The following is a 144,179-nucleotide window of genomic DNA, read 5'->3' as shown; positions in this document are numbered from 1 at the left end:
ATACCATGCATATATCTAGTATAATTTATAATAATTTTTAAGAAATTATATTTGTATAAATCATATAATTCATATTATATACCGTATATTTTTCCTAGTATATATACAGTGTATTTTTATATTGTAGGATGTGATATTTTAACTTAAATAACAAGTATGTTTAATTTATATACTTTGATTCACACTTATATACACATTATAAATATGATTATACAGTTTATATATCATGTATTTTTAATTTATATATCTTTATATTCACAAAAAATTTATATATCTTTACATTCACACTTAAATACACATTATATTACTATTTATATAATGTATATAACATAAGATAACACATAAACTTAGACAAATATTACAGCCATATGCAAGTGTCCATTGTGATGTACTGTGCCAAAGGCAACAAGGGGATCTAGAGCCCGTTTGGATTAGCTGATTGTAAATAGTTAATAAGCTTGAAGTGCTGAAAAATATTTTTAAGTGCTGAAGCTGATTTTTTAAATAAGCGTTTACGTGTTTGGATAGACGTGCTGAAACTGATAATAAAAAGTTGATGTGTTTGGTAGAAAAGTGCTGATAAATTATTTTTTTTATAAAATGACCCAAATATCCTTAAAAATTTTACAAAAGATTATAAATTAAAAAGTTTCTTTGTAAAGAAAAAGATGAACAATGAATATGGAATGAAAAGAAAGTTAGAAAATTTATTTTGGGAAAAATATTTTATGAATTAGAAAATATTATTAAGGATAAACTAGTAAAAGCCTTGATCAAACTAAAAGTGCTTATAAGCTAAAAAGTCATAGGTTGGGGGTGACCAACTTATGACTTATTTTAACTTATAAATACTTTGGGTATTTACCAAACGCGTAAATAAGCCAAAAGATGCTTATAAGCTAGTTAAACTAGCTTCTAGCTTATAAGCTCAACCAAATAATCTCCTGGTCCTTTTTGTCGGATATTTATCGATAAAATAGGAAAATAGTTAATGGGGTTGAGTGGGCGAGATATGCGGATACGTTTCTCCTAATTTTATAATTACTTTATTGCCATCTTTGTTTATTAAGTAGCCCTACTAGGTTGGTATAAATATAATTACTTCTTAAATATTGCCCACTTATGAAACTTTCCCGTTAAAACACCCATCTCCCCAATTCCCTAAAAAGAAAGACGGATTCCCCCCCTTTGGACGAACCCTAACAGCTCTCTTGGAGCTCTCCTCTAAAAAAACGAGACCCCTCTCTCAAAACAAAAAACCCTAGCCGCCTCCCTCATCTTCTTCTTCTTCTCTCTCGAGCAGCCACTCACTTCCACCTCCCTCCTCAAGCGAGCTTCTCAAACAAAGAAAAGATTTGAAAAAAAACCCAGGGGTTGTGAAAAAATCTCATTCTCTGCCGATTTGTTTAGACGAATCCAATCGGTTTTCAAGGTCAAATCGAGTTCTTAAAGGGTTGTTCGTTGATACTGTTGCGATAGTTGAGTAGCTCCATTCCTCATTCTAGATTTTTAATTGGCCGTCTATTGCTGTTCTGCAATGTTTAGGCGAGTCTGCCTATTCCTATTGTCCTCTTATTTGATTATGAATGAATATTTGAGTGCTAATTCTATGAACATGCTAAATTTTGTGGAATCCGGATGTTTTGACTACCAGATCTGCCTGCTTGTTTCTATCTGTTGATAAGTTTTTTTAAAAAAAAACTGGAGTTAGTCATTAATTAGTTTGGATTTTGCTGCTGCTGTTTTGTTATAAACCCAGCATGTTAGTGGCTGAATATCATCATGTTTGGCATCTGTACTGTTAATTGAGCACTTAGTGAATTCACTAGAGTTTTGAATTGGTTTGTTTATTACTGAAATGTTCATTCCTTGAGGATAAAAATGTGAATGCATCATGAACATGCATTTAAGTTACTAACTCTGAAGAAAAGCTAGAATAAGCAGTGAATTAGTTTCGTGGTGATTTGTTGTGAAAACTAGCAGCATATTATCATTACATATGTCGGCTCTATTTACTATGAATTGATTACTGTTGTAGCTTTAGATCCTGAATGCTATTGTAGTTAGGATATAAATCCATAAGTAAGGTAAATCAGTAAGTTTTCAGTTATGTAATTAAATGGGTTATGGTTTGCTAGTTCCAGCATTTGATTCCATATTTGGTTTTGTTATTCCATTCAATCCATTTCATTTAGCTTCGGCAGAAGATTTTTTAGTTTAAAAGCCAATGGCCTGATATTAACTTTAAGCAAACTTTCAGATTAGTTTTAATTCGCGACTTCTTAGATATTGTAAAGTAAGAATATTAGCCTTTAACCAAGGCATAATGCAATCAATCTTATGAACAACTTAACGATCCAATCCATACTGCCTCACACTCCTATCCATAATTCATGGCCTCACATTGATCTCAAATGTTAGGAAAATTATTAATTCATGAACATCGTAGCTTGCTTTAGGCGTGATTAATACTAAATCATTGTGACTATGGGCACGGTTCCCGTGACATAGTCATGATACATAATCCCCAATTCGAGTGCGCGTTTCACGCGACTCGACCATAACTTCAAATAACAATAAAACAAACGTGTTGTATATTGCGGGTGCGTTTCACGCGGCGCGATTCGCAATATGTACAAAAACAAACGAGTGCGCAACATCGCGACTTGTTGAAATAAATTCCATAAATACTAAAAGCGGTTAAATATTTAATTAAAAGCGGTTAGAAAGTAAAAATGGACATAAGTCTTAAAACGTGTATAAATCAGATAATTAGGCCAATTATTAATAGTTGAGCGACCGTGCTAAAACCACGTAACTTGGTTCTCTCGGGTTAACAGAATTTCTTACCCGGTCTTCTGTGTTCACGGACCATAAACAGAGTCAAATCCCTAGCTGCGTTTTCCAACTATGTGCATTATGTAGAAAAAAGATTTGCTAGCATCCTAAAAAAATCACAAAATCAGGAAATAAGTATCAAGCACTATTAAAGAGAACAAATTACCTTATATGCTCGCTGCATCTCCATATCTGATTCAAATTCAACAAACACATAACCACGTGAAGCGCCCATTACTGCAAAAGCAACACCATATGGTACATATAAATTCTTCAAAAAGTAAATATCTTATCTTTTTACACTACGTGGTACATATCGGCACACTTTCTATGATTTTCAAATATGCATTAAACCTCCACAAAAGGATACGCAAAATGCAACATAAGCAAGTTCTAATTTTGAAAGAAATAGTTAGTACCAACGTGTGTGACAATTCTTATGTTCTTCACCCTTCCATATTTGTTCAGTTCATGTTAATAAACGCAACCCAAAATCAATAACACCAACTAGGCAATAAGCAAACAACAAGAATAACATAACTGCACAAGAGTAACAAAGAAAGACACAAGACATAGGAAAATGGTCAAATTTACCATGTATTATTCTAAATCGAGCAACTTTGCCCTCCGCTAGTCTTTAGGTCTAATATCACCCCACTGTTAGGAAAAGTCTTGTTTTTCCCATTGACCCCAGATGTAGCTCCAACCCGAGGGTATTTTTAAACCACAACCAAAAGTTAAAGGGTAAATTTAGATCAATTTTTCTCGAAGAATTTGACACTTGAGTTTCACCTATTTCAAGCTAGAGCTGCATTAATCGCAAGATCACAATATGCTAACATCAAAGGGTACGAATGAACCAAAATTTTAAATAAACAAAACTAGAGCAAATTCCCATAGTATAAGATAAATTATTATAAAATATTATTAATATTAGCCAAATATTACCAATATTAGCCAATTAGCTATTTGTAGCCAAAAAGGGTCAATTTTTTACTTTCTTTTGAGTGAGTGTTATTAGAATAGATTGGGTACATCTTAAAGAGCTTGAATCTCGGTTTTGAGATGATTTGGTAGAGTTTTGAGGTGGTTTGAATTGAAAACTCGAAGTAGAAGATGAACATGAAAAAAATGATGTGTATCGTTTGAATTGAAAACTCGAAGTAGAAGATGAACATGAAAAAAAATGATATGTGTATCACATTGTGTATCATTTGTGTATCACTTATGTATCATATTTGTATCAAATGTGTATCACATGTATACCTGTGTGTGAGATACGTGGGATACATATTTGATACATGTGTCGCAGAAGATATTTTTGGAACGCGATTTTAGATACGAATTTTGATACCAAATCAGTCCAAATCACCTCTAATCTTTATCAAATTTTATATATTGACTCATCTATATGTTTTCAATGAATTTCAACCATACCCATTGAAAAAGGTCCTTTTTTGCTTAGATTTTTGGAATCTTGTATGTATTTTTTTTTTTGTATTTTAATTACCTAATTTGCTACCTCATCCATGAAAATTTCTTCCCGTCTTGCATCTAATATTGTTGATCACGCTTAAAAATATGGAAGTAGATCTTTGCGTGTGATTCTTGGGGAGAAAGAACATTATTTATTTAGGTTTTCAATTTTTATGTGTTTGACTAGTTTTGGTAAGTCTATGATTGATGGCTAGAGGTTGGTAAGTTGAGATTTATTTGGGACATTTGTATAAGATTTATTTGGTAAGTCTTTGTCTTTGTTCTTTGTTCTTTGTCTTTGTCTTTGTCTTTGTTTTTTTTTTGAGCTGAGGGTCTTTCGGAAACAACCTCTCTACTCCTTCGGGGTAGGTGTAAGGTCTGCGTACACACTACCCTCCCCAGACCCCATTAATGGGATTTTAGACCCCATTAATGGGATTTTACTGGGTTGTTGTATAAGATTCCCTAAAAAGGGCCATTAAAGCCCGTGAGTGGTTGGAAGCCCAGCCGATACCATGCCATCTAATAAAACATAATGTCATCAACTATTTGTAATTCCAAATAGGCCCCAAAACACGTGTGTGCCAATTTTAATCCCTTAAAGTTTGATTCCCAAGGCCATAGCAATTTGATGAAGAAATGGGTCGAGAAGATTACAACAGCGAAAGGAGGTCTTCAGATGGGGGAAATCTAAACTCAGTATTCTATGCTTCTATATACCATCCAATTCAAGCTGGAAGCATTGATGGAACTGATATTCTTCCTCACGATAACGCCATTTACAGAGCTCTTCTCTGCTCTAATGCCGGCTTGTGTTAGTATTATACTCATTCTAGCTCGTAAAAATCCTGCTTTGTTTTACCCTTGATAGTTTCATTATTACTTCATTTGCCATTGTTGTTTTCAGATGACCCGTTTGGTGACCCGAAGGCTATTGGTGACCCGTATTGTACACTCTTTGTTGGTCATTTGTCTCATTTTACCACTGAACATAACCTTTGCCAGGTTTGCTTTTCTGGGTTTTTTTCATTATAAGTTTGGGTATAAAAGTTATACTATATATTTTTGGATTTAAGTTATATATAGGAACACTGTAATGTACTTTTTACACCATCACTGTAATTGTAACATGTTATAGCGGGTTATTTACCACTGAATATTCCCTTCGCCAGGTTGGCTTTTCTGTTTTCCCCCCCTCAATATAAGTTTGGGTGTAAAGGTTATATTTTTTAGATTTAAGTTATATACACCAACACTACACTGTAGTGAACTTTTTACACCGCCATCAGTGTAATTTTAACATGTTATAGTGGATTATTTACCATTTATTCTAGGTTACTCTTGTGCCGTTCTTTTGTTCTTGCTGTTTGCTTATTGCCTAATTGGTGTTAAGGTTTATATCTTTCTGATAAGCTTATAATAATTTATCTTATACTATGGGAATTTGCTCTAGTTTTGTTTATTTAAAATTTTGGTTCATTCGTACCCTTTGATGTTAGCAAATTGTGATCCTGCGATTAATGAAGCTCTAGCTTGAAATAGGTGAACCTCAAGTGTCAAATTGTTCGAGAAAAATTGATCTAAATATACTCTTTAACTTTTGGTTGTGGTTTAAAAATACCCTCGGGTTGGAGCTACATCTGGGGTTAATGGGAAAAACAAGATTTTTCCTAACAGCGGGGGTCATATTAGACCTAAAGATTAACAGAGGGCAAAGTTGCTCGATTTAGAATAATACATGGTAAATTTGACCATTTTCCTATTTCTTGTGTCTCTCTTTGTTACTCTTGTGCAGTTCTGTTGTTCTTGTTGTTTGCTTTTGGCTAGTTGGTGATTCAATTCTTTGTTATTACCTGATTTTGGGTTGCGTTTATTAACAGGAAATGAACAAATATGGAAGGGTGAAGAATGTAAGAATTGTCAGACACATTGGTACTAGCTCTTTCATCCAAAATTACAACTTGCTTATGTTGTATTTCGGGTGTCCTTTTGTGGAGGTTTAATGCATATTTGAAAATCATAGAAATTGTGCTGATATGTACCACTTACTGTTAAAAGAAAAGATATTTGCCTTTTGAAGAATTGAGTTAAAATTTCTCTCATATGGTGTTGCTTTTGCAGTAACGGGTGCTTCACGTGGTTATGCATTTGTTGAATTTGAATCAGATAGGGAGATGCGGCGAGCATATAAGGTAATTTGTTCTCTTTAATAGTGCTTGATACTTCTTTTTTTTTTAAAACGTTCTTGAGCCGAGGGTCTTTCGGAAACAACCTCTCCACCTTCATAGGTAGGGGTAAGGTCTGCGTACACACTACCCTCCCCAGACCCCACTTGTGGGATTCCACTGGGTTGTTGGATCAAATAATTATGGGAAAACCCTTCTTTAATGACCTGTACTAGATTTTTAAACAAGCAGATCTCTACGACCTTTTTAGTTGCAGAAAAACAAGAAAGGGTGTGAGCTGCCAAACTTAGGTGCCGATGAATTGTGATTTTGCAAGATCATGCTGGTTAATAACTGTTGAATCTTCAATAGTTTAAGAGCCCGTTGTGTCCATGATCATGAGAAGGAGTTTGCTAGGCTCGGAACTGATTATTCAAGGCTGCAATTTGTTCTAGCTGAACTATATTTTGTGAATGCAATGAATTAACGCTTGTTTAAATACCTACTGTTTACATAAGGAATAGGAGTCATTGTCCTTAAAACAAAGAAGCAATTAAATTTGTCTAGGTTCTGTTTCCCATTCTACCAAGTGAAGCAAACTCATGGCATAATTTTATTTATTTATCGTTCACAAACCGCAGGATGCTCACCATAAGTTTATTGATGATTCTGAAATTATAGTTGACTACAATAGGCAACGATTAATGCCAGGCTGGATTCCGAGAAGGCTAGGTTAGTGACATTTGTCTGATATCCTTCTTCTCGAAGCTTTAATTTGCTATATGAACCTACTATATTAAAGTCATTCTCTTTTACAGGAGGCGGTCTTGGCGGTAAGAAGGAATCAGGACAGCTTCGTTTTGGAGGTCGTGAAAGACCGTTTCGTGCTCCACTGTAAGTATTCAGTAATTAAAGAGAATTGGAGGATTGTCTCACATTTTTGCACGCTTTGGAGTTGTCCTTGCATTTTTCTCATTTATTTTCTTTTTGAGTTGTGAAGATAAGCATGTTTATGGTGTTAATTTTGTTTAATTTTGTTCGGTGAGCATTATACAGTTACTAGGTCAAAGTTTTGATTTCCATCAGAATCCTTTTCCACTTGTCTTACTCAGTCCTTCAAATATTTGGTAAGAGAAAACCTTTAATCTTGTTTAAACACGGACTAACATGCCTTTTGGGTTGTAGGAGAATTTCATTCCTAATCATGAAATAGGAGGATTGTGTTAAAAAAAAAATTATATGACTTTTGAGGAAGTTTAGTTTGTATCATCATTCAGACTTGGACTCTACTCTTTACTAGTTCGGCCTTACAAGTTAAGCTTATAACATTTATTACTCTTTACTAGTTTGATCCAAGTGACTGATGGAATGCCAGTAACTCATTTACTACTTTGGTTGGCTTTGCTGAGAATAACTGCATGTCTTCCTTCAGTTGGGTTCAAAAGGAAATATCCCAGGATTCTTATCCCTCGGTATGAAATGATGAAAAGCATGAATAGGATTATGTCTTTATCCTGCGTCAGTCTTCTTTTTATTTGCCATGGCATTTCTGGTTCCAAAGTGCTCTTGGAATACATTTCATCCTTTCAAGTGAAAAATTCACTAGATCGATTTTCCTTACCCAGATAGCATCCCAGTCATCCAAATTTTTGTTCATTAAAATGAAAAAATTAAAGGCAGTGATACAGATAAAATAAGTTAAGTAGTCAAAAGCAAGTTACAGCAACATAGCAACATTCAATAAATTTTAAGTTACAACAATCACAACAGTTCTCCACATATTTGCACTCAAAATGAAAAATAAAGGAAAATGAGAAGAAAGAAAAGAAAGATTAAAAGACCCTCTTTTAATATATCTGTCCAAATGTCACTCAAGATTTCAACAAAAATAGTACAAAAGACTTGGAGGGGAAGAAGGAATTGAATCAGATTTGTGAATATGCTGACAGGGGGTGGGGCAGCATTAAACAAGAGGAAAAGGGAGAGAAGAACACACACACGAGACCTAGAAACTCACACAGTTTGCAGAGATAACCTGTGTGGAAGAAGAGGAAGTAAAGGGGAAGCAGGTGAAGAAATAATGATGAGAGTAATGAGTATGCTTGTGCCCTTACCTCTATTATATTTGAGGGCGAGGACTTTTTGGAGCTTATCCGGTGAGATTGTAATCCCAAATAAATAGTAGCCCCTCCTCAGATAGCGTAATCCTGTAGTAATCTGGCAAAATTAATTCAGTCTGATTTTTGAATGTTACCAAATGTAGGATAAATTAAATTCTGCCTAACCCAATTCTCTATCTTGCTACTGAATGGCTTCTTCTTAACAAATGATTATTGCTGGATACTGGACTAGATTAGGCAGGATAAATTTATCTCCAGCTGGAAGTTTTTTGTGTGTCGAACTGGATTAATATTTTCTTCTGATATATCGTAGATTTGGTCGAAGAGGGCGAGAAGGGGAAGGGGATTACAATCTCGCCGGGTTGGCCTGCAAAAATGAAACTTTTGCTCCTCGCACAAATAGGAGGACGGCCCTTCATCTTATACTCTGCCTTCTTTGTTTTTCCTGTCGCTAATAACCTCCAACTCCTCCTTGCCTGGAACGCTGTATCCTGCCGAAAGACTGCAATGGCTCTAACAGAATCTTTGTTAGACTCATAAGATTTGCCTTTTGTGCCATTTGAAATTTAACAGAGCTGAAGTTACTCCATTAGTTTAGTCATTTCAATGCAGTTCAGCTCAACTAAAAGTATCACATTGTTGGCGATGCTTTCTCTACCAGTTGAAGCCCCTTTAGTTCCATAAGTAATATGCATCTAGGAGTTCTGATGGCATAATTAAGAAAATTGAATAAACATGTTGCTGTGCATCCACCTAGTACTCAAGACATGAGCAACTTCAACTAGAACCAAGCTATGTTAGCTGCTTAATGATCCTTGCGTTACACATCTCTTCCGCCACCTTTACTGTGATCTGCTTATCGTTGTGGGGGAGAAAATAAGCTTCTCTGATAGTTTAGTTGCTAGGAATGCTCCATTTTCCAGTTTTTGCTTTGAAATGTTTAAACTCATGCCACAAAAGGAAAGTTTTCAGAAGTTTCTGAAGACACAGCATATCAAATAATGCTTGATTCAGAGACCAAATCTGAGATGTTTTTAGAGTTATCTGCAAATCATCCTCGCTAATATTCTGCTCTACCTAAAAGCCCCGATATCTCCATCCATCTGCTCTCCATCATCAAGATCATCTCCTGCAATAGAAGTCCTGCGTGATTGTGCTCTTTGGCCGCTGTAGTGAGAGTGAGAGATCCCGGCCTCAGATTAACGTATCTCCTTTAATACTTATTCGCTTGTCCCTTTAATTTGGTGGTGTGTTCACCAGATCTGAGGTAACCAAACCTAGCTATTAATCCCAATGTCTCTCTCAGTTTGTTTTCTGTCAATCTTCTCTTTTGTGGTTGAATACTGGTATTCTAGGGTGTGAAGAATGTAGTGTGCTTTAACCGAAGGAAACACATTTTATTGAGATAAACAATAAATATGTAAACGTTCTATATATCTGAACAGAGACTTAAGCCTTAGCTTTCTGCAGGGTATTGTGTTGAAAACATTCTCCTATCACTCTCTTCCATGCTACATTCTTTATATGTATTTTACACTAAATTCGGAATGCTCCTGGGAACAGCCGACAAATTCCGTTGGATGATCTAAAGAGGCTTGGTATACCACCTCCTCCAGAAGGAAGATACATGTCACGGTTTCAGGTATCCCATTTATTGCACATGTTATTTTGGGAAGAACACATGTGACCTTTTGAGATCTGTATCGTTCATGTTCACTTTAAAGTAACTGAAACATTAGTTTTGGTCAATGTATCAGTTAGCTAAGTTCTGTCGCTAATAATATTGCATTAAGGGCTTATTACGGTTTCCTCTCCTATTGTTTTGCTCTTACTATCATCCATGGGCCATGGCTGTCAAGTTCACTGACTAAAATAGTTTGATACATATAAGTGATTTTTAACCCTCAGGAGAAATACTGGTTTAAGTCAAAATGAGAATAATGCCTGGGATACCGCATGTAAAATGAAAATTATCCTTCTTTTAGCGATGCTGATGACTTGAACTAAACCGTGTAGGTTCCATCGCCACCTAGACAAGAAAGGAGCATGGAGGACGCTAGAGACTCTTCTCACAAGCACGATAAAGGAAGCAAGCATTCTAATCGATTGGAGAGATCTCCAAGTCGAGCGCACCCATCTGGAAGACGTGAGAGGTCTGTGGACAAGGAAGATTTAGCTCATAGGCAGATAACACGTGGAAGGAAACGACATGATTTAAGGTCCCCCAGTCATGATCATTCATCCGATAGGAGTTCAATGGACAGAAGCAGACATTCTCGCAAGCGCCAAAAGAGTAGCAGAGACAGGCATGACATGAGATCCCCCAGTCGTGATCATTCATCTGATGAAACTTCAACGTGCAGAGAAGAATGTCGTCGAGCACGTAATGCACGATCTCATGGATATGACAGGTGGTCACCAAGCAGGAATGATTCTTAATTAATCAAACATACAAGGCATATACTAGCTGTACTTATCAGGTCTTTTATTTGCTTGTATAATAGCTTTGTTAGTTCATATGTTGTTAACTTTACATGATTTTTCCTGATAAATGCTATTGCTGATTTTCCCATACGGGGTATGGGGAGGGTAGGGTGTACACAGTCACAAACCTTACCCCTACCCTGGGAGGGTAGAGAGATTGTTTTCATTAGACCCTCGGCTAAAGAGAAAGATGATTTAAGAAAACTGAAGCGAAAGAGTGATATCAATCTAAGAATAGAAAGATACTCTACTAAAATTAAAACTACCGCTACGGGAAGGTGTGACTTGTATTAACAATGATGAAGATTAACGGTCCTACAAAAGGTCAAGAAAGGAGAAGGAAAAGGTCAAGAAAGGAGAAGGAAAAACTTAAAAGTGCAATAGATTTCATACATATGGATCACAGTTTGGCTTTTTTTGACTTGTCAATATGATTTCTGTCTCATCTTATTGTCATTGATTCTTGTATTTTTTTCCTTCAGTTAGTCGGAATGTTAGAACAAACAAGTAGAGGTGTCTGTCAAGATATTCTGCCTTGTTTTAAAGCTAAAGCCCCTCTTCAATTTTTTTTGCTTCCCACCCAAAAACCCTATAGGACATTATGAGGCATGACTGCTTCCTAATTTTTTTGTTAAATTTATTTTATAAAAGGGGTATCTAGATCAGCTTGTGTGCCTTGTCGCGGAACTGTTTTTCTGAAGGTTCGGCGAGGGCAGCAAAGTAAGCCTGACTGCTACCTAGCTTCAGCCCTTAGACAATAATTAGCACAATCGTGCTAAAGCGATGGCAATCACACGAAACAAGCAAGAAAGCTTTGAAATAAAGAGACTCGAATTTGGGAGGCAAGTGCCAATTTTCTGTTGTGTTTATTCAATATCTGATGCCTTACAAAGAATGAAAACAGCCATTTTAGTTCTATAAATAGGCTTTGTTTTCATTCTTTGTAAGGCATCAGATATTGAATAAACACAACAGAAAATTGGCACTTGCCTCCCAAATTCGAGTCTCTTTATTTCAAAGCTTTCTTGCTTGTTTCGTGTGATTGCCATCGCTTTAGCACGATTGTGCTAATTATTGTCTAAGGGCTGAAGCTAGGTAGCAGTCAGGCTTACTTTGCTGCCCTCGCCGAACCTTCAGAAAAACAGTTCCGCGACAAGGCACACAAGCTGATCTAGATACCCCTTTTATAAAATAAATTTAACAAAAAAATTAGGAAGCAGTCATGCCTCATAATGTCATTATTTGCATTCCCTTTGTCCTCCTCTGTACTACTTTCCCTTTGTATTGATATTTCCATCTTCTTGTTAGGCTGCAAGATCATCAAAGGATGTCACAATATTAGAATGAATTTAGTTTGAGATTTGTTATCAAGCGTAATACTAATTTGTTAAAGATTAATTGGATTGATGATATCATCTTTTCTTATTTTAAAATTAAGTCATCAACCCAGGCTTTCACCTCCTATGATTGGTATGTGTGTTGAGGGGTGGGAATGGTTTGAATCCTAGCGTGTATATTATTAATCAAAAGAGTACAAAAGGGGACATAAACCTTACCTCCGGAATAGATACAAGAAAATACAAGGGAATAAAGAGGAGCACCATTGTACAATTAAGTTAACAAAAAAGGTATACCGATCATATAACGATTTTTCATGTGTTCAATAACCTTAACCTATACCCTACTTGTGTGATCTGATTCTAAAGTTGGCTAAACCAAATTTATCCATAATACATATATATTTAGACATTCAATTCTAGCGAATGATGACGCCATATTCTTTTGTCATTTGCTGGAATTGAAATATCTGCCATATTGGGGTCACAATTTTGTATCTGTTAAACGAATTGTTGGAATTCCTAAAGAAAATACACTCAGGGAGGGCTGTAAATTTCTTCATGCTGAGCAACTATCTCGGCTTATGATTTAATTGCCATGAAATTTACTATTGAGCCTCAAAAATTATGTTTTTATGTGATCACAACATAAAATAGTAACACTGAATCTTTTATGGGAATTTTAAACTAAACGCACTTCACTCACCAAAAATTAAAAAACGCTAATCTATAATTAATCAAATCTCCTATTGGGAAAACAGAAAAAATCTGAAAAATTAAAATGCTATTGTATCAAATTTCTTAGATGAGAAATATTAGTACCTTTTTTTGTTGTTGTTCCCAGATGTGAATTTTGTGTCTTAGTAACTTCCACTGTTCCGAATTTTTGCTATGCCGCAAGGGAGAGAGGCGGTGAAATTAATTGAGTGATGAAAAATAGGGCTTAGGATATATTCTCTTAATTAATTCGCTAAATAATTAATTAAATTTTGGTTCCCTTGCTTATATGAGTTAGTTTTACAATTATGATCTTTCTTCATATAATTATATTTTGGTTCCCTTGCTTATAACTTATGATTTTCGCCAATCAAAAAAATGCAAAAGAAGTAAACAAATAATTAAGGTTCAAAAGCTGAAAGGAGCTGAATGTTCAAAAGCACAAAGCTCAAAGTAAGGACTGAAAATCTTACCTCCACTTAAATAATGGTTTACGCGATGGAATAGGGATGTATTGATAGTAAAATATATCTTTAGCGGTGGACTCAGAATTTTTAAGTCGAAGTATTAACTCAGCCGATATCTTTGTATGTTATTAGTAATTTTTTATATAAAAATATATTGTTTGAGTAACATAAAAGGGATAAATACTTAGAGGGAAGGACCTATACGCTTCCTAAAGAAGACAAGCTTTTCCAGTAAATATCATAGCAAAATCCAAGTCTTTTCAGAATTTTCTTTTTAAGTCTTAGGAGATGACCGTGTCCAAATGTGTAAATATTATTTCTTCATTCCATGGCTAATATTTTAAGTGATTTTGTTGCAACTTAAACCATGAGATTTTTTTGGCGTGGAGTGACAAGGATATTTTACTCAGTTTTCCTCTTACTATTTTAAAAAGCGGAAGAAAAGGAAATTCTACCGGTGTGTATGTAAGACAACCTTAATTCTTTGTGTTCAACGCTTTGGGCAAGCCAGAGCAAGACTTCTCTGTGGGAATACCCGGCTATCTCCTACTTTAAATAGAGAAAAGTCCTGAAATTCTGTGATGCCGGGGATTATGTCTAAAAAACTCCATATTGCGATCTCCGCTGACGATCGTTCTTTTCTTTTCATAAGATCTATTCTTGGATTAGAGCGTTAATATAACTTTTCTCTTTTATATGGGATAGGGCTTTGGAGAACTCCTACAATGGGATTCCCCTTATGTGATATCCTAACTAGTACCAGTCTAACTAAGAGTCATCTGCTAGGCCAGCTTCCTGTGAGTAAGCTAGTGCTAAAGAAGAGGGCTAAGGAAAAGCTAAAAATTCATTGGGGTAGATGCAACGCCAATTAATTTTCGCCAATTTTCGCTGTGAGTGCTAAGTACTTCGATTAATAGTTTGCAGGATTAATAGGAATAGACTTTTTCTTTAGAGTAAGACTCTTTGCTTGCTTCTTTCGGCCAGCTCAGCGGATGAGTGGCCGTATTCGACACCTCTTTCTCTTACGGCTAGTACACTATTTAAGATAGTTGAAAAGGGGTGTAGCGATAGAAAGTTTTGAATCAATAATTCCTCAAAAGTCATTGCTAGTACGTTTAATACAGTTACTGCTATATCTTAGGCCTCAATTAGCAGTCGTAAGGCCAACATATCTTCATCCCGAAATAAGTAGATGCATAATCTAGTCTGTTTGAAAGGTAACTTGAATTAGCAGTCGGATTGTGAACCATTATCACTCGTTAGGCCTCCCAATATAATTGATTTGAAGGAGTGAAAGCCACTTGACTGTAAGAAGAGGAACTCCAGCCACTCTACTTCCACCGTCGTGTAGCTCTGCGGATAATTCGAATACCGGAACATCCTTTCTTCCCTCATTCAATTTGATCTACTGGCTCTAAGACCGACTCAATGGGAGGAATCAGATCAATCTTAGGGCTTTTCTTTTAGCGCCTCGAAGACTCAATAGCAATTATATCTCGTCTTTCCGGATCAATAGCCCCAATCCCCATATTTTTAAAATATGTCTTTTACGAGTAGGTCGAAACATCTCCATCTTTTTCGTTCGGTATCATATCCTACAGATATGAGCCGAAGAACCTTCATCCTCTTTGTTCCTTCGACATCTTCTACCCCGAAGCATTGAAATAGCACAGCAAGCGGACCACATACAAGGAAATTCTTATACCACTATCAAGCCATACCGGACAATGAGGCTGATGCTACTACCGATACAAAGAAAGAAAAGGACTTTCTTTCTATCGATGTGAAATCCATTCTATTTCTCTGATGCGCATGTCGTCCGACCAGTCTACTCTGCTTTAGTATGCGCTAGGAAAAAAAGCGGAGCTCCTCCTTGTTGTGCCCGATCCCCAAAGCATTGAAAAAGATAAGGGGGAACTTACCTAGTGAGAAGTCTTACCTTAGGACTTTATACCTCTATTGGCAATCCCTCTTAAGCAGTGGTGTCCGGTCACCGAGAAATTCTATTGATTCCGTTCAGCGAAAAGGAAGTTGTCCTTCTATCACGAGTTTTATACCCCCTCCCCCCGGGGATCATCCAGGTCAATCTGCATGAGTTTTGCTGTTCATACATGAGCCATAAAAGCAAGCTGCATGTCTAAAATAAAGCTTTGTGAATAAGCAGTTCCATAAGCTCCAGTTACAATTCGCTGACCGAGTAGCTACAACTTCAAGAGGAGAATTCGCGTAAAAGTGGGCTTTTATTTTTGCTTCCTCGAACGGGTGGAGAACGATTTTTATTACCTTTTCTTGTAGGGGAAGGGAGTTGGTTTATAACCAGACTCTGAAGTTTTCTACTAGGTAGAGTATTTCAAAAAAAAAAAAGAATAGAGGGTGTGATAGTCCAATTCTACATAGTTCTGTGATCCGCCGAACGAAGTGGTTCCAACGAACCGGACCGGGAGAGAGAAAAAATTTATTTTTCAAGGCTGCCGGTGGGCTGGGCCCGAGCTCGGTTTGGAAGGAAGCCTCTTTAGATGAGAAGGAGGATACTACCAAGGCGAGAAGGAAGAAGGGGAGTTCCACTATTTGAGTTAGGCCGATATCATTAGATAGGTAGGCTGGTCTCCGCTTTTGGATTCCTATTAAGGGCAAGAGTGAGACTTGTCTATTCCTACTAAAGGAAAGAGAAGAAGATCTAGGCTCCTCTTCTTACAGTCAAGTGACTTTCTGCTCCTCTCCCGGACCTGTTGATCGAGGAGCTCGGGAATGGAACAAAAGAAAGACGAGTTAGAGAACGGATGTAAGTCAATTCTGACCCTGCTAGGGAAAGGAAGCAAACTCTTGCTCGACGTAGAGTAGAGTAACTGTTTTAGGTAATGGGCTTCAATTTTGTGTTGAATTATATTGAGAAGCTGGAGATTTATTTTTTGGTTAAAATAAAACTTCACAGACCTATTTCTTGATATTTTGTTAATGAAAGTTGTGATCTTTATCATGATATAACGAAAGGATATACAAGCTATTCAAATAATAAACTGAGTCTCAATTAGTTATAAATAAGTGCTGCTGAGGAGTAGTAATAAATTTTTTTCCATGTTTCGATTATTATAGGTTAATATTATTCCTCTTACAACGCTCACCAAAGATGCATCATATGCAATAAGATACGAGAGTAATATCTCATAACATTAGAAACATGAATTCTTTTATCCTATAAGATGAAACATGAATTCTTCGACCCAAAGTTGACCAAATTGATGCTATACTCCTTCACCCAAGTACAACTTATTTTATCCTGGAGTATCCACAAGTCCAAAATTGAACTTTTGCGAAAGTTCTGTGTCCGGTAGGCAAAGTATCTCGTTCATATTCAAGCCGTAAAGATTTTCAAAAGATGGTGGACGAGATATATAGTTAGAAATTTTTCATTTTCAAAGTCAAATGAGAGAATTCTATCAAGTTCACCACGAGGAAAATGTCGAGCCAACCAATACATGCATTCATTAACTAACAACCCTGGCAATGGCAGATGATACAATTTCTTTCCATCTATTAGAAGAAATTTAAGCTGATGATCACAAGGAAAAGACCGGAGACTCGTATAGAATAAATGCACAACTTTGTATTCGTTCCTTGAGTGAATATATCCAAATCCAAAATGGTAATATCCCATCGGCAATTGCCACAGTTGATGAGTGAGAGAATTGCACAAATACACACGACGATTCGTTTTTAGGCAAACCAAAAACGCCATATGCAACTAGCTAGTTCGCGATCAGAGACAATGACCGTGTATAACTCCTCACCATGTCAACTGAAACAAATCGTAGGCTAAACCTTTTTGACCATGGCAAATAATATCGCGTTCCATAAAAAGAAATCGTGGTTCATTTTCCATTGATTGTTTAAGGTGAAAATGAAGGAATATAATGACGGAGACGGACTAATAATAAAGTCATACCACAACTTAGATGTGCACCTCAATTAACATGGCTAATTAATGACTTCACTTGGCATCTTAGAAAATTAGAGTTTATAATATCAGCAGATAACTTATTAAAGTAGTCACTATTTGCATAATTCCCTTTCTCCTCCTCTGTAGTCTGTACTAATACTTTTCATCTTCTTGTTTGGCTGCAAAAAAAAGGAGGTATTCGCATAACACATTATTAGTCTTTTGTTAAATAAAAACAGAAAAAAAGAAAGTAATCCCATCTAACTAAAAATAAAAAAAGGCTAATTTAAAATTGAGCAAATCTCTTTTAAAAATTAACATATGGTTCAAAAACGGCAAGTTGTTTAAGGAGTACCTTTTTTTGTTTTTCCGAGTCGTGAATATTTATGCGTTGTGTAACTTCCACCGTACATTCCCAATTTTTGCTATGCGGCAAGGGAGACAGATCGTGAATTGAATGAGTGTTCCTATCACGAGATAGGGATAGGGTTTAGGATTTTCAGCTAAATTAACAAGCAAAAGGTTAGCCTAGAAAGCCCAAGGTTTGCAAATATGTATGGGCTTTTAATACATTTGTTATATCGGGTAGTCAAATATACGAAAAATATATGCTGAATATGTATAAAGTATGTATATTATATGAATATACTCAAAAAAATATTTTTGTTGGCTATTATAAAAAAAAGTGTGAGTGTGTGAGTGTGTGTGTATATATATTTCTTTTAGAAGATTTGGTGTATGTGCCCTTTGTAAGTCTTCAATTAATTAAAGAAAATTTTACATGGTATAGCTAAATTATACACTATATTTATAATAAATAAATACACTTTAAACTAATTATAATACATAGCTACATATTGAGTTTTATAGCAAATACCATCTCTAAGGGATTTCTAACCCTAAATTAACTTTTTCCTCTCTCTCTCTCTCTCTCTCTCTCTCTCTCTCTCTCTCTCTCTCTCTCTCTCTCTCTCTCTCTCTCTCTCTCTCTCTCAAGGTGTATTTTCTCATATCTGAGTGTATTTCTCAGATTTGAGTATATTTTAATTTTTATGGCCAAATCAAATACAACGAAATACACAATATGGTCGGATCGTCTGACCGAATTTGGTAGATACTATGTGATAGTGTATTTTCAGATCTGGCCGGATTTTTATTCGTCTTCATTTTTTAGTTTTAATACAATGTATACAGTGTTTTGCTTGGGTGGAAGACGTCATCTCCGACGAACTTTCTTCTCTTCTTTGCTATTGAGTCACATACAATGATATAAATACATTGTGTTCTGTACAAATACACTCAAATTTGTGTGTATTATGTATTTTTCCATTCAAATACAATTAATGTTTTTGTATTTTTGCCTGTATTTTTGTATTCCAAAGGTTATTTTTGTGGCAGATCCTAATTTTTTTAATTTTTTTTGTTGTTGTTTGAATACAACCAAATTAAATACAGTAAATTGAATACAATATAAAAGCAGCTAAGAATGAATACACTAAATTGAATACAACCGAATATTACTGTTTTTTGTTGTTTGAATATAGTCGAATTGAATACAATGTAAAATAGTTAATAATGAATATACCCGAATTGAATATAGTGTATACAACCGAATTGAATAGAGCGGTATACACCCTATTTCTTGATTTTTTATTGTTTGAATACAATTGAATTCAATACAGTGAAATTGAATATAATGTAAAATATATAAGAATGAATACATCCGAATTGAATACCGTATATATAACTAAATTGAATACAATGACATACATCCCATGGCAAATAATTAGTAGCCATGGAATGTAATTAGCTAAATTATAGATACGCCCAACAATAAACCCCCAAACAATAGTCATTTCTAAAATTTTCCCAAAAAAGAAATCCCATCATATAATTTTTCTTGGGTAATTTGCAAAAATAGGATCATTTGGTGCCGCCGTTTAAATTTTGACCCCGTTAAAAAAAATCTTGAGAAAATAGCCTCCCACTAGAATTTTGGGAAGCTTTTTTTGGCAATCTCCAAAATTTCTCATATGATGATCATCAGGATTTACCACAAAAATCTAGCAATCTTCAATCTTCCCCCCAATCGTGATCACTAGGATTTACCACAAAACTGTGAACAACTAATTTTTTACCACACCTAAATTCTATACTATTTTAGTGTAAATATTTCTTTTAGATCTAATCTTGATATTTTAAATTTTTAGCTTACTTTTATAGGTTTTATTTGAGAAGAATTAAAAATTATAAAAAATATTGCACGTTCTTAGAGTATATGTTTTGTTCCTATTTTTAAATAGATGAAAATTTACAAAAAAATATGTTTTTTTTTAAATTAGGATCTTAATAAGTAAACTAGTAACTTTTAATCTATTTTTAGTTTCATTTAAATCATAGTCCAAGTATATGTTTGTATTAGTCTAAAAATAGGTAATTAATGTTCTTATCTTTATATTTTCTTTTTTTTTCTCTTAACAAAAAAAATGGAGAAAAGATCCTAATTTAATCACTAATCTCAAATCTTTAACCTCCCAAAAATCCCACAAGCCTCACGTCTCTCATCCCACACTCCCTAACTTTCACGCCACTCACACACACATGACATCACATACACACACAATCTCACCAACACTCATTTTTTTGAATGCATAATCCCATTAATTTATATAAAGACATAAAAGGGAGGAGTAAGAGGGGATCAGAGAGCGAAAAAAATCAGCAACTAAGAAAAACTAGCATTGTTCTTTTAGAGTGAAAATTACTTGGAGTTAAACTGTTTGGCGGACTTATTAGGTTCGGAGTCAAAAATCGAAGTATCCTTCGTGGTTTTAAGTTCGCGGGTTCAATTCAGCAGATTATAAATAGTTTTTTTATTGTAAAATCTTACAAAAAAGGTAACACTCAATCTCGTCTGTATAGTTTAAACATGATATATGAGATCTATGTCTTCTTAAAGTCTGAAAATTTTCTTTAATTTGTTTGTAAGTTTTTTGTTAGAATTTTTATTTTTATTTTTTGCCATCTTTTCTTTTTTCTCCGGTAAGATAGAGAAAAGTGGCTACAGTTTGTTACTCCTCTTTGTATGCAATATTTAATATATTAGAAACACTTTTATACTAATTTATGAATTTGGAGGCAAGATACAGTGAGAGTTAGCATGTTATTCTTAATTAGTTAAGTCTATATAGTTTGTAAAGCTCGGTCTTGTTTTGAATTAGTAAATCCAATTTGGGGTATTGGTATTAATCAATTTTATTAGATTGGTCAAATTATTTTAATAAGGCAGTGAATTGGTCAAATGACTTTTATCAATCAAGTTTAGTAGGCTGACAATTTTGTAAGAATTTCGTTGGTAAATCTATTAAGTTTGGTCATGTTATTTAATACATTTATTTTTACATCTTCTGAATATAAAATTCAACCTTTGTCTCTGTTAAGGCATTGATTTTTGAAATTAGTTTGTATTGGTAATATACTTATTGTCAAATAGATTTAACGAATTAAAAATATTGAGTCAAAAGATTTTATATTTGATTTTTGACGAACTGATTGTATTCTTTAGTGCAAGTTTATTTGTTTTAGTCAAAGATTGTATTTAGGCTTCAATTTTAGATAAATAGCAATTAATTTTTTTTTAGAAGAATGTAAGTTTTAAGTTCTATATTTTCCCTAATATTGATATTTAAATTTGGTAGTTGCTTATATCGACGTGTGTCTTTGTAAAAGAATGATTTCATATCATATTTAATTGCTTCATATTGGTTATTCATTGTTTTTCTTTATGACAGATTAATGGTTGAGTATATTTAATTGTTTAAATATTATAGCTTATTTGGTAAGCTTGTTGCAAGAACTAAAATAATTAGAGTGGTAAGAACAAAATTATTGTGAGGGAGCGAAATGATCCACGAACTAATTCAAGACTCATTCCAACAAGTAAAAATAAATAAATAATAAAAATGTACAATTAAATATCTCGAATCTAAAAGAGACAAAATAATTTAAATATTCTAAATACAATATTAGCGTATGTGTTCATACCCGAACCTTGGATTGATATGCTTAAATAATAAAAGGATCATGTACGCATTCCCTCAAATAAATACCTTGTGTGCATACCGCATCTAGGTCAAAACAATTAATAAAATAATTAGTTAAGTGGTAATAGGCAAACCATAATCAATAAAAATAAAAGAATAACCAAGAATTAATTTAAACCGGACATAAGTCAACAAAAGCGACCCTGCTAGAACCACGGGACTCGAGAGGTGCCTCACACCTTCCCCTCGGTCAACAGAATTCCTTACTCAGTCTTTTATTTTTGTAGATCATAAATTAGGAGTCAAACATTCCATTTGATGAGGGATTTAAATAAAAGGTGACTTGGAACACCAAAACTCAATTTCAAGTGGCGACTCTAAATAATAAATAATCCTTTTTCAAATCGTCACTTTAATTGGAAAAACTCTTCTAACTCAACCTCGTAATAAGGGTTGCGGGAAAAAAAAAGTGTGACAAAAACCGAACGAATCGCCAAGATTCTTTAACTAGCATTGTGGCTGAAAATTCTAACGATCACCGTAACTATCTGCTAAGGAAAATTCTGATTGCTAGGAGTGCTAAGGAAAATTCCGATCGCTAGGAGCCTTCCCTAAATTTTAGTTGGAGGCTATTTTTCCAAGAATTTTCTTATCCGGGCCAAAATTTGAACAGTGGTCCTGAAAAGGTCCATCCGACGTAATTTCTTGATCTTTCTGAACATAAAATTCGGGATAAGGTTAATTATAATCTTTCTTTATTTTTGGTTCGCTTGCATATAATTTACTTCCTTCGTCCCAATTTATGTGACACCTTTTTTTAAGTCTGTTCCCAAAAGAATATTACTTTTTTTATATTTAAAAATAATTTAACTTAAAAGTTTCCATCGTATCCTTACTGAGATAATTTATAGCTATACAAATATCTAAGGCTAGTTTTAGACTATAAATTTCAAAATTTTTTATTTTCTTTTTAAACTCTGTGCCAAGTCAGATGGTGACATGTAAATTGGGACGGCTGAAGTATTTGATTTTCGCCTATCAAAATAATGCAAAATAAGTGAGTTGTTTTAAACAATATATAATTTATATAATTTTCTTTTTAGTTGTGTCGCTTTACTACTATTTCGAACCTCCTCCAAGAAGGTAATATAAAACAAAGATTAAAGACACCTAGTGAACACAATGATCAAGCAAATCTTATTCAAATTCAGTAGAGGAATGTAACTTACAGTATTTATATCCAAGAATTTATTATATCTACTTATCATTTCCCATTTCTGATTCGGCTAATGCTTAAACAAAAAGTACAAAATCAAAGTATTTTTTACGAGAAAATTCAAGATTTGTATGGATGGCACCAAGCATGCGAAGAACAAGATGAAGAGTTGACTCTTTTCTTATGGAGTAATCCTCTACAGTGCCATTCTTCAGTTGCTTGCCACCAAATATCAGCCTCTGATGATCTGTTTCGATCCCTGTTTTTTCATAGATCTTCACCTTCAAATTATCAATGGTGTCAAAGGTTTCCACGTCTAGGGTTATCGTCTTGCCTGTGAGGGTTTTCACGAATATCTGCATTGCAAGTAAAAGAAAAATGAACCCTCACGATAGATGTGTAGTGAGGTGTCAGACTAAACCAGGAATTCCTGTCAAACTTGAAAGAAGTTATAAAAATAATTTCTTTCAAAAGGGTGTTCAATATATATTATATATCTCTAAAATCTAATATATACATAATATAATTTTTCGACAAAGGATGATCAGTTGACTACCCTTAGGATAATGTAGTTTAGCGCCAGAAAAACTTTATTAATAAAAGAAAGATGAACCATACAAGGCTATTGGGATCTTTATTATGACAGAACAAGTATTGTTCGTTTTATCACTTGATGTTTATTAGCTACTTTCAATTAGTTATGCCTGATTGATTCAATATTTATATCGTTCAATATATATAGTAACACTTAATATCTATTAGCTACTATATTGCTTTTTTGATTTATACCTTTTAGACTTACTACCTCCTGTGACTTAATATTACGAATTAATACACACAAATGATGTTAAAATGATCTTGCATGTACAAAATATGAACCTCCTTTTAAACACATTTTGGGGTCGTTTCGCATGATGGATGAACAAAAATAATCTTGAGATAAAAATGTAGTACCGCCTTATATATCCTTTGTTTGATTACTAATCCTCGGATAAGTTATTCCAGGATTAAAAATAGTACCTCGATAACTTATATCTGCCAGAGGGTGGAATAGTAATCCCATAATTAAGGTGTCCCAGGATAAAGTAGTAAAATTGACAGTCTTAGAATTAAAACAACATACCAAACAATTAATAAGAAATAATACAAGGATAACTAAATTAATTCCAGTATAACTAGTCCCATCATAACTTGTCTTCAAACCAAACGATCCAAGTATTATACGTTTAAGCTGGAGTCTTTTAGGCTTGAATTTTGGATAACTCTGATGAAATTCTCCTCCTGTTTATGCATATAACTCAACATAGAGCTAGCTAGCATTCGTACAAAGATATAACTTAACAAACTATCAAAGTTTAGACATTCCTTTCCCTATTTTCACAACAAAAAAATAACTTATATGGAAAGTGCTGTCGAGAATTAATTAAAATATATATGCCCTCTGATAATATAAGTAATCATGGAATACAATTGAAAGATCAAGAGAAAAGAAAAGTGAGAGTACCGTAGATAAATGTAAAGAAGTGCAGAAACTTGGAGCTAACAAAGGCCAATAGAACAAGAAGAATATGTGTATAATGAATTGCCTGTTGAGGTTTGTGCTTAGACAAGATGGCTTTCTTATATTTGCTAATTCTGCATTTACCAACTTTTTAAGAAATAGACATTACAGTCAGCTAGTGACTAAGTCATGAATTATCTTATCCAACGCGGTTTGGCGTGTTTGCACAAGTATTCTTTGTTTTCATGTTTTAAAAATACGTTTATGGACAAGCTGCATTTTAGTCTTTGACTTATAGGTCAATAGCCGTGGAAGCAACCATTAATGTTTGAATTAGCATAGACTGTCTACGTCACGCCTTTTGGAGTACGCAGTGCGCCCCTTCCCGAATCCTACTTGAATGCGAGATGTTTTTGTTATTCCCGCCAATATTGCTGTATTTGTAAATAATAATTCTGCAAAATATAAGTTAACGTAATGAAACAATAATAAATTCGAGCCCACTGAATTCACAGTGTTTCCTTAAGGAATTTAATCCCCTCCTAGTACCCAAGGTAATGGATTATTTCCTCCCAGGATAGAACGAATAACACACTGGTGTAGCGGTACTTCAAACCCCAGTGTTTCAGCGAACACAAAGTTCGGTAGCAAATCACACTTACAGTTGCTTTGTTTGAAGTTAAAAACAATACAGAACGAAGGAGTATAAACTCAGAAAATCGTATGGAAATGCTGAGAGGAAGGAGTGCAAATGTATAGCCAATTTGTTGAGCGAATTGTGTGTTGTGTGTTGAGTGTCTTTCTTCAACATCTGCTGCACATATATATAGCAGCAAAATGTTGAAGAAGATCAAACGTCCACCCTCCATGGTGGAGCATGCATTAGCTTGTCATGTTTGTGGAGCAAGCACATTCATGGTGGGAAGAGCATTAGGCGGCTGCCAAATGGTCAATATACGGATTGAAAAATATCCGTTACAAATGCGGATAATCTTACGTTAATATTTACTATTAACAAATAAATTTGGTCCAAAAAATTAATCAATCAATCGATCATTTGACCAAATCCAAATCCAAATCCAAATCCAAATCCGAAGCCGAAGCCGAAGCCGAGCCGAGCGAGCGACGACGACGACGGCGGCGCGAGGCTTGCTTTCTTCTTAACTCTTTAAGAGCTACAAGAAGAGCAATTATATATATACCCACCAAAAATGTCTTCCTCTTCCAATATGAGACAATGTCTCATTGTCAAGAGGGAAAAACTTAAAATTTTACTCAAAATTTTATTTTCCCTCCATTTTCCATTCACCCTCATTTTAAGAATATTTCATCTTAAAAACAAAACCTCAACAATCCCCCACATGAATGGGGAATGGCTATATCACGAAAGTATGCATGGAAAAACTGTGTGATTTACAAGTAAGGATTAATCGCATCTGGATAAGTAGGTTTCCCTTTGAACTTTCCGTAGTAAACTTATGTCGGATATACTCGGTCAATCGGTAGATTTGATATCTTTGAACCGTCGATCTTTGGTGTATACCTAGACAACCATAATTCACACAATCAACCCTTAACCGTCTTTGGTTCTCATTGTTGTGTTCGTTTCAGCTATGAACACCGTCCGGTTTCATAAGTGCATAGAGAACTGGCCTTACAAAGTTCTCCTTGAAGCGGCTAACACTTCACACTTACATAGGTGATTCCTAAACGTGTCATCCTGTAGATACACTATTTGATATACCCCGTATCAAATTTAGAAATCATTAAAAAACCTTAATGCTTTATCCTTGGTACTGAACATTGTCTCATCACGAGAACGGACTAAAATTTTATTTGACAATGTTGAACCGTCATTAATGACTTTGTTTGATCTCCTTGAACCTAGATCTTGGGATCTCCAGTCTTCTAGGTAGAGTTACCGCCACAATGACTTGTTCTCGGCCATAGCCCCATTCCCCTTGATGATTTCTCAACTACCTCTCTAGTTAGGCCTTTTGTAAGTGGATCCGACACATTATCACTTGACTTTACATAGTCAATCGTGATAATTCCTCTAGAGAGTAATTGCCTAACGGTTTTATGTCTTCGTCGTATATGACGAGATTTACCGTTATACATAACGCTCCCAGCCCTTCCAATTGCCGCTTGACTATCACAATGTATGCATATTGGTGCCAACGGTTTGGGCCAAAATGGAATGTCTTCCAAGAAATTCCGGAGCCATTCAGCTTCTTCACCGGCTTTATCTAAGGCTATGAATTCAGCCTCCATTGTAGAGCGGGCAATACATGTTTGTTTGGACGACTTTCAAGATACCGCTCCTCCACCAATAGTGAATACATATCCACTCGTGGACTTAGAATCAGTTGAACCGGTGATCCAATTTGCATCACAGTATCCCTCAATCACCGCATGGAAATTACTGTAGTGCAATTCAAAGTTCCGGGTATGTTCTAAATATCCCAAAACTCGTTTCATTGCCATCCAATGAGATTGGCCTGGATTGCTCGTATATCGACTCAGTTTACTTATAGCACAAGCTATATCTGGTCGTGTACAATTCATGATATACATTAAGCATCCCAACACACGAGCATAATCCAATTGTGATATGCTTTGGCCTTTGTTCTTTGCTAATGCAAGATTCACGTCAATTGGAGTCTTTGCAACTTTAAAGCCCAAGTGCTTGAATTTTTCAAGTACTGTCTTAATATAATAAGATTGTGACAATGCCAGACCTTGAGGAGTCTTATGGATCTTAATTCCCAGAATTAAATCAGCAACTCCCAAGTCTTTCATATCAAACTTGCTATTGAGCATACGCTTAGTAGCATTTATGTTGGCAATGTCATTACTCATTATCAGCATATCATCCACATATAGGCAAACAATGACTATGTGATTTGGAACATTTTTAATGTACACACATTTATCACATTCATTTATCTTAAAACCATTTGACAATATTATTTGGTCAAATTTCGCATGCCATTGTTTGGGTGCTTGTTTTAGTCCGTAAAGAGACTTAACAAGTCTACATACCTTCTTTTCTTTACCTGGAACCACAAACCCTTCAGGTTGTTCCATATAAATTTCTTCCTCCAACTCTCCATTTAAGAAGGCCGTCTTAACATCCATTTGATGAATTTCAAGACCATACACTGCAGCTAATGCTACCAACATTCGTATGGACGTAATTCTTGTAACTGGAGAGTATGTATCAAAGTAGTCTAGACCTTCTCATTGTCTATACCCTTTGACTACGGGCCTTGCCTTGAATTTATCAATAGTGCCATCATCTTTGATTTTTCTCTTAAAAATCCATTTAGAACCCAAAGGTTTATTTCTAGGAGGAAGATCAACCAATTCCCATGTATGGTTGTTCAATATGGATTCTATTTCACTATTGACTGCCTCTTTCCAAAATAATGATTCCGAAGAAGTCATAACTTCTTTAAATATTTGAGGCTCATTCTCCAATAAGAAAGTCACAAAATCTGGTCCAAATGAAGTAGACGTTCTTTGACGTTTACTACGTCTTGGATTCTCCTGATTACATGTACTTTCTTTGTTTCTTCCCGAGGTCGTTTAGATCCTTCACCAAACGACTCACATTCCTTTTTATACGGATATATATTTTCAAAGAACTCAGTATTATCTGATTCTATAACCGTATTATTATGAATGTCGGGATTTTCTGATTTATGAACCAGAAATCGATATGCTTTACTATTTGTCGCATATCCTATGAAAACACAATCAACGGTTTTCGGTCCTATCTTTACCCTTTTGGGTTTAGGAACTTGCACTTTTGCCAAACACCCCCACACTTTAAAATAATTCAAGTTGGGCTTCCTTCCTTTTCATTTTTCATATGGAATGGATTGTGTTTTGCTATGGGGCACTCGATTTAATATTCGATTAGCCGTAAGAATGGCTTCCCCCCACAAGTTCTGTGGCAAACCAGAACTTATCAACAACGCATTCATCATCTCCTTTAATGTGCGATTCTTTCTTTCCGCAATCCCATTAGATTGGGGCGTGTAAGGGGCTGTTGTTTGATGAATAATTCCATATTCTAAACATATTTCTTCAAAAGGAGATTCATATTCACCACCCCTATCACTTCTTATCATTTTTACTTTCTTGTTAAGTTGCGTTTCAACTTCATTTTTGTATTGCCTGAATGCGTCTATTGCTTCATCTTTACTATTCAGTAAGTAAACATAGCAATATCGAGTACCATCGTCAATAAAAGTTATGAAATACTTCTTTCCACCGCGAGATGGTATTGACTTCATGTCACAAATATCTGTGTGAATTAAGTCTAAAGGATTTGAATTCCTTTCAACTGACTTATAAGGATGTTTAACATACTTAGATTCCACACATGTTTGACATTTTGATTTTTCGCATTCAAACTTGGGCAGTACTTCCAAGTTAATCATTTTCCGCAAGGTTTTATAATTGACATGTCCCAAACGTACATGCCATAAATCATTTGACTCAAGTAAGTAAGAAGAAGCTGAAATATTATTATTATTTTCCACAACCATTATATTTAGGTTGAAAAGGCCCTCGGTGAGGTAACCTTTTCCTACAAATATTTCATTCTTACTAATTACAACCTTGTTTGACACAAAAACGCACTTAAAACCGCATTTAACAAGAAGTCCAGTAGAGACTAAATTCTTTCTCATTTCGGGAACATGAAGGACATTGTTCAAAGTCATGACCTTGCCAGAAGTCATTTTCAGAAATATCTTTCCATATCCTTCAACTTTTGCTGTTGAAGCATTTCCCATATAAACTGTCTCTCCGGGTTCAGCAAGAGCATAGGTAGCAAAAGCCTCTCTAACTACACAAACATGGCGAGTGGCTCCTGAATCAAACCACCACAGTTTAGGATTTCCCACCAAGTTACATTCAGAAAGCATGGCACACAAGTTATCAACATCATCATGGTTTACTACCATGTTTGCTTGACCTCTTTTCTTGTCTTTCTTCGGAGTACGACACTCCGTAGACTTGTGTCCAGTTTTCCCACAGTTGTAGCAGTTTCCACTGAACCGCTTCTTGCTTGGGTTGTATTTCGGACCAGAAGCCTTCTTCCTCTTTTTTTTAGCTTCAAAAATATTTGCTCCCATTATTATTGAATTTCCACGGCCTCTCCTTTCAGCAGCTTTATTGTTCTCTTCGATTCTCAACCGAACAATGAGATCTTCAAGGGACATTTCCTTTCGTTTGTGTTTCAAATAATTTTTGAAGTCCTTCCACAACGGAGGCAACTTCTCAATCATTGCTGCTACTTGGAATGCTTCGTTGATGACAAGACCTTCATCAAGTAGATCATGAATAATCACTTGCAATTCCTGGACTTGGGTAATAACAGATTTGCTATCTACCATTTTGTAGTCCAAAAATTTTGCGGCAACGAATTTCTTCATCCCGGCATCTTCAGTTTTATATTTCTTTTCAAGCGCATTCCACAATTCTTTTGACGTTTCCACGCTACTATATACATTATACAGATTATCATCCAGTCCGCTAAGAATATAATTCTTGCATAAAAAATCAGAATGCTTCCACGCTTCAATCACGAGAAAGCGTTCATTATCTGGAGTTTTATCTGGCAGATCAGGAACATCTTCCTTGATGAACTTCTGTAGACATAACGTAGTTAAGTAGAAGAACATCTTCTGCTGCCAGCGCTTGAAATCAATCCCGAAAAATTTTCCGAGTTTTTCTGCCGGTGCCAACGCCGGTGTTCGGCTTGTCGATGCGTTGGCAGTTACCATCGGAACAGCTTGGTTTTCGCTTTCAGTCATCATTTTTTCTGTAAAAGAATGACACAAACAAACGTTTAATACATGTTTTCAAACTGGAGTAAAAATCACGTAGATTTTAATATCCAACAAAACGCCACGAAGGCTTAACTCTCCAAAACGGGAGTACACAAACCACAAAGGTTTTAGTTTGCAGAATAATAAGAATAACACAAATACAGAAATTAATATTAAATTCCTTAAGATTGTTATTCCTGCCAATATTGCTGTATTTGTAAATAATAATTCTGCAAAATATAAGTTAACGTAATGAAACAATAATAAATTCGAGCCCACTGAATTCACAGTGTTTCCTTAAGGAATTTAATCCCCTCCTAGTACCCAAGGTAATGGATTATTTCCTCCCAGGATAGAACGAATAACACACTGGTGTAGCGATACTTCAAACCCCAGTGTTTCAGCGAACACAAAGTTCGGTAGCAAATCACACTTACAGTTGCTTTGTTTGAAGTTAAAAACAATACAGAACGAAGGAGTATAAACTTAGAAAATCGTATGGAAATGCTGAGAGGAAGGAGTGCAAATTTATAACCAATTTGTTGAGCGAATTGTGTATTGTGTGTTGAGTGTCTTTCTTCAATATCTGTTGCACATATATATAGCAGCCAGTGTTGAAGAAGACCAAACGTCCACCCTTCATGGTGGAGCAAGCATTAGCTTGTTTGTGGAGCAAGCACTTCATGTTTGTGGAGCAAGCACATTCATGGTAGGAAGAGCATTAGGCGGCTGCCAAATGGTCAATACACGGATTGGAAAATATCCGTTACAAATGCGGATTTTGACCAAATCCGAAGCCGAAGCCGAAGCCGAGCCGAGCGAGCGACGACGACGACGGCGCGAGGCTTGCTTTCTTTTTAACTCTTTAAGAGCTACAAGAAGAGCAATTATATATATACCCACCAAAAATGTCTTCCTCTTCCAATATGGGACAATGTCTCATTGTCAAGAGGGGGAAACTTAAAATTTTACTCAAAATTTCATTTTTCCTCCATTTCCCATTCACCCTCATTTTAAGAATATTTCATCTTAAAAACAAAACCTCAACAGTTTTGTGTACCGGACTGCCTGTTTTTAGTTATGGCCTTTTCCTTGTGCTTTCGACCTCATTTTGGATAATTAACCTTCGACTTGCTTTAGCTACGCCGAGTACTATCTGTCACTTTAAATAAATCAAAAAATAACTTCAGGCATCTGACAAATCAGTTAGAATGAGTGAGCTTTCTTTAAAATTCTTGCCAGCAGCTTGAACCAACAGTTCCTCTTATCATCATCATCTTGGCTTTAGTCTTTAGATTTCATTGAATGAGGCAATATTTTCTTCGAGCTCAATTGCAAAAGGTGCAAATTCCAGTGCATATTTTGTCATTGGTGTGAGAACTGTTGCCCATAATGCAATTTTTTGTAGTGAATTTTGTAAGATTATTTCGTCATGCAACATAAATTTGTGACTATACACACTTTTTCATGTGTGTTACCATATGCTTATTTTGTAGCATTTTTTTGACAAACTCCAATTAACCTTAAATTTTTGTAGGTCCATAGAAAATAACTTATTGACCAAGTATTCATTACTTTGCCATAACTTTTGAGTTTATTTTATGGTGTTTCGAGATCATGCAACATAATGTACATGCTGATTTGTAGAATTTTTTTGACGGATTCCGATTGGGCTGAAATTTCGTAGGTCCATAGGAAACGGCCTAGTAATCAATACTCATTGCTTCACCATGACTTTCGGGTTCATTTTATGGTATTTCGTGGTCATGCAACATGAATTTGTGATTATATCTACTTTTTCGTGCGTATTAGTACATGCTAATTTTGTAAAATTTTTTGGACGGATGTGAATTGGCCTAAAATTTTATATAGGTCCATATGAAACATCCTAATGATCAATACTCATCGCTTTGCCATTAATATACATGCTGATTTTGTAAAGGACTCCGATTGGCCTCAAATGTAACTTACAGTATTTATATCCAAGAATTTATTCTATCTGCTTATCACTTCTCATTTTTGATTCGGGCTAATGCTTAAACAAACACTACTAGAAATTCGAGCAAAACCGTCCAAAAAAATCGATCAAAGTTGGTCGGTAATGGCCAATAACCGTAAAAAATACGACCATTTACGTGTGGACAGTATTTTGAAGGTCGGAAGGGCATACCGACCAAAGTTGATCGGAAATTACCGACCAACTTTGCTCGGTCAATTAAATTCAAAAAAACAAAATTGCCGAAAAAACCAACCAAAGTTGGTCCGATTCCCATATTTTCGTGTGTTATAGCCCACGCCTTCCTCGTGGGCCCGGTCCCCGGACCCGGATTGCCTAAAAATTTTTCGGTCGTCAAATACGACCTAAGGAACCATAGTCACCTCCCCACCATGACCGTTCCTCCCTTTTTTTTTTTTTTTTTTTTTGCGTTTTATGGCCATGAAACTGGAATTCCGCCCGATTTCCATATTTTTGTGTGCTATAACCGGCGCCTTCTCCGTGGGCCCGGGCTCCCGGACCCGGATTGCTTATAAATTTTTTGGGCCATCAAATATGACCTAAGGAACCACAATAACCGCCCCTCCATGACCGTTCCTCATTTGTTTTGCGTTTTACGACCAGAAAATTGGAATTCCGTCTGATTCACATATTTTCGTGTGCTATAGCCCACGCCTTCCTCATGGGCCCCGGGCCCCTAACCCGGATCGCCTTAAATTTTTTTCGGGCCATTAAAAATAACCTAAGGAACAATAGTCACCTCCTCGCCATGACGTTTTCTCGTTGTTTTACATTTTACGGCCATGAAACTGGAATTCTGTCCGATTCCCATATTTGCGTGTGCTATAGCTCACGCCTTCCTCGTGGACCCAAGCACCCGGACCTGGATCGCCTAAAATTTTTTCAGGCCATCAAATACGACCTAAGGAACCATAGTCACCGCCTCTCCATGACCGTCCCTTATTTTTTGCGTTTTACGGCCTTAAAACTAGAATTGCACCTGATTCCTATATTTTCGTATGCTATAGCCCACGTCTTGCTCGTGGGAGTGGGCCCCCTAACCCGGATCGCCTAAAAATTTTCTGAGCCATCGAATACGACCTAAGGAACTATAGTCACTGCCCCTCCATGACCGTTCCTCCTTGTTTTTGCATTTTACGGCTATAAAACTAGAATTCCTCCCGATTCCCATATTTGCGTGTGCTATAGCCCACGCCTTCCTTGTGGGCTCGTGCCCCCGGACCCGGATCGCCTAAAAGTTTTTCGGGCCATCATATACAATCTAAGGAACCATAGTCACTGCCATGCCATGATCGTTCCTCGTCTTTTTGTATTTTACAGCCATAAAACTTGAATTCCGCCCGATTCGCATATTTTCGTATGCTATAGCCCACACATTCCTCTTGGGCCCAGGCCCCCAGACCCGGACTATCTATAATTTTTTCGGGCCATCAAATACGAACTAAGGAACAATAGTCACCGCTCTCCCATGACCGTTCCTCGTATTTTTGCATTTTACGGCCATAAAACTCGAATTACGCTCGATTCCCATATTTTCGTGTAGTATAGCCCATGCCTTTCTTGTGGGCCCGGTCCCCCGGACCTGGATCGCCTAAAATATTTTCGAGCCATCAAATATGACATAAGAAACTATAGTCACCACCCATCCATGACCGTTCTTCGGTTTGTAGCGTTTTACAGCTATAAAACTAGAATTCTGCCAGATTCTCATATTTTCGTGTGCTAACCCATACTTTCTTCGTGGGCCCGGGCCCCCAAACCCGAATTGCCTAAAAGTTTTTCGAGACATCATATACAATCTAAGGAACCATAGTCACTACCCCGCCATGATCGTTCCTCGTCTTTTTCCATTTTACGACCATAAAACTGGAATTCCGCCCGATTCTCATATTTTCGTGTGCTATAGCCGATGCCTTCCTCTTGGGCCCAGGCCCCCAGACCCGAACCACCTATAATTTTTTCGGGCTATCAAATACGACTTAAGGAACCATAGTCACCACCCTGCCATGACCGTTCCTCGTATTTTTGCGTTTTACAGCCATAAAACTCGAATTCCGCTTGATTCCCATATTTTGCGTATGCAATAGCCCACGCCTTCATTGTGGGCCTGGGCCCCCGGACCCGGATCGCCTAAAATTTTTTCAAGCCATCAAATATGACCTAAGGAACCATAGTCACCGCCCCTCCATGACCGTTCCTCGTTTTGTAGCATTTTACGTCCATAAAACTAGAATTCTGCCCGGTTCTCATATTTTCGTGTGCTATAGCCTATGCCTTCCTCGTGGGCCCGGGCTCATGGACCCGGATCGCCTAAAAATTTTCCGAGCCATCAAATACGGCCTAAGGAACTATAGTCACTGCCCCGCCATGATCGTTCCTAATTTTCTTGCGTTTTACGGCCGTAAAACTGGAATTCCGTCCTATTCTCATATTTTCGTGTGTTATAGCTCACGCCTTCCTCGTGGGCCAGGGTCCCCGGACTCGGATCGCCTAAAACTTTTTCGGGCCATCAAATACGACCTAAGGAACCATAGTCACTTCCCCTCTATGACCGTTCCTTATCCTTTTGCATTTTACGGCCAAAAAATAAGAATTCCACCCGATTCCCAAAGTTTCATGTGCTATAGTCCTCGCCTTCCTCGTGGGCCCAGGCCCCCAGACCCGGATTGCCTAAAAGTTTTCCGAGTCATCCAATACGATCTAAGAAACTATAATCACCGCCCTACCATAGCAGTTCCTCGTTGTTTTGCCTTTTACGGCTATGAAACTGGAATTCTGCCCAATTTCCATATTTTCGTGTACTATAGCCCACTCCTTCCTCGTGGGCCCTGGCCCCCAGACCCGAATCGTCTAATATGTTGTAGGGACATCAAATACGACCTAAGGAACCATAGTCAACGCCCCTCTATGATCATTCCTCATTCTTTTGCGTTTTACGGCCATGTATTCCACCCGATTCCGATATTTTCATAAGCTATAGCCCATGCCATCCTCGTGGGCCCGGGACCCCGGACTCAGTTCATCTTAAATTGTTTTGGGCTATCACAAACGACCTAAGGAACAATAGTCACCTCCTCGCCATAACGTTTCCTCGTTGTTTTGCATTTTACGGCCATGAAACTAGAATTCTGCCCGATTCCCATATTTTTGTGTGCTATAGCCCACGCCTTCCTCGTGGACCCAGGCCCTCGGACCCGGATCGCCTAAAATTTTTTCGGGCCATCGAATACGACCTAAGGAACCATAGTCACCGCCTCTCCATGACTGTCCCTTGTTGTTTTGCGTTTTACGGCCTTAAAACTAGAATTGCACCCGATTCCTATATTTTCATGTGCTATAGCACACGCCTTGCTCGTGGGATCGGGCCCCGGACCCGGATCGCCTAAAATTTTTCCGAGCCAACGAATACGTCCTAAGGAACCAGAGTCAATGCCCCTCCATGACCGTTCCTCCTTGTTTTTGCGTTTTACGACTATAAAATTGGAATTCCTCCCGATTCCCATATTTGTGTGTGCTATAGCCCACGCCGTCCTTGTGGGCCCGTGCCCTCAGACCCGGATCGCCTAAAAGTTTTTTGGGAAATCATATACGATCTAAGGAACCATAGTCACTGCCCCGCCACGATCGTTCCTCGTCTTTTTGCATTTTACGGCTACAAAACTGGAATTCCGCCCGATTCTTATATTTTCGTGGGCTATAGCCCACACCTTCCTCTTGGGTCTAGGCCCCCAAACCCGGACTGCCTATAACTTTTTCAGGCCACCAAATACGACCTAAAGAGCCATAGTCACCGCCCTTCTATGACCGTTCCACGTATTATTGCATTTTACGACCATAAAACTGGAATTCCGCTTGATTCCCATATTTTCGTGTGCTATAGCCCACGCCTTCCTTGTGGGCCCAGGCCCCCAGACCCGGATAGCCTAAATATTTCTCGGGCCATCAAATATGAACTAAGAAACCATAGTCACTGCCCCGCCATGACCGTTCCTCGTTTTGTAGTGTTTTACAGCTATAAAACTGGAATTCTGCCCGATTCTCATATTTTCGTGTGCTATAGCCCACACCTTCTTTGTGGGTCCGGCCCCCCGGACCCGGATCGCCTAAAATTTTTCTGGTCAATCAAATACGACCTAATGAACCATAGTCACCGCCCCTCCATGACCGTTCCTCATTTTTTAGCATTTTACGTCCATAAAATAGGAATTCCGCCGATTCTCATATTTTCGTATGCTATAGCCTACGCCTTCCTCGTGGGCCCGGGCCCCCAGACCCGGATCGCCTAAAATTTTTTCGGACCATCAGATACGACCTAAAGAACCATAGGTACTGCCCTGCCATGATCATTCCTCATTTTCTTGCGTTTTACGGCCGTTAAATTGGAATTCCGCCCGATTCCCATATTTTCGTGTGCTATAGCCCACGCCTTCCTCGTGGGCCAGGGCCCCCAGACCCGAATTGCCTAAAATTTTTTCGGACCATCAAATACGACCTAAGGAACCATAGTCACTTCCCCTCTATGACCGTTCCTCATTTTGTTGCATCTTACGACCAAAAAATAAGAATTCCGCCCGATTCCCATATTTTCATGTGCTATAGCCCTCGCCTTCCTCGTGGGCCCAGGACTCCGGACCCGATCGCCTAAAAGTTTTCCGAGTCATCCAATACGATCTAATGAACCATAGTCACCGCCCTGCCACAACAGTTCCTCTTTGTTTTGCATTTTACGGCCATGAAACTGGAAGTTTGCCCAATTTCCATATTTTTGTGTGCTATATAGCCCACGCTTTCCTCGTGGGCCCTAGACCTTAGACCCGAATTGCCTAAAAGTGTTTCGGGACATTAAATATGAACCATAGTCACCACCCCACCATGACCGTTCCTCAATTTGTTTGCGTTTTACGGCCATGTATTCCGCCAGATTCTCATATTTTTGTGAGCTATAGCCCATGCCTTCCTCGTGGGCCCGGGCCCCCGGACCCGGATCGCCTTAAATTTTTTCGGGCCATCACAAATGACCTAAGGAACAATAGTCATCGCCCCGCCATGACTTTTCCTTGTTGTTTTGCGTTTATCATCCATGAAACTGGAATTCTGCCCGATTCTCATATTTTCGTGTGCTATCGTGGACTGGTGCCCGGACCCGGATCGCCTAAAATATTTTTTGGGCCATCAAATACGACCTAAGGAACCATAGTCATTGCCCCGCCATGATCGTTCCTTGTTGTTTTTGCGTTTTACGGCCTTAAAACTAGAATTCTGCCTGATTCCTATATTTTCATGTCCTATAGCTTATGCCTTGCTCGTGGGCCTGGGTCCCCCGACCCAGATCACCTTAAAGTTTTCCGGGCCATCGAATACAACCTAAGGAACCATATTCATTGTCCCTCCATGATCGTTCCTCGCTGTTTTGCATTTTACAGCAAAAGAAAACTGGAATTCCACCCGATTCCCATATTTTCGTGCGCTATAGCCCATGCCTTCTTCGTGGGCCCTGGCCCAAGACCCGGATCGCCTAAAACTTTTTTGGGCCATCAAATACTACCTAAGGAACCATAGTCATTTTTTCGCCCTGATCCTTCCTCATCTTTTTGCATTTTAGGGCCATAAAACTGGAATTTTGCATGATCTCCATATTTGTATGTGCTATAGCCCACGCCTACCTCGTGGGCCCGTGTCCCCAAACCCGGATTGCCTAAAATTTTTTTGGGTAATCAAATATGACCTAATAAAGCATAGTCACTGCCACGTCATGACCGTTCCTTATTTTTGTGCATTTTACGGCCATAAAACTGGAATTCTGCGTGATTCCCATATTCTCGTGTGCCGGACTCGGTTCGCCTAAAACTTTTCTGGGCCATCGAATACGACCTAAGGAAACATAGTTATTGCCCCTCCATGAACGTTCCTCGTTATTTTTGCATTTTACGGCCAACAAATTGGAATTCCCCTCGATTCTCATATTTTCGTGTGTTATAGACCACGCCTTCCTCGTGGATCCGGGCCCCCGGACCCGGATCAACTAAAAGTTTTTCGGCCGTCAAATACTACCTAAGAAACCATAGTCATCGCCCCGCCATGACCGTTCCTCGTTGTTTTGTATTTTTCGGCCATGCAACTGGAATTCTGCCTGATTCCTATATTTTTGTGTGCTACAGCCCACACTTTCCTCGTGGGCCCGGGCCCCGGACCTAGATCGCCAATAATTTTTTTGGGCCATCAGATACGACCTAAGGAACCATAGTCACTGCCATGCCATGATTATTCCTTTTTTTCTTGCGTTTTACGATCGTAAAACTGGAATTCCGCCCGATTTTCATTGCTATTAGCCCATGCCTTCCTCATGGGCCAGGGCCCCCAGAACCGGATCGCCTAAAAATTTTTCGGGCCATCAAATACGACTTAAGGAACCATAGTCACTTCTCAGCCATGACTGTTCCTCAATTGTTTGCATTTTACGGCCAAACAGTAAGAATTCCGCCCGATTCTCATATTATCGTGTGCTATAGCCCTCGCCTTCCTCGTGGGCCCAGGACCCCGGACCCGGTTAGCGTAAAAGTTTTCCGAGTCATCCAATACGATATAATAAACCATATTCACCGCCCTGCCATAACAGTTCCTTATTGTTTTGCATTTTACGCCCATGAAACTGGAAATTTGCCCAATTCCCATATTTTCATGTGCTATAGCCCACACCTTCCTCGTGGGCCCTGGCTCCCAGACCCGAATCGCATAAAAGATTTTCGGGACATTAAATATGACCTAAGGAACCATAGTCACCGAACCGCCATAACCGTTCCTCATTTCGTTTTGCGTTTTACGGCCATGTATTTCGCCCGATTCTCATATTTTCGTAGCTATAGCCCATGCCTTCCTCGTGGGCCCGGGCCCCCGGACCCGGATTGCCTTAATTTTTTTTGGGCCATCACAAACGACCTAAGGAACAATAGTCACCGCCCTCCATGACCTTTCCTTGTTGTTTTGCGTTTATCATTCATGAAACTGGAATTCTGCCCGATTCCCATATTTTCATGTGCTATAGCCCACGCCTTCCTCATGGACCCGGCGCCCAGACCCAGATCGCCTGGAATATTTTTCGGGCCATCAAATACGACCTAAGTAACTATAGTCATTGCCCTACCATGACCGTTCCTTGTTATTTTTGCGTTTTACGGCCTTAAAACTAGAATTCCATCTGATTCCCACATTTTCGTGTGCCGTAGCCCACGCCTTGCTCGTGGGCCTCGGTCCCCCGACCCAGATCGCCTAAAAATTTTTTGGGCCATCGAATACGACCTAAGAAACCATATTCATTGCCCCTCCATGACCGTTCCTCGTTGTTTTGCATTTTACGGCAAAAGGAAACTGGAATTCTGCTCGATTCCCATATTTTCGTGCGCTATAGCCCATGCCTTCTTCGTGGGCCCGGGCCCAAGATCCGAATCGCCTAAAAAAATTTTGGGCCATCAAATACTACCTAAGGAACCATAGTCATTTTCCCGCCATGATCGTTCCTCATTTTTTTGTATTTTAGGGCCATAAAACTAGAATTTCGCATGATCTCCATATTTGTATGTGTTATAGCCCACGCCTACCTCGTGGGCCCGCGCCCCCGAACCCGGATCGCCTAAAAATTTTTTGGGTAATCAAATATGACCTAATAAAGCATAGTCACCGCCACGTCATGACCGTTCCTTGTTTTTATGCATTTTACGGCCATAAAACTGGAATTCTGCGTGATTCCCATATTCTCGTATGCTATAGCACACGCCTTCCTCGTGGGCCCCAAGCCCCCGAACCCGGATCGCCTATACTTTTTTTGGGCCATCGAATACGACCTAAGGAACCATAGACACCGCCCCACCATGACCGTTCCTTATTTTTTTGCGTTTCACGGCAATGAAACTGGAATTCTGCCCGATTCCTATATTTTCATGTGCTTTAGCCCACGCCTTCCTCGTGGGCCCGAGCCCCTGGACCCTGATCGCCTAAAAATTTTACAGGACATCAAATAATACCTAATGACCATAGTAACTCCCCCGCCATGATCGTTCCTCCTTATTTTGCATTTTACGGCTATAAAAGTGGAATTCTGCCCGATTGCCATATTTTCGTGTGCAATAGCCCACGCTTTCCTCGTGGGCCCGGGCACCCAGACCCGGATCGCCTAAACATTTTATGGGCCAACAAATAAGACCTAAGAAACCACAATCACCACCTCTCCATGGCCGTTCATCTTTTGTTTTGCGTTTTACAGCCATAAAACTGGAATTCCGTCCGATTCCTAAATTTTCGTGTGCTATAGCCCAAGCCTTCCTCGTGGGGCTAGACCCCCGGATCCGAATCGCCTAAAACTTTTTTGGGCCATCAAATACGACCTAAGGAACCATAGTCACCGCCTCGCTATGATAGTTCCTCGTTGTTTTGCATTTTACGGCCATGAGATTGGAATTTTCCCTTATTCCCATATTTTTGTGTGCTAAATCCCAGACCTTCCTCGTGGGCCCGGGCCCTCATACCTGGATCGCCTAAATTTTTTTGGGACATCAAATACGATCTAAGGAACCAAAGTCACCGCCCCACCATGACCGTTTCTCATTAGTTTTGCATTTTACGGCCAAGAAATTGGAATTTCTGTTGATTCCCATATTTTCGTGTGTTATAACTCACGCCTTCCTCGTGGGCCCGGGACCCCAGACCCGGATCGCCTAAAATAATTTTGGGCCATCACAAATGACCTAAGGAATAATAGTCACCACCTCGCCATGACTGTTCCTCATTATTTTTTGTTTTACGGCCATGAAACTGGAATTCTGCTCGATTCCCAAATTTTCGTGTGCTATTGGCCACACCTTCCTCGTGGGCCCGGGCCCCCAGACCCCCATCGCCTAAAATCTTTACGGGCCATCAAATACGACATGAGGAACCATAGTCACTACCTCTCCATGACCGTTCATCATTTTTTGCGTTTTACTGCCAAAAAACTGGAATTTCGCTCGATTTCCATATTTTCGAGTGCTATGGCCCACGCCTTCCTCGTAGGGCCCGGGACCCCGGACCTGGATCGCCAAAAAATATTTTGAGCCATCAAATACGACCTATGGAACCATAGTTATTGCCCCGCCATGAACGTTTTATGTTGTTTTGCGTTTTACAGCCATAAAATTAGAATTCCGCCCGATTCTCATATTTTCGTGTGCAATAGCCCACGCCTTCCTCGTGGACTCGAGCACCTGACACGGATCACCTATTTATTTTTCGATCCATAAAATAAAACCTAAGGAACCAATTCATCGCCCTGCCATGACCGTTCCTCGATGTTTCGTGTTTTACGGCCATAAAACTAAATTTCTGTGTGATTCTCATATTTTCATGTGCTATAGCCTACGCCTATCTCGTGAGCTCGGGGCCCCGAACCCGGATTGCCTAAAGAATTTACCGGGCCATCAAATAAAACCTAAGGAACCATAGTCACCGCCCTGCCATGACCGTTCCACATTTTTTTTGCGTTTTAATGTCATAACACTAGAATTTCCCCCGATTTCATATTTGCGTGTGCTATAGCCTACGCCTTCCTCGTGGGCAGCCCCCCCGGATTGCCTAAAATATTTTTGGGACATCAAATACGACCTAAGAAATCATAGTCTCTGCCCCTCCATGATCGTTTTACGTGTTTTTATATTTTACGATCATAAAACTGGAATTCCGCCCGATTTTTATATTTTCATGTGTTGTAACTCACGCCTTCCTCGTGGGCTCGGGCCCCCAAACCCTAATCGCCTATTTTTATTTCTGGCCATCCAATATGACCTAAGGAACCATAGTCACCCCACCGTCATGACCATTCCTCGTTTGTTTGCATTTTACGGTCATAAAACTGAAATTTTGCCCGATTCCTATATTTGCATGTACTATAGTCCACGCCTTCCTCGTTTCCTATATTTGCAGTTTGACCGCCTAAAATTTTTTCGGGCCATCAAATACGACCTAAGGATCTAATTCATTACCCCTCTATGACCGTTTCTCGTTAATGTATCATTTTACAGTCATAAAATTGAATTTTCACCCAATTCCCATATTTTTGTGTGTTATAGTCCACGCCTTCCTCGTGAGCCCGGCCCCCCAAACCCGGATTGCCTAAAATATTTTCGGGCCATCCAATATGACCCAAGGAACCATTGTAACCGTCCCTCCATGACCGTTCCTCATTAGTTTGCGTTTTACGACCATAAAATCGGAATTCCGCCCGATTCTCATATTTTCGTGTATTGTAGCCCATGCCTTCCTCGTTGGCCCCACCCCCCCAGACCCGAATCGCCAAATAATTTTTCGGGACATCAAATACGACTTAAGGAATCATAGACACCACCCCGCCATGACCGTTCCACATTCTTTTGCATTTTACGCTCATAAAACTGGAATTTCTCCCGATTCCCATATATTCGTGTGCTATAGCCCGTGCCTTCCGCTTAGGCCTGGTCCTTCGAACCTGGATTGCCTAAAAATAATCGGGCCGTCAAGTATGACCTAAGTTACCATAGTCCCGCACCTCCATGACCGTTCCTCATCTTTTGACGTTTTACGGCAATAAAACTGGAATTACGCCCTATTTCCATATTTGCGTGTGCTATAACCTACGCCTTCCTCATGGGTCGGCCGCCCCGGATCGCCTAAAAATTTTCTGGGCTATCAAATATGACCCAAGGAATCATAGTCACTGCTCCTCCATGATCGTTTTAAGTGTTTTTGCAATTTACGACCATAAAATTTGAATTCCGCCCAATTCTCATATTTTCGTGTGCTATAGCCCACACCTTCCTCGTGGGGTCGGTCCCCTGGTCCCGAATTGCCTATTTGTTTTTTTCGGTCCATCAAATACGACCTAAGAAAACCATAATCACCCCACCGTCATGACCGTTCCTCGTTTGTTTGCATTTTACGGTCATAAAACTGGAATTTCATCAGATTCCTATATTTGCATGTACTGTAGCCCACGCCTTCCTAGTGGGCCCAGGCCCCCGGACCTTGATCGCCTAAAATTTTTCCGGGTCATTAAATACGACCTAAGGAACCAATTCACCACCCCGCTATGAACGTTCCTCGTTAATGTTTCATTTTACGGTCATAAAACTGAATTTCCGCCCAATTCCCATATTTGTGCTATAGTACATGCCTTCCTCGTGGGCCCGCCCCCCCGAACCAGGATTGCCTAAAATATTTTCGGACCATCAAATACGACCCAAGGAACTATAGTCACCGTCCCTCCATGACCGTTCCTCATTTCTTTGCGTTTTATGGTCATAAAATAGGTATTCCGCCCAATTCTCATATTTTCGTGTGTTGCCCATGCCTTCCCCGTGGTCCCGGCGCCCCGGACCCGGATCGCCAAATAATTTTTTGGGCCATCAAATACGACTTAAGGAACCAAAGACACCGCCCCGCCATGACCGTTCCACATTCTTTTGCATTTTACGCTCATAAAACTGGAATTCCTCCCGATTCCCATATATTCGTGTGCTATAGCCCATGCCTTCCGCTTAGGCCCGGGCCTTCGGACCTAGATTGCCTAAAATGAATCGGGCCGTCAAATATGACCTAATTCCTCCCGATGCAAATATTTGTTTTTTTCGGGCCATCAAATACGACCTAAGGAACCATAGTCACCCCACCGTCATGACTGTTCCTTGTTTGTGTTCATTTTACGGTCATAAAATTAGAATTTCGCCCGTTTCCTATATTTGCATGTACTGTAGCCCACGCCTTCCTCGTGGACCCGGGCCCCCAGACCTTGATCTCCAAAAAATTTTCTGGGTCATTAAATACGACCTAAGGAACCAATTCACCACCCCTCTATGAACGTTCCTCGTTAATGTTTCATTTTATGGTCATAAAACTGAATTTCCGCCCAATTCCCATATTTTAGTGTGCTATAATCCACGCCTTCCTCGTGAGCCCGGCCCCTCGAACCCGGATTGTATAAAATATTTTCGGCCCATCAAATACGACCCAAGGAACCATAGTCACCGTCCCTCCATGACCGTTCCTTGTTCTTTTGCGTTTTACGGCCATAAAACTGAAATTTCGCCTGATTCCCATATTTTCATGTGTTGTAGCCCACGCCTTTCTCGTGGGCCCGGCCCCCAGACCTGGATAGCCAAATAATTTTTCGGGCCATCAAATACGACTTAAGGAACCAAAGACACAACCCCGCTATGACCGTTCCACATTCTTTTGCATTTTACGCTCATAAAACTGGAATTCCTCCCGATTCTCATATATTCATGTGCTATAGCTCATGCCTTCCGCTTAGGCCCGGGCCTTCGGACCTAGATTGCCTAAAAAGAATCGGGCCGTCAAATATGACCTAATTTCTCCCGATGCAAATATTTGTTTTTTTCGGGCCATCAAATACGACCTAAGGAACCATAGTCACCCCACCGTCATGACTGTTCCTCGTTTGTGTTCATTTTACAGTCATAAAACTGGAATTCCGCCCGTTTTCTATATTTGCATGTACTGTAGCCCACGCCTTCCTCATGGGCCCGGGCCCCCGGACCTTGATCGCCTAAAAATTTTTCGGGTCATTAAATACGACCTAAGGAACCAATTCACCACCCCTCTATGAACGTTCCTCATTAATGTTTCATTTTATGGTCAAAAAATTGAATTTCTGCCCAATTCCCATATTTTAGTGTGCTATAATCCACGCCTTCCTTGTGAGCCCGGCCCCCCGAACCCGGATCATCTAAAATATTTTCGGGCCATCAAATACGACCCAAGGAACCATAGTCACCGTCCCTCCATGACCGTTTCTCGTTCTTTTGCATTTTACGGCCATAAAACTGAAATTACGCCTGATTCCCATATTTTCGTATGTTGTATCCCACGCCTTTCTCGTGGGTCCGGCCCCCCAGACCTGGATAGCCAAATAATTTTTCGGGCCATCAAATATGACTTACGGAACCATAGACACCACCCCGCCATGACCGTTCCACATTCTTTTGCATTTTACGCTCATAAAATTGGAATTCCTCCCGATTCCCATATATTCGTGTGCTATAGCCCATGCCTTCCGCTTCGGCCCGGGCCTTCGGACCTGGTTTGCCTAAAAAGAATCGGGCCGTCAAATATGACCTAAGGTACCATAGTCCCGCACCTCCATGACCGTTCCTCAGTTTTTGACGTTTTACGGCAATAAAACCGGAATTACGCCCGATTTCCATATTTGCGCATGCTATAGCCTACGCATTCCTCGTGGGCCAGCCCCCCGGATCGCCTAAAAAATTTTCGGGCTATCAAATACGACCTAAGGAATCATAGTAACTACCCCTCCATGATCGTTTTACGTATTTTTGCATTTTACGACCATAAAATTAGAATTCCGCCCAATTCTCATATTTTCGTGTGCTATAGCCCACGCCTTCCTCGTGGGGTCGGGCCCCCGGACCCGGATTGCCTATTTATTTTTTTTGGGCCATCAAATACGACCTAAGAAAACATAGTCACCCCACCATCATGACTGTTCCTCGTTTGTGTTCATTTTATGGTCATAAAATTGGAATTCTGCCCGTTTCCTATATTTGCATGTACTGTAGCCCACGCCTTCCTCGTGGGCCCGGGCCCCCGGACCTTGATCACCTAAAATTTTTCCGGATCATTAAATACGACCTAAGGAACCAATTCACCACCCCTCTATGAACGTTCCTCGTTAATGTTTCATTTAACGGTCATAAAACTGAATTTCCGCCCAATTCCTATATTTTCGTGTGCTATAGTACACGCCTTCCTCGTGAGCCCGGCTCTCCGAACCCGGATCGCCTAAAATATTTTCGGGCCATCAAATATGACCCAAGGAACCATAGTCACCGTCCCTCCATGACCGTTCCTCGTTTCTTTGCATTTTATGGCCATAAAACAGGAATTCCGCCCGATTCCCCTATTTTCGTGTATTGCACACGCCTTTTTTGTGGTCCCGCCCCCCCCGGAACCGGATCGCCAAATAATTTTCCGGGCCATCAAATACGACTTAAGGAACCAAACACACAGCCCCGCCATGACCGTTCCACATTCTTTTGCATTTTATGCTCATAAAACTGGAATTCCTCCCGATTCCCATATATTCGTGTGCTATAGCCCATGCCTTCCGCTTAGGCCCGGGACTTCGGACCTAGATTGCCTAAAAAGAATCAGGCCATCAAATATGACCTAAGGTACCATAGTCCCGCACCTACATGACCGTTCCTCAGTTTTTGACGTTTTACGGCAATAAAACTGGAATTACACCCGATTTCTATATTTGCGTGTGCATTAGCCTATGCCTTCCTCGAAGGCTGGCCCCACCGGATGGCCTAAAATTTTTTCGAGCAATCAAATACGACCTAAGGAATCATAGTAACTGCCCCTCCATGATCGTTTTACGTGTTTTTGTATTTTACGACCATAAAATTAGAATTCCGCCCAATTCTCATATTTTCGTGTGCTATAGCCCACGCCTTCCTCGTGGGGTCGGGCCCCCGGACCCGGATTGCCTATTTATTTTTTTTGGGCCATCAAATACGACCTAAGGAACCATAGTCACCCCACTGTCATGATTGTTCCTTGTTTGTGTTCATTTTACGGTCATAAAACTGGAATTCTGCCCGTTTCTTATATTTGCATGTACAGTAGCCCACGCCTTCCTCGTAGGCCCGGGCCCCCGGACCTTGATCGCCTAAAATTTTTCTGGGTCATTAAATACGACCTAAGGAACTAATTCACCACCCCGCTATGAACGTTCCTAATTAATGTTTTATTTTACGGTCATAAAACTATTTTTTCGCCCAATTCCCATATTTTCGTGAGCCCGGCCCCCTCGAACCCCGATCGTCTAAAATATTTCCGGGCCATCAAATACGACCCAAGGAACCATAGTCACCGTCCCACTATGACCGTTCCTCATTTTTTTGCATTTTACTGCCAAAAAACTAGAATTCCGCCCGATTCCCATATTTTCGTGTGTTGTAGCCCACGCGTTTCTCGTGGGCCCGGCCCCCGAACCCGAATAACCAAATAATTTTTTGGACCATCAAATACGACTTAAGGAACCATAGACACAACCCCGCCATGACTATTCCACATTCTTTTGCATTTTACGCTCATAAAATTGGAATTCCTCCCGATTCCCATATATTCGTGTGCTATAGCCCATGCCTTCCGTTTAGGCCCGGACTTTCGGACCTGGATTGCCTAAATAGAATCGGGCCGTCAAATATGACCTAAGGTACCATAGTCCCGCACCTCCATGACCGTTCCTCAGTTTTTGATGTTTTACGGCAATAAAACTGGAATTACGCCCGCTTTCCATATTTGCGGGTGCTATAGCCTACGCCTTCCTCGTGGGCCGGTCCCCCCGGATCGCCTAAAATTTTTTAGGCCATCAAATACGACCTAAGAAATCATAGTCACTGCCCCGCCATGACCGTTCCTCGTCGTTTTGCATTTTATGGCCATAAAAATAGAATTTCGCCCAATTCTCATATTTTCGTGTGCTATAGCCCACGCCTTCCTCGTGGGGTGGGCCCCCAGACCCGGATTGCCTATTTGTTTTTTTCGGGCCATCAAATACGACCTAAGGAACCATAGTCACCCCACCGTCATGACTGTTCCTCATTTGTATTCATTTTACGGTCATAAAATTGGAATTCCGCCCGTTTCCTATATTTGCATGTACTGTAGCCTACGCCTTCCTCGTGGGCCCGGGCCCCCGGACCTTAATCGCCTAAAATTTTTTTGGGTCATTAAATACGACCTAAGGAACCAATTCACCACCCCGCTATGAATGTTCTTCGTTAATGTTTCATTTTACGGTCATAAAACTGAATTTCCGCCCAATTCCCATATTTTCGTGTGCTATAGTAGACGCCTTCCTCGTGAGCCCGGCCCCCCGAACCAGGATTGCCTAAAATATTTTCGGACCATCAAATACGACCCAAGGAACCATAGTCACCGTCCCTCCATGACCGTTCCTCGTTTCTTTGCATTTTATGGCCATAAAACAGGTTGTTCCGCCCGATTCCCATATTTTTGTGTGTTGCCCACGCCTTCCTCGTGCTCCCGGCCCCCTGACCCATATCGCCAAATAATTTTTTGGGCCATCAAATACAACTTAAGGAACCAAAGACACAGCCCCGCCATGACCGTTCCACATTCTTTTGTATTTTACGCTCATAAAACTGGAATTCCTCCAGATTTCCATATATTCGTGTGCTATAGCCCATGCCTTTCGCTTAGGCCCGGACTTTCGGACCTGGATTGCCTAAATAGAATCGGGCCGTCAAATATGACCTAAGGTACCATAGTCCCGCACCTCCATGACCGTTCCTCAGTTTTTGATGTTTTACGGCAATAAAACTGGAATTACGCCCGCTTTCCATATTTGCGGGTGCTATAGCCTACGCCTTCCTCGTGGGCCGGTCCCCCCGGATCGCCTAAAAATTTTCAGGCCATCAAATACGACCTAAGAAATCATAGTCACTGCCCCGCCATGACCGTTCCTCATCGTTTTGCATTTTATGGCCATAAAAATAGAATTCCGCCCAATTCTCATATTTTCGTGTGCTATAGCCCACGCCTTCCTCGTGAGGTGGGCCCCCCAGACCCGGATTGCCTATTTGTTTTTTTCGGGCCATCAAATAAGACCTAAGGAACCATAGTCACCCCACCGTCATGACTGTTCCTCGTTTGTGTTCATTTTACGGTCATAAAATTGGAATTCCGCCCGTTTTCTATATTTGCATGTACTGTAGCCTACGCCTTCCTCGTGGGCCCGGGCCCCAGAACCTTGATCGCCTAAAATATTTTTGGGTCATTAAATACGACCTAAGGAACCAATTCACCACCCCGCTATGAATGTTCTTCGTTAATGTTTCATTTTACGGTCATAAAACTGAATTTTCGCCCAATTCCCATATTTTCGTGTGCTATAGTACACGCCTTCCTCGTGAGCCCGGCCCCCCGAACCAGGATTGCCTAAAATATTTTCGGACCATCAAATACGACCCAAGGAACCATAGTCACCGTCCCTCCATGACCGTTCCTCGTTTCTTTGCATTTTATGGCCATAAAACAGGTTGTTCCGCCCGATTCCCATATTTTTGTGTGTTGCCCACGCCTTCCTCGTGCTCCCGGCCCCCTGACCCATATCGCCAAATAATTTTTCGGGCTATCAAATACAACTTAAGGAACCAAAGACACAGCCCCGCCATGACCGTTCCACATTCTTTTGTATTTTACGCTCATAAAACTGGAATTCCTCCAGATTCCCATATATTCGTGTGCTATAGCCCATGCCTTCCGCTTAGGCCCGGACTTTCGGACCTGGATTGCCTAAATAGAATCGGGCCGTCAAATATGACCTAAGGTACCATAGTCCCGCACCTCCATGACCGTTCCTCAGTTTTTGATGTTTTACGGCAATAAAACTGGAATTACGCCCGCTTTCCATATTTGCGGGTGCTATAGCCTACGCCTTCCTCGTGGGCCGGTCCCCCCGGATCGCCTAAAAATTTTCAGGCCATCAAATACGACCTAAGAAATCATAGTCACTGCCCCGCCATGACCGTTCCTCGTCGTTTTGCATTTTATGGCCATAAAAATAGAATTCCGCCCAATTCTCATATTTTCGTGTGCTATAGCCCACGCCTTCCTCGTGGGGTCGGGCCCCCGGACCCGAATTGCCTAATTATTTTTTTCAGGCCATCAAATACGACCTAAGGAACCATAGTCACCCCACTGTCATGACTGTTCCTCGTTTGTGTTCATTTTATGGTCATAAAACTAGAATTTCGCCCGTTTCCTATATTTGCATGTACTGTAGCCCACGCCTTCCTCGTGGGCCTGGGCCCCCGGACCTTGATCGCCTAAAATTTTTCTGGGTCATTAAATACGACCTAAGGAACCAATTCACCACCCCGCTATGAACGTTCCTAGTTAATGTTTCATTTTACGGTCATAAAACTAAATTTTAGCCCAATTCTCATATTTTCGTGTGCTATAGTCCACGCCTTCCTCGTGAGCCCGGCCCCCCGAACCCGGATCGTCTAAAATATTTCCGGGCCATCAAATACAACCCAAGGAACCATAGTCACCGTCTCTCCATGACCGTTCCTCGTTCTTTTGCGTTTTACGGCCATAAAACTGGAATTCCGCCCGATTCCTATATTTTCATGTGTTGTAGCCCACGCCTTTCTCGTGTGCCCGGCCCCCAAACCCGGATAGCCAAATAATTTTCCAGGACATCAAATACGACATAAAGAACTATAGACACCACTCCGCCATGATCGTTCCACATTCTTTTGCATTTTACGTTCATAAAACTGGAATTCCTCCCGATTCCCATATATTCGTGTGCTATAGCCCATGCCTTCCGCTTAGGCCCGGACTTTCGGACCTGGATTGCCTAAAAAGAATCCGGCCGTCAAATATGACCTAAGGTACTGTAGTCCTGCACCTCCATGACCGTTCCTCAGTTTTTGACGTTTTACGGCAATAAAACTGGAATTACGCCCGATTTCCATATTTGCGTGTGTTATAGCCTATGCCTTCCTCGTGGGCCGGCCCCCCCGGATCGCCTAAAAAATTTTTGGGCCATCAAATACGATCTAAGAAATCATAGTCACTGCCCCGCCATGACCGTTCCTCGTCGTTTTGCATTTTACGGCTCTAAAACTGGAATTCCGCTCGATTCCCATATTTTCGTGTGTTATAGCCCACGCCTTCCTCTTGGGCCCAGGCCCCCAGACCCGAACTGCCTATAATTTTTTCGGGCAATCAAATACGACCTAAGGAGACATAATCACTACCTCGCCATGACCGTTTTACATTTTTGTGCGTTTTACAACCATAAAATTGGAATTCCAACCAATTCCTATATTTTCGTGTACGCCTTCCTCGTGGGCCGGGGGCCTCGGACCTGGATTGCCTAAGTTTTTTCCGGGACATCAAATACGACCTAATAAACCATTGTCACTGCACCTCCATGACCGTTCCTCCTTATTTTTGCATTTTGCAGCCATAAAACTGGAATTCCGCCAGATTACCAAATTTTGCGTGTGTTATAGCCCACGTCTTACTCGTGGACCCGGGCTCCCGGACTCGAATGGCCTAAAATTTTTCTGGGCGATCAAATACGATCTAAGAAACCATAGTCACCGCCCCACTATAACCGTTCCTCGTTTGTTTATGTTTTACGGCCATGAAATTAGAATTCCGCCTGATTTTTATATTTTCGTATGTTATAGCCCACGCCGCCCCCGGACCCGGATTGCCTATTTATTTTTTTCGGGCCATCAAATACGACCTATGGAACCATAGTCACCCCACCGTCATGACCGTTCCTCATTTTTTTGTATTTTACGGCCATAAAATTGAAATTCCGCCTATTTCTCCTATTTTTGTGTGCTATAGCCCATGCCTTTCTTGGGGGCACGGGTCCTCGGACCCGGATCGCCTAAAATATTTTCGGGCCACCAAATAGGACCGAAAGAATCATAGTCACCGTCCCTCCATGACCGTTCCTCGTTGTTTTTGCGTTTTACGGCCATAAAACCTGAATTCCGCCCGATTCTCATATTTTCGTGTGCTATAGCCCACGCCTTCCTTGTGGGCCCGGTTCCCAGGACCTGGATCGCCTAAAACTTTTCTGGGCCATCAAATACGACCTTAGGAACCATAGTCACTGCTCTGCCATAAAACTGGAATTCCGCCCGATTTCCATATTTTCGAGTGTTATAGCCCACGCCTTCCTTGTGGGCCAGGGCCCCCGGATCGCCTAAAATTTTTTTGGGCCATCATATACGACCTAAGGAACCATAGTCACTGCCCCGCCATGATCGTTTTACGTTCTTTCGTGTTTTACGACCATAAAATTAGAATTTCGCCAAATTCTCATATTTACGTGTGCTATAGCCCACGCCTTCCTCGTGGGCTCGGGCCCTCGACCCGGATCGCCTATTTATTTTTTGTTCCTTCAAATACGACCTAAGGAACAATTCACCGCCTTGCCATGAACGTTCCTCGTTGTTTCACGTTTTACGGCCATAAAACTGAAATTCTGTGTGATTCCCATATTTTCGTGTGCTATAGCCCACGCCTTCCTCGTGAGCCCGGGGCCCCGAACCCGGATCGCCTAACAGTTTTTCAGGCCATCAAATACAACCTAAGAAACCATAGTCACCGCCCCGCCATGACCGTTACGCATTTATTTGCGTTTTACGGTCATAAAACTGGAATTTCGCCTGATTCCCATATTTTTTGTGTGCTATAGTCCACGCCTTCCTCGTGAGCCCGACCCCCGAACCCGGATCGCCTAAAATATTTTCGGGCCATCCAATATGACCCAAGGAACCATAGTCACCGTCCCTCCATGATCGTTCCTCGTTGTTTTGCGTTTTACGGCCATAAAATTAAAATTCCGCCCGATTCCCATATTTTCGTGTGTTGTAGCCCACGCCTTCCTCGTGGGCCCGCCCCCCCAGACCGGGATCGCCAAAATATTTTTCGGGCCATCAAATACGACTTAAGGAACCATATACACCACCCCACCATGACCGTTTCACATTCTTTTGCATTTTACGCTCATAAAACTGGAATTCCTCCCGATTTTTATATATTCGTGTGCTATAGGTCCCCAGACCCGGATTGCCTAAAAATACTTTTGGCCATTAAATACGACCTAAGGAACCATAGTCACCACCCCGCCATGATCGTTTCTCATTTTGTTGCCTTTTACGGCCATAAAACTGGAATTCCGCCCGATTCCCATATTATTGTGTGCTATAGCCCACGCCCTCCTCGTGGAAACGTGCCCCCAGACTTGGATCGCCTAAAATATATTCGGTCTATCAAATACGAACTAAGAAATCATAATTCCCGCCCTGCCATGAAACTTTAACGGCTATAAAACTTTAATTCCGCATGATTCTCATATTTTCGTGTGCTATAACCCACACCTTCCTTGTGGGTCCGGGCCCCCGGACCCGGATTACCTAAAAGCTTTTCAGGCCATCAAATACGACCTAATAAACCATAATCACCTCCCCGCCTTGACTGTTCCTTGTTTATTTGCGTTTTCCGGCCATAAAACTAGAATTCCGTCCGATTCCCATATTTTCGAGTACTATAGCCCACGCCTTCCTCATGGGCCTGGGCTCCCAGACCCTGATCGCCTAAAAATATTACGTGCCATTAAATACCATCTAAGGAACCATAGTCACTGCCCCTCTATGACCGTTTTACGGCCATAAAACTGGAATTCCGTCCGATTCCCATATTTTCGTGAGTTGTAGCTCACGCCTTCCTCTTGGGCCCGGGCCTCCGGACCCGATCGCCTATTTTTTTTTCTGTCCATCTAATACGACGTAAGGAACCATATTCACCCCACCGTCATGACCGTTCCTCGTTTGTTTGCATTTTACGGTCATAAAACTGGAATTCCTCCCGATTCCTATATTTGCATTTACTGTAGCCCACGCCTTCCTCGTGGGCCCGGGCCCCCGGACCTTGATCGCCTAAATTTTTTACGGGCCATTAAATATGACCTATGAAACCAATTCACCACCCTGCCATGACCGTTACTCATTAATGTTTCATTTTACGGTCATAAAACTGAATTTTCGCCCAATTCCCATATTTTCGTGTGCTATAGTCCACGCCTTCCTCGTGAGCCCGACCCCCCGAACCCGGATTGCCTAAAATAATTCTCGGGCCATCAAATAAAACCTAAGGAACCATAGTCACCGCCCCTCCATAACCGTTCCGCATTCGTTTTGCGTTTTACGGTCATAAAACTGAAATTTCGCGCGATTCCCATATTTTCGAGTGCTATAGCCCACGCCTTCCTCGTGGGCCCTGGTCCCCAGACACGGATCGCTTAAAATATTTCAGAGCCATCAAATACAACCTAAGGAACCATAGTCACCGTCCCGCCATGATCGTTCCTCATTTGTTTGCGTTTCACGACCATAAAATTGGAATTCCGCCCGATTCCCATATTTTGGTGTACTATAGCCCACGCATTCCGCGTGTGCCCAAACCCGGATCGCCTAAAAATTTTTTGGGCGATCAAATACGACTTAGGGAACCATAGTCACTTCCCCGCCATGACCGTTCCTCTTGTTTTGCGTTTTATGGCCATAAACCTGAAATTCCTCCTGATTCCCATATTTTCATATGCTATAGCCCATGCCTTCCGCTTGGAACCGGGTCCCCTCACCCGAATAGCCTAAAAGTTTTTCGGGCCATCAAATACGACCTAAGGTACCATAGTAACCTCCCCGCCATGACCGTTCTCATATTTTGGCGTTTTATGGCCATAAAACTAGAATTTTCCCTGATTACTATATTTTCGTGTGCAATAGCCACGCCTTCCTCTTGGGCCCGAGACGCCGGACCCGGATCGCTAAAATTTTTCCAGACAATCAAATACGATCTAAGAAACCATAGTCACTGCCTTGCCATGACCGTTCCTCGATAATTTGCATTTTACGGCCATAAAACTGGATTCCACCTGATTCCTATATTTTCGAGTGTTATAGCCCACGCCTTCCTCGTGGGCCCGGGCCTCCTTGACCCGGATTGCCTAAAAATATTCGGACCATCAAATACAGCCAAAGGAGCCATAGTCACTGCCCCTCAATGACCGTTTTATGTTTTTTGCATTTTACGGCCATAAAACTGAAATTTCGCCCGATTCCCATATTTTTTTGTGTTATATCCCACGCTTTCCTCGTGGGCCCTCGCTCCCGACCTGGATCGCCTAAATTTTTTTCGGGCCATCAAATATGACCTAAGGAACTATATTTACCTCCCCACCATAAATATTCCTCATTGTTTGGTATTTTACGGTCACAAAATTGGAATTCCGCCTGATTCCCATTTTTTCGTGTGTTATAGCCCACGCCTTCCGCGTTGGCCCGGGACCCTAGACCCGGATCGCCTAAAACTTTTCTGGGCCATCAAATACGACCTAAGAAATCATAGACACCGCCTCACCATGACCGTTCCACGTTTGTTTGCTTTTTACAGCCATAAAATTAGAATTCCTCCATTTTCCCATATTTTCGTGTGTTATAGCCCATGCCTTTCGCGTGGGTCCGGGCTTCTGGACCTGGATCGCCTAAAAATATTTGGGCCCATCAAATACGATCTAAGGTACCATAGTCACCGCCCCGCTATGACCGTTCCTCGTTTGTTGGCGTTTTAAGGTCATATAATTGGAATTCCTCCCAATTTTCATATTTTCGTGGGATATAGCCCACGCCTTCCGCGTGGGACCGGGACCCTAGATCCGGATTGCCTAAAATTATTTCGGTCCATCAAATACGATTTAAGGAACCAAAGTCACCACCCCGCCATGGTTGTTCCTAATGTTTTGGTGTTTTACGACCATATAACTGGAATTCCATCCGATTCTCATATTTTCGTGTGCTTTAGCCCACGCCTTCCATGTGGGCCCGAGCCTCCTGACCTGGATCGCCTAAAAATATTTTGGGCCATCAAATACGATCTAAGCAACTATAGTCACCACTATGCCATGACCGCTCCTCATTCTTTTGTGTTTTACGGCAATAAAACTGGAATTATTCCTGATTCCCATATTTTCGTGTGCTATAACTCATGCCTTCCGCGTGGGCCCGAGCCTCCATACCTGGATCACATAAAAATAATTGGTCCATCAAATACGAGCTAAGGTACCATAGTCACTGCTCCCCCATTACCGTTCCTCGTTTTTGGTGTTTTACGGCCATAAAACTGGAATTTCGCCCGATTCTCATATTTTTATGTGCTAGCCCATGCCTTCAGCGTGGGACTGGGCCCCCGGAAACGGATCGCCTAAATTTTTTTCGGGCCATCACATACGACCTAAGAAACTATAGTCACCACCCCGCCATGACCGTTCCTTTTTTTTTTGTATTTTACGGCCATAAAACTGCAATTCCGCCCGATTCCTATATTTTCGTGTGCTATAGCCCAAGCCTTCCGCGTGGGCCCAGGCCACTGTACCCGAATCCCCTAAAATATTTTAGGGCCATCAAATACGATCTAAGGAATCATAGTCACCGTCTTTCCATGACCGTTCCTCTTTTTGTTTTGCGTTTTATGGTCATAAAATTGGAATTCCCCCGATTCTCATATTTTTATGTGCTAGCCCACGCCTTCTGTGTGGGCCCCGCCTCCAGAACCCAGATCGTCTAAAAAAATTTCGGGCCATCAAATACGACCTGAGGAATCATAGCCACCGCCCCGCCATGACCGTTCTTCGTATTTTTGCATTTTACAGCCACAAAACTGGATTTTCGCCCGATTCCCATATTTTCATGTGCTATCACGTCTTCTGCGTGGGCAGGGGCCCCCGGACCCGGATAGCCTAAAAATGTTCTCGGCCATCAAAATGATCTAAGGAGCAATAGTTACCGCCCCGCCAAGACCGTTCCTCATTCTTTGGCATTTTACGGCCATAAAATTGGAATTCCGCCCGATTCCCAAATTTTCGCGTGTCATAGCTCACGCCTTCCGCGTGGATCTGGGCCATCAAATACGACTTAAGGAACCATAGTCACTGCCCTGCCATGACCGTTCCTCAATTTTTGGCATTTTACGGTCATAAAACTGGAATTCTGTCTGATTCCCATATTTTCGTGTGATATAGCCCACGCCTTCCTCTTAGGCCCGCTCCCCCGGATCCGAATCGCCTAACAATTTTCTGGGCTATCAAATACGACCTAAGAAACCATAGTCATCGCCCCGCCATGACCGTTCCTCGTTATTTGGCATTTTACGACCATAAAACTGGAATTCCGCCCGATTCCCATATTTTTGTGTGTTTTTGCCCACGCCCTCCGCGTGGTCCCGGGCCCCGGACTTGAATCGCCTAAAATTTTTCTGGGCCATCAATTACGACCTAAAAGACCATAGTCACCGTCCTGCCATGACTGTTCCTTATTTTTGGTATCTTACGGCCATAAAATTAGAATTCCGCCCAATTCCCATATTTTTGTGTGTTATAGCCCACGCCCTCCGCATGGGCCCGGGGCCCCAGACCCCGATCTCCTAGCCATCAATTACAACCTAAGGTACCATAGACACCGCCCTGCCATGACCGTTCCTCATTTTTGGCGTTTTACACCCATAAAACTGGAATTCCGCCCTATTCCCATATTTTCGTTTGCTAAGCACACTCCTTCCGCGACCCGGACCGCCTAAAAATTATCAAGCCATCAAATACGACCTAAAGAACCATAGTTACCGACCTGCCATGACCATTCCCTTTTTTTTTTGCGTTTTACGACCATAAAATTAGAATTCCGCCTAAGTTCCATATTTTCGTGTGTTATTATCGTCCACGCCTTCCGCGTAGTCCCAGGCCCCCGGACCTGGATCGCCTAAAAACACTTTTGGCCATTAAATACGACCTAAGGAACCATAGTCACCGCCCCGCCATGTCCGTTCATCTTTTTTGGCATTTTACAACCATAAAATTGGAATTCCGCCCAATTCTCATATTTTCATGTGCTATAGCTCACGCCTTCCGCGTGGGCCCGAATCCTGGATCTAGTTCGCCTAAAAAAATTTTAAGCCATCAAATACTACCTAAGAAACCACAGTCACTGCCCCTTCATGACCGTTCATCGCCTTTTTGGGTTTTATGGCCAAAAAGATAGAATTCCGCCTGATTCCCATATTTTTGCGTATTATAGCCCAGGCCTTCCGCGTGGGCACGTCCCCCGAAACCGAGTCGCCTAAAATTATCCGGGACATCAAATACGATTTAAGTAACCATAGTCACCGCCCCTCCATGATCGTTCCACATTTCTTTGCGTTTTACAGCCATAAAACTAGAATTACTTCTGATTCATATATATTCGCGTGTTATATCCCACGCCTTCTACGTGGACCCGAGCCCTCAGACTTGAATCGCCTAAAAATATTTCGGGCCATCAAATACGACCTAAGGAACCATAGTCACTGCCCCGCCATGACCGTTTCTCGTTTCTTTGCATTTTAAGGCCATAAAACTGGAATTCCTCCCGATTCCCATATTTTCATGTCCTATATCCCACGCCTTTCGCATGGGCCCCGAGCCCCCAGACCTGGATCGCCTAAAAAATTTTCGGCCATCAAATACGTCCTAAGAAACTATAGTCATCGCCCTGCCATGATCGTTCCTCGTATTTTTGCGTTTTACGGCAATAAAACTAAAATTCCGCCAGATTCTCATATTTTCGTGTGCTATAGCCCACGCCTTCCGTTTGGACCCGACCCCCCACATCCAGATTGCCTAAAAATATTTTGTGTCATAAAATACGACCTAAGGAACCATAGTCACCACCCCGCTATGACCGTTCCTCGTTTGTTTGTGTTTTACGGCCATTAAACTTGAATTTCGCCCGATTTTCATATTTTCGTGTGCTATACCCACGCCTTATGCGTGGGCCCGGGCCCCTGGACCAAGATCACCTAAGAAATTTTCGGGCCATCAAATACGGCCTAAGAAACCATAGTCACTTCCCCGCCATGACCGTTCCTCTTTTTTTGCATTTTACGGCCATAAAATTAGAATTCTGTCCGATTCCCATATTTTTGTGTGCTATAGCCCACGCCTTCTATGTGGTCCCGGACCCGGATTGCCTACAAATTTTTCGGGCTATCAAATACGACCTAAGGAACCATAGTCACCGCCCCGCAATGACCGTTCCTCTTTTTTGGCATTTTACGGCCATAAAATTAGAATTATGCGAGATTCTCATATTTTTGTGTGTTATACGCCTTCTGCGTGGGCCTGGCCCCTCGGACGCGGATCGCTTAAAATTTTTTCGGGCCATCAAATACGACCTAAGGAACCATAGTCGCCGCCCCGCCTTGACCGTTCCTCATTTTTTTCGTTTTACGACCATAAAATTGAAATTCCGCCTGATTCCCATATTTTCGTGTGCTATCACGTCTTCCGCGTGGGCACGGGTGCCTGGACCCGGATCGCCTAAAAATTGTCTGGGCCATCAAAACGATCTAAGGAACTATAGTCACCGCCCCGCCATGACCGTTCCTCGTTTTTTGGCATTTTACGGCCATAAAACTGGAATTCTGGCAGATTCCCATATTTTCGTGTGCTATAATCACGCCTTCCGCGTGGGTCCGGGCCCCGGGACCCGGATCGCATAATCTCGTTAACCTTCAATATAACATGGCGTTACTTTTTTTATCTGATGTCTCCCGAAGGGACTATAACATGACATTACCCACTTTGATTATTTTCAATGTAAAATTTTATCTATCAATTTTTAAAAACTAACACATCATACGTCGTTAATCACGTTCCCCAAATAAACACTTAACGATACACTTATCTTACTCTTTAATAAACGTAGAGTGCGAAAATCAAACATAAAACGATTTCAACAAAGTGAGGAGGGGTTCGAAATCGGTATTTGGCTAGGATCTTTTACATGTGTCAAAATTTTAATAGTAATAGATTTAGAATTAAATCAGCTGTGGTAAAATCTTGAAGTCGTTGGAAAAAAATGCTGAACGTAGAAATTATAATTAATTTCAAATTAAAATTTATTTATCAGCTATATATGTATCGGAACCGCGCGCATGCATGCAGTTACGTAGATCCATTTGTGTAGCTGCAAAATGGAAAACCTGGTAAAGTTGAGGAAGGAAATGGTTTATCTAGCGTATTACTATCAAGAGGACAATTATCATAACACTAATACTATATCCGATTATCCAGAGGCGGAGTCAGGATTTGAAGCTAATGGGTTCGAGATTCTATTCCTTCTAAGTTACTGAGTTCTAAATTAATAATTCTTATATATTCAATGAATTTTTAAAGACAAATGTAGAGTTTAGATCAAAACTACTGGGTTCAGCTGAACCCGTGTCCGAAGCTCTAGCTCCGGCCCTGCGATTATCTATCCCTCGTTGACAGCTTTCTCAAGGAGTGCTCCAATGCAGCTAAGGAGTTTGATAAGTATATATGTTCTCTCTTTCTTCTCCAAATATATAATCTTTTGACAAATCAAGTATACTCTTGATTTTTGTTATTATATGTGTATTTTCCCTTTTTTATTTCTTTTCTTTTGGATATATTGGTGCTTCCCCTATAATAAGATCTGGCACAGTACGAATCCAGATTAGTCGGACCAATAGATATGTCGAACAAAGAGCAGACGCACGTTTGACGAAGCAGTGTCTCGGAAAATTATACTAAATATATGTATTAATATTGTGAGGACGGTTAAGTATAGGAAAAAATAACACCACTTCGGCTAGATTGTCTCGTGGCATGTCAGTTATGTTCTTGATTTTGCTCTAAGTATAGGAAAAAAATGATACCAATGGACTAAGGCTATTTCTTATATAGAAATATAATAATTAAAGTTACTAATTCTCGTTCTTCTATAAATTTTGATACCTCATACAACAGTTCCTGCGTACGCCCTGTGTCGGACAGTGATATTTGTTGTTGAATGTGTGCATGACTCTTTGGAAAATGACTCTAACACAAGGATTTGAATGATATGACCCACAACCTTCACCCGCACTACGTGTTTAAAAATACTCCAGGCATGGGAGATTGTTCAACTGCAGAGGAGATGAAGCAATTACTATCAAAACATGGGATTTCTTTTGGCCATGTAAAAAAGCCTATGTTAATCATCCAACTAGATTTTGTGTATGTTAAGCATATTTGGTTTTGTTGGATTGATCAAATTTCTCTTTGATTTCTGAATTTGATTTAACATTTTTTGCTAAGCCATTTGAAATACATTTGCAGAGTGAGGTTGAAATACTAACAGATGAAAACCGGCATCCATGTTTGATGAAGTTAAAGGGTTCTGTTTTCAATATAAATGTTTACCCGGAAAATCGGATAGAGTTGAATTTGTACGCAGTTCTAAGGGTATGTGGTACAACTTGATACAAAATCGTAAAAAGAAATAGAAATATATAATCTTGACTATAAGAATGAAAGATAAAAACGGTGGAAAGGAGAAAAATGGTTGAACTAGATAAGATGAAGTAAAAGAGCTCAAAGGATTGATCTTTCAATATGAGAAGTAGTCTTTTGTTACAATGTGTGAATGTCTTGATGCTTACAGAAACAATAATCATCTCTTTTATAGTGGAGGGATCCCACTTTAGATATAATAAAAAATACATAGTGGGGAACCCATGAGGAATTAGCTTTTCCCTAATTCCTGCCAGGATTCTCTCCCCTAGTGCGGTTGCAACGGCTCTTGTCTCTGAACTCGATATTGACTCGAGCCCTCGATCTTGAATCGAGCTCGATTCTGACTCGGAGTCTGGTATTGATTCGGGGTCGGTGTCGTTCGGTTTAGATACGAGCTCGATAATGATACCGAGCTTGTCATTGATCGGGATACGAGCTCGATAATGATACCGAGCTTTGTCATTGAACGGTCTTAGAACTCGAAGCTTGATGACCTTACTTCGGACCTCAACCTGATATTACGCAGACGCCCTTCGATCAAAGTATTATCATCTCAATTAGTCCGTACGACGGACTAATTGGTTTTGACCGTATACAGATAGTTCCCTCGTTTCTCGGGAAGGATGTAACGAGAAATGATATAATTTTCCAACGGCATGATTAGATATATACTGAAGTTTGCATCGAGTTCGATCGTGACGTACGTGAAAGTTGTCCCGTCGGTTCAGTTTACCGAGGTATTTAATGTGTGTCAGATGATGGTCGGCCATTACCGATATTGAACCGCCACCACCCCCTTTTTCACCATTAATCACTTTTACATCTTCTGATATCAAAATTTTCTAAGCATTTTATCATACCTTCTGAATTTGTTTGTGAGTGTGAAACTTTCCTTCAGTGGTTTTTACTGCAAAATATTTCTTTGAAACACCATATCTTCTTTATTTCCTTCTTCTAAACTCAAAAAATGGTAAAAACATCAAAAAATATTCCCCAAAAAGGAAGAGGTTTCTTCTTCACAGCCCGCCGATAAAACACCGGTGGAGCCACGACCTGAGGAGTTCGTTCCCGGAATGTGTCTTCTCACCTCCGATTTTAAGGTAGACAAAGGCTCGTTGGTTCCCGGTTGGTGTGAGCCGGTATCGAGGTATTTATGTTCGGTAACCAAAAAGCAACTTGCACAGTTAAAGACACATTGCAACTGAGATGTGAAGGAAGTGGTAATTCCGGCTCCCGACGAAGATATTACCACCTACGTGGAAGGGTTCTTAAGTGTGTATACTTACTTTTTTACATTAGGACCTTTCGACCCTGTTATCATCGATTTCTGTCGTCAATATCACATAACTCTAGGCCAGATTCATCCTTCATTTTGGCAGATCGTTATTCTGATCTGTTTCTTTGCAAACAAGATCGAAGGGATGCCTTTCACCCTCGACCATCTTATTAGATTGTATAGACCCTGCCTCTTTCGAGGTGGATTAATAAAATTTCAACGCCGGGCTACCAAGGTACTGTTCTCGAGCATAGACGAGGACAAGGATCGAGGTTGGATGAGCAGGTTCATTCAAGTGAAGACTTTGGATCTGATCCCAGACGAAAAGATGCCATTCCCCGAAAAATGGAATATGAAGCGTAAGTGTAATTCTGCTGTTTTATTCCCTATCGTCTTGTTTCTTTGTTTCTTTCTTGTTGATATCTTTTTTGTGATGCAACGGTTCCTTGGATGCCCGGTGCTGTTTCCGACCTTAAGAGCTGGGTACGGGCCCTGGCTTTGACCTCTACATACGCCGAACGTTCGTGACGTGATTTGGCAAAGGGCCGATGGGAGGCCAAAAATCATGGTAAGCCTATTTCTCATGTCTTTGAGAGTTCGAAAGAAATATTTTCCACATATTCAACCAATTTTCTTGTGTGTAGGCGTGGGTAGAGATGCGATTTTGAGGCCTCTGTCCGGCGAGGAAGAAGCCTCGGCCCCGGTTTCTAAACCGGTGAAGAGCAATAAGAGAAAAATGGACTCTACTTTCGAAAATCCAAAATCGAAGGCAAGGTCGACTCGTAAGACGAGGAAGAATACCATCCCTTTGACCTTAGAATCAGTTCAGCGTCTAAGGGATGAAGACGAGGAAAAAGAAGATGACAGGTCCGTACTGGTGGCCCGAGTAAAGAAAACCACTGATGCTCCACAGGCAGCTGGATTGATGGTGGTTTATAAGGTTCCGCCTCGAACTGAGGATGTATCGGAGAAAGATTTGGGCAGAGTCCCCGAGTCGTTGGAGATCGAGGATGCTTCCCATCGAAGCCAACATATTGGGAATATATCTGAAGGGGCTGTCCCCGAATCTCTTCGAACCGAAGAGAATGCCCCAAGTGATTCACTTAGGGCAGTAGCAATCGAAGACTCGCCCACCTTCCCTGCCTTTTCCGAAGGGGCGATACGGGAAGCCCAAGCTTTAGGAGCCCTCGAACTAGACAGGCCTCATGAGGGAGATGACCCTTTTTGTGACCTGTTTACCGGTGTCGAGGACGTTGCCAGCACTAGCGATGCATCAGATCTTTTTCACGGAGTGCAGCAGGCTTTGAATCAGGTAAGCCTTAAATCTTTATATTTGTTTTTTTTTTACCTATTTACCTGTAATACCTTTATGCTTGTTTTTCTTTTCTTACTTCATTTCTTCTTTCTTCGTAGGTCATGGAAGCTCATCGAAAAGCATGTTCTCGTTCCTGAACTGAGCTGCGTCGATACAAGGCTGACCTCCAACGGGTCACGGAGGAGAGAAATGCCCTTAAACTCCTCTTAGGGTAAAGGGGAGAGGAAATCAAGGACTTCCGAGCTGAGTTAGCTAAAGCTCACCAAGATCAGACCGATCTGACCGAGCAGGTAATGATACTTTTAAAAGGCTATGGGCTCGATACTGGAGCGATGGTTAATCTTTTAGTCTCACAGCTGCAGTAGAATATTGAGATAATCGGGAAACTCCGTGAGGAGGTCGATGAGACAAAGGCGGAGTCCTTAAAGTGGAAAGAAAGTATGGACCGCTTTGCTGCAGAGAGAGAGGCTGCTCGAGCCCAATTATCATCGGCCAAAGGTCAACTTCAAAGTCTGAAGGAGAAAATCTTGGTTCAAGCAAGAAAAATAGAGGAACTCGAGGCTCGGTTGGCTTCTGAAATTGCCAAGGCCGAAAAGACAAAGGTCGATGCAGATGCATTTGTGGCTGTTTATCTAGCCGATACTGAAATTTCTCAATTACATGCAAGAGAGGAAGCCGAGACCGCTCAAACTCGAGCACATTGGATTGCTGAACTTGCCAAATGCCAATATCGAAGGGAAACCCTCGAGGAGATCCATGCTCGAGGCTTCGATCTTACTGAAGAGATAACAAAGGCAAGAGAGTTTGAAGCCGATGCTGGGGCCTTGGTCTCCGATGATTATGATGATGATGATGACGATGATGGGAGAAAGAGCGGGTCTCAGAGTAGGGAGGAGCCCGATGGAGAAAAGACTACTCCCGTTGATAATTAGGGTTTCAGTCCTGATCGAACGCTTTGTAAACATCATCATATATATAAAGGTCTTTTCTTTTCCCAACTTGTCTCTGTTTTCTTTTCTGCCTATTGAAGGTTTTGTTTTACTTGTGCCTTTTGAAAATGTTCATAAGTTTGAGGCTTTAGGCAATTTTGATTGAATTCGTACTTTGTAGTCTTTATAACTAAGTGAGTACTTGCTTGAACTCGAAGTACGAGTGGCTCTTAGGCTTTATAGTTGAGTGAGTGATTGCTCGAACTCGAAGTATCGTAGCCCGTAGGCTTTATGGTCGAGTGAGTGATTGCTCGAACTCGAAGTAAGATAGCCTGTAGGCTTTATGGTCATGAACTTAGCTTTACCTGGGGCTGATGGTAGAGGGCCGATGATATCCATCCCCCATTTCATGAATGGCCATGAGGATAGAATTGAATAAAGTTGTTCTCCGGGTTGATGGATCATCGGTGCAAACCTTTGACATTTATCATATTTTCGAACAAACTCCTTAGTGTCCTTTTCCATGCTATCCCAGTAATATCCTGCTCTGATTATTTTGTGAATCAGTGGTTCGGCGCCGGAGTGGTTACCACAAGTGCTTTCATGGACCTCTCGTAAAACATAATCGGTGTCTCCTGGTCCCAAGCATACTGCCAATGGTCCATCGAACGTCCTTCTGTATAATGTTCCATCTTCAGCCAATGTGAATCGAGCAACTTTGGTTCGTAGGGCCCTTGATTCTTTAGGGTTAGATGGGATTTTTTTCGTTCTTCAAATATTCAATATACTTATTCCTATAATCCCAGGTTAAACTTGTGGAATTTATCTCAGCATGCCCCTCCTCGATTATGGATCCCGAGAGTTGAACGATAGTCCCAGAGTCGATCTCATCTTCCTTAACCGATGACCCCAAATTTGTGAGTGCATCGGCTTCACTGTTTTGTTCTCGAGGCACATGTTGTAAAGTCTATTCCTTGAAACGGTGCAAAGTTACCTGCAATTTGTCCAAATACATTTGCATTCTATCTTCTCGAACTTCGAAGGTTTTGTTTAATTGGTTCACCACTAGTAAAGAGTCACATTTGTCTTCAATGACTTCTGCTCCCAAGCTTTTAGCTAGCTCGAGACCTGCAATCATGGCCTCGTACTCGGCCTCATTGTTATTCAACTTAGAAGTTTTGATAGATTGCCTAATAATGCCACCCGTGGGGGGTTTCAACACGATGCCAAGCCCGGACCCCTTCACATTCAAAGCACCATCTGTGAAGAGGGTCCAAACCCCCGATGATGTACCTGATTTTAGCAAGAGTTCTTTTTCAACTTCGGGTACGAGGGTTGGCGTGAAATCGGCCACGAAGTCCGCTAAAATTTGAGACTCGATGGTCGTACGGGGTTGATATTCGATATCGTACCTGCTGAATTCGATGACCCATTTGACCAATCAGCCCGATAGTTTGGGCTTGTGTAAAATATTACGAAGTGGGTAAGTGGTCAAAACGCATATGGGGTGACATTGAAAGTATAGTCTTAACTTCCTAGAGGCACTTATCAGTGCAAGTGCCAATTTATCTAAGTGTGGATATCTAGTCTCTGCTTCTCCTAAGGTCCTACTTACATAATAAACAGGAAATTACGTACCTTGCTCTTCTCAAACTAGGACGCCACTTACCGCAATTTTCGATACCGCCAAGTATAAGTAAAGTTTCTCATCTGTCTTCGGAGTGTGAATCAGTGGTGGGCTCGACAAGTATCGTTTCAATTGTTCTAATGTATGTTGGCATTCTGGGGTCCATGCGAAATTGTTCTTCTTTTTTGAGTAGAGAGAAGAATCTGGGGCTTCGATCCGACGACCTCGAAATGAATCGACCTAAGGCAGCTATCCGTCCGGTTAGCATCTGCACTTCTTTTACACTATCTACGATGGTGATGTCTTTGATAGCCTTGATTTTACCGGGGTTGATCTCGATTCCCCGATTCGATACCATAAAGTTAAGGAACTTACCCGAACCAACCCCGAAAGCACATTTTTCGGGGTTGAGCTTTATGTTATATTTCCTTAAAATCTCAAACGTCTCCTGCAAATGAGTCAAATGGTCCTCTGCGCGTAGGGACTTAACTAGCATGTCATCAATATAAACTTCTATTGACTTACCTATTTGTTCTTCGAACATTTTATTCACTAGGCGTTGGTAAGTAGCTCCTGCATTTTTTAGCCCGAAGGGCATTATATTATAACAATATGTTCCATACTTAGTGATAAATGAAGTCTTTTCTCGGTCCTCCGGGTTTATTTGAATTTGATTGTACCCGAAATAGGCATCGAGAAAAGTAAGGATCTCGTGGACGGTTGTGGCATCGATCATGCGATCGATGTTAGGCAGTGGAAAAGAATCTTTGGGGCATGCCTTGTTTAGATATTTATAATCTACACATATTCTAAGTTTGTTCCCCTTTTTAGGGACTACAACTACACTGGCTAACTATTCGGGATATTTTATTTCCCGAATCGACCCTATTTTGAGAAGTTTAGTTACCTCGTCCTTTATGAATGCGTGCTTTAACTCGGACTGAGGTCTTCTTTTTTGCTTCACCGGTTTGAACCTAGGGTCCAAGCTCAACCGGTGTATTGTTATCGACGGTGGGATTCCTGCCATGTCTAAATGGGACCAATCAATGCAATCTATGTTATCAATAAGAAATTAAATAAGTTTTTTCCTGAGTTCGGGGGTCAATCCCGTTCCCAGGTATACCTTTCTCTAGGGCAGATGCTCGATCAATATAACCTAAATGATATGTTGAGGTTACTCTTGTTCATCTTTTCTATTGGTGTCCCTTTCTCTGAAGTGATTCTTGGCTCGATCGCTGAGGAACTCTCGAAGGTGGCCCTCGTTGAATAGACGGGCTACTTCCTCCCTTAATTGCCTGCAATCCTCGATCCTATGGCCATGCGTTCCATGATACTTGCAATCGAATTCGGGTTTCTTTGGGAAGGGTCGGTTTGCATGGGTCTGGGCCACCTCGTATCTTTGATTCTTCTGATTGCCGATACAATGCCCGATGCGTCGACGCAGAAATTGTACTTCCGATAACTGAGGTGCCTCTATAGGATCAACATATTTGTCAAAATCACTCTTGCTCATAAGTCCCCGAGAATTTTGTCCTCGATCACTTCTTTGATTGTTTCGGGCGTAATTGCGTCCCGAACCATTGTTCCTTCGATCTGCAATATATGGTTGATATCGATCTCTGTTCGACCTTGGCTCTCTGTCGATGTCCCTTTGGATTTTAATAGCCAACCTGTTTGGATGTACTAATCCGGAATGAGCTCCTAATTGGTCATCTTCGACCTTGATTTTTGATTGGTATCGATTGTGCACATCTGCCCAAGTTATCACTGGATACTCAATCAAATTTTATTTCACCCGACATGATGCTATCGAACTTCGCACGTTCAACACTTAGGTGAAAGCTTGAACGGCCCAATCGTCTGTGACTGGTGGTAATTCCATGCGTTCCATTTAAAACCGGGACACGAACTCCCTCAGCATTTCATTATCTTTTTGTTTTACTTTGAAAAGTTTCGATTTCCTTGTTGCAACTTTTATGGCACCAACGTGTGCCTTTACAAAAGAATCTGCTAACATGGCAAATGAGTCGATGGAATTCAGTGGCAGGTTGTGATACCAAATCATTGCTCCCTTCGAGAGGGTCTCTCCAAATTTTTTTAACAACACAAATTTGATTTCGTTATCTTCTAAATCGTTCCCCTTGATGGCACATGTGTAAGAGGTGACGTATTAGTTGGGGTCTGTCGTTCCGTTATATTTGGGAATTTGGGGGTTGGTTTTTGGGCTACACTCGAAGGAAAAGGCTTTTGCACGAATTTTTTGGAATCCAACCCTTTTATCATTGGTGGAGCCCCCGGGATCTGATCGACCCTGGAGTTATATGTTTCTACTTTTTTATCGTTAGCTTCGATCCGCTTTATGAGCTCCTCGAGTATCTTAGCAATTTCGGGAGTAGTCCCCGATTCTTGCTCATTTGACCTCATTATAGCTGGCTTCGTTCTGTGGGCAATATCTCGAGGTGAACCAGGCTGCGGCCTGCTTGGCACTTGGGTTTGGCTTTGCAACTTAGCTATCGCTACCTGTTGGGCTTGCAGCATTTCAAAAATCATACGCAAGCTGACTCTGTTTTCCTCGGCGTTATGGGTGTCTCGAGCTGCAGATCGAGTGCCACCATGAATGCTATTTTCGAACGTTGGTTTTCCTCAAGGGCCACATGCGAATTAACGTCCAGTGGTACTTAGACTCGAGCTTCAGGTACTCCGGCTCGAGCTTCTACGGCATCGATAAGCGGCTTTCTGGACCTGGGCGTCATGTTGTTGGTTTCATCTTGAAGGCCAGCTTCGTTATCGATAGGTAAAGCCATTAATTGAGGGTTTTCCATTGCTAATTCTGAAGTCAAAAATACTTTCAAAAGACAAGCATAAAACGGTGTGTGTTGCAGACTTGTATCAAATAACCACTTTTATCCTTAGCCCCACGGTGGGTGCCAAACTGTTTACCCAGAAAATCGGATAGAGTTGAATTTGTACGCAGTTCTAAGGGTATGTGGTACAACTTGATACAAAATCGTAAAAAGAAATAGAAATATACAATTTTGACTATAAGAATGAAAGATAAAAACGATAGAAAGGAGAAAAATGGTTGAACTAGATAAGATGAAGTAAAAGAGCTCAAATGATTGATCTTTCAATATGAGAAATAGTCTTTTGTTACAATGTGTGAATGTTTTGATGCTTACAGAAACAATAATCATCCTTTTTATAGTGGAGGGATCCCACTTTAGATATAATAAAAAATACATATTGGGGAACCCATGATGAATTAGTTTTTCCCTAATTTTCGTCAGGATTCTCTCCCCTAGTGCGGTTGTAACGGCTCTTGTCTGTGAGCTCGATATTGATTCAAGCTCGATACTGACTCGAGCCCTTGATCTTGACTCGAGCTCGATTCTAATTCGGAGTCCGGTATTGATTCGAGGTCGGTGCTGGTCGGTCTATGCGTCTTAAGCTCGACAATTTCACTTTGCCTCGTAGTTCGATTTGGATACGAGCTCGATAATGATACCGAGCTTTGTCATTAATCGGTCTTAGAACTCGAAGCTTGATGATCTTACTTCGGACCTTAACCTGATATTACGCAGACGCCCTTCGATCAAAGTATTATCATCTCGATCAGTCCGTACGACGGACTAATTGGTTTTGACCGTATACATAAACTTGCAGTTGTTTATGATGAAAAACCAGATAAATATTTGTCGGACGTGCTTCGTTCTGGTATTTGATCAGCTATTTGAAGAAATCTTCACCTGTTATAGTTTGGTGGCTACTAAATTTAGTAGTTTTGTGTGTTTTGATTTTGACTTATCATTTGTTTCTTGGGTAGGCGAAGACTTTGGATGGGATGATAGAATGAAGATAGCAACTCAAACTTGCAATCCTTTTCACATGGTTGCATGAGAGACAATTTGCATTTGGTGGTATGGAACCTTAGAGCATAATGATTGTTAAGGTAACAACTAATCAGAGGCGGATCCGGGATTTAAAGTTTATGAATTCGTACAACGACCTCATGTTAATATGCAATAATAATTGTGTTTACTATTAAATATTATAGATATTTAGTCAACTTTTTAATACAAATACAGGATTTGAGAAAAAGGTAGTAGGTTTACGTGAACCCTTAACTTATAAGCTAGGTCTACCCCTACAGTTGAACCCCATAGACGACCTTCTCGTTGACGTTTTACAAGTTACTATTTCATTGGCTTGTAGGGGCGTAGGTAGGTGGATGCAAGGGGGTTCGATTGAATCCTCTTCGCCTGAAAATTATACTGTGAAGTATGCTAAAATGAAAATTTTCTGTATAATGATATAAATTGTTACTTCCCCTAGCATTACAAAAGCTTATGGTGTTGTGCCACGGGGGTTTTAAAAATTGTTTTAGGTTGCAAGATCAAATTATAGGTGTGACGATCTAGTACTTTTTGAATCCCCTTATATGAATTCCTAGCTCCGGTACTATTTGCAGGACTTCAACATAAAAGTATTGAACTTTGGTTTCCTGGTTCGTGTAAAGGATGAGAATAACGGAGTACTTACCATTCCTTATTTGAATCTCCCTTATGCTCCAGAGGTTTTTGAGGGTACAAGGGTCTATTGTACTCAGCCTTACCTTGCATTTCTGCGATAGATTGTTTCCACAGCTCGAACCCGTGAACTCCTGATCATATGACAACAACTTTATCAGTTACGCCTAGGCTCCCCTTCACTTTATATGATCAAACAGTTTCTTAATATGAATATACTAAGCCTTTTGGGTTGTCTGTAGACCCCCCAAAGAGTGCTGGTTATAAAGACCAAAGGAGATCTCTTGATGTTTCTGTGTACATTGAATTTTTGTGCCTGAATTATGTATCTGCACTTATTAGTTGTTCTCTGACAATTCCTTTTGGATACAGATATCTGATATTCCACGCGGACAGCGTCAAGTTATGCATCATTCGGACAGTATTCGCAATGTTCTTGGAATACCTCTCATCTTAACATTAGTAGTTGGTGGCCTGGGAATCCTTTTGTTTAAGAGCCTGCAACACTGAAACCGATTCTTTATCCAAACATTTTCCGTGTAGAGATTGTTCAATTTGTTTGTATGTATATGATTAAGTGCGTATTATCTTCGCATGATTTTTGTAATATATTACTTATTGATGATGAAACAGAGAAGTGGTAGTTTTTCGTATGTTGTTAGCCCCTTAAATGGTGTACAGTAGCATGTAGTTGGAGCAATATTATGTGTTGTGCGGTCTATGTCAACACTACAGCTAAGAACGATAACAAACAAAGCAAGGAATATAAAAAGTGGTGGAGATTTGACAACAGAAATTAAAACTAGAAATTCTCCCAACAATGATAATATCAAAAAGCAATAAAAAATATCGGTACAGATAACATAAATTACCTCTCAAACCATTATTTTTTTTGGGTGGGGTGGGGGGGGGGGGTTACCATTAACAAATCAAAGAATCACACACCTAAGAGCATCTTAAATCCTAACTAATAAGGTCTAAGACCTCAGTAACCAGGCTCTAATTACATAGTCTGTAAACAAAAGAAAGACATGTCCTAGCTCTTCTACCTTCTCACAACATTTCTACCCTCTCCCTAATATCATTATGTATTTGTTGTATCACATAATTTCTATTAACATTGATATTTCTATACAATTTCCATTCCTACCTATCCAAGTATGGTATGTCAGTGCTCCTACTACAACTGCCATAGTCTCCTTTTTTAATCTTTTCTGGTGCTTTCTCCTTACCTGTTGCAGCCATTGGTTTGGGTGTGTTAGCTGAAATTCTTGCGCTATCCAAGATCTTATCTCCTCTCCCAATGCTTTGGCCCAATCACATTCAAAGAATAGATGATCCCTGCTTTCTTCACTGCCCCAGTCACATCCCTATTGTTCTGTATTCTCTAGTCTTTGCTCTAGGCCCCTTCATTGCTAAGTAGCTACTTGTTATTGAGTATTTGCATTGGTTGTCAGTATATATCTTCCCTCAGAGTACCAGCTCCTCATGCCTTCCTTCATTTTGTGCAATTTCCTCCAATACCAACTGCCGTCAGAGGGTGGTGAATGAGACTAAACATCAACGTTTTTCTTCATATACACTCCATGAACAAACTTCACCAATAGCACATCATTTTTCCTCACATAAGAGCCAAAATAGTCCCTACTGAAGCCAAATTCCATGATCCACAATCTTTTATGTTTAGACCCCCAAACGTTTTTGGTAGGCATACCCTTTCCAAGGATACTAGTGCTATTTTCCTCCTCTCTTTTGTACTTCCCTACAAATAGTCCCTACACCTTCTATCCACAACTTTGAGTATGCTCTGTGGCAGTATGAATACAGCTCCCCAAAAATTATGTAAAGAGAACCAAATAGAGTTTATCACTTGCACTCTCCCTGCATAGGACAAGTGCCTAGCAGATACATCAGTGATCTTTTCTGTAATTTTTCTTATTAGTTGGTGACAATCCATTTTGTTCCACTTTTTTTGTGAGAGTAGAAGCCTCAAGTATCTCATAGGAAACAAGCCAATAGAGAAGCATGTTATCCTAGGTAATTCAGCTTTAATATTCTCATCCATCCCTGCAATGTAGATATTTGATTTTTCTAAATTTGCTATCAAACCTGTTGTTTCACTTATGTGTTGTAATAGAGGCTATATTTCCCTTACAAAATATCATTAATTCATCTGCAAAGATAAGAAGAGTTAGTTTCAATCCCTTGCACATAGGATGGAACCTATAGTCAGGCAATTGAGACATCTTGTTTAGCACTCAGTTCAGATACTCCATGACTATTACAAATATGTGAGGGGAGATATTGGATCTCCCTGCCTAAAACCCCTCCTGCTGTCAAATTAGCCATACCATACTCCATTAACTTTCACATAAAACTTTGTTGATTTGATACTTACCATAACCAACTTTGTAAATTTCCTGGGAAAGCAATACCCATTCAATATATCTTCAATAAAATCCTATTTCACCATATGCTTTCCTCAAATCTATTTTCATCATACATCTTGGGATTGTCTTCCTGTTGTAGTGCCAGAACATTATGGACTAAAGATCTCCCCTTAACAACTAATGCTGGTAGTATCTCTTTTAGTTTCTTACTCAGTATCTTAGAAATGCACTTGTACATAACAAGAAATTGGTCTGAACTGCCCAAATCAGGGAAACACCAATAGTAACACTAATGATAATTTTAAATAAAATATTACAACAAAAAGGGTAGCTTTGTACAAGAATAAAGTTCAGAGAGAAAATTAAACGATTTAAGGCAATTAGCCAGTTTACAATGCAGTTGCGCCTAGAAAAACAAGGAAATTTCATGGTTGCCACTTTACAGTCTTGGTTCCTCTGAATAAACACGACTTGCTGAAAAAAAGAACATTTTTGACAAATTAAAAAAAAAGCACTTTTGGCCAAATAGGCTATTAATACAATCTTTTATGTTTAAAGTAATGCCGCTGAAAATCTTTACTTTCTCTTCATCTTTTACAGTAAATATTGTGGCATGGGAGGTTAACCCATCTTTACAGCCAAATCAAATATTGTTGCATGGGAGGAAATTTTCTTTTCCAAATAGTTTGAACAGTGATTATATATCCAAAATATTATTCTACCTTACATTGTTACCTTCTAAGTACCCCTCCCCAGGAAAATTATTTATTATTTATTAAAGAAAAGAAAGTAAACAACCACCATCACTCAATAAAGGGGACTCGAGGAACAAGAAAATTAATGTCAAACTTCCCAATCTTGCATCTCATTAATATGTGTCGAACAAATAGCCAAAATGTTTTCTCCCTCAGTTAATAGAGCTGGATTTTTCATCATTATATCCTCATCTGAAAATAATATTTCTTCAAATTTTTCACTTTCCAAACACAGACATTGAATAATGCTCTTCTCGTGGGCATTCTCAACCATAATCATATAAACAAATCCATCATCTACAACCATTTTCCCACTAAAGTAATGGCACCGACCTAGGGTGTTAATTTGAGCTCAAACCTATTTGACCCGCCCAATCCGCTCAAGGTTGGACTGGTTATTGATCCGTCCATTTATTGAACTTAGCCCATCTTGATCCAACTCAATTCAACTCATCAAAAGTTTGGTTGATTTTTAGCCCAGATTGATTCACGAGTAACTTTGCTAAAATATCTTTAAAATATTTTTTGTTTTTGTTTGATATGTTATATATTATATTACCATAAAAAAAGAAAAAATATGTTATTTGATAATTAAACAATTCATAAGAAAATCATACACATTAATTAAAGTTTGGTAAGAGTTGGACGGGTTGGGCTATGATCCAAATTTTAGCCCAACTTAACCCAACACATTTTAACCCAAGCTATTTTTGGGCGGGTCAATTGACTTAGCCCATTTTAACTCGCCCAAAATCAACGCAACCCGTTCATTTGACACCTCTGGTAGCAGACAAGGAAACGTGAAGACTTACAATATAGAGTATGTGTTAATATGTATACAGAAAGTTGCAGAAATATTCAATCAATACTAGTACTTCACAATTCCAAATTAATCGAGATCCATTATTATTCAATCAACTCTGGATTTTTGTTCTATTCGAAAGTTTGAAGATTGTATCGTTTCGACCTCAAAAAAATCAAGAAAAGTCTGATAAAAGAGTCATAACATTCTGGCTAATTACAATACATGTAAACTGACATCCTGAGCAGACACGCCAAGAGTCCTTAATGTAAAAACTGTAATAGTACTTTAAGTAGGCATTTGGACATAAGAATTGTAAATTTCCGGAAAAAAATGGGGAAAAAAATCAAGTGAAAATGGTATTTGAAAATTAGAGTTGTGTTTGGACATAGAATACAATTTTAGGTTATTTTTGAATTTTTGTGAGTGATAAGTGAAATTTTTTGAATAAAACCTTTTTAGAGTTTTTCAATTTTTCGGAAAATTCTGAAATTCATCTTCAAGTGAAAATTGAAAAATTATGGACAAACACTGATTTTGAAAAAAAAATAATATTTTTTTTTTGGGGCCAAACGGGCTCTTGAGAATCCTTTACTGGCATATTTCTATTCTCATGCTCACTGTAAATTTCAAAATCCTTTCACTTTTTAACTCTCCTTGGCCCCAATATGGAGCATTAATTGATATAGCCGACCTCAATTTGCTTTGGACTGAACCGTAATTATATATTATTATTAGTGTTTATGTGGTTTTTATTCAATTAAATCTGGTCGAAATAAAAACTCTGCAAGTCCAAATTTCACGTAACTCTTTAAAGAAATGAGGATTTCAAAACCTATCCAATTTTGAGATTGAATTTCCCTTTACTTTACATAGATTTTGGCTCCATCAAATTCATGTTGCCAAGCTTGGATAAAGTCATATTACCCCCACCCCCCAAACCCCCCACCCCCTCCGTTCACTTTTAGGTTTTCATTTTGAATTTTGCACACTCTTTAAGAAATAATAAAAAAATATATATTTTACAACTTTACTCATAATAATAATAATATTACCAAGGTTTGGGAAATGAATAGTTAATGACAAGGATAAAACGGGAAAAAAAGACATCTTTCTCTTGATTTAGTATAGTAGACAAGTAAAAATGAAAATATATTTTTAGTATAGTGGACAAGTAAAAGTGAACGAAGGGAGTGAAACATTTCTTCATTTGCACTCCAAAATAGGAAGAAAACTGCTACAAACTGATTCCCATACTTAAAATCCTTAAATTACACTGTTGAATCGCTTACAATGTTCTATGGCATTGTTGGTTAATCAAAGGGCCACTATATTCACTATACAAATTCCATAACTAAGCTTAGTGCAAACTACTAGCATTATACAATGAAAAAACTTGATCAAATAAGTTAAAACAAAATTTTCTATAGAAGCTACTGCAATTGAAGATACTCAATTCTTCACACCTAACAATGGCTTTGTACCTCTATAGTCCACAGTCTAACTACATCCATCTTCCCATCTTCATTGACATCATTTTCCTTTTCTTGTGTGCTTTATGCTTTTCGGCGATCCTCAGCTTTCTTTTGGCATTTCTCATTGGATTCACCACAGCAATGACCTTCTCTTCTTGTTTCCTCTTATCCCTCTTGGATTTGAGATTCTTCCTTATATGACTGTAGATTTGGACGAAACTCTGCACTCCTATAACATTGCTTATGCTTCCGCGCACTTCTTCAGCCCGTTGTTTCACGTCATCTGTGGAGTAGATGCAAACGTAATCAGTATTTTCATCTTAGCCTTTTCCTTTTGTATTTTTAAAACCTGTTTTGAAAATGCCTTTCTTGAGCGGAGTTCTATCTCAAACAACCTCTCTACCTCACACAAGGTAGAGGTAAGGTCTGCGTACACTCACCCTTCCCATACCCCACTTGTGGGATCACATTGGGTATGTTGTTTGTTACCTCTCTTCTTTTTTTCAAAAATGAAGTGTATCCTTTTTTTCCACATTTTTTTTACTAAAATTGCTTTCAAGCCAACAAATCATGGAATATAATTGAACCAAATGACAAAGGTAACACCATAAACTTTTGCAACTACCACTTTGTATCTAAGATAGTATGGACCGTTAAAACAATAAGCTTGCAAGAAACTGAATGTCCACATGAGAGACATACCTGAAATAACTTTTCCAGCAAATCCTTCACACACTTTGTAGAGGGGCAACAGCATATGATATGCATAGCTTTGGGAATCAACCTCACCTTCAGGGGACAACAATCTACTCTGATCTATAAGCTTTGGTGAAATTGATTTGAAACAACTGAAGATAATTTTCATCTGCAAAAAAAGTATGCCCATTCGGCAGCATGAGACAGTCACCCCTAGTACCACGTATAGGAAAATAAGGCACAAAGCATTTATTTTGAAAAAATTGCCAAAGCTAAGAATTCTTTTGTGAGTCAAGCACATAGAAGTAACCTTAATACTTTTAACCACCCACCTGCATATCTTCCACCTGAAGGGAAATCTTTCCCATTGTCTTAAGCAAATAGGAAATGACCAAGTAGCGCTCGTTTTCATCTTCTTGACCGCTAAGGTCAGACACAAGAGATAAATAGATGTTTTTCCCTTTCCTTGAATCAAGCTGTTGAAAAGCCTTAAGTAGAAGACCCTGCTCATCATGTTCAATGGTGGACCAGAACTTGTTTTGACGCTTACATTCATTTTTTCCTAAGAATGAATACAGAGCGCAAATTGAAAAGACAAGATTTTGAGTAATGAGATCACTGGCAGCATCATCAGTCTGCAGCACCTTCAGTTGACAACAAAGAGAAGTAGCTATAAAGAAAAGTCTACTCGGCCTCATCAAAAAGTAAGTTCCTTGTGGCAGTTCAAGGTTTTCTTTACAAGCCTCGGTCACAGTGGCAAAGTAGCAAGCCACAAGACGGTTTGATATGTTGCGCAACCACAGATGCGGATGCAAAAGCAACTCGCAGATTGTTTCCCACAGATCCTATGAGATTTCAGTAAAAATAATAATTAGAAACCAAATGAATTTGTCCACAAAACAATAAGATATTGGCAATCTGGAAATGGAAGTGTGGTCGCTGTGGAAACGTAATTTCCCCAGTATACCTTTTTTTTTGTTCTTTTTTTTTTTGATTGATAGACTTCCCAGTATACTTCTAAACATACTCTTAAAAGATTTAAGTTTGATTCTCGAATGGTGCCTAACTTCACACCTAGTTTTTAGTAGCACACTATCTATTGAGCATTTCACCGAAGTGCTTTTAGCCACACACACACACACACAGAAAAAAAAAAAAAAAGTTATAATTTCTTAAATCGATCGCAAAGCAAAATGAGGCCCAGTGGTTTTCACATAGTCACCCCGTACATGTAATAAGTTGGACATATTATGGATGACTTGGTTTTAGCTCTCCCACATTTTAGGACTATAGCTAAAATAACGAAGTACAACAACAATAGTGCATCGGATACCCAATTAGTACAGCAGCAACAGCAGCACTAATAAAGGATAGAGACGGAAAATATTGCATCTTTTTTCATTCTACAGAGACAAACATCCATTCTATAGAGGATAGATACAGAAGATACTGTATCTTTTTACATTCTACAGAGACAAACATCCAATGTGTTTTATAAAGTACCAAGAAAAAATTTCAAAACGCCCTCAACCAGTTATGAATATCCATTAGCTCCACGTAATTCAAATAGAATAGGTCCGGATGGCAGGCAAATTTTATGAACGCTCATATTTACAGAAGTAATCACTTAGTATAGTACCCAGTACAATAGTAACTTTAGTTTCTAATAGAAGATTAAAAGAAAAAGAAAAATACCTCAAGATCCTTTCTGAAGCACAATTTAGGAAATTGATTTAATATCTTCTCAAATAGAACCAGTGAATAATATGCTTCTTTCCAAGATGAAGCCGTTGCATCATTGGGTAGATCCACATGCTTATTTGTAAGAACACTAACAGCAGATAGCAAGATGTTTCTCAAAGCAGGCAAGAGACTATCAATATGCTTTTGGAAACCATCCTTCACCACTTCAATGAGTAACCCCAAAACCTGTAGAAGAAATGATGAAGCCTTGAAACATTATTTTTCTATTTTTGATGAGAAAGAAGTTATATCTCAGATTCATGAAAACAAAAAAAATTAGAGGTCAACTCGTCCGCCTTCCTCTTGTCTAATTTTCATACATAAATGAAAATGAAAAAAGTGAAAGACATATGGAACTTCTACTCTTCAGTATTCCCAACTTGCTCCTCTATGATAACACAACCCAACCAAGCTGATCCAACATAATGTACTTGAAATAAAAGAACAGTTTGGGACTTTCACCCCTTTACCTGTGCTGCAGCACTCCACAAATGTGGTTTATCTCCCAGGTACCAGGACCGACTAAACTCAAGAATTGACTGGAGTGCATGGGAACTGACTCGTCCAATAAGTAACTTTATGACAGTACCAGTCATCGAACGGACTCTGTTGTCATGATCATTCGCCAGACAAACCACCAAATGCAGAAAAAGCGTCTGAGATTGTTCATCTATGATGCTAACTGGGAATTTCATTATGATAGCATGAAGCATTTCAAGAATGGCTTCTCTCCCAGCTGAATGCTCATATCTGCAAAAATCAAAACCATCATTACAGAGATGAGACCATCTAGAAAATTTACCAAATGAAAGAATTGCTTGTGCAGTTCTTATGTTCTTGCCTTAAGTTCGAAAGTAAGAAATCAAGATGCTGCTGCAGACGTTTCTCGGAGATATGGTAGTCCAGTAAAAACTGCAGCAAAATTTGGCTGCATTTCTTACGAATTGATTCAACTTGACTAGTCACCATCAACTCTGCAACACGTTTAACTATATCATAGATTTCCGCAACTACCAACTTCCTACTCACTATTGCTTTCAACAGTGAGAGAGCCACAAAAGAGGGATTTCTTTCAAGATCAACAAAAAGCGGAAACTGAATTAGCATATGCAGTTGATCCGTAGAAAGTGTGATCTTATTGCTACGCAAAAGCACTGTTAGCAACTTAACACATGACTCCATCAATGGATTACTGGAAGCTACTGAACCTTGAGCAATATTCAGTAACGAATTCTTTATCTTCTCCGCCTGAGATTCAAGTGATGGCAAAGGAAGCCTCACCATAGGAGACAAGCACCTAAGTGAAGCAGACATGATATTCTCATATTTTGAGTTCAAGCATTCACCCAATAATCTTACAAATGGATCAAGCATTGATAACAACTGCTCATCTTTCTTGTCAAATTTCATGTTCTTCATGTAATTCTGAAGCACTCCAAGAGCAAATTCGGTAATAAGGTGAGAATATCGTGAATCAATGCTGACCAACTTATCTGATTTAGCAATCTGGCTGCTTACTCCATCTTTCTTTTGCTGACTTTCCATTGAAGTCGATGTCTCTGCATGCCCAGGAGATTCATCTGTTACCCCATCTTTAATTAGACCATATCCAAAGATAAAGAGTTCCGTCTGGTTTACAGAAGGATTACACTGTATTCCAGCAGCTATATGAGACAACATGTTCTCTAATTTTGATTTTACTTTTGGAGTCAGCTGCTTCTGTAGATGCTTAATAATTGGCGCAAGCAGCTTCAGAGCATGTGTTTTGAATGTGATACTTTGTGCAATCAATTTAAGGGTATCGTATGACTTTTGCTTCCTAGTCTCTTTCATCTTTGAAGCAATCTTCTCAACCTCTTTCTCCTCCGAAACATCACTGAGTATATCATTTACTGCAACCGAGAGAAGATCCTCTAAACAATAATCCAACCTCCCACTACTGGGATTTATAAGAAATTTTGATAGTAGAAAATTGAGAGTGAACCCCAAAACGTGCAATTCGAATCCTCTCCTCAGAGTGCCTCTCAAGACTTTGACAACAAATTGCAAGTACTCCAGCCCTAGTTCTTTTAAACAAGCAGCCAAAGCAGCTCTGGCTTCATCACGAATACTTTCCAAACGATTCTTAAGGAAATTCGCTACGCGATGGATTATAGATGGAAGATGCACTTCCATAATGTCTCCAGGAAGTAGCTTGAGCAACTTAAGCAGAATTAGACTGATGTTTACATTGACATTATCAGTATCAGCAATCAACATTTTTTGTACCCTGGGAAGCATATCCTTTTGGAGGCACATTTGTATCTCCGCAAGTTCAGAAACGCCGGTGACTTTGCCTGACTCTATCAAACAAGTAGTTTGAATATCTTGCACAGAATCTGCGGTGTCATGATCAGAAGGAGTGTTTGAAAAATGGAACTGGTCCAAAATGGAGCTTATTAACCGCAATAACACCTTTTGTTTATCTGGTTTCAGTGTCATCTCCCGAAAGCATCTATTGAGTAATGCATAATACAATCGCCACTCCATGCATCTAGTAATTGATGCAACAGCTTCCAAACATGCACTTCTAATATTTTCACCCTTTCCAACTTGTCCATCAAGCAACATTTTGAAAAGAAGTGGGATAAATACTTTATTTATGAGAACCTGCACCAGAATTATTCCCAACTATTAGTACCACTTAGCAACACTGAGCACATAATTGATGCTTAAAAGAAAAAGGCAAGTAACCACCTTAGACAAATTTCCAGAACTGATGACATTCTTAAATCGTAACAAAGCCCTTGCTCTCCTGTGTCTCTGAATAAACAAACGTAATGGCATAGGTGAGAAAGCATGGAAACTAGCTTTTGGACCATGTGCTATACTCTTTTTTTTTGAGAAGGTAACAGTGCTATACTCTTTCAAAAAAAGAGAGAATAAATAGAGCAACATGAGAAGGTCCAAGGGACTGAAAAATCTTTCCTTTAAAACATAAACTAATACTTCTAATGCTACTAATGGAGAAGCATAAATAAAATAGAGCAGTAAGTTATTTAAGAGTAAATTGTGGAGCTAAGTTGCTCCGACACGGCAGTTTATGTGCCGCACCCGTGTCGACACGATACTGGTGTGGGTGTGAGTATGGGATCTGTACCGGATCTGGTAAAACGATTCTGGGTACTTTGACCATGACGAATGAAAAATTTTGAGACGAGATACAATTTGATTCCCGAAATCAGAACAAAAACTAAGGTAAATTTGAAGAAAATGGCATATACCTTATCTAGGAAATCAATTCTTTACTTTCTGCTTCTCCTCTTGATCGAGCAGAAAGAGCAGCAGAGAGCGTCAATTGTGAATGGGGAAGGCGGAGCGTTCGAGAATTTGGGAAAGTGCAAGTCCTTTGACTTTATTTAGATATTATTATATTTATTATATTGTACCCTTTGTAATGAAAGCTTGACACACACTAAGTCTAATTTTTATAATAATAATTAGAGATATAATCTAAATTATATAAATTAATATTTAATTATAAATGAAAGATAACTATAAAAAAGTTAGTTGGTAGGAGAATCCAAGAATGGAAGAAATTCAAGAAATCATGCCTACAACTTGAGAATAAAAAAGAAATCCACACTTCATAAGCTATAGGTAAGTATTCCACAAAATTTCTCATAATTTGGAGATATTTTTATATTTTTATTTTGTTGAATTATTTTTAGCCGAATCCCCGTACCCGTATCCGTATCCTCGAATTTTAGAATTTACATCTCGAAGGATCCGACCTCTAGATCCACACCAGCGTCCGAGCAACTTAGTTGTGGAGTACACATAGCATAGACCAAAATTTATAAGGCAAGATGGGAATAACTTACTTGCAAATGCACAATATTGTTAAAAAAGTCCTGCTCTGGATCTTCACTGTAAAGAACTGCAAATGATTTGAAGTCTTCCACCGTTGGAAGCTTCAGGACCATATCCCGAAGTAGATCGATCCATACCTAAATCAGAAAACCAGCTTTAGAAGAAATTCCGATCCTTGAGAAAATATATTCTCTGCCCACTACAATGTCCCTCCCTCCACTCCCGGGTCAGTCCTCCACTGACCAACAGGAGCGAGGAACCTTGAGACATATAGATGAAAAAACACGTTGCGTAAATAACCACTAGCAAGTCAAATAACTGCTTCAAGTATTGATGGCTGGGAAACACAAAAAGGAAGGAAAAGAGAGGAAAGTAGCCAGATAAGTAGAGCATTCTTTTCGGTTCTCGTATTTCATACCTTCTGAATTGAATCTTCTTTGTTCATGGCAGTACCCATGTGCTTCAAAAAGAAGTTGCTTAGGATGTGCCTAACCCAGGCTCCAGAAGATTCTTGTTCAGATTTCAACTTTCTATCGAGCACTTGACTAGAAAACTCGACAAACGAAAGCAATAATCTATATGCACTCTGTCTCAAAATAAGATCCCCAGACGACATATCATGGATAGCATGTGACAGAATAATCAACGCATGTTCTTCCGGGACAGTGTGGAAAAAGTCTGCACTTATCTTTTCATAAGCAGCAATTATAGTATCATAATCAAGATCTCCCAACTCCACGGTAGACGTGGCATTCAATTCGCGAAGAAGTTTTGCCTGTATGAAATTAAAAGGTGCATTTACGTCAACAAACACCTAAAAGAACAGGTGTAAAAGAAAAATAGACGGGCTAGCACTACCGCAGGATGTACAGAAGAATCGTTCACTGCGACAGCATCAAGAACGTCACAAATAGAAGTGCGAACATCCAAGCCAGCAGAAATTACGAGCGGAGAAACTGATTTGACGATCTTTTTACTGCTCTCACTACCCAATGGTTCTACGATATGCTTAATAATCTGTAAAGTGCCTACACAAATCTCTGCAAGCAGAAAGCAAAGTAATCTTACAAAAAGAGCAAGGAATGAGACCAAACAGGTCCAACTAAACTGTGAGATAAAACTGAGAGAGACTCAGACCAGGGTCATTGGATCTCTTTGACAGAAGCGGAAGCAAGATATCAAGAAACTTCCTTGCAGCCAACGGTTCCTTTATGTGTTTTGATAACAGCTTGAAAACATTGAACTCTTTTTCCCCAGGATATCTGACAAGTTTCCTGGAAAAAGTGAACAGATCAGTTAATAGGAGAACTGATGCTTGTGCATATCATATGATATTTAGTTACATAAACAGCATGCTAAGTCCACTTAGCCATATACGGTGGATGACATGCAGTCTCTCTCTCTCATGGTTGTAAGGTGGAAGCATTATGGAAGATAAAGCTAGAAATACAAGAAAAGGAGGGGAAGCATGCAGATGCTCTTTTCTTTCCTGCCCTTTTTTTTTTTTGTGTGTGTGTGTGTTGGGGGGGAGGGTGATAAATAGGGAGCATGTTACCAAGATAAGCTTACTTCTCCATGCGGGCACATAAGTCAGAATAGGACCTTATGATATATGATAAAACCATCAAAATCTCAATCTTACTATCCCTACCTCCCTCCATCCCCACTCTCTCCCGCTCAGCTAAATTGCTCTGACACGGCAGTTTAGGTACTGCACCCGTATTGACACGACACTAGTATGGGTGTGGGTATGGGATCCGTACCGGATCTGGTTAAACAGTTTTGGGTACTTTGACCACGACGGACGGAAAAATTCGAGACAAGATACAATTTGATTCCCGAAATCAGAACCAAAACTTAGGGTAAATTTGAAGAAAATAGCATACCTTATCTAGAAAATTACTCCTTATCTACAACTTGAGAATAAAAAAGAAATCCACACTTTACAAGCTATACATAAGTATTCCACAAAATTTCTCATAATTTAGAGATAATTTTTATTTTTTTGAATTATTTTTAGCCAGATCCCGGCACCCGTATCCGTACTAGAACCCATATCCCCGAATCTTAGAATTTACATCTTGAAGGACCCGACCTCTAGATCCGCACCCCGTGTCCGAGCAACTTAGCGGCTCATATAAAAATCTAAGTACAGGATAAGCAAAGAACTAAGGAGACTGATCTTGGGGGGAGAGTACAGGATAAGCAAAGAACTAAGGAGACTGATCTTGGGGGGAGAGTACAGGATAAGCAAAGAACTAAGGAAACTGGTCTTGGGGGGGAGAAACAATTCACTAATCCCCCTCAATTTAAGAAAAGACTAATAAAAAAAGAACAAGCCGATACAAGGAATCGAGTTGGTAGCTCCAAATAGCAGCAAAGAAAATCCATAGTGAAAAAGGACAGGAAGCTGAGGAAGCATTAAGAATTAATGTATGAGGTGCAAAGTAAGATAAATTCATAAAACGAAGAACGGTCAGACACAAACTGAGAATTTTTTCTTGGAAACTCTTTTTCCTTCATTGACCTGGAATTGTTTAAGAGTGCCACGACATTCTTTAAGATGATATCTAAGTCCTATGTGAAAACTTATCAATGCAAGTAAAACTGTGGTCAAAAGAAATAGTTCGAGAACATAACTTCCATACTTCAACTGTGTGGAGGCTACAGACGTCAGACGATAATTCAGCATTATGTACATTATTACCCATCCACATTTGATATGCAGATAACACTCTTCTGATAGGCTCTCATGTTAAAACATCACATTTTTTAGGTGACTGTCAAAATTTGTAATATCAGCTAAAGAACAGCTTTGAGGCCGGTAAGTCACAACCCAAAATTTACATAGTTGTTTATTATTGCACATCAATAAGTTGTGCAATAAGCTATACTAAGCAAAGAAATTGTTTTCAGCATATGGGACAACTTTGAGAATAGTAGTCATGGTGAAGTCTATAAATTGACACAATCACTGAAGAGGGGGAAAATAAAGCAATGAAGTTATTTCACATCGCCATACCTCTTTTGCGCACCATCATGTACAAAAAGACGATGCAAACTGCATACAAGTACATCAATGTGAGGAAGCAGTAATCTCCTAAGAGGGTTGTCTTCATTACCCAGCTCAATATCAAGATCCAATAGATTCTCAACGAACTTAAGAACAGAGGAAACGATGGCATCCGATGCTGTTGAGACTGCTAGCATCGAGAATATATCAGGTACAAGATTCTTTTCTCTGGACAACAGAGGCACAAGTTTGGAACTTCTACTCATAGCCAGAAAACAAGAAAATAACGAGCTTGGCTTCTCGCTACTAGCACCTTCCTGTTTGAAACTAGCAACTAAGGGTTTTACTGACGTAAAGAACAAATCCCAAAATTCAGAACTGAAATCATGATCTTCGTATTTGCTAAGAATACAAGAGATGATCTTCAGGCATAAAGATCTCAAATCCTTGGACTGCTTTGCAACTATGTTTGTCTGCATAAAAACAAAGACATTGGTTAATAAGCATTTTTTTTTTTTTGACAAGGTAACATATTTGTATATTCATATAAAGACTTCACTAAAATTGTGAAGTCACCCATAATTACAATGTAAGTGCCCATACAAAACTACACAAAAAGGGCTCTTTTCTGCCTTGTTCTCTTACAATGAGTCTAAGGCATCTAAAATGGATACACTATCCTCCAAAAGTTTTCCTTTACACCAAAAATAAAAAAGAGCTAAACATTTCATCTTTATCTTCTGAATGTTGTTGGATTTCTCTTCAAAGCATCTTTGGTTTCTCTCTTACCAGACTGTCCAGCTGTCCACCATATACAAGCTGGGACAATTCTCCATCTCTCTGTCTCTTTGGTTAATAAGCATTTTTTTGATATAGCATTTTCAAACATTGGTTAAAAAGTATTACTTAATTCAATTTACAATGTACCACAAACACAGAACCATCTTTATTTTTTTCAAAAGATATATAGAGGAAAAACCGCGTTTATTCAGCAGCTAAGAATTCCTGAATTCCTTTCGAGATCAAGCGTGAATACATATGGAAAGAAAGGGTTTAAAACCCAAAGGACATCTGCTCTGACTGAAAAAATGAGCAAATTAGTACCTTCCGCGCCTTCCCAATTCTAAGCCATCAATCTTAGGAATTATTTGACCAAACCACCCTCAAACAGCCACCTATTTAGGCTATTGCTCAAGGGTGATCTGGCCAAGAAAAGGAGGACTAACGCTGTCAACCACCAAGATATACAAAATCATTTAATATTTTAGTGTTAACCAGTTAATACAATATTATGGGGCAACAGCATCGGCCTTTTCTTTTCTAAACTTAAGCCTGCTAGAATTACAGCAAATGATGACATTACCTCCACTTGGTGATCATGATCAGCTAGCCCCCCCTCATTTCTTGTGCCTTCAAGAGTTGATGTGCTGCTTTCCAAGAGGCGCACAGTACATCCCATTAACAGATCAAGAAAAGGGCTAATATGCACTTCATCAAAAACAGCTACAATATCCTCAATTACATGCAGAAAACCATATCTCTTCTTCCATGAAATGGCATTGATGCAATCTCTTGAAAAATGCTCCAAGATACTAAATGAGTCAAACCCATGCTTTAGAGTTTCAGGTGTTGTCCAGAGCCGTGCACTCTTTGCTGCAGCAACTTGTGAAGCAGATACAAGTGGTTTTATCAGCAAGGCAAAGAAAAGAGGAAGCTCTTCAACATCTAGCTGCGCTAAGAAGCCAAGAATCGCCTTTCGATGATGGACACTTGCATGCTAAGACAAATAATGCATCAAGTTACTGCATTATACTGGAAGTGGTAAATAATGAAGAAAACAGAAAGAATAGGAACCACAAGCTATGCTACTAGAGGCCAGAGAAATTAATAAATACCTTACGAGAAGCGAGCGCCTTTAACTTTCTGACTTTTGGAGCCAGTATTCTGATAACAACAGGCACAAGGAAAACTCTATGCCTTGTATCAACAAGATCTGATTCCCTGGATAAGCTCCATGTTGTGAGCTCCTCCCTCAGACTTTTTGAATTGATCAGATTTTTTAGATGCTGATCATACGGAATTAAAAAGTCATCTTTCCAATTTAACAGGCAATCAATGACCTTAATTTGCAAGTCAGCATCATCTTCCTCAAGAATTCTGAACCACACCACCCCCCAAAAAAACGAAGAAGAATGCAATACATAAGTAACCTCAAACAACATTCAATAAAGTATACTAATTTTGACTAAGGAGAATAATCCTAAATGCAAACCTGTATAGTAAAACCTCCTTGAAGAATTGATTGAGATAAAAAGACCTAGGGTTTCGCATCAGTCTATATAAGGACAACCATTCTTGAAGAACGGCTTTCCACTCTTTCCCTTTACAACCCTCTGGATTGTATAATTCCACACTGCATTTACAGAATGAGCAGATAAGTACGGGTCAATTGGAAAAGATAGAAGCAATAACACTTTCGCGAACCCTTAAAAAAATATAGTTAAAAAATCAAATGCACCTCTCAAGATCTTCAATATTATAGCCTAGGAACTTCAAGAACAGAGGTATGATTTGTCGTGAACGCGATTCAGCAACAGATGGAATTTTCTGCAAACACTGAATCAATAAAGAAAAAATTGTTGCACATGACGCAGTTTCAGACACCGGAAAGACATAGGACCTGAAGCTTCCAGTCAAATCTGCATATACATATCACAGTAATGAACATTAAAGTGAGAAACCATTGTGGATCAAAAAGAATAGCCGTTTAGCAAAATAGCAAGCTAGGACTACATGAATTAAAAGAGAAGCTAGCCAACAAATCAAATTTATCTTTGATATCTGGGATAAAATAGATGGAACATACTATTAGTCGTCTCTAATGATTCCTCCTTGCTTTGAGCAGCTTCATCATGAGAACCGAGAAAAACAGAGAGATAATGATCAAGGTACTCAATATATCTGTCCCACAGCAGCCCAAAATATTGACTGAGGAGGACAGCTATACAGTCCAATGTTGGATTCCACAAATGGCTAAAACGGCTATGAAAGATTCCAATAATTCCATCAAGAACAGCAGGTATATACTCTTCAGCTATCTGTCCAGCAGATAGACTCATCTGTATTTTGGAAATCAGTCGAATGACCTTTCTACTGGTGGCAATAGAAAGAGGCGTTTCTTCAATCAAAAGTAGGAGATGCATCACCTGAAAATAACCAGGAAATTTTAGCGACTGAAGACATTATTAACAAAGGAGAAGGTATCACATTCATACATTGTTGCCATGGTAGTCCATAAGAGTAGTCTCAGGATTATCTATTCTCATTTTCTTCTCAACAGGTTGTTCATTAATAGAGCTGACATCAGTCAAATGTTCGTAGTGGCACAATATTCTTAAGGTCGAAAGACGCATATTCTTGTCGGGATGGCTCAAATTTGCAGCAAACACGCCTAGGGCATCCACCATCTTACTCGCTATCAGCACCGGGTGATACTTTTTAGTGCTTGCATCAGCTTGGATTATGGACCTTGAAGCATAATTTTAAAGGGTTACCAACTGAATGGAGGAGGAGCAAGAAGGGTTACCAAGACCTGATTTTCAAAAAAAATACCAACATACCCACAAACTGAATCCAAAATATCAGCTACTGGAGACAACACTTGATAACATGTCTTGTGCTTCCTTGACAGATCTAAGATTCTGCTTATGATGGAATCATCAGATCTGGAATTTTGATTAGCCAGCGACTTATAATAAGAACCCAATGCAGCACCAACCAAGCTCTGCCAGGTAGTTCTGGGATGCCCAGCAATGTCAGCTAGGAAAAGCAATGTATATAAAGGACAGTTAGAAAGAGAGGCATGTAACAAGTTTTAGTGACAAAAAAAATCACTATACATGAGGAGGAAAAGGTCGCAACAACTCGGTCATCGAAGATTCACTTCTTTTAGAAACAGATTTCACCAGTTCTAGCATAAGGCAACTAAGGTCCATATCATGGAACTAAATTCCCCAAACCAAAAGTTAGTATTTGTGTGCATGAAATATTTGTTATTTCTGGTCCCACAAATGCGAAAGGTGGAATAGACTTTAATAGCTAAATTTCTCCCCAAGGAATCGAACTCATCTCGGATAACATGCCTTACCAGATTCAGTACTCAAAAGCTCATCTAGAGCATTAACCAAGTCTATTAGCAATGACTCATTCGCTGAAGCACCTACTACGTACGGATAACAGCCAATGACTCCCCACAGTATGGCTAACTCATTTTCTCCAATTTGGGTAGAATATGGTTCCTTCTGTATCCGCCGAATCCAACAAACGATGGCTTCTTGGAGAAAATTGTGAATTCTTGAAAGCTTCTCTTTTGGAACCTCATCCAAGAAGCTATGTCCTTGTGCTGGCAGCCTCTTAACAAAGATCTGCAGCAAATGTATAACCTCTTCCTCTGACATCTCTATCATATCATTTAATGCACTGAAAAGCCATTCAAAGATTAAAATCGGTTAGCAACCATTAATTATCACAAAGAAAGAAATATTAGACACCAGTAAGCAACCACAATTCATCCCATGAAGTGTGCTTTCACGTGCAAAAACAAAGTCAGGGACAAGGAACATTACCTTATAATGCTAGCTCTGAAGAACTGGACAACGCAAGGGTCCTTCAATAGTAGATCTTCGATAAAAGACAACAAACTACAACAATAGGCAATTGTTAGGGAAACAAGCAAAAAATGTATTTTTGGAAGACGAGCTCGCACTTGCAAAAGAAGGCAATACCTCTTATTCCTTAAATCAAACACAGGAGCCCATTGCATCGAAACAGAAGAGAGAGCAGAAATATTATTAGCTCTATATAGACCATCAAGAATGCAAAGCATTGACTGCAAAACTTTTTCAACAATGATTGATGTTTGATCAATTGCCTTCACAATAGGATAAGGCAGAATGTAAGTCTGTACAAGCAACTGGATCAATTGAAGCACCCCTTGGTAATCTGAGATAAGCAAAATATCTTAGAAAACCATTTCATAATGTACTGAGGCAAAGCACATGGACAACACTTAACCTACCAGAAATTTTCCGAATGTAACTAGCTTGCAGGGTAGAAGCAAGAAGGGACAAAAGGTGACCAAGATGCAATAGGTGACCTTGAGATACACACTCAATTATCTCCTCATATAAGCAAGCCCACATCAACTCCAACTCTGAAGCTTCTAACTCCGCACATAACCTCTGCAGTGCTAGAACAAGAACTTCAAGGATGGTCTCAGCACCTACACTTTGCAAAAAAACACAAGCCAAATGGAAAAGTTAAACCCGACAATATACAGATTGTGGTTGTAATTCATCTCATTAAGGGTAAAAGGGAAATTTTTAATTCAAATTGTTTCTAAATATAGAAAAGTGACATTCTTTTTGTGACGGACTAAAAAGGAAAAGAGTGCCACATAAATTGGGATGGAGGGAGTAAAAAAAAATTTTAGACAGTTCTCCTGCCGGCTCACGGGTAAATCACAGTAAATTTTGTATATCGTACCACCCAGAAAATATAGAAGACAGAGAGATCAAAGCACAATTTATACGAAACTAGCAATTCCAATTTTCTGCAGGCAACAAAATATAAAGTACCGGAATGATAGATGAGCTTACCCCCGGAGAACTGATCACCTATAACAAACAGAGACTTGTCAATCAGTAGGCATAACACTTGCTCAGCCCTTGAGTGTAACCTTGAGGAGCTTCCTCTAACAACATACCACAACAGTGAACTGACAGCGGATTTTCTTATTTCCAATGGTTTCTTCGCAACTTCAAACATAAGCTTCCTCACCCCTGTTGGTTTCAAGAAGTTAACACCGATGAGGAAAGGTTAGCCGAAATATAGCAGAATACTTACCTTTCTCACCCATCATGAAAACAAAGAAATGTATGAACAGAGAAATATACAAAAGAGATCAGAACTGGAAGGAACTGCGAAGAAAAACCTCTTGAGTTGATTTCCAGAAAATCTGAACATTTCTATCTAGGCATAGGAAGAGCCACAATATGCCCGAAGCACTTCTCTGGAACTACAGAGATGCTTGAGACTGCTAGAGCTTTCATAGCGAATTTGATGGTATTTAGCACTTTTTTCGAAGAATTTTTCCAATTTCAGCCTAGAATTATTACTCCTATATTTCCAGGATGCTGGCATCTCAGAGAAAATTGCCAAAAGCATTGAGCATCTCTTTACTGGGTTTGTTTCTGCAGATATCTTTGGTACACGCATGTTTATTAGTCAGTTCTTTAATACTTCTTGATTTAAAAACAAATATGGACTACGAGTCACTGTCATATAAATTCTTATCCATCAGAGTTCATCAGGACTTCTATAATTAATTCTTGATATGCACAATGGGATGTCAAACCCAGTTGCACTGTTTAAGAAGCCGAGTCATAACAGGTATTTTGCTTCTTTCCTAGTCTTCTCATCTACCTCTCTGATCATTAGCTTTTAGCACCTAAAAGAGCAAAACCCATTTCACTTCATCAATATTTTGTCTCAAAACAACAGTTAACTTATTGCACAACATTTGACCATTTGAAGTCTGATATTTCTACACTTCTCTGCCACAACCCTTAAGAAAAATAATATTGAATTGACATAATACCGTCCTGCATCAAGCTGTATCATGAAAGTATCACTAAAGGTCTAAAGAATGAGCAGGATAAGATCTACTAGGGCAAAATAAGAAGGCAAAAGCTGGTGATGTTAACTCTCTGTTTCTTTTCTTCCATATCTTCATTGCCTATGTAACCATATGAATGCAGGAACAGCAGACAAGGACAAAAGAACATGAAATAAATAGGGCAGGGAGTAAGGAAGATAACGATGACGGACATTAGACGAAATCTCCCAGCTTAGCCAACAGGGGGTTACAACCACACAAAAAAAGTCTAACTATGAGGAAAGACAATAATATATAGTAGTGAATCAGACTCAAAAAAGGCAAACAAGAATCAGCCATATCAGATATACTTAAGGGACACCTAAAAAGTTCATCTAAAAAATTCTGGCCTTGAATACAAATTATGGCAGTTCCCCTGCATTTTATTTCCTTGGAGATGACGAAATTGTTGAACCCGAAAGCATTAACAGCTACAAAATAGAAAGCCCTCACAGAAGGTTCATAAAGGAGTGATACTGATATTAGAAGCTAAGACAGAAATATTTTATTATTACATTCTGAAACTGATAGCTTAAAACAGGTCGAATATTCTTTTGCTGTAACTAAATCTTTATAGATAGAATTTTCTCCGAGAACACAAATTGAAAGACACACAGGTAGAATACCTTTTATAAGCTGCTTAACAGGAGCATTCCTCAATATGAATGATATTGAGTCAGCCATAAATTCGTGGACGTACTCCTTGGAATAGTATCTTAATTTTACTGTTACCCTGTGGAGAGAGACAGAGCGACAGAGAGATGGATAAGCTACTTACTAACAACCAAACAGGTGGATCCTCCAATTATTTATGTTTACAGGGAACAACTTTAAGTATGATCTGCTGAAATAGGGGAGAATCATAGTCATATCTGCAAAGTGAAGCTTTGGTGGCAGGGTAAACTTACTTTAGAACATCAACAACATCTTTAACAAGATATTTCTGCAGGTACATCATAATAAAAGACCATGATTTGAAAATCTGCAAAAAAATAAAAAATACAAAGTTGAACTCAGATCTGATATGAAGATAATGTTGAAGCTGGTATACTAAAGATTACTTTCCGGAAAACCCAGTACCTGCTCAATTACATCTGGTTCTCTATCAGCACCACTTTTGAGAAGACACGCTAAAGAGTCAGCAATCCTCTGGAGAAAGCTGGCAACAAAATATGAGTAGAAGTCTTAAAGCAACAATTAAAAACTGTTCTGCATGCACAAACTTACTAAAGTACTAAAACATAGTGGAATAAGCTGGCATAAAGACATGGGTAGAACTGTTGAAAGGTGTTCTTTATGCCCAAACTTGTAGAAGTCCTAGGACAGGGTTTATCAGCAAACTCCACCAGATACTTGACGTCTTCAAGCTCACAAGGAAGAACTTTTATCGTTCCCGACATCATGGAATTAGACAGATGAAGCACAGGGAAACATAAAAAAAAAACTAATGAAAAACATTCTAATTGAAATGGACATAATGACGAACAGAAGCCAATGAAATGTATCAATTTACATCAGAAGAAAATGACCCGCGAAAGGATAAGGATAAAAGCGAAAAGACAACCAAACAAGATAAGAAAGAAAAGCTGACAGCAGAGGTTAAAATATCAAGGAATTGTTCCCAAAAATGACGATACTATTTCCAAATTTTACTATTTCCAGACTATAAGCAAGGTGCTAAAGAATCCCCCGACGATGTTGTTATGCGTGAAGGAAGAAGAAAACCAGATAGAAGCAGCACTCACGGTAAGAAGTCCTCCAGGAGATCTCTAGATAGGGCTGCAATCAACCTACAGAAAACTATAATTAGTCAATGAAGGGACTTAACAATGAAGAGGAAAAAGAAATAGCTAAGCAGTTCATCTCCAGCGCTCTATAGAAAAAATGATGGGAACAATACATGTAGCAAACAAATAGCAAGAACCATAAGAGCAAAAAGTTTTCACTCAACCATTTTTATTCTAAAGCGAGCAAAAGTCAAATACTCGTAGTCTGCCGCAAAAGAACATGTTTAGCAGTTAGCTTCTGGAGATTGATGAATGAAAAATTTACAGTTCTAGGAACTTTTTATGAGCTTTGAGAGCCTAACATAATTCTTAAACAAATAACAAAATAACATTTCCGCTTCCAAAACAGGCAAAGGGGCTATATTTTCTTTTCTTTCTTTTTCATTTTGGATAACCGAGAAATCTCTGAGGGTCAGTGGCGCATAGTTCGAAACTCGTGCCTGACCCTATACTCTTCTCCACTTAAATACCATACTTTTGTCTGTGGCAGGTTTGAGTCCGCGACGCGCGCCTAACCCGCATCATGTGTTGTGCTCTTATCACTAGCAAAGGGGTTATATTCAGATGGGAACAAATCAAGGAACCTGAATAAGTCTTTCCCTGTTATAAAAGCTCTTAGTTTGGTTAATCAGAATCTAGTTTTAGTTTTTTGAATCTTCTTCAGATATAAAAGGTGGTGAGATTCCAAACTAGAGAGAACAAGGTGTACTGCTCATAAGAGGAAATAAAAACATAAACTAAGTGAATCATCCTTAAAAGAACCCAGTAAGTTCGCAAAATACCGGAGGATTGGCTCAAGGGATAGTCTCCCTTTCATGTCCAATCTTGAAAGAAGTTTTGCGACTATCTGTTCCTTGTGCAGTATAATTTGCGGTAGCGTCTGTACCAAGGGAAATATTTCCTCGTAAAATGAAATAAAATCCTCGGCAGTGTTTAATTCCTGTTATTTTGTCCAAGAAAGAAAAAAAGAATTAGGGAAAACAAACAAAAAAAAAATGAAAAAAACAACCTTAAAAAGTAGGAATAGCAAAACCAGTAGTAGCAAAAACCAATTACATATTCAAATGGCAATGCAGTCAAAAGCTATATTGCATAAACTCTTCATTTTCTTAGGCATATCTATTTTGAACAGGGTGTGATGCCTATGGGTACTTCTTGCATGTCCTTCGAACTAAACTAAAACTTGTCTAACAGTTGAATGTACTTGAATGCCTATACACACTGAAACCATAACCAAATCCATGTACACGGTCCAAAACTATTTTTTTTTATGAAGTAAGGTGTTATATTGCTGGCATCAGGAAGATGCAAATCATTACAAAAGAGGTTGGTTAGCTCCATTTACACAAAAATACAATTCTGACCAAGGAGCTAAACTAGAATCACCAAAAGCCTTTGGTTGTCAATCAAGCCAAAGACAGAGAGCTAATAAAATCTAGAAATGGAATTAAATCATTTACAGAGGAAAGGTTGCTCCAGCTATATAGATTCCTAAGGCACTTTGCTTTCAGGTAGCGGTTGGGAGTTGATACTCCATCAAAGCATCTGCGATTCCTTTCTGCCCAAATACACCAAAATATACTTGCTGGGATCATCTGCCAGATCTTCTTGATGGTTCTCTCAACTTTCCATTGACTCCAACTTTCAACTGCTTCTTTTATCCCTTGTGGTGTTGTCCAACTTATGCCAATCGTTGAGAGGAACATGTGCCACAAATCTGCAGCCACTCTGCAGGGCAATAGCAGATGGTTTATAGATTCTGAGTTGTCTAGACACATGTAACATCTATTCACCAGCTGGAAATTCCTTCTACACAAGTTGTCTTGGGTTAAAATCGCACCTTTAAGAGCTATCCAGGTGAAGCACATGACCTTTGTGGGGAGTTTTGTCTTCCAAATGAACTTCCATGGCCAAAGCTCAGTTACTTCATTGCTAGCACACAATTTCTTGTATCCTTCCTTGACTGAATAACAACCTTCGTTCAGATTGCCCCACCTTAAACTGTCTTGAGCTTGTGTATTCATTTGAAAGCTTTCCAGTAGCCGGTTTAGATCAAAGAGTTCCCCAAGTTCCATTCCTGCATGTGTCTTCTGAAGAGGGGGTCCCATATGTTCCTTGATCTACATTGGGTAACTTTTGAGTCCGGATCGACTGCTATCTGGTACAGGGCTGGATGAGTGTCTTTTAATGGTTGATTGTGAAGCCATTTATCCTTCCAGAACCTAACTGAGGTGCCATCTCCAATTCTAAATGAAACGTCCCGAAAGAATTCCTCTTTCAGACTGTTGATAAATTTCCAAGGACCAACACCATGAGGGGCTCTACTCTATTTGGTACTCCAGTGGTTTAGCTTCCCGTACTTGGCATTCACTACTGCCTTCCATAAACATGTTCCTACCTGACCATATCTCCACCACCACTTCATAAGCAAACTCTTATTGTGCTTGGCTAAGTCTCTAACACCCAATCCACCTTGATCCTTAGGTTGAATTACCTTAGACCATTTTACCAGATGAAACTTGTGGCCTTCACTGTTCCCTTTCCAAAGAAAGGATTTTCTGATTTTGTCCAGTTGTCTTTGGATCTTTCTAGGCATAGGGAATAAGGACATGATATAGGTTGGTAGGCTGTCCAAGACACTATTGATCAGTGTCGGTCTTCCTCCCATGAATAGGTATTGCATTTGCCAAGTTGCCAATCTTTTTTCCACCTTCTCAAGAACTCCATTCCAAACCCCTATTGCTTTGTATTTTGCTGCCAGTGGAAGGCCTAGATATGTTGTTGGAAAGGAGCCAATTACACAACTCATAATACTAGCCAACTCTTCCAAGTTAGGCACTGTATTCACAGGGTAAATCATACTTTTTTGCATATTAATGTGTAATCCTGAGATAGCTTCAAAAATCAGTAAAATCAAATTTAGGTACTGGACCTGAAGCTTCTCCGCCCCACAGAAGATTAAAGTATCATCTGCATAGAGTAAATGTGACAATGCAACTGGGTCAACTGTGTTGTTTCCCACCCTGAACCCTTCAATCCACTGCATTTGTTTTGCCTTATCAAGCATTCTGCTCAAACCCTCCATTGCAAGGATAAAAAGAAAAGGAGAATGTGGATCTCCTTGTCTAATTCCTTTTTGTGGTTGAAAAAAACCAACTGGAGCTCTATTCACCAAGATGGAATACTTAACAGTAGTAAGGCTGTACCTGATCCATCTTATCCATCTGTCACCAAACCCCATTCCTTTCAAAATAGAAAGAAGGTATGACCAATTAACTTGATCAAAGGCCTTTTCTATGTCCAACTTACAAAGAATACCCGGAACATCACTTTTCAACCTCCCATCTAGCAGCTCATTAGCTATCAATGATGCATCTGTGATCTGTCTATTTTTCAAAAAAGCATTTTGCTCTTTTGAAATCAGCTTGTCGATGACTGTTTTGATCCTCTCAGCTAGGAGTTTAGCAATTATCTTATAGACACTTCCAATGAGACTTATGGGCCTAAAATCTCTGAGCTCTATAGCACCTTTCCTCTTGGGAACTAGAGCAATTAAAGAAGCATTATTGGACCTCACCATATAACAGTGTTGATGGAAATGATTAACAGCACCCATTAAATCCGATTTAACAAAGACCCATGACCTTTGAAAAAAAGCCATTGTAAAACCGTCCGGACCTGGACTTTTGTCTGGAGCACAGTCCAAAACTATTTGGACAAAGGAGAAACTTATAAACTCTAAACCAACCATTTTCATGTCTTTGTTTAACAGCCTGATAGGGAAAAGAATCGTGCTTGGACCCTTATGAATTGTTTGAATCTTCTTATACAAAAACATACACTATCAACTGATCAAAAATATGTAAACACCATCCAAAACAAAATTCTCTAGCTAAACTTTCTGAAAAGACAGCGTCTTCCCATTTCCCAACAGAATTGTTCCGCTGACATTTTCTCACAAACATCAAATTCAAGCACCTACTAAGAATCTTCAAACAAAAGACATGTAAATGTCACCCTAACAAAACCAAAAAAAAAGGGAAGTTTTTTCAACAAAGAAATTCTCCCAAAACCACAACTTAACCAAAAATTCAACACTCTTTACAAAATGGTATACAAAAGTATCATATAAAATACATGAAAATACATACTCTCCATTCCACAAGACAATCCCGGAAGAAGGAGGAACCTTCAGAGGGCTCAGCTTTTAAAGGGTCAAGACTTCTGTACACATCAATGTCAACATCCTCAATCCGTTCCGAAAATGTCTTGAACTGCAACATACATAAAACTCAATAAATGCAATTCCCACAAAAGAGAAACAGCAAGGCAACAAAAATGAGTACGAACAGTTCATATAAAAATTTTAGACAAAGCAAGATGCTTAATTGTTATTCATACTTTTTGCATCATAGACAAGCAAGAAAGCAATCAGTAATTGCACATTTAGTAGGCTCAAATACAAGTCAGAGTGCAAAATACAGCTAGAATTGATATAGAGACAGATTCTTAAGATTGAAGAAGAAGAAGCATCAAATTATGTTGAGGTGTTCAACTACAACAACAATAACAGTCCAGTTAAATCACACTAGTGGAGTGTTGGGATGGTAGTGTGCACGCAGACCTTGCGGCAGGCTGTTTCCGAAAGACCCTCGCTCAAGAAGATGAGGTATTCAACTATTTGACTAGAAAAACAACTACTGGAACAATTTGCTGGTATGAGCTAAAAGCGCAAAACAATAACAATAGAATAATTTCACGAGCCTCAATAAAATACAAAATTTGAGCTTACAGTAAAGCGGCGGCGACCAGGGGATTTGTTGAGAGATTTAACAGCATAGGCATCTGAAGCTGTTGCCATTTTTGTGCTGAATAATTAACAAATTGAACTCCTCTTTGGCTGCCGCAGAGGGAGGAGGAGGAAGAAGTAAGGTTTTAAGGTTTGTGCTTTTCTACTGGGGAGAAGAAAGGGTTTAAGATTATTAGCGGCTTAGCGCAAGGGCTCTAAAACCGGGTTCATGATCCTCGAAAAAATGACTAAACCGTTCCTCTAAAACCGGGTTCCTAGTCTAGTCCGCTATTTATTTTAGATAGAAGGGTTATAATCTATAGTTTTCAATAGTTTATTTAAGTACTGCTATTTCTTTAGATCCTATACGAGTCCAAAAGTTTGAGGTTTTTATACATTTGCACCTCTTATTTTTTCTATTCTCTTCGGCCTTTTATGAAAATTCTCTTACCCCGGACATCCCTCACAAAATTTAGGGTTAGGACATTTGTTGCTACAGTAGTACATGGCTGACCGAAGCAATTCAACGGCGATTACGGCGGCGACGACGGCGGTGAAGTCAATATGGGTGAAGCAAGCCGAGGAAGCGAAGCTGAAGAGCGAAGCGGAGAAAGACGCAGCCGCGAAAGCTGCATTCGAAGCCACATTCAAAAACGTCGAAGCTTCAGCCGCGGCGGCGGCCGCCGCCGCCGCATCCGACAGCGACGAAGATGATGAGGAGTACGAGCAGAAGAGGCTCGCCGAGAAGCCGATCGGTCCGGTTGACCCTACCAAATGCACGGCCGCCGGCACCGGGATCGCCGGCGGAACGGCTTGTGCTCCGTCGACGTTCACTGTTGTCACGAAGGATTTCGACGGTCGTAAGATTCCGCATGGTGGGGCCCAGGTTAAGGTTAGAGTTTCACCTGGTGTTGGAGTTGGAGGATCGGATTTGGAAGGGATAGTAAAGGATATGAGTGATGGGACGTACACAGTGAGTTATATTGTTCAGAAGAGAGGGAATTACATGGTGAATGTGGAATGTAATGGGAAGCCCATCATGGGTAGTCCTTTCCCTGTTTTCTTCAGCACAGGTTTGCTTTTTTTCTTCACTTCAGATTTGTGAATATTATTTTTGCTTTATACTTGCTTCGTTCACTAGTGAAAAATAGAAAACAATGGAAGCAAAAGATGCTAGTAATTAGTTGGGGTAAAGGTATGGTCACAATAGTAAGCTTATATTTGGTTTAGTATTTGCTAGGAGGAGTTTTTTTAGTTTGTCTAGAGATTTGTATATTTGTAACTATTGTAGAGATACTACACCCAATGATATGGCCTAGTGGTCAATGAAGTGTGGGAGAATCATGAGTTCCTACACTAGCTGATTTTTTTCCGTCTACCTACGTCTTGGTGAGCACAGTTATTATGTACCTGTGTTCGGAGTAGCAAGTATCCTGTGGAATAGCCAACATGCAAGCTGGCCGGGACACTACCGTCATAAAAAGTATATTGTAGAGATACTCTAGTATTATAAAATCTGAATTATTTAACATTGGAATTAAATAGGTCCCAATGGAGAAGAATGGTCATGAGGATTCATTAATCCGGCCTGAACTAGAGTAGGATTAAGGTGTAGTTGTTGTTCATGCACCGATTTCTTCGCCTATACGGCCTACAACTATTTTTAAAAAGGTGTAAATTCATCTAAAGTTACTTTTGACCAATCTAATTTGACTTTTAAGATTTGGGATGGAGTGAGTTGTAACTGGTTTGTGTTCTATCGTGAATGTGGTTATGAGATAGTTGATTGGGTTGCAAGCTTGCATAGAAGCTATGATATTTGTTTTGGTAAATGGATTGTAAATTTATAAAGGCTTGTTTGGCTATTGTACAACCTAAGTTAATCAATTTCATTGATCAGAATCACTATTTGGCTATTGTACCACAAAAAAGGTCTTTGCAGCTGATAGCTATAACCTAAATGAAATTGGTCATTGTAGTAAACCATCCAATAGTCAAAATAGTTCTGATAATCCAAACCAAATAGGCCACAAACTAGCTGCTCAAAGACTTCACATATCTATAGAATAGAAGCTGAATTATTTTTGATCTAGTATCAATGGAGTTGCTGAGATGAGGTTTCCATTTGATTGAGATTGGTCAATTCAATTGTTACCTTATATTTAATTGGTTTGTCTTGATAATTCCTGTGGTTATCCGGATGGCTTGTTGAGTTCCTTTAGTTGTTGTATTGGTCTTAATAAATTGGTAAGTTAATATTTATGGGGCTCCTACCTGTGATGTTTTAAAGTCCATTTCTGTTTTCCAATTTTAGCAAAGTTCTATTTTAAAAAAAGACCCGTTTCTGTTTTCCATTTTTAACAAAGCTGTTTGGTGTTAAATTGAGATTTTGCTTAGTAAGAACTAAACAAGTAACACCTCAATGTAATTGTGGACTATATTATTTCACCTTGGGGACAATTTTCACCACCCATCAGTAGTCTCGAATTGTATCCAGTTTACCTCTTCCCCCTAATTATTCTACTCTGCCCCCAAAATAGAATTTTATCTTCTTGTGTGATCATATTTGTCCCTTTCCATGAGTATGTACATCTACTGTTGTATTCTTTTAAAAAATGATAGAAGAGTCAAACCTTACAAATAAATCAGAGCATTGGCGAGAAAATGTAGATGCACTGCTATTTGATAGCAGTGAATATTTGAGAAAATAATAAAATATTTGTTTCTCAAGTTGAAGTCTATCCTCCTGTTTAATGAAATAACAGTAGAGTGACATGGATACCCGTCGTTCTTGTTCATAGTGGTTGAGAGAGTCTTCTTCATGCCACTAGGTCAAGAGTTCGAGCCTGGTACTGTGTCAAACAAAAACAAAAAAACAGTAGAGTGATGTGGAAGGAAAGGGGGGGTGTTTTGGATTTGATTCTCATGCAGCACGTGTTCACTCTGCTTAAGTGAACGCAGAAAAGTCAACATCGTATTCTAGATGTTGAAAATTTTAATATTTTATTTATATCATGCAGGTAGTACTACTGGTGGAGTATTGGGTGTAGCACCATCAACCAATTTTCCAAATATGGTCAACCAGAACATGCCTAATATGCCAAACTATTCTGGTTCTGTATCTGGGGCTGTCCCAGGATTGCTCGGGATGATACCAGGTATTGTTCCTGGAGCTTCGGGAGGAGTAGTTTTACCTGGAATTGGGGCATCTCTTGGGGAAGTTTGTCGAGAATACCTTTACGGACGGTGTGCAAAAACTGATTGCAAATTCAATCACCCCCCTCACAATCTTCTAATGACTGCTCTAGCTGCGACTACCAGTATGGGAACTCTTAGTCAAGTGCCCATGGCACCTTCTGCGGCTGCAATGGCTGCTGCTCAGGCAATTGTTGCTGCTCAAGCTCTTCAAGCGCATGCACAAGCTCAGTCTGCAAAAGATTCCTCTGGTATTTCTAGCTCCCATCATGGTCAATAAATTCTTCCTATTTGTTAATGAATTATTGTGAGTGATTCTTAAAATTTTAATAAATTCTTCCTATTTGTTGATGAATTATTGTGAGTGATTCTTAAAATTTTCTTACTCCAGTAAAACATTGATTCTTGAAATTTGTCTGCTACTTTTATCTCCCATTATTGTCCAATAAGTAATTCATATTTGGTGGTTAACTGGCGGTGATCCATAAACTTTTCTTACTCAAATAATATTCTTCAAAATAGTTTGCTGCTATAACTTAAAAGAGAAGACTGAAATGTACTTTGCTCCTTCCAGATAGTCTCTTACTACTTTTTCTTTGTTACTTGCTTAACCTACACATCTCAATAGATGATGCGTAGAAAGCATATAACACATTCTCCTAGGTGTCCATAAAAGTGTACCTCATTCTTACTGTTTTTGCTATTTGCGTTCCTTTCCTTCAGGAACAGGTGACCAAGATGGAAAGGCTGATTCCCTTAAAAGAACTCTGCAAGTCAGCAATCTCAGCCCACTTCTGACAGTGGATCAGTTGAAACAACTGTTTGGTTTCTGTGGTACAATCGTTGATTGTAGCATTACTGAATCCAAACATTTTGCTTACATTGAATACTCAAAACCTGAAGAAGCAACTGCTGCTTTGGCGTTGAACAACATAGAAGTTGGTGGTCGGCCCTTAAATGTTGAAATGGCAAAGCAACTTCCTCCAAAGCCAGCTGTTTTAAATTCATCAATGGGTTCATCCTCTTTGCCCTTGATGATGCAGCAAGCAGTAGCAATGCAGCAGATGCAGTTCCAACAGGCCCTACTAATGCAGCAAGCTATGACTGCGCAACAAGCAGCTAATCGAGCTGCAACCATGAAGAGTGCCACTGATTTGGCTGCCGCAAGAGCTGCAGAAATAACCAAGAAGTTGAAAGCTGATGGTCTGCTTTCTGATGATAAGGAAACTGATGACAAGGCCAAGTATGTCACCTGAACTATTTCCCTCATATGTTTATAATCTATCTTATGTGTTTGGTAATTCATCTAACTGCTGTCAGGAGTAGCTGGTTAGCCATTAGTAGTAGGACTTTTTACACCTGAAGACCATCATCATGCCTGCGTTTGTGAAACAGCTTTAAGTGAGTGTAAGCTATGAATACCCATACTTGAAGATACCAAGAATGATGACATGTAGCTGGCTATCTTCAATCCGTTGATGATAATTGACTACTTAATAGACATAGTTGTGAGTCATGCGACTCATTAAGCGTCCCCTTGGATGTCTTTAAACTTGACGGATAAAGAGGCAACTCGAAACCAAATTCAAGTTTAGGACCTACTTTGCTTAATTAGATTTGAATTTTTCTTTTGCATGATGGCACAATTAAAATAATACGGTTCACCAGCTCTCTTTTTGGGGCCACTGTTAGACTGGCTGTATAAGTTATATGCAAATGGATTCTAGGAGGGGAACCTAAGTATGAACCTGGCCTACTGAATCTCCCAAGTATCATATGTCTTGCAATGGTGGGCATGGGGGAGGACCAAGCACAAGGCTTCCTTAGTGAAGCTCCTGAGCATAGTTTACATAAAATTTATAAGCTTGAATAATTGTTGCATAATCTATTTCGGTTCTGCAGGAGATGCTTTAATGTATACCTAGTAGTGGTTGTACCTTATTATGGAAAAACAAGGGGAAGAAATGTTAATCTGGAGCAATTTTTCTAGGAAGATGACAATTTCTTTTTCTAGAATTGAATTGTCTCCAGATGTCCGAATGTGTATAGAGTTTGTCTTCATTACCATTATTTGCTGGTTTAACTGTATTTGACTTCTACTAATGAGCTGAACTGCCACAGGTCACCATCTGCTGATCGTGCTAGGTCAAGATCCAGGTCACCATCCAAATCGCGATCCAGATCAAGATCTAAGTCCAGATCTCCAATAAGTTATAGGCGAAGACTGAGATCCCGCTCTTTCTCTCCTCTGCCGCGGAGATCAAGAGATTATAGATCAAGGTCACCGGTAAGATCCCGTCGTTATTCAGGCTATGAAGATGAAAGGCGGTCATATAGGGATGTTAGATATGCTAGTGACAGAGGAAGAAGGCGGGATTCTGTTAGATTCTATGATCGCCGTTCTCCTGTTTCAAGGAGAAACCGAAGTAGGAGCACAAGTCCTCGAACTAGAAAATCTTACCGTGCTGATTTAGGCTCACCAAAACGCCGCCGAGAAAGTCCAGTACACAAGACAAGTAGAGCTTCTCGCCGTGAGTCACTATCTCCTGAACATGGACGAAGAAGTAGGTCATCCCCAAAAGATGGTGAAAGAAAGTCAAAATATAGCAGGCGATCGAGATCAAAGTCTGCTGAAGGTAGGGATCAGTCTGATGATAAGCTAGAAGGAAGCAGGGGTGAAAAAGCCAAGCACAAGGACCAGGGAAGGTCACCATCACCACAGGTTGTTGAGGATGCACAGAAGAAAATGTCACCAGAAGTCCCAGAAGAAAGCAAGTCAAAGCATGGAAGAACCTCCAGGTCCAGGTCTCCAGAAGAGAAGCAGCATTCTAGCAGAAGCAGAGAAGAGAAAAGAAAGCATCATGCTAGAAGGCGCTCCAAGTCACGGTCCAAATCTCCTGAAGAGAAAGATCAGGGAAGATCAGCATCACCACAGGTTGTTGAGGATGCACAGAAGAAAATGTCACCAGAAGTGCTGGAAGAAAGCAAGTCAAAGCATGGAAGAACCTCCAGGTCCAGGTCTCCAGAAGAGAAGCATCGTTCTGGCAGAAGCAGAGAAGATAAAAGAAAGTATCACGTTAGAAGGCGCTCCAAGTCAAGGTCCAAATCTCCTGAAGAGAAATATCACTCAAGTAATAAATTAGATAAAAGTAAAGGAGATAAGCCAAAGCATCGAAGTAGAAGGCATTCAAAGTCAAGGTCCAGATCTCCTGAAGAAAAACATCGTTCAAGTGATAAATTGGAAAAGAGCAGAAAAGAGAAGTCAAAGAGTCGTAGTAAAAAACGGTCCAGGTCAAGATCTGTTGATGATAAGCAGCACAGCAGTAAACAGTCTACAAGGCGTTCCGATGACCGACGATCAAGACACAGGGGACGCTCTAGATCAAAATCTGCTGAAAGTAGGCATGGATCAGGTGAAGATGAAACCATAAAGGATGAAGTGAGAGGTCATAGGGGTCACCAGAAAAGTTCCAGGCGGCATGACAGTAATAATGGAATAAGTGAAGCTAGCTTGATTGAAGAAGATCCTGCTAAGGGAATGTGAACCAGCTACAGATAGCTTCCAATTCGAAGAGTTTCTGAATCTATGGGTTATGGCTTGTGATTGTTGATCTTGTGAACATTTTATTTTATCATTGCAGAAAACATGGAAGGTTTTGAGGAGGAAGGTGCCTTGGAAGAAAGTGACCGCAGGACACAGATTGACTCCTTTTGATGAGCAAGATCTCTTAGAGTGAATTAGCTGCAGTTTGTATGACAAATACGCATATTTTTGCTTCTTTTGCAGGTCTTTCAGTGGAACATGTGCAGAAAGTGAAGTAGCATTAGTTGAAAGATTGAATATCAAGCTTGCTTCTGCACCATCTTGGATCAACTGTGCTGAGTTTCTTGTGAACTACTTTTTGAGCCTCATGTATGGTGAACTTTTACCTCTATCAGTAGGTAGTAACTTCTTAATTGTGTATGCCTGTTTAAGGATCTTAATTACTCCTTATCCTTTTAGTAATCTCAGTACTGTGACGGAAGGTATATCAGATGCCCTTTGTTGTGAGGGAATTATGCCTTCCACTTGAAGAATTTGAACGTCCTTGAGCTTTATGACTTCATATACTGTACTCTTAACTGTACCCTTAACTGAAGTGAATTATTGATAAAGGGTTTGAAAAAACGTTTCTTCTGAAGTAGCTTAGATGTCTTGTGATTTTATGTACTACTTTGCAATGATGAATTAGATGCTGGTATTTCTGTAGGAGGATCACCAATTTTATTTTCATTTAGTGGCTTGGTGGGCCTGTTAAATTCCAAAAAACATGCAGGTTGTGGACTGATTCTTGTCGGCGCTTTATCAAATGAATGGGCACAGTTATATCTGATTGTATTTGAAGGTGTGCAATTGAAAATTTTGGTTGTTTAAATGGGAGGGCATTGCTGCTGTTGGAACAAATATATTGAGAATGCTGGCTGAAAATTGCTTGGATGAAGAAATATGTTAAAGTTTAAGGTGGTTAATCTTCACATTCATTGCTTCTTTCCTCATCTTTTCTTCGGCCTTTTTTCATTTTCTTCTTTTTTCCCCTTCTTTTTTTTCCTTTTTTTCCCTTGAAAATGTTTGGTTAGGCAGGCTGCTAAGGCTATTGCAACCAGGTGTTGCTGAGATCAGTAGAATCATGATGCTCCCTGAATCGAGCATGAACAGATATTCTCATATCTGTTCTTTAATTGGTGAAACTCAATTGTTGTTCCGTAACAGGTAAAATTATGCTGAATTCACTAGCTTCTAGTTTTTACCCTTGCAAACACAATAGCTGGAAGACTTGGTGGTTATAGCTGAATGCTCTAGTTCACACACTATTAAGTAGCCGCAGCAGTCTAAATGACTAACAGGTGGTTTATCTGGGCTCTCTTGCTTGTATTTTAGTTGCTTAGTGTCCCTCACGGTTTACACTAATAAAGGTAATTGAAACCTCGTGCAATTACTTTAAATATTAGGAAAAATTTGCCACTTAAAAAAACAGTAGGCTTTAGAAAAACAGAAAATGTGAAGCCATTTATTTGGTGGGATGGTTTCTATGAAGTCCATGTTTGCACTGTGTGTTGGAACTTGCTATTAGCATGCTATTACTATAGAAGCTATATTCGTTGTATGAAAAACCTAATCTGGACAATTGCTTGATCTGTATCTTGTATGTGATTGTGGAAGTTATACCTTTTTAATAGCTACATTGACTCCTATTCTTTCATGGTGCCTACATTAGTCATTCTGAAGGCACTCTTTGTTAACTGTCTGAAGAATATCTGCCCATCATGTTTTCTGTTTTTTTGTTTTTTTGTCTTTTTCTCTTTTTTCGGTTTTCCTTTTTTTTTTTCTAGGTGGTGCTGGATGTATGGAACTGAGAGCTGTATCCTGTTTCTCAAACTAGATGTGGTTGATGTCACACTTCTCATTTCCTTCCCTTTCCTCGCTCCCCCTTTTCTCTTTCCTTTCACTTTTATTCTTCCCCATCTTTCCAACTGGCTTCTCTGTTCTCTTCCTTGCTTTCCTCTTTCCTTTTTTTCTTTTGGCTGGTGGTTGGAGGTTCTATAAGGATTATATAACTAGCAAAAAGACACAAGCAGCAAGGCGAGGAAACATCAATTTTGGCTGGTGATTCCACAATTTATTTCTGTTAGGATGCTTTAATTGTTTTAATGTGGTGCTTATGCTTTCCTGAGCCGAGGGTCTATTGGAAACAGCCTCTCTATCCTCACAAGGTAGGGGTAAGGTCTGCGTACACACTACCCTCCTCAGACCCCACGGTGTGGGATAATACAGGGTATGTTGTATGCTTTAATTGTTTTAACAAGGATTATAGCTCAGTGTAGACACTTTCTGTAGGTTAAAGTTTTCAATACAGAAGTTTCACCCTCTTATAACCTTCTTTCCTGTCAAATTACCTGTTCCCCAGTGGGCCATTGTGGTCGTCTTGTCTTCTGGTTACAAATGGTGTTGGCTGATGCCATTTTCAATCCCTGATAGTCAGATTAATTTTAGGGTAAAATTTGATTCTTACCCTGGAATTTCTGATGTTCCCATCCCTTTAGTCATAAAGATGCTTGTGGTGTGTTAGGTTATTATGGACTAATTAAATTATCTCTGGAGGTTACTATACTTTGGCGTGGTCCAATGGGAGAAATTAATCGATATAGTATCTCTCATTGGCTCTGTTTGAAGAACATCAGAAATTTTGTCAGGTTAAATTTCATCTTGTTCGTGAATTGGGGTTATAGACTTATAGTGTTAACTGTTTTAGTTGAATATTTATTTGTTTTACGTGTCGTGCTAGCACTGAGGATACACAATCCATAAAAAGAAACTTTGTGATTATATATCCGTTATATGTGTGTGTGTATATATATATATATATATATGAATGAATGGCATCAAGATTTTTTTCTAGGCCCAACTGCATTCTGGATTTGAGCAGTATGTTATGAGAGATTTATCTGTTTTTGTTTTTAGTTTTTTAATAATAGACGGCAGCCCGGTGCACAAAATCCACTCAGGGTCTGGGGAAGGGCCACACTAAGCTAGCGTTTGGTCATAGATTCTCAAATTTGTTTTGAAAAATCTGATTTGGGTGAAGTTTGGTTTGAAGATAGAAAATGTGTTTGGACATTAGTTTCAAAACATATTTTACTTTTAAAAAAAAATATGAAATATGACTTATACCTATAGGTTTTAAAAAACTATCACAAATATCCAACAGTACCTTCATCAATAACATTCATTGTCATTATCACGAACCATGGTCCTGAACATAAATAAATTTAGTACAAAATTATTATTTTTATAATGAACTACATAATAAACTATTAGATATCTGAGAAGACGAAGTAGTATTGTTACAAAATAATAAATGGTTAGACTCTTATAAAATGCAAAAGTTTGGGCAATTTTTAAAAAATGTGATGGTAATATTTTGGGCCAAAATTTGGGTTTTGGGAATTTGTCAAAATATGGATAAAATTTTGAACAAACATGTATTTGACAAAAAAATTGGCAAAATTTATGGCCAAACGGGTCCTAAATTTCTTCCCGGGCGAGTCTTGGTCTTACTCATTGTCTGGATTTCTCTGTTTTGGGTGCTTAAGAGGTTTAGGAATAGAGAAATCTGGAAGCTGAATGATAATGCATGATGGCATACGAAGTCACCAATTTGTTAGTTCTATTTGTCTCCTTTACTTTCGATGTTAATTGGAATAGAGCTTTAAACCAAGAGTATTTGCACGTAATTCATTCGATAGAAGGGGAGCTTTTACACTTAAAATGTCCGTTAAAAAAAGGGCTGTATTTATGTTTAGCGACAGCCGTATAGGTAATTTTCGTTCAGCCACCATAGATGGATTAGCAGCACGACTAAAGAAATCATGGCCTGGTCCACTTAAATATCAATTTAAAGAGATTTTTACATCATTGTTCCTTATTTAAAGACTATTTTCATAAATAGTAGCATTCTTTGTTTATTTCAAATATGATAGATTTTTTTGACCTTTTTAGCTGGATTGAAAGATTATGTGGTTATTTAAAAAATCTAATGCCCCACAAAACAAGCAATCCGTTTTTATCCTTACATTAATTACGTTAATGTTCTTTATTTGGTACCTTCTCCCTCTTTCATAAAGTTACCGTAATTTCTCAAAAAAGTTCACAATTCTACCATCTCTCAGTTCTTTGATGATTCATCTTCTTATTATTTATTTTTTAAATAATTTAAATCTCTGGATATTAAATATCTTAGTTCCCTATACACATTATATATTACTATATATTAAGTATAATATATAAAAATACATGTGATGCACTTAAAATACACATTATATACTACATAATATTTTTGTATAATATATAAATATACATGTGATGCACATAAAATACATAGGCAAAATGGTCTCCTGGCCATTTAAACTTGTGTCAGTTTGTCAATCTGGTAGACAAACTTATATCTTTCTCATTATAATACCTCAACTTGACGAACTGAATGCTAATAAACATGTTTGATTGTTGACTACGCTTATGTAGCAACAACAGGTTTATGCGGCCAAAGTGCGTGACAATCACGATAATAAAGCGCGTCAGAATAGAATTTTGGCTGAAAAAATATTAAAAAATGGGAAAAGAAAACAATTACAAAAGAAAAGATTAAAAAAGGAAAGGACAAAAAGCTCCTAAAGAAGAAAAAGGAAAAAAATATACTCCCTACCCCTACGCCTACCCAACCTTTCTTTCCCCGTTACCCTCCTTTTTCCCCTTCTCTCGATTTTTGCTCTTTCCCCGCCGGCCCCCATTCCCGCCCACCAAACCTCTCCTCTCCAACCTTACCCTTTAAAAAGCAACCACAACTCCATCAAATCAATACCACTCCATCATCTTCGGAAAGGATTTTTAAGAAAAAAGTCTACTATAAAAACCTCTATTTTCAATATTGTCCATTAAAAATCACCTTAAATTTAAGACCCATCGCAGACGGAAAAAGTCGGCAAGCACCACCACAAAAATAAGGACGCGGTCATCATCATATTTTACCATAAAAGAGGGAGCTTATGGCCTAAAACACTTCACCACGACTGCCTATCTGTCCACCTCTCTTAGATAACACCCAAATACACTACAAACACTTCTCAAACATTTAAAATCAAATTTATAGAAAAGTAAAACTGTTTTATATGGATCGTTCCTCCGGCAAACCCCACCTGAAATATTCTCCAATGTTTGGAAGAAAAGATCGATAATCCGGCAGAACTTATTTTCATTTATGGTGACAATTCCCCGCATTCTTGAAGTTATGCCAGTTTGAACACCTCCTTAGCACTATTATTATATTCAATTTATGATTTTCACTAATGGTTGAAGGTTAGGTCTTAGAAGGTTAGAGGAAGAGATGAAAGAAAAGAAATATGAAAATAAATTTAAATTTTGGTAAGTTGCGTTTTTTAAAAAGTGGGCCCTACATTTTACACATGTCAAAGAATAAAAAGCTTAGGATATAACGTGTCATTCATGTCATAGCGAGTGACCACCACATTCAATCGGAAGTGTTTATTTGCATTCAGTTCGTCAAGTTGAGGTGTTAAAATGAAAAAGATATAAGTTTGTCTATCGGATTGGCAAACTGATACGTATAAGTGGCCAGAAGGTCATTTTGCCAAATATATATATATATACACACATAGTATATTCTACTAATATTTTTAGAGTTTTGTAGAGTTTTTGAATGAAATTTATATTTTTTTACCTTAATAAAATAAAGAGTCCCTTAAAGGAAGGGAATTATTGGGAGTCTATTTTTACTTAATTCATGATTCTTCCAAGAGATTCTTGGAACAATAATTAGACCTGATTCTCGATTAAAGGTCCATTTTTGGATAGTTAATTACCGAATGTAAATTTCGTTTGGCCAAATATGAAATATTTGATTTACTGCTACATATATATTATATTTTATTTAATATTGTAGGTATGAAACTTGCCACAATTTAAAAGTAACAATTTCTGTTATAACTTTTTTATATATAAATAGTTTTCTTGTACGTGTTTGTCTAACCAAAAAAACATTTACTTACGACAACTGAAATTTGTCCAAGAAAGTTGATCAGTTTTGTCTCCTTTTAATAAATCATATCCATAATGTTTGGACATGCTTTTCGATTAGTTTGTTAGCACACATACAACTATTATAACTGCCGAGATTCGCAAAACTTTTAGGGATCAGTTTGGCTGGAAAAACAAGTTATCCCATGATTAATTATTTCATATTTTTATAGGGGTTAAAAAAAATTATAATTCCGGTATAATTAATTTCAGAATTAATTATATCATGATTTTATCTTCACTTCCAACCAAGAGGTTGTGAGTTCGAGTCACCCCAAGAGCAAGGTGGGGAGTTTTTGGAGGGAGAGAACCGAGGGTCTATCAGAAACAGTCTCTTTACCACAGGGTAGGGGTAAGGTCTGCGTACACACTACCCTCCTCATACCCCACTAGTGAGATTATACTGGGTTGTTGTTATTGTTGTTCAAACTAAGGATAAATTCATCTCAAATTTAATTTCGGAATTAATTATCCCTTATCCCTCGTACCAAATGATTCCTTAGTATTTCCTTTCAAAATAAGGTAGTATATTTCACAATTCTATTAGAGCATCTCCGCTTATATCCTTTTTTTTCATGGCATATAATTTCTTGTATACATAAAAAAAAAAACATTTAACTGTCTTATAAGTTATGGTCTTATCCAAATTAAGTTGCACACTGATATTTCTTTGTCAATGGGCAGCTTTTATATTTTGGCTTTTGTGTTTTGCAATTTGGAGGAGTAAAGATCTTATCCATCCACGTAAAAAAGACACAGAATGTGGCCACTAAGTTTCCTATGTCATATTCATTGTCCAGAAACAAAAGATTCAGTACAACGTACAATTTACTCTCTATTGATATTTAGCGTGGTGCAAAATTTATTCAATGTATAAAAAAATTTATGTATACTCATTTGGTATTCAGAATCACTAACCAGTGCTATTAAAGTATTAATTACCTCAAAGGTCCATTAAAGGAGAAAATATTTTTTATAAGAAATTTCTCCATTAAAGCTCGAATTAGAGATTTTGAATAAGGTTGAATTGATCTTGCTAAGTCATCACCATGGACCAATATTTCTGAACAATTTACAAAGTGATTTTTTGAATTTTGTAATATTAGAGATAAAGTACCACAGAAGGCAAAATCAAGCTGATTTTAAATAAATTTAATTGGCCATAAACTATAGTCGGGCTAAAATATGGCTAAACAAGTAAAAACTTTTAAAATAATACAAACATGAAGCACAATCATGTTCAAAATTTTGTATTTTGTTTTGCATTTAAGAGGAGTGAGATAGTGGTGGAGCAACATTCACCCAAGGGGTGTCAACCGACACCCCATCATCGGAAAATTATATTATTTAGCTCGGTAATTTTAAAAAAACATATGTATATATATTATATAATGACACCCTTTGACTTCTTGGTAAATTTATTTCTTTATATTTTGACTTCCCTTAATAAAAATCTTGGTTCCACCACTGGAGTGAGATCTTATCCATCCACGTAGAAAAGACAGAGAGATGTTGTCGGAAATAAAACGTACGAAACCACAATTGACTTTCTCTTAATATTTACAGAGAAAAATTATTTTAATAATAACTCTTGCCAAGGCACCAATATTGACCAACATTTCTAAACGATTTATAAAGTGCTCATACTAAAGTTATCTATTGAATTTTGTAGTTGTAGTCTTGTAGAGGTAAAAATATCACAGGAGTCAAAATCAAGTGATTGGTCATAGATAATTAAAACTCCACTTACATATATTGTCTTACAATTTACTTATTAGCTAGGTAATAGAAATAATAAATTTTAGATAGGAAAAAAAACTGGTTTCTTGTAGTTTTAACACTTCCAACTCTAGTAAAAACTGAACTAACAAAAATCTTGCATTTATATAGAGTTTTGACATGATATTTGACATACTTTAGAAAATGTGAATATGCCAGGGGAATAAAAGCAAAAACAAAATGTGAACTGTATAGAAGTCGTCTATGTTATATTTCTTCAAATTACTTAAATATATGTGCGTGCACCCATGCTCATGAACTCCTATGGTGCAATAATTATTGAGTGCACCTCTACAAGTGAAACTGACGGTTCAATATAATTCCCATTTTGTACGGTTTTGTTTTTCATGCAGAGTATAAATATATACATGAAAATCAATAAAATTTCAAAAGGAATATAATTTTGACCTATAATTTCAAGAGTATAGTGGGTCTAGGGTAAGAGACTAAAGTTAAACCTGTCAAATATGTTTCAAGATCCACATCTTCGCAATAGTGTACCACCTTCTTAAAATTCTTGATCCGCCTATAGTCTCAATATTAAGTTTTTGGCATTAATTTATAGAAAATCAAATTTTAAAAGTAGTAAAATGACACAAATACCCTTCACTCTTCCTTATATATACACCTTCACACTTCTCATAAACTTCAAACTTCAATCCATTTTCTCACTCACACACACAGCAAAAACAAATGTATCTAAGAACCCCAATAGACCCAAATCCTAAGGTATTTTTCCCATCAAATCCACAATTTCTAAAAACCCAAATTGGTTCTTTAAAAGTGCATTCAAAGCTAAACAATGTGATTGAAATTTCTGAGCCCAAAAGCTTTTATGAACTTTTGGGTATTCAAGAAACTGAATCTTTTTCCGAAATTAAACAAGCGTACAAGCAGTTAGCTAGAAAGTACCACCCAGATGTTTCACCTCCGGGTCGGGTCGAAGAATATACCCAAAGGTTTATTCGGGTTCAAGAAGCTTATGAAACATTATCGGATCCTAAGTTAAAGGCTATGTATGATAAAGACATGTCTAAAGGCCTTCACTTTGCTTTCTCATTCTCTGCTCGTAGGAGGTACCAGAATGATGAGGTTGGTTTTTTTTGTTTTTTTTTTTTTTTGCCATTTTTTTTTGGTTAATTTAATTTTTGGTAAAAAGGTTCAAATTTGTTCTTCTACTATTCAAATTGTTCTAAATTTGGTTTTGCTAAACTACTGTTCATTTATATCATTGTCGTTGAGCAAGTCCTTTCTTGCATCCACTAGGTGGACCCCACGTGTACAAATTTTCCAAAAGAAAAGGTTCAAATTTAAAGCCCATTTGGATTACCTTTAAAAAAAAAAATGGTTTTTTTGAGTGGATATAACTATTAAGCCAAAAAATAATAAGTTGGGATTGCGCACCTTATTATTTTTGACTTATTTTAAGTAATTTTAAACTTATTTTAAGTATTTTTTAACTTGGTCAAACATCGAAAAAAGTTAAAAAGAGCTTAAAAGCTTATTTGACCAACTTATTTTTACCATTATTTAAAGTTACCCACTTTTTTCTGACCAATTACTTTTCAAGTAGAATTTTTATCTAGAGAATTCAAAAAATAAAAATGCAAACACACGAAGAAGCTGAGGAAATTCAACATCTATTATATATACATAAAAAGAAAAATTAACAGATACAGTATAATTTTCGGTGAAGGAAGTTCGGCTGAAACCCCTTCCGCTCACCTAGCTCTGCTCACCTAGCTCTGCCCTTGCGGGCTCTGGGCATCTATATAACATTATTGATATTTTTGTTTAGAGATCATATTTTTGCATTCATGTAATTGAATTTTATTGTAAGATGATATATATCCATGACTTATCTACTCTCGATATCTTCTATTATATTGTCTTTGCTAATATGGTTTCTTTATACATTTTTAGTCAAAGGCGGACAAAGGTGAATGGAAAAATTGTTGGCAATCTCAGTTATCAGAGTTAAAGAGAAGAAACATGCATAAGGATTCTGGTAACAATATGTCTTGGGGTGCACGTATGCGCAGACAAAGGAATGAAACATCATTATAATCAACAAATCCTTTGCTATGTAAATTTTTCTATATATATAGCAGTATATAGAGTAGTTATGTTCTCTCTTTTGGTCTCTCCTTTTATTAGATAATAACCAAAGAGGATAACCTAAGCGGATGGTTGTTGGAAACAGCCTCTCTATCCTCACAAGGTAGGGGTAAGGTTTGCGTACACATTACCCTCACCAGACCCCACGGTATAGGATATTACTGGGTATGTTACTGTTGTTGTAACTAAATAGAGGACAACTAGTATATGTACATAGAGTTATTTGAATCAAGATGCTATTTAACCTTAACGCTCTCTTATTTCTCGAGCCATTTGCTTTCTTTCTGCTATTTACATATATAGGCGGATCTAGGATTTCTTCAACATGAGTGTACCACTAAAAAAGGTAAATAAAAAAAATTATTAAGTGGGAATTGATCCCTATTCCTCTAGATAATAAATAACGTATTATTCAATTTATTGCACCATTAAGCTTTTTGGAGCATGGGTTCACGTGCCCCGTGATTTGGGCTATAAATCTGCCCTGGCTATGTATGTACGTTGACTTAGCATCGATCGCTTTCTTTGTATTGCTTTCTTGTCTGTATAATGTTGGCCTGCGATGAGCTTAATAGAGTAATATGGTCAATGAAGATTCATATAACTGACCTCAATTGATCGTTTGAAATTTTGGCATAGTTATTGATGTTATTGTTATTGTTGCGTTGCTTTCTTGATTAGATAATGGACACTCCATTTTTGTATAGGTAACGTGTGTGTGTGTGTGTGTGTGTGTGTGTGTGTGTATATATATATATATATATATATATATATATGCGTTACTGTTGTACTATTGACTTTGATAGCTATATTTCTCTTGTAGATGATAGATTATTATAAGTAGCGGAAGCAATCCCAGTATCAAAATCACATGTAATCTAGAAAACTAGCATATACGGGGTTTCACGGGTTACCTCTTGAAGCGTGAATATATCTCTTCTATTACGTGAGCCTTCAGTTCCATAACTTTTCAATGGAATCTCCACCACCCGCACAATCATGATCCTCGAACGTTTCATGATTTTCTACTGTGTTACCCAAATAATATCCGAAAATAGTAATTTCGTGTGGGCGAAATTTCCTAGAAAAAAGAAGCTGAAATTCGGCCACCATGTATATCCCCTCTATGTAAAAAAACCTTATGTATTTATAGCACAAGTTTTAAGGGTTAAAACCCTTTTTCCAAAACCTGTTGGTTTTCCTTTCCACCAGAAAAAAAAGATTCTTTTATTTTCTTTTATTTAGGCACAACAGAGACTATAGAATTTAATTAACAAGCCTTCCAATTATGGAATTAATTTCTAATTTTTGAAATTAATATCCACCATAATTAATTATGAATTATTCCACTAAGAATTCATAATTGCACTCCTTATTTAATTTCGAAATTCATCAATTAGATCTTATTTAACTCCTCATGTTAAGATTCATATGCTAATCAATTAAATTAAACTACTGACAATTTAATTTATTGATTATTTCCTTTAGACTTTTGCTTGACTTATTTCATGTGTCGGATACAAAATCCATCGGTCGGGTTTACACATGAAAACTTATAAGCTTTCATAAAGGTGTATCATCAATCTCTAAACCGATATATGGATTCCATCAACTAATTATTACTTCACCAATGTACATTATTATTATCCAATTTACCATGCATATTGACCCACGAAAGGATCTCGCCTTTTAATAAATCAAAACAATAATAATATACACGGCTAATAATGATTATATCAAGATTAATAGTATAAGTACATTTAATGGCTATAGAGTTTATTTTATTAAGTCAGTATAAAATACTTATCTCTGCTTGGTCCGTTCAATGCATACAAAATGTACTAGCACAAGAAGTTGGAATTAAATTATTCCCATAATCAAGATAAATTATATTAATCTTGTATTACAATGGATGGTTTGTCCAATTCCATCATTAGATTGTGAACTCAAACTTTATACTTATAAGAACCGATGATTTAATCTTTCATGTATAAGCTAAACTCTATACACTAAATCATCTACTATATAAGCAAAGGATACAGATGATCTATTTAAAACTTTAATAAAACTGAATAAACAATTATTTCATAATAAATACTATATCTAAGACGCCCCGACGGTGAGCTAACGTGCGCCTCTGCCGGCATGGGTAGAGGAAGACCAAAGAGAGTGATTCCGATCACAAATCCGAGTAAGGAACCAGCAAGTAAGACAAAAATTGATGGAAAGGAACAATTTAGAGGGACTGGGGACATGCATAGTCCTCGGATCTCTATGGAACAATTGCAAAACTCAAGTGTGATGTGGCTGCCTTTGCATGGATCGATTTCAGCTAAATCGCTTTCAATTGATAATGGCGATCATAGCCAAACTCTAATGACATCGGCGAAGAGTCCAAATGCTAAGAGAATTGATGCTGATAAGGAGATTCAGAGGAATGAAACAGAGCAGCTAGGCACAATTAAGCCAATTACGGAGCAGGAAGTTCAGATTCATAGACAATTGGATGAGGAGCTGCAGAAAAACAAAAAGGAATGGGTGAACTTATTCGCTGGTTGTTATTTAGCGGCTAGAGGTATGAACCTCAAATTTGTTGCTCCTATGGTCAAAAATGGAGAAAAAGTAGTTGAATTAGATAATGCTGAGGTAGATCGAGAAACAGAGAAATGGAAACATGCAATTGTGTTGTATGTTGTTGGTGATTCTCCTTCAATAGGTGCTTTAGATCGTTTCATCGCTGCGCAGTGGAATTTTGTTAGTAAGCCAAAAATTTACTTTCATAATGACGGATATTTTGTGTTTAAATTCAATAGTGTGGAAGATAGGGATGTTGTGTTGATATCAGGGCCAAATACTATAAGGATCAAACCTATAATCGTCAAAGCATAGTCACATAACTTTGATTTTGATACAGAGGTATTACAGACAATTCCTATATGGGTTAAACTGCCAAATTTGTCACTAAACTGCTGGAGTATGGATTCACTTAGTAGGATTAGGAGTAGGATTGGGAGTGGATTAGGAATCCCAATATATGCAGATGAATGCAACACTAAAGTAGAGAGGATTTCTTATGCAAGGCTACTAGTAGAGATGGATGTTACAAAGGACATGCCTAGAGTCATAAAAATTATAGATCTGATGGGCAAAGTTTTTGAGCAACAGGTTGCATATGATTGGATACCTAAATACTGCCACACTTGTCTTCAAGTTGGCCATGTTTGCAGACCAACACAGATCATACCAGAAGCCAAACAACAACAGCAAAAACCAAGGATGGAATGGAGAAGAAGAACAGATCCAAACAATGTGGAAACAACTGCAAAGGAACATGCTGATAGCATGATACAAAACATAAGGTCACATTGTGAGGATGATAAAACAACAGAATGGGAGCAAGCAAAAAGGAAATCTGCAGCAAAAGGTGGACTGTCCAAAATAAGAGAAACAACAAGCATTAATGTAGTGAATGGATTTAGTCCATTCATTACTGAAATAGCTGGTGAATCAGTGGACAATTCTACTAAGGAGAAGGGACAATGCAGCTACCAAGGTGATACTGGGGACCCAAAACTCAAGCAACCAACTAAATGAAAATCATAGCATCGAATGTGAGGGGTGTAAATAAAGTATACAAGCAAAAAGAAGTAAAGAAGTTTATTACAAATAATGATGTAGGATTGATAGCAATACTGAATAATAGAGTCAAGGAGGAGAATGCAAGTAGAGTGATCAACAAGATTACAACAAATTGGAGATGGTGTGCAAACTACTCACATAGTTCTAAAGGGAGAATATGGATTGTTTGGGACCCAAATAGCGTAGAATTTGAAATATCTGGTATGAGTGTTCAAGCCATCCATGGTACAATTAGTATCTCTCAGTTGCAAATAAAAATTACTATGTCAGCAGTGTATGGAATGCATACTATTGAAACAAGGAAGGACATATGGGAGGAACTGAGAAGTGTCAACAACTCTGTTCAAGGACCATGGCTAGCTATTAGATATTTTAATGCAATAACTGACATGGATGATAGACAATTTGGTAATCCAGTTCAGGAAAATGAGATCAGAGATTTTAATGATTTTTTACAGTCAAGTGGCATGGCTGAATTACGTATAGTGGGTAGAAGATATACATGGCCAAATGGGCAAATTTGTAGCAGGATAGATAGTGCTCTAGTAAATGTTGAATGGTTGTTAACAATTGTTGTTACAGAGGTGGTGATATTAAATCCTGAGATTTCTGATCATACACCACTAAGTATTCAACTCAAGGAAGCTGTGAAGAGGAGTCCAAAGCCTTTCAGATTTCTTAACTGTTTAGCGGAGCACAAAGATTTCCCAAGTGTGGTGGCTAATGTATGGTGCAGGCCAACTGGTAAAAATCACATGGAGGATATATGGTGGAAGCTCAAAGTGTTGAAGACAGATTTGAAGCAGTTAAACCAAAGAGAATTCAGGAATGTAGAGGAGAATATTGAGCTATATCGACAGAAGCTACATGATATTCAAACACAAATGGGAAGCCACAATCATCCAAATGTGTTGTTTGTAGAAGAAAAGGAATTAAAGCTAGAATTAGAGAAATGAGGCCTTGTGGAAGAGAGAATAGTAAAACAGAATGGTTGGAATTGGGAGAGACAAACACTGCCTATTTTTTTGCTCATCTAAAGAATAAGCAAGCCCAAAACAGGATCAAAAGTATTGTTAATGCCACAGGTGATATCCTCCAATAACCAGAAGTCATAGTAGAGGAATTAATCAGTTATTATAGGAAGCTATTAGGCAATGTTGCTGATCAGCTACCAGCTGTAAATACTGAAATCATGAAGTGTGGGAATGGACTAACAAGACAACAACAATTGCAATTGATAGCACATGTCACTCATGAAGAAGTATATTAAGCCCTTATTAGCATAGATGATCACAAAGCTCCTGGTTGTGATGGTTTCAATGCTCTCTTTTTCAAAAAGGCTTGGTCTGTGATTGGAAGAGATGTTACAGCTGTTGTGATTCAATTCTTCACGGATGGGGATATACATAAAGCTATTAACTGCACTACAATAACACTGATTCCAAAAGTCAAGAATCCATCAAAGATATCTGAATTTAGACCTATAGCTTGTTGCACTATGTTGTATAAATTGATCTCTAAAATCCTCACTAAACGAATGCAGGGTGTTATGGACAGTCTAGTGGATAAAAGCCAATCTGCTTTTGTTCCAGGAAGGCTAATCCCTGACAACATCATATTGAGCCATGAACTGGGGAAGGGGTATGGAAGAAAGGGCATCACTCCTAGATGTATGCTGAAAATTGACATGAGGAAAGCGTATGACTCAGTGGAATGGCTATACATTGAGCAAATCCTAAATTGTATCCAGTTCCCAACTAAATTTGTCAAATGGATCATGTGTTGCATTACAACTGTCTCATACTCAATCTTACTCAATGGTGAGCCAGTGGTTCCATTTCCAGCAAGAAAAGGATTGAGACAAGGGGATCCTCTATCCTCTTTTTTATTTGTGCTAGTTATGGAATACTTTAGTCGTAGTTTAAATAGGCCCAGTGAGGAACCAAGCTTCAAATTCCATCCAAGGTGTAAGAAGCTGCAAATTGTACAGCTTGGGTTTGCTGATAATCTTCTACTATTTTGCAAAGGAGAGCTGAAATCAGTCAACTTACTAGTCCAATACTTTCAGCATTTCTCACAAGTGTCAGGTTTGGTTGCTAATGTTGATAAAAGCTCAGTGTATTTTGGAGGGGTGTAACAAGAAGTTCAACATAATATTCTACATGCTATCCAATTCAAAAAGGGAGAGATGCCTTTTAGATACTTAGGAATCCCCATGAGTACTAAAAGGCTATCAATTGTGCAATGTAAACCTCTCCTTGATAAAATGCTAGCCAGGATCAAATCATGGACTACACGATATCTATCATATGTAGGCAGATTACAGCTTGTGAAATCAGTGCTTTTCTCAATTCAAATATTCTGGTCGCAAGTTTTTATTCTACCTAAAAAGGTGGCTCAACTGGTGGAATCAACTTGCAGGAACTTTCTATGGACAGGTGGAAATGAGCTTACAAAAAAAAGCACTTATTGCGTGGGATAGATTATGTCTTCCTAGAACTGCATGTGGCTTGAATATCCTAGACATATAGGTGTGGAATTTGGTAGCTATTGGGAAACTATTATGGAATATATGCAGGAAGAAAGACTGCTTATGGGTTAAATGGATTCATTCCTACTATACAAAGAGAGGTACTGTATGGGGAACCAAGACTACTCAGTCTTCATGGATTGTGCAGCAAAGACAATGTTGGAGCAGATAGGATTGACTGAGGCAGATGTGGCAGCAATGAGCAACTACTCAATAAAGAAAGTATATGGACTCTGTCGTGGAGAATTTCAGAAAATCCCATGGCGAAGATTGATATGCAATAATGCAGGATTACCTAAATGGCTATTCATCCTATTATTGGCACTACAAAGGAGATTACAAATAAAGGAGAGGATTGCATGTTGGGCAAATATTAAAGACATGGAATGTGTTCTGTGCTCGAAGGAGAATGAAGATATAGATCACATACTGTTTGAACGTGAATATGCCAAACAAGTGTGGTCCAAGTTATTATTCTGGCAAGGAATTCACAGGGATGTGAGTAATTGGCAGCATAAAGTAACATGGGCAATGGAAAATGCAAAAGGGAAAAATGCTGAACAGGAATTGTATCGGATGACACTAGCTGGGGGAGTATATCATCTGTGGTAAGAAAGGAATGCAAGGATCTTCAAGTCTCAAAGAAGAACTGCGGATCAAGTGATAAGGCAAGTGATAAGAGAACTACATTTTAGAGCACGTAGAATTCTTAGACTAGATATACGTATGCAGTCACTAAATTTCTATCCATAAGAGGCTGTATATAGAAATAGATTAGTTTGCAGAGTTGAGGTTTCAGTAAGCTTGGGACTAAATGTCCAAGTTGTTGTTCTTTGGGTTTTCTTTGATGGATGTAAATATTTGTTCGTGGAAATATAAATATACAGTTACCAAATAAAAATACTATATCTAAACCAAACTCATGGTTAATAGTATATATCCCAGCAATCTCTCACTTAGACTTTTAGCCATGACAATTGTTAGAATATACTATATCCAAACGCATGGTTAATAGTATATGCCCCAACAATCTCTCACTTAGACTCATAACCATGCATCTACAACTTTCTCGGGCATTCTTTTACATGACTATTAAAAGTCTTTACCAAATAAGGTTTTGTTAAAGAATCTTGCCAAGTTATTTTCTGATGCAATCTTTGTCTACTAGTGTTTTGTCGTAACTATCTAGTTTGGTATTAAACTCTCCAGGAATCCTGTTACCAAATATATCCCAAGAGTGTACACCGAACTATGATCTTCCTTAGTATTCTCCTATTACGACGAAGTACTACTAATATTACCTTACAGTATTAAAATATTAGCGTCTTCTTGCTATAGTGTTGATTGTTCAAACATCACTCCCACTCGATAAAAGGCATATTCTGCCTATTAACGCTTTCCCATTACTTAAAATGTAATGGAACGTCAATTCCAACGTTTGGGTTTTGATGTTCTTGAACATCTAGTTATTTCTTTGCCTAATTCCTGTAAAACTAGTTTACTTCTAGGAACGTGGTTTATTATGCAGCCCTTATCTAGAAAACTATATTTATTTTAACAATTGTCTTATTTCCTTTAGGACAATAAAATAAACATCCATTCATTTTCTTGGATATTCAATAAACATGCACCTATCCATTCTTAGTTCCAACTTACATATCTGCTTTCCCTTTCAACACATATGCTGTACAATCCTATATCTGAACATGCCGCAGACTAAGCTTACATTCAGTCCACAGTTCTATAGATGTCACAGGTACTAACTTAGAAGGAAATAAATTCAGAATGTAATTTGCAATTTCTAGGAAATATTCCAAAAAACGAATAAGGCAAATCTGAATAATGCTTCATTAATCTATCCATGTCCAATAGAGACTTACTTATTTATTCTTTCTACCACACCACTCTATTATGGAGTTTACGGTGTAGATAATTGAGATGTAATCCCTTATTCTGATAAGTAACAAAAGAACTCTTTAGAGAGGTGCTCGTCACTACAATCAAATTGCAGTAACTTAATATTTTTCCTTGGTGCTTCTCCGTTTCAAGTCTTAAAAACCTTGAATTACTTAAATCATTAAGACTTACAGTGCATCAAATAAATATATTAATATTTTGAGTAATCATTTATGAATGTCACAAAAATACTCAAAACTATCTCTTACCATTATGTTCATTTAACCATACAAATCAGAAGGGATTCATTCTAGCTTATCACTAGCTTTATTTCCTTTTGAAGGGAAATATACTTTAGTCAAATTTCTTTCCAAACGGGATCCACAAGTTGGTAGTGCCTCTACTTTCAATGAACCTTAAGGTCCATCCCTGACCAACTTGAAATCCTATCCAAATTAATATGACTTAGACAAAAGTGCATAGATAAGTTTTACTCAATTTTGAAGAACATATTCACTTATGAGGTAGACTAATATTGTTATGTTCAGGAGAGACATTATATACAATAACAAGGTCATGCATTCATGTACCATAAGAGATAAAATATTTATCAAGCTCAATAACTCAAGAGTTATTCGAAAAATAAAACAAATATCCATCTCTTATTTTGTCCAGAAACCGGAATTAAATTCCTTCTTAACAAAATGTCAATATATTGCATCCTTTAAATTAATGTCTTTACGCATGAAAACTTATAAGCTTTCATAAAGGTGTATCATCAATCTCTAAACCGAGACATGGATTCCATCAAATAACTATTACTTCGATAATATACATTATTATTATCCAATTTACCAGACATATTTACCCACGAAAGGATCTCGCCTTTTAATAAATTAAAACAATAATAATATACACAGCTAATAATAATTATATCAAGATTAAGAGTATAAGTACATTTAATGGCTAGAGAGTTTATTTTATTAAGTCGGTATAAAATACTTATCTCTACTTGGTTCGTTCAATACATACAAAATGTAATAGTACAAGAAGTTGGAATTTGTCACGACCCAAAATCCCACCACATGCGTCGTTATGGCACTTAATCTCTAAGACTAGGTAAGCCGATTACAATTACATTTCCAACCTTTTTTAAAAAATAGAATCTTATACAAGTGTCGAAACTAAAAGCGGAAACAATTATAACAACCTCCCAAGACTTGTAATATTGAGTCACGAACTCTAACTGAATACATGAAATGATCTCGAGGATCGAATATACAATATTGTTCGAATAAGAAATTAACAGTACAATAAAATGGAAAGACTCCAAGGGACTGCGACGACCAAGCAGCTCTACCTTGAATCCTTGTGATCATAGTATAATTCTGTCCGAGTCCGATATTTCCAATACCTGGCTCTGCATAAAAATGTGCAGAAGTATAGTATGAGTACACCACAGTCGGTACCCAGTAAGTATCAAGACTAATCTCGGTGGAGTAGTGACGCGGTACAATCAAGATACTCACTAGTCGAATAACTTGTGCAATATAGTAGTATACAATATTGGTGATTCGGCAAGCGATTGATTCGGCGCATCTAAGTATTCTCTGCTCTAGTACTGGAAAACAGCTAGTAATGATAGCAATAAAAATCAACCAGTGATATAAACAGCAAGGCAACAAGAACACCATAATTATTGCTCAAACGAATAAGGAATACAAGTACAACCAATTAATCAAGTTCTTCAAATATAAATCTTTCACATATAATTCTTTCGAATATACTTCTTTCAAATAAATATCTTTCGAATATACTTATTTCCAATAAATATCTTTCGAATATACTTCTTTCAAATAACTATCTTTCGAATATACTTCTTTCAAACAAATATCTTTCGAATATAATTCTTTCAAATAAAGTCACTATGTGATACCTCATTTCATAATCATAAAACATGGGTCTCAGCCGACTTTCATATTTTGTAACACGGGTCTCAGTCCACTTTCATATTTTCACGGCACTTCGTGCCCATATTTCTATCACAACCGCACTGACAACTCACGTGCCAAAATATTAATATATAAGATCCGCCCGGACAACTCACGTGCCAATAATAAAATCATCATTTACTCACGGCAACTCGTGCCCACGTCTCATTTTATAACTGCACGGATAACTCACGTGCCAATATTATAATCATTATATACCCACAACACCTCGTGCCTACATTTCATATCACAACTGCACGGACAACTCACGTGCCAATAACATATTCCGCCCGGCAATAGCCACAGGCTTACAATTTCAACATGTATCAGACTATTATCAAATTTACTGAATTAACAAAATAAATTGCACAAGATATAAAAGTAATCACAAGGAAATCACAACATCACGTGAAAATCACCAGTATAATAACCCCACATCATCAATTTAATTATGAATCTTCCGAAAATAACACGCAAGTCATAATACATATTATGCCTGGACCTTAAGTCACTAAACGGGACGCTAATTCTCAAAATGACAAGTCGGGTCGTTACATTCTCCCCCTCTTAAACATACGTTCATCCTCAAATGTGTCAAGAATTATTTTGAGGACTTCAATTTACTAAGTGTATTTACTATACATATATTCGCGGGTGATCCTACGTCACCGAAAATTAATATGGGTCCGACAACACCATCTCAGTTGAGATTATTTCTCATGTTTACACTTACAAGCCTTAAAACCAAACTTTTCTTACACTCCAAATATTTTCAAAAGGACTGATTTCACATCAACACATGGTATTAGTCTCAACCGGCTGTAGCAACTCGTTCCTACTCTCGCACGGCACATTCACATTGTGTGACACATCATACATAAGCCCATAATCAATTATAGCATCGACAATTAATCTCACCTCAATTTAAGCCTTGTTTCAAACCTTCACAATAATGACAATGATTTGAGGAACATGAAACCCTCGTAATTATTCACCTGAATTAACGAGTCACATTTAACATCATCTGGGCACACACCTCATAGGCTAAAATACAATAAGCACAACATAACTATGACTAGCATGCGCAGATAAATACACATAAGAATTATCAAACAAGCCCAACAGGCATAACTCCCTATTTGTACTATAATGAAAAAAAATTCACAAGGGAGAATTTAAAATATATGAATTTAACCACAAAGATCTCAATATAACTTCCACCGCGGCACGTAGCCCGGTTTAGACATATCAATTCACATTAAAGCGCGAAGATCCCATCCTCAGCTCTGAATCAAAAGTATTATGCACATCATGCCAACTGAAATTTTTTCATTTCTTTTAAATAAATCTCTACAAATAATTTCACAACACATAATGAACCCCTCATACCGGTAGTATATTAAATTCATAATTTTTAACCAAACTATCCTGAATTTGTATCAAAACCCACTATAGTGAGTAATAGAAAGTCACTTTTGGACTCATAGCTCTCAATAGTGTACAAAACAAAAATGATAGACACGGGCTAACACCATCAAATCTCCCAACAGGGATAAACACGTGAGTGAAGTACAAATTCATAAACTCGCTATATAAGGAGCATGATAGGAGATCTCACCTCGATAATCGGGATTGAATCAAAATAAGAATAGTGCTCCTCTATTATGAATTAAATGATACCTGTAACGACACTATTTGGTGTAGCGGCCTCGGCCATACTATAGCAATTATATCAACGGGCTGGGCCTCCCCTCTAGGGTGCCCTCTACCCGCCTGTCCTCCACCCCTAACTGGCTGTGCATGTGGGGTAGTAACTGGAATAGAGCATGTAGCCTGAGTGTTCTAATGAAATCCACCTCTCCCAAGTTTGGGATAATCTCTCATGATGTGCCTAGTATGACCACACTCATAACAACCCCTTTACGGGCGCGACTGCTCATACTGAGTCTATGCAGAATAACTTGAATAATCACTGTAAGAACCCTGTGCCGGTGGTGTACTAAAAGTATTAGCTGGAGCACTACGAGTACTCTGAATTGCAGACTGGGCTGACCGACTACCTGAGCCTCCGCCATGATGAGTGCTAGATGCAGAGTATAATCCACTAAATCCTCTAAAATTTTGAGACCTTTTGGCCTCCTTAGACTCTCTTTCCTCATTCCTACCACGTTCTAACATTCTAGCAATCTCTACTACTTGCTGAAATGGAGTATCAGACTGCAATTCTCGAGCCATGCATATTTTAAGATCATAATCGAGCCCCTCAATGAATCTACGGACTCGCTCTCTGACTGTGGGAACCAAAATAAGTGCATGACGGGCTAACTCACTGAACCTGATGGCATATTTTGATACTATCATGGTGCCGTGACACAATCGTTCAAATTCTGTGCGCCACGCATCCCGGAGAGTCTGGGGAATAGACTCTTTCAAAAAATCTCTGAAAATTGAGCCCAAGTTGGTGGTGTTGCATCGGCTAGTCTACCCTTTTCATAAGCTTGCCACCATTGATACGCTGCTCCTGACAGCTGAAATATAGTAAAGGCAACTCCGCTCACTTTTACAATACCCATAGTGCGGAAAATACGGTGACACTTTTTTAGAAATCCCTAGGCATCCTTGGTAGATGTGCCAGTGAAGATAGGTGGACTATACCTCTTAAATCTCTCAAGTCTCTTTTGTTCCTCTTCTGATACCTCTGGCCTGACCTCATGCTGAATCGGAATAACAGATTGTACCGGTACTATACCTGAAACCTGATTAATGTGAACCTGCTGCTCTGGAGTACGGGCGGTAGGTTTCACATTAAAATGAATGAAAGGAACAATAATTAACAAAAAGATGCAGGAATATGTATCGTCTTAATAGAAAGACGACACATATTTTACAGTGTATCAATTAACTCACACTATTACGAATAATGTAACTCTAGCATTAAAATTTAAATAAATATGAAGAAATCACCTGACGTTTATTCTTTGAATCTTTTGTAATTGGAGCAATGGAGAGTCGTAGACTTGTTGCGTTCATTTTGCGTTTTTGTTGCTTGTTGGTCTTATTTTTCTTATATTTTCAGCCAACTAATGTGTCATTCTCATTCTGAAATTTTGCACAAACTTTTCATAATTGTTAACCCACCTCTCAAATTATTAGGAAATGTAATTTTCAGCCCTCGTGGGTTTTGCAATAAGTGATTCTTAGAGTAAAGAATCTGGGAGAGCGCACAAATAGCCGTTTTTAGGATCTCTATTTAAAAAATAGTCGAATTTTATAACAACAAAAAAAAAAGTCTAGCCACCTTGGAATAAAATTTAGACTCACGCGAGACGATTGAAGTTGAAAATCCTGGGTCTAAAGTTTCAAATTTCAAATATGTGGGTATAAAGATGGGCCTGCAAAAACTAACTTCAGTACCAAATGTATGATTTTTGATTTTTTTAGTTTGAATTAAGTTCAAAATCAGACCTGAGGAAGTTACTTGGCAGAGCCTAATTGTACATTAATATCTAAAGCTGGCATAACCTAGATTTGAAGGTAAGATAACTATTGAAACTTGGCATTACTATCCCGCCTTGCATGGACTTACTACACAAAAGACAATATGGAGATAAAAAGGTTGTTTTCGATAGATCATCGGTTCAAAAAACACAAAAATTTAACAGGTTCAGAGAAAACATTCCTAGCATGCATATAAGTAGGGTGACAAACGGTCGGGTCGGGTCGGATATAGTCGGATTGAAAACGGAAAATGCAAAACAGATAATATATCCGATCCGATCCATTTCTTAGTGGATATATATAATTTTTATTCATATTTGACCCATTTTTAAAAAGTTTATTATCCAACTCATTTTTTAGTAAAACATATGAATGAATAACTATTTTTTGTTATCTATTTTGTCACCACTAAATATAAGTGTTTTACAGTAACTTTTTAATGAATACGATTCAATTTTATTATTTTTAAGCACTCTAGAGGTGCATGGAATTTACAAAGCAAAACTTTACACTCGTAAGTAAATGACATTTACTTCGAAAGATGCGCCAGAATGGATCCCTTATGTATAATTAATGTCTGATTTTGCGACTTGCTAAGAAGGAGGAGGAAGAACAAAAAGAAGAAGAAGAGGCGGAAGAGCAGGAGGAGGAGGTCTAAGTTTGCCAACTCTGGCTAAAATTTAAATAGTTTTTAAAAAGTAAATATAACTTAAAGGGAAAATGCATAAGTATCTCTCTAACATATTGTCGGATTTTCAACTACACTTAAGTTTGCCGGGGTCAATAGTACTCCCTGAACTATTTTAAAGTAGAATAAATATCCCCTTGAGAGATGACATGGTACAAAAAGTATGTTCACTTTCTTAGAGGCGCGTGAGAGCATAAAACTACCTTAAATTTTTTATTAAATGTCTACATATATATGTCTTTTTATAATTGGATACTTTATAATTAGTTATATTTTATTATTACAATAATATCTAACCCATTTAATTATTTCCGGTCATTGTAAGGGATTCCCACAAGAACTCCGGCGAATTCCTCGCCAGGAAAAATGGAGTTCATCTCACCATTTTCGTCTTCCTCCACTTTTATTTTTACCCGTGCATCCCCCTTTTGCAGCAATAATAAAGACCCAATAAAAACTACCAACTATTGAATTAAAATAAGAAGATAATGATGGTTTGACAACTCTAGAACTTGAGAGTATCAAAACCACCAGCGACTATTTTGTCTATGGTGACAACGACGATTCTAATTTTTTTTATTATCTTCTAAGAAGTTTTCGAGGATTAAAAGATCTATCTTTCGTTTATGTTGTACTCTAATTGATCGGCGTTATTGGAATTATGTTTGTATTAATATACTCCCCCCGTTCCAGTTTATGTGAACCTATTTCCTTTATGGCCCGTACCAAAAAGAATGACCCCTTTCTAAATTTAGAAACAATTTTGCTTTAACTTACAATTCTACCCTTAACGAGAAGCTTTTATAACCACACAAATACTCTGGGCCCTTTTTTGATTTGTTTAGGACCACAAATTTCAAAAATCTTCATTTTTTCTTAAACTCCATGCCCAATCAAGCAAGTTCACATAAATTGAAACGGATGGAGTATTAAAGTTCTATGGTTATGGGGGGAGAAATAAAGGTGGCGAATGCGATGAGATAGGTAAAAATAAAAATGGCGGAAGTCAAAAATTTCTTTTGGAGGTGGTAAAGATATGGTGTCTGATGAAGCAAGTATGATAATGGTAGTTTTTGTGGTTGTTGACAATGGAGGCGAGAGAAAGAACAGAGAAAGAAATGAGAAGATTGAAAAAAAAAAAAAATTAGTGATAAAAAATATTGAGGCGTGTGTACTCCACCACATAATATAGATGTGGTTGTGACAATTTAAGGGTAAATTTATTCTATTTTAAAATAGTTTAGTATGTAGTTTAAATATGACCCACATAAAGTTTAAGTGTGTAGTTGAAAATTCGGCTATATGTCAGGGGATACTCATACATTTCCCTAACTTAAAATAGAGGTTCTCAAAGAGGATATTTGGTGCAATTGGGGCAAGTGCATAGATAGCCATTTTTAGGGATGTTGTTTAGAGATTAGCCATTATTTATTTTGTCCTTAAATTTTAAACTAAAAATCTTAATTTCAGGACAATTCATGACACGTTTATCCCGAAAATTTGAACTGAAAACTGGAATTCAAAATGCAATGTTAAATCCTAAATAGCAGCCCTATAGAGTGGCTACATGTTGTTATTTCTATGGCGCAATTCTTACGGGGATCTTTACACAAATAGCCGATAATATTTATTGTTTACTTTTTGTAGTCATATACATAGATTATATATTGAATATACATAATTATACATATATAATACATAAATTATGCATATATTATACATTCACCGGCTATTTTTAATTTAAGTAATTGGATAGACGGCTATTTGGGTTAATTCTTCGTTTTTACGAATCTATGTTGTATAATACCCAGATATTTGCTTATTTCTTAGCTCATAAACCGTAGGTTGGACCTCTCTGTTAATTTTACAGGAAAGCGTTTCAGCTCTTGGTAAAAATGATACCAAATAACCATTAGCCACTTTAGGGACGCTTTGAAATATAATCAGCTTTTGCAAAATATTTGAAAAATAACTACAACTTTTAAACAACAACATACTAGGGGCATATCAATTTCTTGTCAAAAATTTGCAATTTTACGTTTATATCATTATAGAAAGTAAGATAATATCTTCTGATTTATCAATATTCTCATTACCATAGCGAGGGGTGTTCAATTAAAGCATGAAAAAGGTAAGTAGTTAAGATTTTAAATGTTGTATTTCTAGATAGATTATAAAAAAAAAGGAAATAACTTGGTAAATTAGTCATTAGTCTGTGTTAATTACCAAAATCAAGTACTTTTATAGGTCTATATATTTTGAAGAATTCCATAAATATTTCTCACTATCTTTTGACATTTTAGCACTAAATCATATCTTAAATTCCATGGCCACTACCAAATTCTCCCTTCAGTCAGTTTTGCTGCTTTGCATGGTTTTGTTTTCCTTGTTGGCTCTTCATCATTGTATGTCCATATTTAGTTTTTTTTTTTCTAACTTATTATTATTATTATTATTATTATTATTATTATTATTATTATTATTATTGGAATTAGAATTAGAATTAACAAAAAACAAATGCAAACAATATGAAGTAGATTTTTGTACGGTTACCGTTTGTTATCTTTTAGTTGATCTGACAGTGTAAAAAATTCTTATTTCATGAAATGCAGGTGACGAAAGTACAAAAGTTAAAGCACAAGTTTTAATCGATCCATGCATCCAAGTTCCTGGTGTACCAGCTAAATGGTGTTGTGCTTGGGCTCCAGGATGCTATCCTTCTTATGAAGAATGTCTTGCAAATTGTCACCATTGATTAATTTTTTTTTAAAAAATACTGTTAATTCGAGAAAGTATTATGGTTTTTTATCTATTTGTACTCGTGAGTTTCATGTTGCTAAATAAAAAAAAAAGCTGTGATTGTCATTAATAAAATTCAGTTACAGTTATTGGTACTTTAAATCTATATATCTATATCATAATTTTCTTACATATTTTGTCTATCTGAAATTGAACATGTATATATTATTTCTCGCTCGACGCCGAGCCTTATACATTTTATATAACAAGTGTATAATCATCATACACATCGATTATATGCGGATTATATACTCCGTATTCTTTAAAATTAGTAAAAAATAAAGTTTAGGATTATTTTTTATTTTAGGATTTGTTGGGAGTGGTTATTTTAATTTGCTCTAGCTCTAGAGTCAAAAGGGCTAATACATGTATATTGTTTACTTGGTTAAATAAAAAAAATCATTTGACAAAGAAAAGGTTTAAAAGCACAACTTAAGTAATGTTGCAAACTAACAACTAATTTATATTCTCCCATGTTTACAATTTTGGGCCCAATGCTTTTCAGAAGAAAGACACACAAGTAGTAACATTTCCAACACAATACATAAAGTAGAAAATGACACTAGATAGCCACTCTAAAGGCTGCTATTTAAAAATTAGCCAATGTATCATGAATTTCAGTTTTTCAGGACAAAAATATCCTGAATTGTCTTGAAATTACGAATTTTAATTTAAAATTTTATGACAAAATAAATACTGGCTAATATCTAAATAGCATTACATAAAGCAATTATTAAATACAGTGTCTTTGGACCTCACACCAAATTAAAATTATGGAACAAGAATGAAACAAATACATTTTAACTTCAAGCAATAGACCATTCCTTGTTTAGCTCATATTTCAACTTCATTATCTCATCCTCAGGCAAAGTCATGGTCACAACCCTTCCTTCATCACCATCCTTGCTAGAATCATTTGGCCCGGCCGGAAGCACCACGACGGCTCCTGCATCGCCAACTCCATCGACTAGGTAACTTACATTCATCGGTTTGTGTCCCTCCCAGTCAAATCCATAGAGATCAGCACCTTCCACGTTCACGAAAGTCAAATTTGCTCCGTAAACAACCACGTCCGATACTCCATGATCTTTTTCGATGGCTTCATCGATCTTTAATCGCTCGTCGATAATCTCATTTTTAATTAACCTTGCTAATTCACTAGGATTAGCTTCTCTAATTGAGTGATCAACCTTTACCACACCAATGAATTGATTGTTTCCTACGGGGCCTTCTTTCTTTTCCTCACTCTTTTTACAAATGGTCACAACTTTGGGCTCAGGCCCATCTCTAATTCTAGAAATGGACTGCCAAATAATAGCACATAATGATTCAAATGGGCCTTGAATTTCTGTTCTTGATTGCAAGTGGCCCAATTTGGAGGCAGTAATATAGAATGAAAAGGACTCCATTTTGCAACTATTGTTGGCAATCCAATGATCTTCAACTGGTCCGACCCGTTTTATTGAAAGTGGATCCTCCACGATCTTTTGCAGGGTTTGGGTTGGGTTTGCTTTTGTCAATAAATGGGCCAAGTTATTGGGCCGGGCTGGTTGGAATCCACCAACTACTTTCCCCAAAAAGTTAATAAATTCAGTGGCTGAGAATACATCTCCGAGTACATGGGCCCAACTTAAGCCCAATGCAATTCCTCCACATTTGAATTTTGTATGCTACATTGATAGCCCAAGATATAAATGAGTCAACTATCAATTACAAATAAGAAAAGTTTAAAAAAAAAAAGAAAGAGGGAAAAGTAATACTCATATAGCAAAATTGGTAAATTAAAAAAAAAAAAAAAATTCCCTTACACAATGTGGATGCAAATGTATAGATGGTCATGCAACATAACCAACAATTGACATTGCCACGTCATTTCATTCTTGTTATTCCTTTTAAGTGTATTTGATTGTAATTCATATGATATGTTTTTCTATAATTAAGGATTTTTTGATCTAGAAAGTTTTATATAGTTATGCCTACGAAATCGATTCTCGAAAATTGTTGATATGGATTTTATAGAGCATTAATGATGCATCATCTTATATATTTTTATATAATTTATGTTATTTTACAAAATATAATAAATTACTAGATTTGTAAAATATTTCTCGAGCCTTAGAATTGATGTTCACCTTTGCCTTTTAAAAAAGTAGTCTCACTTATAACTCCCCCCCCCCCCCCCCTCCCCACACACACACACAGCCCAAACAAAAAAAAAAGTAATAGCCAACAAACTGTAATAACGTTGGCAAAATAATAATGGCGGTATTTTCTTGTCAATTTTCTTTAATTGGTACATTTAAAGTCTTGCGTTATCAAAGCAGCTACCACAACTACCTCATTTAATTGAAATAATATCAGTCAACATATACAACCATACGATCTTTAATACGATAGGGAAATAATTGCCACTTGGTTGGACCTAATTAATTTCTTCTGGAAATTTAAATGATTATACATATATGATATATGTTCGAAGCAAATAGTTGGGGTGTACAACCGAAGTATGATGGAATAATTACAATTGAACTAGGGGCCGTTAAGTAAGATGGGAGCCAATAAGAAGCTAACAAACGGGAAACCTGATCTAGACACAGTAAGATCAATTGAGTTAGCAAATCTAACGTGTACAAGCATCTTTTTCCTTTTATTTTTAAATTTGACACTATTTAAATAAAAAAGAACTAACGATAAGGCTTTTCTTAACCTTAACTAGATGTCTTTAATTTTAACTCATGACATGGGCAAGCTTCCAGTAAGAAGCGTTTTATCCCATTTTGTTAGCTTCATGTAACACAATTCGAATTAATTGATTCAATCAATTTTGAATACCGAATGACTAAAAAGAAATGAGGTATAAAGGAAGAACGAAAACATGAGAGAATGTATTTGGCTTTAGTTTGTCTTTCATTTAGTTAGAAATTGAAAGGAGATATGCATCTATCAAGTATTAGTAGACCAAGTTATTTGGTACTTTTCCGTCAGCTCGTGATTTCGACTAATTCCACAGGATACCTCCCACCAACAACAGATACCAAATAATTCAATCCACCAAAGTTAGGATAGATGGAATTAGAGAAATCATCTAGTGTTCTTTGCATCTGCTGGTATTTTCAAAATAAAGAACTTTTTGTTAAGGAGAATTTTATCTTTTTAATAGGCCGCTACCCGATGCAAACCCTAATTAGTCGAGCCAGTGCATTGAATAATGTATAATTAAACTGGAAAGAAGCTAATTAATTTCAAGAAGGAACAATACCTGTATGAGGATTGGAGGGGAGAAAGTCAACTCAGGACCAAGAACTTGATTAGAAACAAGTAATTTCTCAAGAGAAGCATCTTTCATTTCTAGCCATTCTTCCAAAGTCTTATCACATTGTGCTTCAATAAACCTAGCTCCACAGTCATTGCATTTTATATATGGCCTCCCAGATTCTGCTCTCCTAAACCTACCAGCTGTCATATAAAAATGGCTAAACCATGAAAATATTGGCTCCTTAACTTTATATATGGTTACATCTTGAAACGCTTGGCTATTAAAGTAATAAATCCCTCTCAAGTAGTGTAATTTCATGGCTAAATCAATATTACTTGGCTCATAAACTACATCTTGTCCTGTTACATTTGCTGGTCCAACTGAGGAAAACTTGATGTTGTAAATTAGACCAGCTTCTGATTTTGAAGACACCATTTCTTGAAATTAAATTTTTTCTATTTTTGAGATTATTTTGATTGAGTTGGTTTTTTCTTTGGAAAGAAGTTGAAGGATAAAAGATTATAAGTAAGGGGGATTTTTGTTGACTGTATGTGTGATGTTCTTGATTGCAAAGCATATTTAAAGGGTTAGAGGTGAGATAATGGACTAGCCATAAATCACTTAGCTCATGAACAAATAAAGGACATTTGCATAAATGGTCCCTTTTTTAGGCCGCTCTTGAAATTATGTTGCCCGTACACAAAATAGAGGTAAGGTTTGCGTACATCCCATACTTCATAGACCCTACTTCTAGAATCACAATGAGTATGTTCTTGAAATTATGTTCCCTGTTAGCGCAATGGACTAAATTTATATCAAACTAGGTATGTTGTTGTTGTTGTTGTTGATGTTGTTCTTGAAATTATGTTCCCCGTTAATTAGTGCAATGGGCTAAATTTATATCACACTGAGTATGTTGTTGTTATTCTTGAAATTACATTCCCGTTAGCGTAATGGGCTAAATTTATATCACATTGGATATGCTGTTGTTGTTCTTGAAATAATGTTCCTCGTTAGCGCAATTGGCTAAATTTATCTATAAAAGTTCATTAACCCGCTTTTAAAAGCTAAATTAGTCCGTTGGATTAAATGTGGGTAAAAATTTAAAGAGTGACCTCAAAGAACGTCATATGGTGCAAATAATCCCAAAAATGCTCCACCAAGTTAGGAGTATATAAGAAGTTTAAACATCTTTCTCGTTGCAATTTCTATAATTTACCAAAAAAAATATGAGTGTGATATTCTATAACTATATATTCGAATTTCGAAATAAGAGTGAGTCAATTTTCAGGTAAAATTTTAAAGAGAAAGTGAAATAAGAAAATCGCAAGGTCAATGTTTTCTTGATTGATGATAAGACTCTTTACCAAGGGTTAAAGAAGAAACTGTTAGGACAACATTTGACTGAAAGACAATGACAGAAACAATATCCAGGTAATCTAAGGTAGAATATAAATCCAGCGAAAAAGTACAAAGACGCAATTTTTTTTCCAAGTGTATTTTATGTTCAAAAACAAATTCTAAGACTTAAATATATTTTTTCAACTTCAATTTTGAATACCTTCTTCTTCAATTTTGCTGTGTGATTATAGACAGGGACGGATGCAGCTCCTGGACTGCGGGTTCACGATATTTCGACACAGATATATATGTAAAACTCTATTAAAATTTCAGATATGGACATATATTTTAAAGTATAATAAGTCCATGTCTAAAATCTTTAAAGGTCGATACATCAAATTTAAAGATAATAGATATTTTTGATATTATGATTTATATAGTCATCTCTCGTCACGATAAAAGTGATTGGGAATAAACTACTATGTACTTGTGTTCAATTACTTGAGACGTAGTTCTTTCTTCATTATTTAACTTTTTGCATAATTGAAATGAGCCGAAAGTCTATTGAAAATAACATATTTTCGATATGTAGGAGTAATGTCTACATACACACTATGCTCTTCAGACTCCACCTGTGAGATTTCACTCGGTATGTTGTTGTTGTTGCATAATTGAGATGCCATTTTTGTACATGAAATTCTCCACTTCTATTTTCGTATATTTCAAGACCTGTATAATGAGAACTCCAGTTGAAAATATTTTAAACATCTCTTATATAGGAATTTCCATATAAAATGGAATAAAAGAATAGTCGCTATCTAAGTAATTTAAAGAGGTAAAGTCTTATCACTAATTGGAAAAAAAAATAGTACAGGTAGCGGCAAGGCATTAAAATTTTGGTAGATGGGATTTATTGCAAATTATGGCGTGTGAGTCATTATATTGTCCACATTGAGGTAGTTATGCTATTAATATATTGCAAAAAAAATGTACAAACCCTAATTAGAGGCGGAGTCATGATTTGAAACTTATGAGTTCAGAATTCTATTTTTTTTAAAGTTAGTGAGTTCTAACTTAATAATTTATGCATATTTAATAAAGACAAATATAAGATTTAGACCAAAGCTATTGGGTTCGGCGCGGGCTCGGCCCTTGAGTCCCTAACTGCCACTGCACCTTTTATTTCTTAGGGAGTTAATTCCATTTAATAGTAAGTACTATAGATCTCTTGAAGCTTCTCGTGAATGCACATAGTTAGAAACTTGTAAGGCTATTCTAGGTGTTGACGTTCTTAATTTTGATAAAAGGAGAAGGTCTTAGATCTTAATATAAGTTTGATTTAGCAACATTTTGGATTAAATGTGATTAGGAAAAAATAGGAATACTAAAAAAGAAAGAGAGAGAGAGAGAGAAAGACCCAATTTTGAATAAAATGTTTGAATCTGAATAAAATATGATTGTTAAGATATTGTCTCTAAATTTAAACATCTATTGGATAATTAAAACAGACCTCTTAGTAAGATTCAGACCAATATGAAGTTTCGACCATCTGTCAAAATAGAAGAATGAACAAAGCTTGTAGTAGGATTATGTTTGTTTTCTCAATATTTTGATGTGTATAATTATCTTTTTTTAAAAGATTAAGAAATATAGAATTTATATAAAATGATAATTATTATTATATTCAGAGGATAAATAAATGATATTAGTAGGTATTGACTGGCATAATCAAGATTAGTACAAATTAAGAGTGACATGTGGGCCGGTTAGGACCGGGCCTGGCTCAGGACCTCAAGTCCAAATGGGCAGTGGGCCTAAACAGTTCTAACCGGATAGGACCGGGACCGTGGGGAGGTGGGATGGGTAGTGGGCCGGTCCCATAGGCGAGGCCCGCGAGACCGGGACCGGCTGGAAAGTGAGCCGGTTCAAGCGGTCCTAAACGGGCCTATCCGGGCCCAAGGACTAAATTTTTTTAAAAAAAAATCTGCCACATTATAGCCTTTATGGCATTTAAAATATGGTCGTTTTACCTGCCAAAATAGCCGTTAGCTATTTATAAATAGGCATTTAACCCCCCAACTTTGTTTTAACCCCAATTGTTTTATAATTACACTTTTTCTTTTATATATATATATATATATACTAAGTGTATATCATATATCTTAAGATGTATATATAGTATATATATAAGCTATATTCGATATATATAGATATATACTATACTATACTATATATACATCTTAAGATATATATATATATATATATATATATATATATATATATATATATATATATATATATATATATATATATATATATATATATCTTAAGATGTATATATAGTATATCTTAAGATATATACTATCGAATATGACTTATATACTATGTATATATAGTATAGTGTATATATATATATATATATATATCTTAAGATGTATATATAGTATATCTTAAGATATATACTATCGAATATGACTTATATACTATGTATATATAGTATAGTGTATATATATATATATATATATATATATATATATATATATATATATATATATATATATCTTAAGATGTATATATAATATATAAATCGAATATAGCTTATATATCTTAAGATGTATATATAGTAAATCGAATATAACTTATATATATTAAGATGTATATATAGTAAATCGAATATAGCTTATATATCTTAAGATGTATATAGTAAATCGAATTATATTATATATATAAGCTTATATATATATCGAATATAGCTTATATATCTTAAGATGTATATATATCTTAAGATCTACTATACTATACTATATATATATATAGTATATCTTAAGATGTATATATAGTATATTTTAAGATGTATACTATGTATATATAATATAGTATATATATCTTAAGATGTATATATACTATCGTATCGCTTGGGCCCGGGACCCGCCCACTTAACCCGGGACCGTTAGTTCTTGGTCCCGGTCCCGGACCGGTTCCAACAAGAAACCCGCGAAACCCGGAACCGCTTAAGACCAGCCCACCTAGGACCGGCCCACTTATGACCGGCCCACTTAGGACCGGGCCCGTAAAGCCCAATTAGGACCGGCCTCGGCCCACATGCCACCCTTAGTACAAATTGATCCGGAGACTAGCATATTTTAAAAATACAAATAAATAAATGTCTACGTCATCCCGTCTTGCATATACAAGATCTTTTAGCTCTTTTTGACAAAAATAAATTGTTCAAGTGTTAAGCATTCTTCAACTCCGATCTTAAGATTGTTGGTTCGAGTCATGAAAAAAAGTAAAATGGAAGGAATTCCAAGGGAGGGGTAAAATATATGAAAAAAAAAGCTCTTCCTTGCCTGATGGAATTGAAGAAGAACGTCTCCTTAACTTCCTTTTTACCACCAAAAAGGAAACAAATCATTGAAGTTTAGAAATAGTGTGTACTTATTGCCTTAATTGCCTTAAATAATACTAGTGCAATCTAACTAGACAACTGTAATAGGCACTTTTAGTATGTCATCCCATTAAAATATTAAAATGGACATTCTAGTTAGCACCTGCAGCAAAATAAAAAATTTAAAAAATTAAAAGAAAGAAAAAGGAAGAAAGAACAAGACTTCAATTAATTAAAGTTAGAATTTCAGCATCAAGAAATGAAAAAATGTCGGTATGTTTCACACACAAAGGACTGACCTTACAAATGTAATTAGGAGAATTATTGGCCAAAAATAGCTTAATACAATTATTCTGAAACATAAGCAACAATTATATCTTTCTATGTGTTACCTAAAATGGATAGAGTAGGAAGTAATTATTACTCCCTCCGTTTTAAATTAGATGATATATTTTTCTTTTTAGTCTATTCCAAAATAAATGACACATTTCTAAATTTAAAAATAATTCAATTTTAAATTCTTCATTTTCCAATTTTATCCTTAATAAGAAGTTTTTATAATCATACAAATGTAATGGCCCCACAAAGTTTTTACCCCCTTAAGCTTTTAAGACTACAAGTTTCAAAAGTCTTCTTCTTTTTTCTTAAACTCCATGTCGAGTCAAACTATTACATCTAAATTGAAACGGAGGGAGTAGTATTTATTTTCCTGTCCTTCTTAGGATTTGTACAAACAAATCAATTGTTCTTTCAAGATGCAAATATATATATATTTATTGTTGCTAATTTTAGTTTCTTAGCATGATTAAAGTTGATCCTATATATGTATGTATGTATTTAATGCAAATTGAGAGACGTTTCTTAGAAATTAAATAGCGCTTAATTATTTTATTTGTTTTACCACATTATCTAAAAGGTTAATCTGTTAGAGGGCGCTAACTTTTATATTCATAATTAATTATATTTTAAAGATGTTTTGTTACGTATGCACTTGGTTTTTTATCATTAGCCAAATATGTGATTTTCTATATAATAAATGGATTAAAGCTGAGTTTGAACTTGTATTTGTAAGCTCTAATACAACTACAATTACTACTACTACTAATACTATGCCTCAATTCCAAGCTAGTGGTGATTGCCTATATGAATTTATATTATCTATTACTCATGGCCTCCATAGAACTAGTTTTAATCCAATATTAATGTATACGGTCAAAATCGAATTTGCCCTTCATATGTCTAATCAAGATTGGAACGTGGTGGTCGAGGATTATCGTTGTGATATCGAGACATGGTAAGGAGTATATGTTGCCAGGCTCGAGACCGAGCGACCGATTAAGATCGAGATCGAGATCGAGACCAAGATCGAGCTCGAAGACTTAGAGACCGATCGAGATCGAGACCAGGACCAAGATCGAGCTCTAAGACTCAAAGACCGATCAAGATCGAGATCGGCCGAGATCGAGGTCGACCAGGATCAAGATCGAGCCAAGGGACAAAAAAGTCATTATAGTCGCATTTGGGGAGAGAATCTCGGCGAAAATCAAGGAAAAACTAATTAATTAATCTATCATGAGATCCCCACTATGTATTTTTGAATTATATCCAAAATAGGATTCCCCCACTATATTAAGAGTGGTTATTATTTGTAAGAGGCACATTGATTGATACACACATTACAGAAAATAGAGCAAATACTATCCTTTTTCGGCTTTTGGTATTTGGTCATATTGTTTCTTCTACCAATCGTTTTTCACTCAATTTGGAGGTGATTAAACTTGAAGGCTTAGGCTAACTAGTTCATTCGGTTTGCATTCATCTCTTTTATAACTAATTTCAATACACATTTATTTATCTTTTCCAATTTATACTACGTATCCTTAGAACTACGTATCCTTAGAACTACGTATAAATTCAACCCTATTCATTTTTCGGGTAAACAGTTTGGCGCCCACCGTGGGGCTAAGGATAATAGTGGTTATTTGGTACAATTTTTTTGTAAAAATATACTATTTTATACTTGCTCTTGGAAGTGTCTTTGATTTCAGGCTAAAATGACGAACTCTCAGTTAATGGCCCTACCTATCGACAACGAATCTGGCCATCAAGATGAGAATAACAACGTGACCCCCGGGGATGAAAGGCCACCCGTTGAACCCATTGGAACTCGTGTCATAGATCTAATTGACGTTAATTCGCATGTGGCCATCGAAGCAAACCAACATTCCGACCCCGAAAATAACATTCATGGTAGAACTCGATATGTAGTTCGAAATACCCAAAATGTTGGAGAAGACGAGATCAACCTGCGTATGATTTTCGAAATATTGCAAGCTCGACATGTAGAGATAGCTCAGTTGCAGAGCCAAGCCCAGGCACCAAGCAGGCCAGAGCTCGGTCCACCTCGAGAAGTCACCCTCAGAACGGGGACAACTATGATAAGGTCAAATGAACAAGAATCGGGGACTAACCCCGAAATTATAAAGTTGCTCGAAGAACTGACAATACGGATAAAGTCAGGAGAAAAGAGGATTGAAGCAAACGACAAAAATGTAGAAACTTATAACTCCACGGTTGATCAAATCCCAGGGGCACCACCAATATTGAACGGTTTGGATTCCAAAAGGTTCGTACAAAAGCCTTTTCCCCGAGCGCAGCTCCCAAACCGATCCCCAAGAAATTTTGCATGCCCGAGATCCCTAAATACAATGGGACGACCAATCCCATCAAACATGCCACCTCATACACATGTGCCATTAAAGGGAATGATCTAGAGGACGACGAGATCGAATCCGTATTATTGAAGAAATTCGGGAAAATCCTGTCAAAGGGAGCAATGATATGGTATCATAATTTACCACCTAGATCTATTGATTCTTTTGCCATGCTTACAGATTCTTTAGTAAAAGCACATGCCGGACCATAAAGGTCGAGACCAGGAAGTCGGACCTTTTCAAGGTAAGGCAAAAAGATAACGAGATGCTAAGAGAGTTCGTATCTCGTTTCCAAATGGAACGAATGGATCTACCACCGGTCACGGACGATTGAGCCATTCAAGCTTTCACCCAGTGACTAAACGAACGAAGCTTAATGGCTTCACAGTAGTTGAAGCAGAACTTGATTGAGTACCCGGCTGTTACCTGGGCCGATATACATAACCGATATCAATCGAAGATTAGGACCGAAGACGACCAGTTGGGAGCCCCTTCTGGGTCTGTTATTAAAAGGGACATCGACCGAGAACCAAGGTCGAACAGGGACCGATACCGGCCGTATATTGGAGATCATAGGGGCAGCGAACCAGGACGTAACCCCGTACGAGGTGAAATGAGAAGTGACCGAGGCCAAGGGTCTCAAGGGCTGATGAACAAGAATGGTTTCGACATGCATTCCGGACCTAAGGAAGCACCGCGGTTATTAGAATATAACTTCAACATTGATGCATCCGCCATCGTATCGGCTATCCGGCGCATCAAAGATACTAAATGGCCTCGACCTCTGTAGACCGATCCAGCCCAGAGAAATCCCAATCAAATGTGCAAGTATCATGGCACCCATGGCCACAGAACGGAAGATTGCAGGCAGT

The 144,179-nt window shown here is 38.2% G+C and overlaps 7 protein-coding genes across 12 annotated transcripts; 5 read left to right on the top strand and 2 right to left on the bottom strand.

Annotated features, from left to right (window-relative positions):
• The first annotated feature begins 1,131 nt into the window (after positions 1-1,131).
• Positions 1,132-11,171, top strand: LOC107811410 (U11/U12 small nuclear ribonucleoprotein 35 kDa protein-like). Of its 3 annotated transcripts, none has more exons than XM_075229264.1 (9): positions 1,132-1,478; positions 4,932-5,128; positions 5,222-5,319; positions 6,195-6,246; positions 6,436-6,506; positions 7,121-7,211; positions 7,298-7,373; positions 10,163-10,241; positions 10,616-11,171. In XM_075229264.1, exons 2-9 carry the CDS (start codon positions 4,954-4,956, stop codon positions 11,036-11,038), a joined length of 1,065 nt encoding a protein of 354 aa, XP_075085365.1. In that variant the 5' UTR covers positions 1,132-1,478; positions 4,932-4,953; the 3' UTR covers positions 11,039-11,171. The 3 variants fall into 3 exon arrangements, with proteins under 3 accessions (XP_075085365.1, XP_075085364.1, XP_075085363.1); XM_075229263.1 differs by having other exon boundaries at positions 1,132-1,545; XM_075229262.1 differs by having other exon boundaries at positions 1,132-5,128.
• Positions 11,172-76,012: 64,841 nt separating this feature from the next.
• Positions 76,013-99,019, bottom strand: LOC142168673 (uncharacterized). Its single transcript, XM_075229261.1, has 31 exons — positions 98,851-99,019; positions 98,210-98,332; positions 94,841-94,998; positions 94,017-94,061; positions 93,352-93,430; positions 93,180-93,253; positions 92,898-93,004; positions 91,214-91,396; positions 90,634-90,837; positions 90,341-90,557; positions 90,182-90,256; positions 89,704-90,035; positions 89,177-89,375; positions 88,832-89,084; positions 88,423-88,762; positions 88,075-88,255; positions 87,829-87,969; positions 87,452-87,713; positions 86,920-87,333; positions 85,566-86,029; positions 83,681-83,817; positions 83,402-83,583; positions 82,962-83,318; positions 82,555-82,680; positions 81,428-81,493; positions 79,533-81,340; positions 79,162-79,441; positions 78,644-78,877; positions 77,281-77,793; positions 76,955-77,117; positions 76,013-76,535 (listed from the first exon to the last, which is right to left on the bottom strand). The coding sequence occupies exons 1-31, from the start codon at positions 98,917-98,919 to the stop codon at positions 76,282-76,284; spliced, it is 8,040 nt and encodes a 2,679-aa protein (XP_075085362.1). The 5' UTR covers positions 98,920-99,019; the 3' UTR covers positions 76,013-76,281.
• A 149-nt stretch (positions 99,020-99,168) lies between these two features.
• On the top strand, positions 99,169-107,952 carry LOC107802588 (uncharacterized). Of its 4 annotated transcripts, none has more exons than XR_012698511.1 (7): positions 99,169-99,920; positions 101,868-102,293; positions 102,766-103,285; positions 104,164-105,955; positions 106,359-106,543; positions 106,664-106,792; positions 107,413-107,952. XR_012698511.1 is itself a non-coding variant. In XM_016626118.2 (4 exons), exons 1-4 carry the CDS (start codon positions 99,353-99,355, stop codon positions 105,584-105,586), a joined length of 2,937 nt encoding a protein of 978 aa, XP_016481604.2. In that variant the 5' UTR covers positions 99,178-99,352; the 3' UTR covers positions 105,587-106,048. The 4 variants fall into 4 exon arrangements, 1 of the variants encoding a protein (XP_016481604.2); XR_012698512.1 differs by having other exon boundaries at positions 99,178-99,920; positions 106,660-106,792; XR_012698513.1 differs by having other exon boundaries at positions 99,178-99,920; positions 104,164-105,984.
• A 6,136-nt stretch (positions 107,953-114,088) lies between these two features.
• Positions 114,089-115,817, top strand: LOC142168672 (chaperone protein dnaJ 20, chloroplastic-like). Its single transcript, XM_075229260.1, has 2 exons — positions 114,089-114,541; positions 115,373-115,817. The coding sequence occupies exons 1-2, from the start codon at positions 114,143-114,145 to the stop codon at positions 115,514-115,516; spliced, it is 543 nt and encodes a 180-aa protein (XP_075085361.1). The 5' UTR covers positions 114,089-114,142; the 3' UTR covers positions 115,517-115,817.
• Positions 115,818-119,157: 3,340 nt separating this feature from the next.
• LOC142168793 (uncharacterized) lies at positions 119,158-120,162 on the top strand. Its single transcript, XM_075229946.1, has one exon. It carries the CDS (start codon positions 119,158-119,160, stop codon positions 120,160-120,162), a length of 1,005 nt encoding a protein of 334 aa, XP_075086047.1.
• Positions 120,163-121,808: 1,646 nt separating this feature from the next.
• On the top strand, positions 121,809-122,348 carry LOC142168792 (uncharacterized). Its single transcript, XM_075229945.1, has one exon. The coding sequence runs from the start codon at positions 121,809-121,811 to the stop codon at positions 122,346-122,348; it is 540 nt and encodes a 179-aa protein (XP_075086046.1).
• A 10,954-nt stretch (positions 122,349-133,302) lies between these two features.
• LOC107773791 (protein ECERIFERUM 26-like) lies at positions 133,303-136,430 on the bottom strand. Its single transcript, XM_075229259.1, has 2 exons — positions 135,868-136,430; positions 133,303-134,278 (listed from the first exon to the last, which is right to left on the bottom strand). Exons 1-2 carry the CDS (start codon positions 136,297-136,299, stop codon positions 133,415-133,417), a joined length of 1,296 nt encoding a protein of 431 aa, XP_075085360.1. The 5' UTR covers positions 136,300-136,430; the 3' UTR covers positions 133,303-133,414.
• Between the last annotated feature and the right edge of the window lie 7,749 nt (positions 136,431-144,179).

This window comes from Nicotiana tabacum, chromosome 14 (genome assembly GCF_000715075.1).
Source record: "Nicotiana tabacum cultivar K326 chromosome 14, ASM71507v2, whole genome shotgun sequence".
In the NCBI taxonomy this organism is placed as follows: Eukaryota; Viridiplantae; Streptophyta; class Magnoliopsida; order Solanales; family Solanaceae; genus Nicotiana; species Nicotiana tabacum.
This window is presented reverse-complemented; position numbering and strand designations above follow the sequence as displayed.

What these genes read in the sequence shown, in the direction of transcription:
- LOC107811410 (XM_075229264.1), top strand. Translation starts at nt 4,954, where the DNA reads ATGGGTCGAGAAGATTACAACAGCGAAAGGAGGTCTTCAGATGGGGGA. An exon ending in CTGGATTCCGAGAAGGCTAG is followed by an intron (nt 7,212 to 7,297) that starts GTTAGTGACATT and finishes TCTCTTTTACAG; the next exon opens with GAGGCGGTCTTGGCGGTAAG. An exon ending in GATACATGTCACGGTTTCAG is followed by an intron (nt 10,242 to 10,615) that starts GTATCCCATTTA and finishes TAAACCGTGTAG; the next exon opens with GTTCCATCGCCACCTAGACA.
- LOC142168673 (XM_075229261.1), bottom strand. Translation starts at nt 98,919, where the DNA reads ATGGCAACAGCTTCAGATGCCTATGCTGTTAAATCTCTCAACAAATCC. An exon ending in ATCATTAGAGACGACTAATA is followed by an intron (nt 88,256 to 88,422) that starts GTATGTTCCATC and finishes ATGTATATGCAG; the next exon opens with ATTTGACTGGAAGCTTCAGG. An exon ending in TTCTTACTTTCGAACTTAAG is followed by an intron (nt 79,442 to 79,532) that starts GCAAGAACATAA and finishes TGATTTTTGCAG; the next exon opens with ATATGAGCATTCAGCTGGGA.
- LOC107802588 (XM_016626118.2), top strand. Translation starts at nt 99,353, where the DNA reads ATGGCTGACCGAAGCAATTCAACGGCGATTACGGCGGCGACGACGGCG. An exon ending in CCCTGTTTTCTTCAGCACAG is followed by an intron (nt 99,921 to 101,867) that starts GTTTGCTTTTTT and finishes TATATCATGCAG; the next exon opens with GTAGTACTACTGGTGGAGTA. An exon ending in GTCTGCAAAAGATTCCTCTG is followed by an intron (nt 102,294 to 102,765) that starts GTATTTCTAGCT and finishes CCTTTCCTTCAG; the next exon opens with GAACAGGTGACCAAGATGGA.
- LOC142168672 (XM_075229260.1), top strand. Translation starts at nt 114,143, where the DNA reads ATGTATCTAAGAACCCCAATAGACCCAAATCCTAAGGTATTTTTCCCA. An exon ending in GGAGGTACCAGAATGATGAG is followed by an intron (nt 114,542 to 115,372) that starts GTTGGTTTTTTT and finishes ATACATTTTTAG; the next exon opens with TCAAAGGCGGACAAAGGTGA.
- LOC142168793 (XM_075229946.1), top strand. Translation starts at nt 119,158, where the DNA reads ATGAAAATCATAGCATCGAATGTGAGGGGTGTAAATAAAGTATACAAG.
- LOC142168792 (XM_075229945.1), top strand. Translation starts at nt 121,809, where the DNA reads ATGGATTCATTCCTACTATACAAAGAGAGGTACTGTATGGGGAACCAA.
- LOC107773791 (XM_075229259.1), bottom strand. Translation starts at nt 136,299, where the DNA reads ATGGTGTCTTCAAAATCAGAAGCTGGTCTAATTTACAACATCAAGTTT. An exon ending in CCCCTCCAATCCTCATACAG is followed by an intron (nt 134,279 to 135,867) that starts GTATTGTTCCTT and finishes CTATCAATGTAG; the next exon opens with CATACAAAATTCAAATGTGG.